This window comes from Falco cherrug, chromosome 1 (genome assembly GCF_023634085.1).
Source record: "Falco cherrug isolate bFalChe1 chromosome 1, bFalChe1.pri, whole genome shotgun sequence".
Taxonomy (NCBI): domain Eukaryota; kingdom Metazoa; phylum Chordata; class Aves; order Falconiformes; family Falconidae; genus Falco; species Falco cherrug.
In genome coordinates this window covers 126246428-126382185 of record NC_073697.1, presented here as the reverse complement: position 1 = coordinate 126382185, position 135758 = coordinate 126246428, and the positions used below count along the sequence as shown (strand labels likewise).

Below are 135758 nucleotides of genomic sequence, written 5' to 3'. Positions count from 1 at the left end.
CCCTGGAAGTTTCCAACAGCAAGTAATGCTAGTCACAGGTAACACGGACAGATGGTGTTAGGGGACCCAAGGGTATGTACAAGTTACCTTTAAAAGACACAGTGAGTCACTGTTATCAAGTAAGACCCCCTAGCTTGCCTGAGGGGGACAGCCCGGCCACCACGGGGGTCTGCCTGGCTGCAGCACTGTTAGCCAAAGCAGGGAGGAAGGGACAGATCACCACCAGCAGCAGCAGAGGAGGCAGCTGCTAATTGCAATCAGCCAGGGCAAGCCTTTGCCCTCCCCGGCACGGCACGGCAGTACCCTCTGCAGTGAGGAAGAGCCCTGGAGCTAACGCAGCCCTGGCTCAGCCACCGCCGTGGTGCCAAACGTGGTTCCGAGAGCTGAACTCACCCTGGGTGGAGGGAGAGGGACCAGAGGGGTGAGGGGGCAGGAAAACACCCATCCCCTGTCTGCACCCTTCGGGCTGGGAGATCCAGGTCCACCCCCAGTTGGTGGGATGGAGTGGGGGCTCTCCCTGCCCACACACAGCAGGTGCTGCTGCGGGGAAGGGGCCTTTGCTTGCATCCTCCCGAGGTTCCCGGGGCTGCCTGTGCTGAAATGGGCCAGTTCAGCCCATGCTGTTCCCCCGGCTCCTTGGCCCCCAGAGCTGCTCAGCCTGAAGCCTAGTGATGCTGGGCAAGCCAGCCAGGGTGGCAGGACCATGCCATCCCCTCCCCAGGACCGCATCCTGCCCCAGCAATGCCTGAGTAGTCCCTGACCCTCTTTTCCCAGGGGATTCGTGGTTACCCCAGGGCTGTCCTGCAGAAGGAGGGGAGCCTGCCCCAGCCCATGCTGCCAGCCTGCCCACCCTGGGGAGGCGAATCACCAAGATGAGCCTAAAAACCCAGCCAAAAACCTGCTACCAACATGCACTGCAGTAAAACCACACTGGAACAGAGGCAGCAAGTTGAACCGTGCCTCTGCCCTGCAGAGAATTCATAAACTCAGGGGCAAAGCAAAAGGAAAACCAGCAAGGTCAAAACATCCCTAATTCTACAGCCTCTGAACCCGGGGCCAGGGCAGCTCCAGCTGATGTGGTGAGCAGGGCGGGGGGCGCAGGGAGCATGGCAGAGGGAAGCAGCCAGTGGTGCTGACAGGGGTGGCAAAGCTGCTCACGGGCATTGGGTAGGGGCTGGGATCACTAGTGGTTGGTGCTGCATTGCTATGGGAGCGAAGGAGCCACTGCTGGGACCCCTCCCTGAGGGGCTGGAGGCAGCTCGTGGTCCCAGGCTTTGTGCTCCAGGCAGAGGGAGCTGGAGAAGGCTTCCTTCCATGGCGTAAAACATCCCCAGGCTGGTGCAGTGGGGAGGGAAAGGAGAAGCTGCCGCGGGGGCGTGAAGCATCTCCGCTCTTCCCGGAACACCAGGAGCCAGCGCTCGGCCCCGCAGTTGCTGTCAGCCCTGCGGCAGGAAGACTTGAGACCCAGCAGAAGCTACCGAGGGGGAGAGGAGGGTGCGCAGAGCACACAGGGGGCACGGAGCTCATCCTCCAGCTGCTGCCGGGCTTCCCGCCGTGTCTTTACCAGGTGTCTTTGGTCTCCCATTACAGAAACACCGGTGGCATTTTCTCCTCCTGTGAGCTGCCCGGGGCAAATGCGTTAGGCTGGGAACTCAGTGCTGGGGTGCCTGATGTGCTCATCGGTGACGGACAGGTAGGTGGCTCGCATGCTCGGGGAGTACTGTGGGGAGAAGACACAGGGGTCAGTGCACCCCCAACCCACGATGTGTGCCACCAAGCCCCTGGCAGCCACATCCAACCCAACCCCTGCTCTGCCACATGTTGCTGAGCCACCCGGGAAAGCCTGAAGATGGTGAGGGAAGATTGGTTCCCATTTGTATTAATCCCCAATTATTCTGCCAGGCTGCCATGGGTAATGAGGCAAGAGCCTGGTCACAGCCTCTTTGAGGGCTGCAAGAGACCCCCCAGCCAAGATGCTACCCCTGCCTCAGGCTCTCGCTTTGCCCCTTCCCGCACCGCTGGGACATCGGCCAGGTTTGTCCTCCTCCACCCTCCTGACTCCAGCCCAGCAGCAAATTCAGCCCCCATCACCAAGTCTGGATGTATCCGATCCTGAGGGGCTCACACCACGATGCCAACCACAGGCTTGAGCTCCCCTCCCTGCACCAGCACGGGGCTGGTGGCAGTGAAGGCACCATTGTGGGCTGGCACGGTGGTGGAGCAGGATGGGGCTTAGCCCTGACGCATGGGCAGCACCCCAGCTAGGACCGGGTCTCTGTGCCGGGGTTTTGCCCCCTGATCTTCCCCGTCCATTCACAAACCTTACCCAGGTGTGCTGGGGCTCACCGGGTGCCTGTGCCGGCAGCTGCACAGGGCCTCCCCAGGCAGGGCAAGGACCCCCACATTGGGAAGGGGCCAGCGGGGAGCTCAGGGCAGGGGCCAAACCCTCCAGCCCACCCCAACCCCCCAGCGCTGCAGAATTAAATATCTCCAGCATTTTGCAGGAGGGACACCCCAGCCAGGCATTAAGGGAGATTATCCTGAGTTTGTTATTTTGGACTGTGAAAGTCCTTCCTTAGGGATCTGAATCCTGGTTAAATTAGACCATTCAGGGCCAGGAAAAGTGCTCAAATTAATCCCCCCCATTCACCCCTCCAGGGAAGAGGCTTGCCAGCTGCCAGGTCTGCGCAATCAGATTACAGCCTCCTGCACCGGCATGGCTCCACGCTTTCACCTGATGGCAAAAATCTTCCCCAGAAGAGGTGAGCGGGGTGTCCCTGCTGCAGCAGCGTGTCCGGGGCTGCTGCTGTGCCCACGCGGGGCGAGCCGGGGGGCATTACTGCTTCAGATGGAGGCACCGAAGCAGACACAACGCTGTCAGAAAAGGAGGGAGAAAAACTGTGCCGAGAAGGGGATGCAGATGGGGACCGGTTTCCACTCCCAACGCACAGGAGCTGCGAATCCTCTTGTACCTGGGCGGGGGACAAAACGTGGCCCCGTCCCTCCCAAGCTCCCCCCCAAGCTCCCCGCACTCTTCACAAAAGCAAACCAGCCCCACGGGAAAGGGGATGGGAGGAGGCACGGAGGAGGGGAAGGAGGATGGGAACCCAGCTGCTGCCCCAGGAGAAGGAGGGAGGAAGAAGTGGTTGAACTTACTCTTGATGGGCAACTTAGCTCCAAAATAATTGATGCAAAAAAAAAAAAGGAAAAAAAAAAAGGAAAAAAAAAAGGAAAAAGAAATAAAAAAATAAAGCAGGCATTAACAGACAGAGTGGGTTTAAAGAAACAGCAGGGAAATGTAAACATGCATGGGTGACTGTGAAGCATCCTTTGAAAATCAAAATAAGTAAGAAATAAAGCAAAGAGCAGCTGACGGGAAGACTATTTTGGTCCCCTCTGAGCACGTGGCTGGTGACCTCTCCTCACAGCCTCCGCGGGCTGGCTGGGAACTGGGTTAGTGAGTCGACAGGAGGGATGCTCTCGGTAGATAGGGCACGTCCTCTGCAAGGGCAGGAGGAGGGGGCCAAGCTCACCCATCCCCATCCCCACCCCATCACACCTAGTCGGTGCCCCGGGCCAGCGGCTTTCTGGCAAAGCAGAGGGGCTCCATGCCACCCGGCTAACCCCCCCAGCCCCCCCAGCCCATCACAAGAAGGACTTGGCCTCAGCCGTGCACCATACCGTGGGTGGGGGAGAACCTCTGCCGATGAGGGGGACGTTCTCATAGCGCGGGTTTCCACCGAAGAGCACAGCTTGGTTCCTGGAGGGGGAGAGCCCATCAGAGCCAGGGGCACAGCGAGACCCCCACCATCACCCGGTGCCCCCAGTGTGAGGTGATGCTCCCTCGCCAAGGCAGGGAGGACCCAAGGGTCAGTGTCTCCGGGAAAGGGGTCTCACATGTACTCGGAGACGGGGGCGTTGGAGATGGTCTGTGCCGGGGGGTGCAGGCTGCTCTGGCTGCCCAGGCTGCTGCTGTAGCTGCAGAAGCTGCGGAGCTGCCCCCGGGCCGGGTTGTGGGTGGCGATGCGACGCGCCTGTGGGTTGAAGGGGTCTTCCTCATCCATGTCGTCGTAGTCCCGGTCCCTGTGGGGACAAGGCAACCATGCTAACCCCCTGGCCCCCAAGGCAACTTCCCTGCTGTGGCCAGCTCGTGCCACACGTGCCCCTGCTGAAGGCAGGATGGTTGTGCCGGCAGCGGCCGCGGCCAGACCCACCTGCCAGTTATGTGCTTCCAGGCGCGTGGCGTGGCACAGATGATGGTGGAGAAGGAGGCGGCCACCAGCAGGGAGAAGAGGACCAGGTAGAGCAAACCCTCTACCCCGTCGTAGCAGATGCCAATGAGGGCGTCGAGGTAGTCCTGCAGCAGGAGATGAGGTACGGCAGGGCTGGTGGCGGATAGGGGGTGACCCCAGGAGCACTGTATCGCCCCAACCTGGACCCCCACTCACCTTGTGCAGCCCCCGGCAGTCCAACATGGCCGTGAGCTGGTGCAGGCTGGTCTCTGAGGAGTTGAGGAGCTGCTGGACCCCCAGCAGGTCTTTCTGCAGGAGAGGGGGGTGGGAGGGTCAGGGCAGTGCTGGGCAGGATGGGGAGCAGAAGGGGGGACATGGAGCCCTGACTCCCCCCAACCCCATACCTCTGCTGTTGGGAAGAGGGGCAGCGCAAACTGTATCAGGCCCTGGATCTGGATCTGCATGGTGGTGAGTGAGCGCTGGAAGACGGTGAGAGCCTGCGAGGGGGGAGCGGTCAGAGCCACCCAGCCCTCGGGGACACCCCTCTGCCCCAGACAGCACAAACTGGGGTGCCCAGCTCCCCCATACCTGCTGGAAGGGGTTGCTCAGGCTCTGGTCGCAGTACAGGTAATAGTGCACCACCACTGCAAAGCGAACAGGAGATGTCGGTATGAGTTACCCGATGGGGCGTAGAGCACAGCACGGGGGTGGCAGAACAGCAGCGGAGAGCACCGGACCCCAGGCAGGTTTGGGGGAGCACTGGGGTCCTGCCCCAGGGACACCTCTGCCCCGTGGCTAGCTCTCACCCATGCTGATGTCGCTCTCTGTCTGGTTTATGATGAACTTGTCTGGGGCCACGCAGAAGTCACTGGTGCCCTGCAGGGACGAGAAGGACACTGTCAGGGTTGGGAAGGATGGAACAGGTGCCCTCAGCCCTCGGCTCTGCCCTGGCACAGCCGGTACCACCCCTCCCCTCCCGGCCACGCTCACCACTGCTGCCGCCGTGTCCACGGCCATGGAGGCCCAGCTGAGGATCAGCGTCAGCAGCCCGCAACACAGCATCCTGCAGGGAGAGGGGCAAGAACGCTGCGGGGTCTGGCTCTGCTCCCTTCGGTGGCTCCAGCATCCCCGCGCCACGCTGCAGGGTACTCACGTGGTGAGGAGGCAGCGGGAGCGCTTGGCCAGCCCCAGGCAGGCCAGGAGGCAGACGGTGAGGACGAGGATGAAGAAGAGGAGATAAGCCAACCACCTGGGCACAGAGAAAGGCTCCGTCACGCGCGCCCACCTCCCCAGCCCCACCGGCAGGTGCTGTGGCAGCCCAGTGCCGTGGCCCTGCTCACCGGTAATACTCAACGTAGGCGATGTGGCCGGCCAGTGCGGTGAGGTCCGTGCTGGTGCCCTGCCAGACGGGCAGCCCCGAGAGCTGCAGGACGATGCTGCCGGCCAACTGCTGCATGAACTTAAGGGTCTGCAGGTAGTCCCCCCGCGAGGCCAGGAGCTCATTCAGCCGTGCCAGGTGCTGCTCCAGGCCCACCTGCATCTGCAGCGTGGTGACTGCCACCTGGGGACGGCGTTGATGGTCAGTCCCACTGCGATGGCACCGGGGGCTTCCCCGCCGTCAGCCTGGCACCCGGCAGAGCTGTTTGCTCCATCCCTGGGATGCTCTCCCGGCGCAAGAGCAGCCCCACATCAACCCACTGTGCTCGAGCTGGATCCATCCTTCTGGACAGCCCCAGCACAGCCACCCTGGCCCTCCCTGGCCACAAAGGCCCTATTCTGCAGGGTGACGTCACCCTCCCGCGCGCGGTGTGGCATGACCGTCCCAGGGCCTCGGCCGGAGCAGGCAGGGCTCAGCCGGCAGTGCCGGACACCTCCCTCCCCAGGGCTTCAACCAAACCCAGAACGGAGGATCAATGTGACCCAGGGGGACATGGAGGGGGTTGGATGGGGGGATGCTGCCTCACGGCCCTACCAGTGAGTCGATGCTGATCAGGGTGTGGTTGGCATGGTCCAGGGCGTAGAGCAGCTGGTACACCCCATCGTTGGTCTCGCTGTTCCCGTAGAAGCCGATGCCAACGGCCGCACTGTGGGCAGAGAGGGGACCCCCAATGAGCGGGGAGGGGAAAGGCTCACCCCAACATGAGTGCCTTGCTGTGTGGCCAGGGAGGGTCTGGGGACACCAACTGGAGAGGGGATGGGAGCATCCCAGTTTTGGGGAACCCCCCTACTCCCAGCAGGGCAGAGACAAAGCAGACGGGACAGGGGCAGCACCATGATGGGGACCCGCTCCCTGCCAATGTCCACAGGGCCTGGGGACACTCTAGCCCGGAGCTGCTCTGTGGGCTGGACACAGCAGGTTTGAAGCTTTCCCTGCCAAACCCTGAGAGACTGAGGGTGGAGGGGCCGGGCAAAGCAGGTTAGGGGAATCCACTGGGACCAACATGCTCCCAAATAAACCTGCTCCTGGGCTCAGCCCCAGGAGGGCAGGTGGGTGGCAGCTGGAGGCTGTGCCACAGCCACTCCAAGCCCCACGCTGAGCTCCCCATGGCCGCTTCGGTGCTCCCTGGCACCTGGCGTGCCAGCGGGTGAAACCAGGCTGGAGATCGGAGCTGGCTTGGAGGAGGGATGTGTCAGTGCCCTGGTCAGCCATGTGCCTGCAGGTGGCCAGTGCACACGATGCTCCCTCCCTCCCCGCGGCAGATGCCAATAAAACCGACAGACAATGGCCCCTTCGCCATGATTAGGCCTTTAACAGCCACAAACAGGCTCAGCGTGGCTGCTGAGGGGTTCAAAGCCCCTGGGGAGCTGCAGAAGGACCCCCTGTGGGCGGCCGACGGGTGCCCCAGCCCTCTCGCCATGCTCCATGGGGTGCCCTGAGGCCGGAGGAGCAGGAGGACGCCAAGCTCATTAGTGCCTTTTCCCTGCTTCGTACAATGCTCGCAGGCAGCCATCTCGCTCCGCCCAGGCAAAACCAGCCCCTTTGTCTGGCGAGTGGGTCGTGGCTGGGCGGCCAAAGGGCCCCGTGTCCCATCCAGTCCCACCACGGCCAGGCCTGCCAGGGGGCACATGGGCCGGCTGGTGGGGTGTCCTCCCAGCCACGGGCTGCCAAAAACTGAGACAGGCTTGGGAAGCCACCAGAGCGCTGCTGGGTGAAGAAGCATCCCCTCGCCTAATTGCTCCGGTTGCAATTAAAGGCGGGCGTGTGCGGGACCTGCCAGCTGGGTCATGCTGCTGCCCGCCATCTGCTCCGGGCTGGGATTAGTGTCCCGGCACCGCTCCTGCCTGGGATTAGCCAGGAAGGCAGCATGGCTGGGGGGGGGACAGGGACAGGGCTGGCCTGCGGCTGGTCCCCAGGGCTGCCCCAGCATCAGTGGCTGTGCAGAAGGAGGCAGGGATGGACCGTTATTTAATTGCACAGATCAAACTGAAGTGACTCATAGCTGGAGCACAGAGCCCCCTCAGTGATGGGGGGACGGCACCGGGTCCCTGTCCCCGTCCTCACCAGCAGATGAGCCCAGCGGTGACAGCCATCCAGGTGACACAGCAGGAGTGGGGCCGCTTGGTTTCGGGCTCCTGGTCCCTTTTGCAGCAGCACAGGCAGATCAGGTAGACGGTGAGGAAGAGGAGGTTGAGGCCGAGGCAGACAGCGGCCACCAAGCCCAGGAAAAGCAGCGACTGGGGAGGAGAGAGGGGACAGTCAGCGCCCGAGCCCGTCACGTGCTGCAGAGCGCCCGGTGGCAGGCAGGATGCAGCCACATCCCGCACCCCACGGGATGGTCACACGGCGAAAAAGGAACCGTGGCTGCTCCCGCTCCGACGCTGGGCCACCAAGCTGCGGGTCCCGGCAACCGGCGGGCAGCGGCCCCTTCGAGGGGTGGTGGTGCACTGGCGGTGCGCCCCCCGCCCCCCCATTTAGGGTTCCCGCCCCGGGATGCCAAGGAAGGGCTGCAACGGGTACCAGGAGCCCGCGCCGCCGAGACAAGGGGTGACCTCTGCGCACCGGGGGGTGGGCAGCGGCAGGGCCGGGGGGGCAGCGGGGGGGGCAGCGGGAGGCCGGGGGTGCCGGTGCCGGCTGGCCCGGCGGGGGGGCCCCGCTGCCCGCCCGCGGAAGAAGGGCGCTTTGTGCGGCCGTGAGATCAGAGCTGGCGCCGGGATGAAAGGAGGCGGGGAGGGGGGGGACACGGGGAGCCCCAGACGGGACCCCCGCCCGGGGAGGGCTCGGGGCGCGGGGCGGCGCGTGGCCGCCGGGGTCGGTACCTGCTGGTAGTCGGGGTCCCGCGGTCGGAAGGCGGCGGGCACGGGCTGGAGGTGCAGGCCGCGGTGCGGCAGCCCGTGCAGCCAGCCCACCCACCAGGGCACCAGGTAGTCGGCGCGGGCGGGCGGCATGGCGGGGCCGCGGGCCGCGCTGGGCCGCCGATGGCGGGGGGCACCGCGCCGCCACGCCGCGGGGCTCGCCCCGCCCCGCCCGGCCCCGCCCCGCTCGGCCCCGCCCCGCCCGGCCCCGCCCCGCTCGGCCCCGCCCCGCCCCGCTCGGCCCCGCCGCTCGCAGCCGGCGCGGCTCAGCGCTCCCCCTATAGACACCGCGCCCCGTCCCCGCCCCGCTATAGGGGCACTGCACCTCCGCGTGTCCCCGCTGTGGGGGCACCGCTCCCCATCGTCCCCCTGCCATAGGGGCACTACTTCCCCATAACCACCCGTCCATATGGACGCCGCACCCCATCCGCAGCCCACTGTACCTCAGCATCTCCGTGCTATAGGGGCATGGCACCCCTTCACCCATCTGCTATAGGGCACCACACCTCACCCCCCCCCCGCTATAGGGGCACTGCACCACATCACTGCTCTGCTATAGGGGCACCACTCTCCCATCACCAGCCCGCTACAGAGGCATGGCACCCCTTCACCAACCTGCTATAGGGGTACTGCACCCTGTCACTGCCCTGCTATAGGGGCACCACACCCCATCACCACCAGCCATGGGCCACATGCTATAGGGAAGGGACACCTCATAGGGGACAGGCTCGCAGCCACCCACAGTGCAGGGGCTGTTCTAGACCCTGCTCTGGTGGGCATGGCGCAGCCAGGACCCATCATGCTGTGTCCCCACAGCTGCCCGCAGGCAGCTGCCACGCAGGGCTGAAACACCGGCCACACTGGGGCTGGGCCTCTGGGAAGGAGCCCACGGCTGGGGCACAGACCAGGACTGGGTCCCGAACCCCAAACAGCAAGCCAGGCCCCGGCGGGGCCACCCCCCGAAGCAGAGCGACAGTGATGGTTTGAGCTGTGTGCTGTTGGGGAGAAACCAAATGGGACTCCAGGGAACAGTTCAAGGTTTTTATTGTAACAAACACAGAGGAACCAACGTGCGAATGGCTCATTTCAGCTCCTTCACGGCCAAACCTGGGGAGGAGAAAAGAGATGACCTGATGGTTGGAGAGGTGTGCTCACCGCCCAGGCCGGGCGCCGGCAGCCAAGGCTCATCGCAGGGTCCGCCATGGGGGGCACAGCAGCGGAAGGGGTGCTTGGAGCCCTGCAGAGCAGTGGCAGCATTTACCCAGGCACAGTAGATGGCGGTGCCAGTTCCATGGACAGCATAACAGAGCGGCCTGAATACGCCAGTGACCCGGGATGCTGCCCACCTCAACCCAGCCTGCCCGCTGCCCCCGGCCCAGCACCAGACGGCTCCCTTCTGACACCAAGCCATACCTGGGGGAAGGGACTGCTTCAGCTTCTCGGCCTTCTCCTTGTCCGTGATGACCAGGGTGTACAGATACCGGCTGCAGCGCACCTTGAACTTCACATTGTCCTTGTTCTTCTTGATCTTGACCGCTGCAGGATTAAGGAACAGGTGAGCAGGACAGCAGTGACCCCACCCCAACTTGTCCCCCCTCACCCGAGCTGTGATGAGGATTACAGCCCTGCCTGGCCCATCAGCACTAAGTAAAATAAAATAAAATAAATAATAATAAAAAGTATTTTTTATACACCACTGTTGCCCACCACCTACAGCCCCAGCCCCAGCAGTCAGTCTGCCATCTCAGAGAGATGCTGCACAGTTTTCTGGAAGCCAAGAGCTTTATTTTGAGGCTGTTGCGCTTCACAGCAGTTTACAACAAGCAACGTGAAATATTTACTGTGTTGGAAATTTGCAGTGGAGCGTGACAGTTAACAACGCGCTCGTTATTTGCCCATGTCATCTTCTGCAACCAACGAGCTGCACTGGAGCTCGGAACATGGCTCCAAACGCTGCACCCAGTGCCTCCAATCTCCTTTCTATCCCCCCTAGGCCATTTTATCTAAGCAGCTTGCTCAAAGCCACAGTCAGTTCCCCTCCTTCCCTGTGGCAGAGCCCTTGCAGCTCAGCATTACAAGAGCTGCTGCAAACACTGGAGCAAGTTGAAGGCATGGGAATGCTTTGTAAGGGGCTGTCATCAGCTACAGCAGCATTTCAGTGTTGAACTACCCCTGCTCACCCACAGCAGTGAGTTAACAAAACATTTCCAGAATGAAAGAGCCTCTTCCCCTTGACAGCTAGATCCAAATAAGCAAGAGAAGCAAGGAAAACTTTTCATGCATTGTTAAATACAGAGACAAGGCATTTCTAGTGTTTCAATTATAACAGCCTTTGGGTTTGCAACAAAAGAGAACTCAAGTTTGAATATGACTCACTTGACATTCTGATACACCTCCCCAGCGTCTGACATCTTGTAGCTTTTTGAAGACTACAGCAAGTCAGAGGCAGGGCAGTGTTTCCAAATAGTTCCAGTGAACTGCAGCTGGGGCTTGGTCAAAACACTGTGGGGTGAGGAGCAGGATTCGAAGAAGCGTGGCTGAGTGGGTGTTGGGAGCCCTATTCCACGGAGGATCCCAGTCCCCGATAGCAGACCGTGTCACAGCACCCCTCTGCCCAGCATGGCTTTGCTCACAGGCAGCAACGTCAGTCAACACTGAGCAAAAAGCCACTTTAAGTATCACCGATTCTGTGCGTAACAAAGCCTCAGCAACACATATCCCTCAGCGCTTCCAAGCCGAGGAGGTCCTCAGTGTCCATGAGGATGCATGGCCCCCCATCCCTGCTCCAGCAGGGGAAGAACGGCTCCTATGCCGGACCACCCCCCCCCTTGCTCCTGCCCCCGAGACAGAGCGGCCTCAGCACTCACACTTTGCATCCTTCCTCCTGGCTGTCAGCAGAAAGTCTTTAATCTCCTCAATCTTGCGAGGCTGAAAAAGAAAAGAGACTCAGCGTGCAGAGAACAGCCGAAAGCTCACTCCCCAGCTTCTGCAAGCGCCCCAGGGTCGCTGGGCGTCCCGACTCCCAGAGCCAAGCCCCTCCAGGAGCCGTCCCGAGGCATGTGGCGTCTGCCTTGCCACCAGCCAGGTCAGGGAGAGCCCCTCCTCCGGCAGCACGACCGTGCCCCTGCCAGAAGCCAACACGGGAATCGGCACCGTAACCCCCAGTACGCAGGGTGCTGACGGCACCCCCACCCCACACCCCAGGCGAGGCCAGGCAAGCCAGGGACACCCCCTCCCCCGCAATGCTGTTGTGCCGAGGGCAGCCCCCAGCCCCCCGGCCCCCCAAGGGCCCCCTCACCATGGTTCCAGGCCGGGCTCAGAGCGCTCCAACCTGCGGCAGAAACAACCCAAAATGGCGTCAGCGCAATCCCAGCGCCCAACAACCGCCTCTCACCATCGGCCTCCCCGCGCCCAACCCGCGCCCACCCTCCACCAGCGAGTCATCCCGCCTCCTCTCTCCCCCCCCCCCGCCCTCCCCGGGGCCGCCCAGGCCCGTACGGCGGCGGATGGCGGCGGATCTCCTCTCCCCCCCCCATCGCCACTTCATACTTCCAACGACAGTGTCTGCTCACGGACCGGAAGCGCGCGCGCACTTCCGCACCCGGCTCTTAGCCCCGCCCCCTCGGGCGCCGCTACGGCTGGCGCGGAGGGACACTCCACACCGTATCGCGCTCGCGGACGCCGCTCCTGTGATGAGTTAGCGGGGTCTCAGCCTCCTCCGCACCGTAACGGGGGGTGTGCGGGCTGCACCGGGCAGCATCGGCCGCCCCGATCTCTCCGGGCACCGCCGCGAAGGAGGGGCACGGCCGTGTGGGCGGGCTGTTTGCATCCTCCGAGCCCCAGCATGTCTTGGGGGGGCCTGCATCCTCCGGGCCCCAGCACCAGGGCCCCCCAAGACACGCTGGGGCTCGATGGCTCGGGTAGAGCTGTAATGGAGCAGCTCTGCCACAAGAGAGAGCTTCAGCCACGCTCAAAACCCCAAAACCACCCCAACCTCCTGCAAGAATCCTTGGGGAAGGGTGGGAAGGCAAGGGACCCCATCCTGTCCCTACACCCCCTCGGTCCCTCTTGCCCTGTCCCCATCACCCTGTGCCCTTCACCCTGTCCCCATCGCCCTGTTGCTCATCACCCTGTGCCCATTGCCTGTCCTTGTCACCCTGTCCCCATTGCCCTGTGCCCATCACCTATCCTTGTCACCCTGTCCCCATCACCCGGAGCCCACCTATGCCCATCACCCTGTCTCCATTGCCCTGTGCCCATCCCTCTGTCCACATCACCATGTGCTCATCACCCTGTGCCCATCGTCCTGTCCCCTTCACCTTGTGCCCTTCACCCTGTCCCCGTCACCCTGCATCCCACAGCCCTCCCACCCAGGCACACTGACAGCTCCCAGTATCACACTAAGACCTGTTACTGGGATGAAGCCTGCAGGCAGGGTGGGAGCTGCGGGGCTCCCACTGAGGGGAGGCTTTTTGGGTGGGAGGAGTCTCCCTTGCCACCAAATGAGTTTTTTAATTGTTTGATTTACTTATCTCATCTCTGATGAGCTGATCTACTCTGCTGCCTTTTAATTGCTTCAAAAGTTGAGCAGTTTTTCATGTTTTAAGGAGTGCTGAATTGTATAATTAAAACACTAACAGTGTAAATCAACAGTGCAGAAGAAAGACAGCAGAGAATTAAGCAAGCTTCTTGGCATAATAATAAAACTAAACCGGCATGAAAAGTGCCCATTACGGCACTGATGCTGAATGCTAATGCCGAGGGGAGCGAGGCACTGTCCGGCTCCGGCGAGGGGCTGTGAGTGTCAGCATGCTGCGGCAGCACCCCACATCCCCTGGTTTTGGCCCAAAGCGCAGTGTGGCCTCACCATTGGAGCCTGAGATGGGGGGGTGTGTGTCAGGTGGTGGCCAACCCCCCCCCCCCCATTCCATGGCCCCTCTGCCCCCTGAGTAGCATTGCTCCTGTTCCTCGCTGGGAATGGATTTGCTTTTACTTTATTAATATTATTATTTAAAAGCTGAGTGGGTGTATAAATCAACAAAAATAATTCATGAGAGTCATTAGCTTCTCAAAGACGGGATCCTTTTACAACCGGCTTTAAATTAAAAAAAGAAAAAAAAAAAAACCAAACCCCACCACATTCTGAAACTGCAGCTTTTAAAACACATCAAATACATTTCCTCCCTGCCTCCCACCGGCCCGGCTCCTCTGCCTAATGAAATTCAATTAGCATCCTTAATTCACCCACTGACTACCAGTTTTACATTAAAAATTCTTTCTGGTTCTGCTTGGGAAGCGCCGTGCCAGGGTTGCGGTTGTGCCTAACCCCGCGGTTCGGGGGCACCATGAGCCCCTCCATCCCGGCACAGGGTTTGGTAAGCAGCTTGATGAGAAGCCTTCCTCCTCCTCCCCCGCCTCCTCCTCCTCCTCCTCCTCCTCCTCCTCCTCCATCAGCAGCTCTGGGAGACTCTGGTGAGGTGGATGTCGATGGATCCACATAGAGGAAACCTGGGATGCTGAATATGGCATGCAGCACCTTTCCGACACCCCACGCACCCCACATCCCCCTCCCTACACCCCCCCCTTGCCGAGATCCATGGGTTACTCCCGCTCAGCCTGGCAGGGCCATGTCCCCCTGTGCCCTTGGGGACAGTGGGGACCTGGCCGTGTGGGTGGCAGCCCCCTGGCAGCTCACGCGGGAGTTTATTTGCAGCAGCGGGTTGAAGCAGTGCGTTGGCAGCCGGCGAGATGCGTGTGTCGCTTGGCGATTAGATGGTATCGCTTTATCAGCGGCAGCAGCACTGGGGGCTGCGGGGAGGGGGATGACAACAAGAAATTAAAAAATAAAAAAAAAAAAAGAAGAAAAAGCCGATGTGATTTTTCTCTCTCTCCCTCTCAAAGGTCTGATTCAAAGTTAAACAGCCGTTGAAGATTATCTGCTGTGGGCTCCATCCTTCAGTGCTGCTCGCCTTGACCTCGGGGGCACTTGGCTGAGTCCTGCGCTCTCCTTGGGAGCCGGCCAGCTTGCTCCACGCACTCGCTGGAGCCCAGCGAGCCAGAAGGGCTGGATGCAGAAGGGTGCTCCGTCAAAGCGGTGTTTTCACACACAAGGGCAGCCGTGTTTTTATTATGCATAATTACACTGTCCTTAATGGAGTTGCAAACCATTTTTCCAGGAGGAGGGAGAGATCGGCCACTCGGGAAGAGAATCCGCAGCTCGTCTGTGCATCAGGGTGAGCTCCGAGCTATCAGATCGGTCCCAACCACGCCAGTGCTCGCTGCAGCCCTGGGACAGCAAGCGGGGGTGTCCCTGCAGCAGTGTTTGGTGCCCACTGCCCAGACCCCTGGGCCGGACTCTGCACCCTTGGCTGCAGTGCATCCCGCTGGAAGCAGAGCATCTCTTCTTCTCCCCATCCCTGGCGTGCACCCCTGATTGGGGAGCACCCTGCCCCCCCAAAGTGCGAGCAGTTTCCTTCTCCTGCTCTTCCCAGGGACGCAACTCTCCCCTACCTGCAGATGCCACGCGACACCCCCAGATATTTGCTCCTGCAGCGCTACCAGCATCCCCTCTGCCCAGCGAGGATGCATGGGAGAGCCAGCCCTGGGCAGTCAGCGGGGAAACCCATGTTTTCTGGGTCCTACGGTGGCTAGAACGTGGCAGGCATGGCTTGTCCTCAGGGATGTGACGCACTAGCTGTGTGCCAGGACAACAGCAGGATGTGTGTCCAGAGGTGTGCATGGTCCCTTGGGCACCCTGGGGAGCTGGCTGCAGGAGCCCCGCTTCTCAGCTGCACCCCACTGCTGCGGAGCCCTGGGCTGGATGCATGCCCACGAGGTGCAAAGCTGGGAAGAGCACGGCTGGGATGAGTATGGCTGAGATGTGCAAGCTCGAGACATGCACGGGTGAGATAAGAGTGGCTGAAACGTGCGAGATGGAGCCATGCATGCAGCCTGAGAGCCGCATGCCCGTGCGGTGCATGCCGGAGCTGTGCCCACCAGTGCCGACACGTGTGCCCCAGGCATGCACACCGAGCCGTGTGTCCCCGAGCTGTGTGGCCTCCGGGGCCTCTGCGCAGCCCAGCTCCATGATGCCAGTTGCAGCATGGAGGCACCACACCGGCACGGGTGCTCACCATCCAGCCCTTGTTTTGTTCTTCCAAGTCTCGGGTCCTTCCTTGCTGTGCAAAAGCGCTTGTGTGGGAAGGTGATGCACGGCAGAGGTGGGGAGCTGGCAGAGTTAATAGGAGACATGAAAGGACACGTTTGCAGGGAGATTCCCCTATTCAGGGAACGAACAGCAGCAGAAATTTATTTTCTCCCCCTGTTTACTCAAGTTTCTCTCCCCTGGTGCAGAGAAGGAAGGCCTTGCATGGCGATTACCTGCTCCGGAGTGTGAGTGCAATTTGCTGGATGCTTTTCTTATTAACAGGGACAGAAAAGTCTTCCCAATCACTCGGTATTTTCTTTCTTTCCCCCCTTCACTCTAATTCTTTCTTCCTTTCTTGGTTTTTAAAGCGAAAGGGCCCTGGCAGTGCTGCCGAGAGCCGATCAATTCTCTCCTAATGGCAGCTCCCATGCCCTCGCATTCATCAGCCGGGCTCTTAAAGAGCATCCGAAGCTTCATAGACGACTTGGGGGAAAAAAAAAGCCCATTTGGAGGCGAGATCATATTTTCTCCGTCTCTTCCCCTTTTGTTCTTTATTTGCGAGGACAAAGACAGGCGCAGGCTCGAGGTGGGGGAACAGGCAGCAGAGGCAGATGAAATCCGAAGAAACAAAAGAGCCTGTTTTCATGGAAATGCCCTGAAGAGGGGGGAGCAAATTTGGGGAGGGGGACACACAGGGCTGGGGAAAAAGCTGGTGGGGGTCGAGTTTGGCGGCAGCATCGCGGTTTGGCTGGAGCAGGGAAAAGGAGAATAAACGCGGCTGGAAGTTTTCCCGGAGGCATCAGGAGCCGTTTGAAGCTCTTGAATATATATTATTTTTAATTAGGGCTGGGCTGGATCCTGCCCGGGTGGAGCAGCCGTACGGGAGCCAGGATCAGCATCTGGCCACGGAGCGGCTCCTGCTCTGCTGCTGCCAGCCCTTGCGGGGCCGGAGAGGCCGGAACTGGGGAGGTTTGATGGGTTGCGGTGTTGCAGCAGAAAAGCCATTTCATACCTGGGTTCCTCATCACTCGCTGCGCTCGGCATCCCTCCCCAGGCAGCAGGGGAACAAAAACCGAGGGGTTAAAACAAAGCCAAGCGATGCAGAGCAGAAGGTGCTGGGGGTCCCTGCCTACAGCACATGCCACCCCTCCTGCCAGCGCTGTGCCTGGCCACCCCTGTCACAAATTGCTCTGGTCTCAGCAGGGCTGTGGGAGCACTTGGCCATGCAGGACGGAGCCCCATGGCCTGTGAGGGGCTGTGGGGTGAGGTCCCCTGTGGGGTCCACCCAGGGTGAGCTTTGGCTGGGGTGGTGGTGGAGGGGGTGGTCCCTGTGCAAACCCACAGGGTGTGATGGGGGTGGGGTGGGCGATGTTGGGCTGAGGGGCTGGCTCTCCTGCCACTAAATAATATTAATAAGATAAAAGTGAATCTGTTCCCAGGAGGCTGGCTGTTTAGGCAGGATGAGGTGGCAGCAGGGAGGGAAGTGCAGCCCCCCTTTCCTGTCTCAGGCTCCCAGAGTTCAAGCGTTTGCCATACGGATAAATGGCCTAATCCCAGGCAGGTGGGAGCGCGGTGGCTTGGCTGTGCCATAGGACCTGCTGCCACCAGCAGTGTCTGCGTCTGGCTGAAATCAGCCGAGCATCCGGCCCGGCAGCATGAGCGATGCAGGCAGCAAAGGTGGGAGCAGAGCCCGGTGCTCCCTGGGGTTCATCGCTTCCCCGCGGCAGGCAGCTCTGTGCTCCCACCTGTGAATTACAGCCGTAGAACAGCAGCAATAACCTGCCAGCCCCGAGGAGGATGCCAGCACCTGGAAACATTGGCTCTGAGGGCTTGGCGTTTTGGCGGTGCCGAGGGCTGCTCCCCTCCTTCCTCCTCGCTCGCCAGTGCCCATGCGAGTACTGGGAGAACTGGTGACGTTGCTGTTCCTGCTGCCGGGGTACCTGTGCGGTGGCACCAGGTGCCATTTAGCCAGTGGAGTGAGCACTGAGGTGCTCCATGACATGGCACAAGCTTGTTTGTGGCCCTGGACACTGGTGCAAGCAGAACCAGGTGCTCTGCAGAGGAACAGCAGCTGCTTCTGCAAAGGGGCTTTTCTGCAGCTCAGAGATGTGCAGAGAAAAGGGAAAGAACTCCATCTTAATTGCATTTCATTACAGCACGCCCTACTCTCCCAGCCCCCCTGGTGCCGGGCTCACCCCTGCCCCTGGGGACCCTCTCAAAGCCGGGCTCCAGGATCCCCCTCTGAAGTTGGAGAGATAAAAAGGAGCCGAGTCCCATCGCCCAGCCCCTCCGCTCCCCTGGACATCAGTTGGGTCTCCAGCCTGTGACAGACAGGGGCACAGGTCAGGGTGTGGAGCAAGGATTTGGGGTGGTGGGCTGTGTCCTGCAGGCTGGGAACCCCTGTCCCAGCAGTGGGCAAGCCTCCTGTGTGGGGCAGGACATGACCAGCTCCCTGGGAACCACTGGTTGCAGCATGGGCCCTAGCAGGCAGCTGGGGAGTCCTGGCTGTGGGCCCCAGTACCTCATCCTGCATGTCCCGGAGCAGGAGGAGTGGAGGGCCATGCCTCAGTGCTACCCCCTGCTTGCCCCTCTCCACCTGCAAAGGGGATTCACCCTGCTTAAGGGCACAGGGCAATGTGTGAGGTGCTGTGCCACGTCCCCATGTGTCACTAGTGCTAGCCTGTGTCCCCTCGACGTCCCCTGCACCTGCCTTCATGGGGAGTCACTATCAGTGACCTCGTGATGCAAATACCAGCCCGATACATCCAGGGGCCAAAAGCAGTGCAGGCAGGACCACCGCCCCATGGGTGCTGCAAGGAGGGAGGGTGAAAAGAGTGGGCAGCCCCAAAGGTACCAGACCAGGACCCCAGAAGGTGCTGGTGGACACAGGACACAGACTGGGCAGGTGCGTGACACTGATGGGCGGCATCAGTGGCGGCACTGTTGGGACGAGGGCAGAGCAGCTGCGGTGCCCGCCTGGCTCCTCGCCACCCCTTGCAGCTCCAGCCGAATTTGGTGTCATCCTGCAGAGGAAGATTATGGTAATTTTCCTCCCCCCTTATGCATAATTTTCCGACTCGGCTGCAGCAGAGGCTGTGCAGAGAGGCTGGGTGATGGGAATGTCATCTGCGATTCGATTATCTTCTCGTGCCTTCCTTCTTTTTTTCCTTGTGAAACCTTCATCAAAATATGTAGATCTAATTAGGACAATTACAGCGTGAGGACAGCTGAAACCCACCCAAAGCCGCAATGCCACCTTGGCTGAGCTGCCGGTGAGGGGAGGGACCGGGGCTTTTGGGGGTTTGGGGATTTTTTGGCTCTGCAAGGGCAGGGGTGGACGGGGTCAGTGGGTCCCAGCCCCACACACTGGCCCAGGGCTCCTTCGTGGTGCTGCTCATGCTGGGGCAGTGCCAGCTTTGGGGTGCACAGCCTCAAGGGGGATGGAAGTGGCCTCAGATGTCTCCCTGTGGACATGCCACCAGCCACGGCTTGAAGGGTCCTGCCAGGGGACCCTGAGATTGCACATGCTGGTGACAAGTCTGTGTCCTACCCTGCTGGCTGTCATGAGCTGGAGGGGTCTCAGCACCTTGCTGGGGGCAGCCGCCACCCCTGGTCCAGGCACAACTTGTCCCCCATCCCCAGGCGTGCCCGCTGGGCCACTTGGCGAGGAGGGGCCATCCATGAGCCTGCAGCTCTGTCAGCCTCATTGGTATTCAGTCCCTGCGTGGTGGCAGCTGGCTGGATGGGAGCCGAGTGACAGCAGTGACAGGTAACGCCAGCCACAGGGATGGCAGATGCTGGCAGGTTGGCAGTGGGGGCACAGCTCTGCCTGTGCCCACAGGCAGGGTCTGGATCTGTGCCCCCACACTAGGACAAGCTGTGGGAGGCTGGATGCTCCAGGTCCCTAAGCTCTGCAGTGGGATGCTCTGATGCTCACCCTGGGATGCTTGGGGTGCACTGACCAGGGAGTCAGGGCACAGCTGCAGCACTCCGCCAGCACCATGCAGTCCCCCCGGCCAGCCCTGTGCCCACCTCCAGCCGCCCACACCAGCCATTGCATGGGGAAGAAAGTCAAGCTGGGACTCTGTGTCCACCCCCAGGGGCGGCGGATGAGGGGTGGTGGCTGGGCAGAGCCGGCTGCACGGGCAATTAAGGGAAGTGCAAATTGTCAGACCCTGTGATTAACACTGCCTCCAAATCCGCATGAATATTAAAAGCCGACATTGCCCAGGCTCCCCGCACAATGAATTCTGTATGAATCTTAAGATAAATCGTTTGGATAACTTAGCGGCAGCTGTACTCCCTCGCCACCAACTGCCTCCAAAAATCATTTCACGTCAGGCGAGAGGAGCCAGAACAGACCAGCCCAATGCTGGGAATTGCCATTCGGAGCTCGGCGGTGCTGGGATCGAGGCAGGGGAGCACAGGGCACCCGGGGCGGTGAAGGCAGAGGCACCAGGAACTGGTGACAAATCCTGTTACTTGCCCTGGGTTCTATCATCTTTGGCTGGGACACATTTGCTTTGCCTTGGGGGGGCTCCTTCTCAGAGGGGTGGCACTTGTTACTGCCCCATTATGGTTACATGCGGCTCAGTGCACCCCCTGAAACTCTCCAGACACCACGTTCCCATTAGCAGAAGCACATCCTGCTCCTCCAGCCCCGCCATCAGTATCCTCCGGCACCAGCGCACAGATCCATCTTCCCGGGAGGAGACCTGCCACGTCCCCAAGCACCGCCAGGACGGGTTCCCATTGGCATGCAGCCGCTGTGCTTGCCGCGTGCTCCTGGTCAAAATGCAGCGGAGGAGCTGCCGCTGCGTCCTCGGAGGCCGGGGCCTTGATTGCATCCTCGAGCTGCCATAAATCAGCCCCAGAGGTCTGGCAGCACGAGGTGGGGAATTGCAATGTCACGGCGGGCGCCTCTCGGGCAGCGACAGGCGTGCAGAGGATGAGCATCACCGTGCCACGCCACCATGCGTGCCAGCGGGGCCAGAGCTGGCCAGTCCTGGGGGGTCTCGGTGACAGCTCTGTGACAGGAGCGCTTTTTGTGCACTGGAGACACGTGCAAGCTGCCAGCACCCCCATCTCCTTCCCTCCCTTTGCAGGGGGGTCCTCATCCCCTTTCCTCTGCCGCCAGCTTGGGGGAAGGCATCCATCCCCCCTCCTCGAGATGTCAGGGGAATTGAAAATACTGCAAATATTTCCGTGGTCTAAATTACACCGACCCCGGCAGGCTGCGCGTCACCGTAATCCAGGTTATGAATTGTAAATCAGGGGTGATGCAAACTGCCCCTGCCCAGGCGCTGGGGGGCTGCGTTCCATGGACCCCCCGGGCCCCTGTCCTGGGGCACCCAGCACCAGCACCCAGGTGCGTCTTTGGGTCTCATGGTGCCCAGGGGTGATGCCAGAGCTGGGACCTGCCCAGATGCTCCCTGCACCCCAGCCCCGCTCCAGGTCCCCCAGGCTTGGGCAGCCCCAAGGGGTTTCCCTCTGGAGGAACTCGCTGCACGCTGCCTCCTCCTCACCCTTCACAGCCTGGCGTGCTGGCATCCTGCCATCGCCCATCGGTGACCTGCTACTGCATGTGCCGGGAGCTGTGAACCCGGCCCGGAGCTGCCAAAGGGCCGTCAGATAAATCAGTGAATCAGGTGCAAATGGCAAAAGGAGATTAAAGCTGAGAGGAGCAGATTGAATCAGGGGCCATTAACAGATTAAATCATTACACAGAATCAGATCAACGCACAAATAATATGAATAATAAACATGGCTCAGAGGCACCAGTTCGTGCTTTCAATGTATTTCACCCAGAAGATGAGGGCTGGTGGCTGTCACCAGCCAAGTAGCCTGCAGACCGCGGCAGTGCCCGGCTCAGCTCCCGGCAGGGCAGGGGACACACGGAGGACCTCCATGGCTGAGGACAGCAGCACCGCTTGGGATGTCCCCATGGATCACCAGTCTTCAGGGAACCTGGCACATCCCCAGGGAGATGTTCTAGTATGACCCATCCCCTTTATTGGGGGTCCAGGCCAAGCTCACCCCACCAGCACCCTGCTCACCTCAACAAGATCTTGCAGCCTCCATAACACCAGCACCCAGAAGAGACACCACACCCCCCTCCACCCAGCACAGCTCTCAGAGGTTATATCCCTGAGCCACGACACCTCATCCAGACTTTCTTAATTGGGAATTTTAATTAGCAGCAACATTTTACCTGAGCAGAATTAGCAACCTGCAATGGCAGCACCTGAACGTGACCCCGGCACTCTGTGCCAATGCCTGGTGGCCCTGGCTCTGCAGCAAGGGTCTTCGAGGACCGTGGCCGTGCACCCCGCGCTCCCTCCCTGTTTGCTGGTTGTGCTTCTGCCAGCCATCCCCGGGATGTGGGACGCCAGCCTGGCAGCGGGGCTGGCTGGGGAGGAGACATCCACCTTCCTCCTGAGAAACGCTGCCAGCTCCATGACTTTTCCTTCTCATCTGAATCTCCTTTCCAGCTGTATTTTCTCCTTTGCTGCCCTGTTACCCCTCAGAGAAGGGGAGCAGCCACCGCATCCCCGCTCTGCCAGACTCCTGCTCCGAAGGGCCCCTGGGGCTGTGTGAGGCAATAAAAGGCTGCAAACAAAGGGAAAACATCTTTTCTCCCCAACTTATTTTCATACCCTTCACCAAAAATCCCAGGGAACTGGAAACAAAGCCCAAGCAGTCCTGTGCATGATCGTGGCGAGGGGGTTTGAGTCCTCCCTTGGCCACAGGAGAGTTAATTCACACCTCAGCTGCCGTCATGCCTATTCTGCCAGCGAAGCCTTTCTTCCCTAAATTCCTGCTTGCCCAGGAAGGCAGGACAAAATCTGAGCTGCTGTGACAACACCTGGGAACAAGTATTATTATGTGGTGTGACAATGTTTGATGAATTCATATGTGCCTAGGGGAAGGGACTAAGTAGGTGAATAAAGTGAGAATATTCTCTGTGACAATCAATACCCCTTCAATTGAACCGTCTCCGCAGATGTGACATTTTGATTTTTCTTCTTTGGACGTACTAACTGGATTTATGTCCTCTTAAAGTGGAAATAGCAGGGAGTGATGTGCTGGCAGTGGGCTGGTGCAGCATGGGCACGGCTGTGGGGTAGGGACGGCAGGGTGAGGTGATGGAGCTGGGGTGATGGGTTGGTGTGATGGAGCTGGGGTGATGGGTTGGCATGATGAAGCTGGAATGATTGGTTGGGGTGCTGGTTTGGTGTAATGGAGCTGGAGTGATGGAGCTGGGGTCATGGGTTGGGGTGATGGAGCTGGAGTGATGGGTTGGAATCATGGGCTGGCGTGATGAAGCCAGCATGATGGGTTGAGGTGATGGACCTGGGGTGATATGTTGGTGTAATGGAGCTGGGTTGGTGTGAAAGAGCTGGGGTGATGTGTTGGGGTGACAGGTTGGGGTGATGGAGCAGAGATGATGGAGCTGGGGTGTTGCATTGGGTTGATGGGTTGAAGTGATGGGGCCAGGGTGATGGTTAGGATGGGCTGGGATTTTGGAGCCAGGACAATGTACTGGGATGATGGGTTGGCCTGATGGTGTCATAGCAGTGGGTTGGGAGAAGGGAAATGGTTTGGGGTCATGAATTGGGTTAATGGGTTGGAGTAATGGGGCCTGGGTGATGGTTTGGATGGAGCCAGGGCAATGTCCTGCGGTGATGGAGATGGGGTGATGGACTTGGTGGCAATGGGGCTGGGCTGATGGCTTGGGCTGATGGCTTGAGGTGGTGAAGCTGATGCAACAGTACATGCAGGCAAGGCTGTGCCAGGGTGAGGAGATGCCTGGGCCGTGTTCCGCAGTTGCAGCTGGTGAAAGGAAAAGACAGAGCGGGGCAAGCCGCATGCAGAGCTGGGACAGCCCCACCTTTGCGACCTGTAGGGACAGGAGTTATTTGCAGGTGCCTCCTGCACCCATCCTGCAGCTGCCCTCCCCATGGGTCCCTCCAGCCACCGACCCATGGACCCACCCAGCCTGGCACTGGGTCCATCAGCTTTCACCTTGCCAGCATTTGCAGCACCTTCATTCCCAGGGTACCACCATGGTACCCACCGGCTGCACCCGCCGTGTCTCCGGGATTCCCGTCACATCCCCCGGCCCCAGAGCTAATGACTCATCCTCAGCACGGCCATTTGTTTGTACTGGTTTCAGACAGACTAATGTTTTTAATGGCACATAATCATTTTTCAGAAGTCATTTGATGCTACTAATCATCGCTGTGATATGCCACGATGGGATGTGTAATGACATGCTGAACAGGAAAAATGGCACTCGGATACCTGGTTCTTCCCGGTGCAATCTATATTTTACCACATCTCTCTGCCTAATGATACTTATAGCTGTTAATAAATGACTACTTAGGCACTTTTTTTTTCTTCAGTGGGCGATAAAATAATTTTGGATTAAAATATAGGAATGGGAAAGGGAAGTGGTGGCTCAAGCATTTCCCTGGCCGCTGGAAGGGAGCGTGTGGGAAGCGAGCAGCGCTGGGGCTCACGTGGCGGGAAGTTTGTAGAAGACAGCTTTCCCTGCTCATAATGTTTTAGCCTCTTAGTTAAATTAACAAATGTTTTTTTAAAAGAAGTTAAAATAAAACATTTTTTAATGAAATTTTATTGCTGCAGTAAGAGGATCCTCCTGGCCCCATGCCCAATGTCTTCAGGATGAATTAGTGTGCAGTTCCTCACACTCTAACTTGTTTTATTGCTTAATTAAAGGGATGCTGGCAATTTTTTTAAAAAAACATGCTTTTTCTTTAAACAACACTTTCCCTTCCCTGGGCTGCTAAAAGCCAGCGATCATGGAAGGGGAACGAACCTGGAGCATTGAACATGCCCTTTGCACCAGAAGCTCGCTTCCTTGGCTGCTCCTTGAAGCCTGCTAGATGCCACCATGGAGGGAAGAGCCCAGGTTCAAGGAGGGTCCAGAAGCTCTGAGCTGTGGATGAAGAGGAGGATGGGGATGGAGCAGTGTGGCCCACTGGGACCCCTCCATGGGCTCTGGGGTGCAGGGCTGTGGGGTGCAGCACACCACTTTCCCTCCAGGGTGCCAGCTGCTGTGGAGCGAGCTGGGCTTCTTCCTCACCGTCAGCACCAGGTCACACGTCTCTGCCCAGACTTGTGAGGAAGAAAAATTGCTTTTACTTACATTTTTAATCTGTGTGTAATTACCTGCTGGGCTCCTCTGAAGAATGCTAACCAGCGGCACAGCCTCCCTGCTGGGCAGCTCAGTGGCTGCAGGCCAACCCCCCCACCCCCCCACCACCCCCACCCCCCGGCATGGCTGGCAGGCACAGCACACCGTGCTGGCTCTGCCCCTGGGGGACAACCTGCCCATCACCTCCCAACAGTGGTGAGTTTCCAGGTATGGCTCAGCTGACTTCGAAAGTCATGGCACCTCCCATCCTATCCTATCCTATCCTATCCTATCCTATCCTATCCTATCCTATCCTATCCTATCCTATCCTATCCTATCCTATCCTATCCTATCCTATCCTATCCTATCCTTTCCCCTCCCCTCCCCTCCCCTCCCCTCCCCTCCCCCCCCTCATCCACGACATGCCATGCCTTCCCCTCCCCTCCCATCCCCTCCCCTCCCATCCCATCCCATCCCATCTCATCCCCTCTCCTCTTGCCCAGTGCACAGCCCACATGTGCCTGCCCAGGAATTTGGTGGCTCCTCTCTCAGTCGCCGTGACCATCCTCTACACCCGGTCCCAGCCCCAAAGAGTTTTTCCCTTCCCGAGGGACTGACCCTGCTAGCATCACTGCCCCTTCCTCTTGTCCCCCACGTTATTACTGGTTGCTTTTCTGCACAATCCCACTTAACGTGGGAACTGGGATTTGCAAAGCAGTTGTACACATTGACTCCTAATGTCCTGGGAAAGTAAATGGAGGATGAGAGCTAGAAAAAGCTGCCAATTACTTAAAAGAATATAGACGTGGCAATGCCATTAATGTAATGGCGAGGAACGGTTCCAGGGCTGCTCGCACCGCGCCGCTCGATACCACAATTAATGCTGCAGAGTTGACTTGAGCTCCAGCCTCTTCCACCGAGTGTGAGCAGGGTGTGAGCCATTAACTCCCCCGGTCAAGGTGTTCCAGCTCTCACAGTTGCCTTAATTAGTCTCCCAGGTAATGCAACAATAGCCACTTGCCAAGGCCACCGCACAGCACCACCAGCCCTGCCGTGTGGATGGAGGGCTGGGGGGCGGCTGCGTGGCATGGAGGGAGAGCGGGGGGGGAGCGGGGCTGTGCATGTATGTTCATGTGTGTGCATGCATGTGTGTTCAGGCATGTGCATGTGTGTTCAGGCATGTGCATGTGTGTTCAGGCATGTGCATGCGTGTGCAGCACCAGAGAGCAAGTGCAAAGTGGGAAGCGTGGAGGCTGGTGGCTGCCGTCCCCGGAGAGGTGACGCTGGGGCTCTGGCCTCACGCTGTGACAGCTCCAGCCCTTGCTCGGGGCTGGTGGCGGGGGGCGCTTGGCGGGGGGGGGCCCACCTCACTGTCGTGCCTGGTCCTTTGCCAAATGGCGTCATGTCACCTCGGGTGGGGAGCAGTGTCACATTTGCGTTGCACAGGGCTGAGTTAATAAAGGCGCTAATAAGACAGAGCAGTAATTAATTGCAGTGCCGGCTGACAGAAGAGCCCTCAGCCGAGTGCCGGCTGTCACCCCAACGGCAGCCGCGGTGCTGCCAGGTCATTAGGAGTTTGTGTGTGAGCTTGCAAATGAACCTGGGGGCTGAGGTTTGCAGAGCCAAATCCCTTTGCCCCCGACATGGCGGTGGCCACGTGGCTGCCGTGGCTCTGTGCCACGCACCCTTCGCCTCTGCCACAGCCGGCAGCCAGCACGGGGATGTGCCAGCCCCAGTGCCAGCCTGGCTGGGATGCCGGGCTCAGGCAGGCGGCCAGGGAGCCGCAGTGCAATGGTACCTCCGAGGCTGTAAACATTATAACATGAAGCTCCTTATCTTCTTTTTTTTTTTCCTCCTCCTCCAAACCAGCAAATCGATTTGATGGTAGCAGGAGCAAGGCCCTTTACAGCTTGCGTGATTTACGTGGAGTCACCCGGTACCCTCTATCCATCATCCTTAATTAATTAGAATGTAATTACTTATGGATTCTTCTTTCATTATTCACAGCCCCCGGTGCCCAGGATAAGGATTCCCTGTCCCTCTGGTCCTTTCCTGCTTGGAGCTGGATGCTCAAGAGAGCAACCAGGCAAAGCCTGGCCTCAGGGCGCATCCATCCCGGCGAGCAGAGCTCTGCTGGCACGGCCAGCCTGTTGGCAAACGGGTGGCAAATTCCCCGGCTCAGGCTGTAATTGCTGCTGTTGGCTGCCCAAGCCCCAGCCCTGCCAAGGGGCACAAAATTAGCCAAGGCTTCAAAGCGCAGTGAAAATGGCTTGTTCAAGTGGGCAGTGAATGTGGGGTGGCAGGGAGGGTGCAGCATGGGGATGGAGGGGGCTCTGGGATGGTGGGGGCACCTGGCTGCACACCCCGAGTGCCTCTGCCCAGCATCACTCATCTCACTCCATCAGCAGAGATGGCAGTGGGGCGAGGGGACAATCTGTGGCACCTCCCTGGACCACACACCGACCTGGGCAGGCAGAGCTCACCCTCCCGCCCCAGCCTCTCACCCTGGCTCCCCTCCCTGTCACTGCTGTCAGAGCTCCCTGGGAGGTTTTTTTCTTTTCTGTAAAGAAAAAGGACAACGTGTTCATGTTTCTCTGTCCCGGTCATTCGGGCTTGAATTTTTTCATCAATCACAGAGCAGCACTGGAGGTGGCAGGAGCCAGGCAGGCTGCAAGGGGGAGGCAAGGAAACCTGCCTTGCTCTGCTGGCATGGGAGGGACAGATCCAGCCCTAGCATGCTCATACTGCGCTGTGCTGAGCAAACCTCCTGAAAATCTCGTGAGGGTCTGAGCATTCCAGCCCCAGATCCATGATGGACCCAAGATGGGGTTCTGGTGCCACATCCCTGCATCCCAACGGCATTGCCAGGTCCTCTCCCAAAGCACAGGGCTGTCATCCGGGGTGGTACCTGCTGCCTATCACCCGGCTGCTGCATCACATAGGGAATGTCCTCGTCATTTGGTAAATACCAGCTTTTAACCAGCTTGTTCCTTCCCCATTCTTCCTCTGCAAGAGGCAATTTGGCAATGCAAATGTTGTCGCTGGTAATTACCTCTGCATCCCGTGAGCCCCCAAACGAAGCCAACCCAAGTCGAACCGCCGGCAGCGTGTGAGTGCGCCAGGATTGTTGCCGGAGCCCGGGCGATGCACTGAACACGCTGGCAGCTGGCAGAGCCCCGCTGCCTTTTGGCTGTGAGCTGAAGAATATCCCAGCGGATCAAAGGGAAATATGGCTTTTCTGTCATCGTGGTGCCCGGCTCGGCAAAGTGCCGTGGAGTGGTGCTGAATCGCATCCAGCGGCCTCACCATCTGCTCTGCTCTGGAAACATGTGGGTACAAAGCGAGTGTCACTTGTGCTAATTCTGCAAGATGGTGGCAACTTGTTTAATGTCCTTTGAAGAGCTGGCATGCAGCGGCTGGTCCTGCTGCCCTGCCTCCTCCATCCCACCCCAAAAAGTGGGTGCTGCTGCCCCGGCGCATCGCTGCAGCCCCATGCTGGGGTACTGGGGTACCCCACTCCTTCTCCTGCACCCTACGGGGATGTGCCACTGTCCCCACCGGCCGGCAGCACCGTGGCACAGGCGTGAGGTTTCAGGGTGTCACCAGGCTTTGTTCAAAACCAGCTTTCCTATTGTTAAAAATGTAGACACAGAATATTTTCAGCTCTGATGTGGGTTTTTGGGTTTTGTTCTTGTTTTTAAAACTCTGTAGTGTAAAACTTCCCCCGGGAAGGCAGTGGGGAGGGAGGCAGCAGGAGGGGGTCACTGAGCCACCATGGGGACAAGGGTGGGGACAAGGACAGGGACAGGGACACACATGGCTCCTGGCTGTGCTCTGGCATGTAGCACCCGATCTGCGACTGGCGATGCAAAGGTTGGAGGATGACGGTGACTCCAGTGAAGAGACTAATAAATCATGGTGACACGATTACGCAGGGCCACGCCACATTTCAGCAGCCACCTAATTAAAAACTGGACTAAAACAAGGCAAGAAAATAACTTAATTTGGGTGTTATTTGCCTTGCTAATGTGGTGGCCGGTTTCTGTGTTGGGTGAGTGTTTATAAAATCTTAATTAGGTTTCACGTTTGGAACGGGGATGGGTACAAGCCTCTGCCTTAACGGCCTCGCAGCCCGGGGATGTTGTGGCTCCTCGGCGTGTGTCCTGCAGCCACAGGGGGATGGCTGATGGCTTCTCCAGGGTTTTTTTCTCCCCTCCCCCTGGCTTTTTTTTTTTTCTTTCTTTCCTTTTTAATCAAAACTTCAAACTGGACTCAAAGCAGCTATTTATAAAGCTGTCAGGGACCCTGGCATTTCGCTATCACATTTTTAGTGAATGGGTTGCTGACAGCTCTCACTGAACGGGCAGGTGGAGCCAGCACAGGGTTTGGGGACGTTGTGGCACAGGACTCGGGGACTTCATGGCACAGGGCTCAGGGACATTGTGGCACAGGGCTCAGAGACTTTGCAGCACAGGGCTTGGGGACATCATTGCACAGGGCTCAGGGACATTAGGGCATGGGGCTTGGGGACATTGTGGGACAGGGCTCAGGGACATCATAGCACAGGGCTTGGGGACATCATGATGCAGAGCTTGGGGATGCTGTGGCCCAGGGTATGGGGACTCCATGGCGCAGGACTCAACGATGTCACAGCACAAGGCTCAGGGACTTTGTGGCGCAGGAAAGGCTTTGGTGAACAGCTCTGCCATGGAGGGTGGAGGGCTCCTGTCCCCCTGCCCAGCCCCGTGGCAGCCCATGGCCCTTGCCCCTGTGTGCTGAGGGGCTGTGGACCCCTGGCAGGGGCAGCACAGGGGGTCCTGACCCTCATCTCCCCCGAAACACCCCACACAGCAGAGACGGCTGAAGTGCCCTGTCCGGCCCTACGTGGAGAAATGATTTAGACAGTTGTATTAAAATGCAAATTTCTGCCTGGCTTGCTAGTTTATCATCTGACTTGTTATACAATTTGCCAGTTATAGAAGAAAAATTACCATAATGGGCCCCTGGGGAATGGTTGTAAAAAGGATACCAAACATTACTTATCAGCCCATTCCGCTACAATTATCTAGTGCTTTTCTTCTCCCCCCGAACCCCAAGGAAAATTAAACCATCAATAGGAGTCAGGGAGCTGGAGGGAGTGATGGTGGCAGCAGCAGAGCCACTGGTGTTCTGGTGTGCGTGCCCCCCATGCCATTCCTCCCCACCGTGTCCCCCCAATAAATCTTAATTGTCCAGGGAAGCTGAGGTTAAACACACCCAGCTCTCCTCAAAGGGCTGGTGCGGAAAGGTGTGGGAGTCTGTCTCTGGAGGAGCAGAGAAGAGAGACGGGGAAAAGGATGGCCTTTCTCCAGCAAGGAGAACAAAAACCCTTTAATGTGGCTCTGTAGAAAGGGAATGAAAGTCTCCTCGTTCATTCTGGGGAGGCAATTTAGCCCTGCCCTTCTGAACTCCATTTTGCTGTAAATGCTTTGGCAGAGCTGGGGCACCTTTGGAGAGACGAGTGGAGGGGACAGCAGGCAGAGCCAGCCTGCCGCTGGCAGGGGCATCTCTGGGCATGTCTCCGCTTGTCCCAGCATCTTCTGGCATGTTCCAGCATCTCGTGGCACATCCCAGCATCTCCCAGTACCTCTCAACATCTCCCAGCATCTCCTGGCATGTCCCAGCATGTCCCAGCATCTCCTGGCACAACCCAGCATCTCCTAGCACTTCCCAACATCTCCCAGTATCTCCTGGCATGCCCCAGCATCTTTCAGCATCTCATGGCAGGCCCAGCATCTCCTAGCATCTCCTAGTATGTCCCAGCATCTCATGGCACATCCCAGCATTTCTCAGCATCTCCTGACATGTCGCAGCATCTCAGCTTCTCCCAGCATCTCTGAGCATGTCCTAGCATCTCCTGGCATTTCCCAGGGGTACCAGGGTGATTCCCCACAGCCCAGCGATGCCCAGGTGAGGTCCCAGGGCTCCTCCAGACCTCAGTTTGGCAGCAGTTTAGATACAGGGTGCGGGGGATCTGGCTGATGACCCCTGCGGCATTGGCAGCTCTCTGAGCGTTCAGTGCTGTCCTCAGCCCCGTGCCATGTGCCTGCGGCACCCCAAGGCCACCAGCTGCTGATCCCAATCAGCAGCTCTGCAAAGCCTCCAGGAGCTGTCCTCGAACTTGGGTGATTTTTTTGCCATTTTGAAGCCAAGCCACGAGTGTGAGATTTGAGGTACTCGAATGCGTAGTTTTCCATGCAGATCATTTCCTAATTAAACTGCATCCCAAGTGACTGCGTGCAAGCTGGGAGTGCCAGTGAAGGTGCCAGCTCCCAGGGGTGCAAACTGGCAGGGGCTTGTGCCGAGCGGCATGCATGGGTGGCTCCCTGCCAGCCCCCCACTGCCCCCCCACCAAGCTTGGACCTGGTCCAGGCTCTGTGATGGAAAACCATGATCCAGCAGCCATGCCCACAGGAGGAGCAGGCAGGCAGCTGGATGAAGCAGAGCTGGCCTCAAACCCTCCGGCAGCTGGAAAATCCCCGTGTGCTCACCCGTTACTGCCCGCCACTTTCTCTGGGAGCATTGTCGGCTGCTCCGGGAGGGCAACGTGGAGCCACTGTGGAAATTAAACCAAGATGTGCAGAAAGATGGATGAGCACATGCAAACACCCGGGAGAGGCGGAGGAGTTTATTAACTGTGTTTCATGCATGGGGTGGTTGAGCTGGCTGCCCTGGCCCCACGGCACGGTGGGGGCCTGCCTCTGCAGCGGGAGCAGGGGGAGGGGGGCTCTGCCGGCCGTGTCCCAGTGGTGGCGGGTTCCATGCACGCAGGTGTCCCCTGGGAGCTGCAGCAGGTTCAAAGGGGAGCAGGCGGCTCACAGAGGATGGGTGTTTGTGGGGTGATAGGGTGTGAGGGGTGAGCCCCCAGTGTTGGTTCGGGGCTCCTCGGGGCATTTTTGGGGTGGATTGTGGTTTGTGCCCCCCCGAGTCACCAGGATCATGCTGTAAGTGGTTGCACAACATTAGGTTCCCATCACAGAGTGATGTACTGGAAAACAACGTATTCCCTCGGCAGCAGCGTGTTCCAGATGAGCAGAAAGGCAGTGCGGGATGGGCAGGATGCAGGTTTATGTTTTGCAGGTGCCCTGGTCCCCCAGCCCTGCTCCTTTTTGGGAGGCAATGGTGTGTCTGCAAGCCCCAGATGTCCCCATCCCCTGGCCCACCCATGGTCACCCCAAGGTCCTCTGAGCCATGGCCCTGCAAACCCCTACACGGGGGTCCTCCTCCTGCCCCTCCCCTGCCTGAGCCAGCCTGGGGACCATGGCATGATCCCAGCTGTGGCTGGGGCACATCCCTGCTGGGGAGGCCACCAAGCCCCCATGTCTCTCCATCATGCAGGACCCAAGTCCCTCAGAGAGGGTAGGGACAGGGGGCAGGTGAGAGGCAGCGTGTCCCCAGGCTCCAAGGAGCATCATCTGCAGCTGATGCCACTGAGACAGGCGCTACAGAGGAAGGGTCTGCATGGGAGGAGTATTTTTAGTTTTCTCATTAACAGAGTGCTTTCAAATTAGCCTTCTATTAACCTCAAAGTAAAATGAAAGCGTTGGAAAGAAAGCGTTTTTTTCCCCTTCCCTTTCAGGGCTTAAGTCTCCTGCAGAATATCAAGGTTTTTGTGATTAACGTCACATTTGCCTTGAAGCTTTAATGAAGTGGAATTGTGTAATATTTAACTTCTGGGGAGCCGCTGGGCGGGTGACTTCCTCCCTGCTGTGCAGCTCCTTTGCAGGGATGGACAGACAGGTGGACAGACGGACGGACAGACAGACAGGCAGCAGGCCCTGCTCCTGCTTTCCCAGCCCCCTGGCTCTTCCACGTCCCAGAGAAGCGTTTCCCTCCCTGCTGCACCGTGTTGGGAACTTGCTTGAAGCCACCCAGACGCTTCCCCACCAGCACAGCGCAGGAGGTGCAGTGCTCCCAGCTCTCTCCATCCCCTTGTTGGCTTTTTGCTGGAGTTCCCTGTGGTCAGAGGGGCGGCTCGCCACATCCCAGCCGGTGGCCTGTCTGCCACCCTGACGTTTCAGGGATGTAAGTGGCTGGTCTGAGGCTGGAAACCCCTGTCCGGCTGCTCTCAGCCTGGGAAGAACTGGTTTTACACCTGTTTGACTCCATTTTTGTTGTTCCCTGGGCAGGATGAGATGAAGATGGAGGGATGGAGGTGGAGGAAGGAAGGAGCTGGAGAGATGGAAGTGGAGGAAGGATGGAGATGGAGGGAGGAATGGAGATGGAGGAAGGGTGGAGATGAAGGAAACAAGGAGACCGAGGAGGGATGAAGCAGAGCCCGTGGCAGGGACAGCACCATACGCAGCCTCTCCTGGTCCTCTCTGTGCCCTGCCACATGTGGAGCTGCTCTGAGCCCAAGGGACCATCCCTAGCCCTGAGACCAGGCAGAGGTGGGGTGGGAGATTAGAGGCCAGAGACCCACAGCACCAGGGTGCTACATCTCTCACCCAGCCCCATGGGATCCCTGAAATCATCCCTGTCCCTGGCACACTGGGACCAGGCACATCCCTGAGCTGCCTCCAATGAAAGGAGACACAAACGTGTGTGCAGAGACTCCTTAAACACCCCCCCCCCACACACACACACAGAGGGTTGATTTCCATTAAGTGGAAAGCAGAAATAACAGGAACATCAAAGGGAAATTGGAAAGACAGAAGAAAAAAAATTGGGGCGGAAGAGCAGGGGTGGGGGAGATGGAGGAGAAGAAAAGAAAGAAACTGCACTGAGCCAGCGTCCGTCCTGCAAATTGGAAGTGCTGCTCGGAGGTGTCCACAGGCGACCTGCCAAATCAATTGATTTCATCTGTGGGTAGAGATGCCTTTTTTTATTTCACACCAATTTTCACGGCCAGCGTTAGATAAAAATGGCAGAGACGCAGGGAAGGGAGCATGGCAGCAGGGTGGGAACGGGGGGGACATGGCGGGGGGGGACTGGCAGATGACAAAAAGAGATTGAAGGGAAGAAAAAGCGGAGGCAGTGCTGCTGCTGGGACATGCTTGGGGATGGTCCCCGGTGTCCCCCACTGTCCCTTGCCATGTCTCGCCCACAGCCCTGGTCCTCCTGACATCCCCCTGAGGACCCGGGGCCAGGCACTCACAAACACCCCCCCATCTTGAGGGGGAACCCACAAATCCCCACAATTTTCTGGAGGAGCGGTGGGAGCCATCCCTGCCTTCTCGGGCACGTTACGGCTCTGTCCCGGTGCCGGCGAGCTGGAGAGCTCAGGGAGAGAAAAATACCCACTGACATCAAGGTTATGTAGTCCTGGGCTGACAAGATGGATTATCTCCTGCAATCCATCATTTCCCTGGCTCCTATTGCATTTTTCCTTTTGCTCTTTTTCTTCTCCCCTTTTTTTTTTTAAACAGAAAATGTTTTTAGCAACCGTAATAGCCACTGAGAGCTGCTTTAAAGCAGGCCTGGGGATCTATCATTTTTATTTGGCTAGGTCTGAAAATAAGTAAGCTCAGGCCATAAATCCTGTGACCTTGAGAATTAAATAATAACAATAATCATACTAATGAAATCCCACGTAACTTCCCACTCAGAGCAGCCCCTCTCCTGCTTTGGCAGGTGGAAAAGGGCTGTGATTTTTCTTGGTAATTAGGGGCTGCAACGAGCTTCCATGGAAACGCAGCAGATGAGGGGGTGGCTGGGGGTCCACCCTCTCCCTGCCCTTTCCCGGCCCCTGTGGCTGCTCCTGCTGGGGACCCTGGCAGCTCAGGGCTGCTGAGCTGGTGCCAGCCTTGGCAGGGGGGATTTGCCACCAGCCTTTTGCTGGTGAGACATTTCGCTCTAGAAGTGTTTCATTTTGACATTTTCCAGAGAAAATTTCCTGACTTTTTGTCACGCAATGGCATTTTTCTTTTAAAGCCAATATATCAATCCTGTAAGCCCAGCGACTGGGAGTCTAAACATTTTCTCCGCCTTGAGTGAGGCACTGTACGCATGTGCCAAAATGCCGCTCACTCCTGCTGCTGCTGTGTCCCCCAAATTCCCCTTTTCCTCCCCTTGCCCCGTGGCTCGTGGTCCCGGGGCGATGCTGACCATGCTGGGCTCGGTGCTGCTGGGGCAGATCCCTAACTGTTGAACGTGGACTTGATCCTCAGGTATCCCTTCCAGCCTGAGATGTTCTGTCATCCCATTTGCAGCCAAGGTCTCCACGGGCTGAAACCGCAGGGTGTTCGCGGTGTCATGTTGGTCCCATGTCCCCGTAGGGCTGGCTGGGGACCCTCAGCAGCCCAGGCACTGGCAGCTGCTGCCTGTGAGAGTCGGACTCACTCTTCGGTCCCTGCTGCTCCTCCCTGCCACTGAAGCTATTAAAAATCTAACAAATGCACTAAATTAAATAGTGCTTTTGCACATATTAAATGAACTTCCCTGCAGCAGGCTGGGACATTGCTGAAGCCCCATGATGAATATGCCTGGGCTGCGGCGATGGAGGATTTTGGGGCTGCAGGGAGGATGCATGTCCCTGCTGAGCAGGTGTTCTGGGACTGAGCATCCTCTCCTGCCCGGCCTCCAGTTTGGCAAGGGGTGCAGAGCTTTGGACCGGAGCATGGGGTGCCCCAGGAGAGCCCCCGAGGGCTGTGCTGGGGCTAGCAGGCTTGGGGTTTCCCCGGCACACCCCAGCTGCTCCCCAGCAGGGAGGGATTTGCCAAGGGTTTTGGGGTGCCAGCGTGTTTCCCCCCCCTTCCCACCTGACCCCCATTGAGACCGTGGCCCTGTCCATCCCCAGAGCCACCGCAGTCCTTGGGGTATCCAGCAGAGCCGTGAATGCTCCCCATTAATAATTTACAGCTTCTAATGGGTTGTCAGTCAGTGAGTTGCAATTATCCTTGAACCCTCGGGCTGGAGGCGTCACCTCGCTCGGCTGGGCTGGCAGCACCCCAGAGCCCGGGTTGCACCCCAGCATCACCCCGGTTCACCGAGCGGGGACAGAGCGCGCGTACCCGTCCTCTGCTGGGACCTGGGCTTAATTAATCTTCTGTCGAGCAGAGAAGTGGTAATGGTCCCGGAGGAAGCCAGCGAGATGATTGTTCTGGAGTGAGACAAAAGAGAACAGTTAGACTGTGACAGCTGATATTAAAATGACTACAACTCACTTCATTCCCCCAGTCAATGCATTATATTCCTTATAAATAATGGGTTACTCCAGGTTAACTGTCTGTTGTTGCATTCCAATTGTTGATATTTAATTAGCTCTAAAATTAAAGTGTTCTTTTATTGCCCTGCCGTTAGAACTGCTTTATTTCTAATTGATGGAGATTAAAGTGTGTCCTCTCCATCCCAGCTCCCCAGTGCCTGAGGAGGGCGCAGGGCTGGGGACAGGTTTGGTGGCACCGCGTGACACTGGGACGTTTGATGGAGGAGCAGAGCGCAGTGCCAGTGAGGGGCTGTGTCCCCAGGGTCCCAGGGTCTGTTCTGGGTCCTGCTCCCTGGGGACGGTTGGGTGATGCTGTTTCCCCCAGCCCCTTCCCCACCACCTCCATGGAGACCTGGAGAGGTTCCAGGTGCTGGATCCCACCTCTGCACTGGCTGCAGAGCCCAGCCCTCACTGCGATTACCTGCAAGTTAATGAGCATCCCCAGCCATTGCATAAATGCATCCTGACAGGCAGCAGTGGGCAGGGGCTGGCAGGGCTTGGGGTCTCACTGTCTCTGCGGTACCTCATCCCCATTGCCCTCATTGAAAATCACCTCAAAAAGCTAATCCTGGAGCGAGCTGAGGAGCTGTGAGGCACAGGAGCTGGAGAACCTGTGCTGACAGGCACCGCAGTGCCCATGTGCCAGGACAGGAGCTGCTTCCTGTATCTCAATAACAGGAGAAATTATGACCCATCTGATCATCCTGTTATGAAATTTAACAGCCTGAGGTGGGCATCAGGCACTGTTACAAAAAATCCCACCATCTTGTTCCAAGCTTAAATGGTTCTTTAAAAAGCTAATGCATAATTTAACCAGACCAATTTAAAGCAGACCCTCCCAGGGATGGCGGGCAGGCATGGAGGGGCCCAGGACTTGCGGGCAACTGTGGGAAACACTCATCTCCATTGAAGCTGCTCCTCCAGCATCCCACATCTCCCTCTGGAGAGCATCCCCAGCCCAGCCCACAGCAGGGACCTGCCAGCTGCTCCAGCGCATCCATAGTGGTGGCAGGAGGTGAGGTTTATCGGCAGGGCCGTGCTCCGCACCCAAGGTAGAACCTACGTCGAGTTGCAAAGTGGAAGAATGACTGCGGCTGTCGCGGTGATGCGGGGACCTGCTGTGGCCTCCGGAGCTGCGCAAGCAGCCGCCCCAGGCATTAATCTGTGGCGAGTTGTCAGGAGCGTGCAGCACAGCTGGTGTCGGGGCTAATGCTGTACAAAGGTCTCTGGCTGGCTGAGGGGGAAGGGAGCTGGGATCCAGAGGCTCCTGTCTGTGGGATTCCCTGTGAGCACCCGAGGAGGAGGAGGGTGGGCTGCTCTGCAGTGCAGCGCTGCAGCCAACGTGGTCCCCAGCCCCCTGTCCCGGGAGCTTACCTCCTGCAGCGGCATCAGCACAGGATGTGGCCTTACATGGAGCTGGCCTGGGAGAAGCACCATCTGCATCGCTGGCCATGCACCCACTCCCTCCCCGGATCCCCATCGCACCCGGCCCCGGGTGAGCTCCGGGAGATCAGACAGAACGTGCCTGGTGTGAAAACGTGCCCATCTCATCAGAGGAGCGAGGGAGCTGTGCTAAGGACGTGGGGAGCTGGTGCTTGGGGTGAAACCTGGGCACCCCCCTGCGATCGGTAACCACCACCTGCCTGCCTGAATGAATGAACGTGGTGAAGGAATTCATTTGCATAAATTAGAAGGACTCTTCATCCAGGCCAGCTACCTGGCAGGCCCCTCATCCCAGGGGAATAAGGAAGAGGCAGAAACATGATGGATGAGGATATTTGGGATGGATCCACACTGTTTGTCTTCCCATGTTCTCTCATGGTGCTCTGCTGAAGGGACATGCGCGCTGCTGGGTGGGTTGGGCTGGCACGGACCCCCCTCAGGTGGGTCTGAGCCCCTTGAACTGGGGCTGCTGGGGCGGGCGGGGGTCCCTGCAGCTCCAGAGGTCTGGGCAGCACCTCCCACCACCCTGAAACACTGCACAGCTCCTCTGACGGCTCTGTGGAGCTGGGGACCTGTCTCTTTGCCAAGCAGACAGCGTAACATTTAGGTAAATGCTAGAGGCATTTGTAAGCGTTCGCTTCCGTGGGTGCCCCATCTATTATGCCAAAGCTATTTGCTGAACAGCCCGGTGCGCTCCCTTGTCTCCTGGGGGGCAGCAGAAACTCACGCAGCTGAGCTCAGGCCATTTTTCTGACAAATTGTGACTTTTAAAGAAAACGAGGTTCTCGGCTCTTTTAACAAATTTTCCCGTGGCTGCACTTGCAGCAATGCCTTACCATTTCCACTCTCATGGGGGAGAGGAGGGGAAGGGGCTTGTCTGTGACCAGCCCCACTGATTCCAATGTGGGCAAACCCTACCAAAATCCACGAAGGAAGAGGCTGGATGTGATTCCCCTGGGGAGCAAAGGCAGCAGCAGCAGCGTTACACGCAGATCTGCATTTTAATTCAGCTACAAGACTTCTGTACAGCCAAATCCTGCCCACAAAGGTTTTAGGAAATAGTTTGTTCCAGCTTCCTTCGTGGCACATGGGGAGAGAGGGGCTGTGGGCTCAGCAGCCGGACCCCGGCCAGCCCTATGGCCACTGATGGGGCATGGCTGGACCCGAGCCAAGGGCCACTGATCCTGCAGCTGCTCCTGCCCCAGTGCGAGGACCACAGAACACAAGCAAAATTTCATGGTGCCTCTTTCATGTCAGAGCATCACCAAAGCACTTGGGAGAGTTAATAATAGAATAGCAGCGAATTAAACAATGAATAATGGAGAAGGGTAATAGAAATAATAAATAATATATTTACAGACTTGCAGTCTTGCCCCAGCTGGCTCCTGAGGATGGGGTTGGCAGGTCGCTGTGGCGGTGGGCACAGCCATTGCCATGCTGTGGCTCGGTGCAGCTCGGCAAAGCCAACCTTTGCCGGTGGGTGCCAGGCCCTGTGGCCGGGGGCACCAGTGAATGGCCTGGGGGTGTAATTGGGCAGCAGCTCCCAAACACTGCAAATTGATGCTCCTGAATAGGGCTTGCACAACAGAAAGCCTCTTGCTGAGCCATCTTTTCATGCTCTCTGGCTCCTGAACAACTCGATCTCACTTGACTGTAATCCCAAAATGTTTTGATGGTGGCTTATTTTCAAAGCAATACATGGAATAAAAAGGACTGCTTTTCGTCGCCCTGGGGAGCTGGCACGGGCTCAGTGCATGGGGAAGCAAGGGTGCCGGGCGGGCAGCGGGGTGACACAGGGGACCCCTCGCCCATCCTGTGCCTGGCAGTGGGCTGGCAGCAGTGTGGGGCAGATGTGGGGTGGCAGGAGGGCAGCGATTGCTGGGACCCGCTCACCAGCACGCTCCGCACGCTCCCCAGCTGCTCCCACGTGCCGGCCACCAGCTGCTGCCAAATCGATGCCGGGGCAGGCATGCTGGTTTGCCAGCTCTTGCTGCCAGCATGGGGCTTGTGCATAAGAAACCTAATGAACACTCAGGGCTGTGCTGGGAGGCTAGCGCTGCTGGGGTTCCCCGGCTCCCCTTGGCTAACTAGCCCTTGGGGGCTAGCAAGGTGCAGGGGCCACCGTCCCCAAGCAAGGCATGCAGGTGGCCGGTGGCGGTGGGAACAGCAGGGTCAGGCCCCAAGCGGTGATGGATGGGGCTCGGCTGGTGGCAGCGCAGGTGGGCTCCTCTGCTGCGCTCCTGCGTCTGCAGGCTGATTTATAGCTCGCTGCGATGGGTCTGTGGGATCAAACTCTGGATGAAAGTCTGAGGGGCAAGCATCTGGGAGTGGGTGCTTAGCTCTGGCACAGACCTTGGGGGCCCACACATGCTCTGCACCACACCACCCAAAATATCAGGGTCCATCTCATGGGGGGCTTCCTGACTCCTAGGAGCATCAGAGCTGAAAACAGCCTGAGTCCTCAGGGTCTGGCCAAGGACTTTGACCCCACAAATATCCCCCTGGTTCCCCCCCAGGGTGGGCTCTGCTGAGCCTTGCCTGCTCTGAGCAAGTCCCCTGCCCGTGGCAGCCCCCGTACACTGTGCATGTCCTTCGCCGGCGCTGCGCGGGCTCTGCACTGTATCATTAATATATCTGTCACAGGGCAACTTGCAGGCGAGATAATATTGATGTAGCCATTAGAGTGCAGGGAGAACAAGGCACGCCGCCGGTGCTGCAGCTCCGGGGGCCTCGCTCGTGCGTGGCAGTTGTCGGTGACATCCGGACCAGAATCATCCCCCTGCTCCGTGTTCTCTTCTGGGTACCACAGGCATGTGCTTCCCTGCATCACCCCCCTGGACTGATGCACAGTGCCTGTGTCACCATCTTCCACTCCGAAATGGCTTGTTGTGCTGGGGGGGTACTGCCTCTGCTGCTGGATCCTGCGCTACCTGGGAGAGGAGGGAAAAACACTGGGAGCCCTTAAAATAACACACAACTGTTTAAGGATGTGAGATCCGTATTAAATCTTGGGGAAAAGGAGCAATTATCCTGTCAGAGAAGGTGATATAATTTTGGAGAGCTAGTTCCGCAGCTGTAATTTTTTCCCCACTGTTTCTCCCCCGGAGGGATTTAGTGGCCAATTATCCGTCGGGTAGCGGGAAGGTGCTCGCTGCAGGCTCCGTGTGCCGTACCAGAGAGGCAGCTTAGTGCTGGGGATGCAGGCAGCTGCCTGCCCTGCCGCGGCTCCGCTTTGCAAGGGCTTCTGCACCGAACGGCGGCTTTGCTGCTGGCTGCTGCCTGCAAATCTCTGCCTCAGGACCTGCAGCATCGCTGGTCGCTCTGGACAGCATTCCTTGGGGACACGTGCCCAGGGTCAGTTTTGCCCTTTGGGTGGTTTTACTGTCTCCTATAAATTCCCCTCAGCTGCTGGGTGCATGGGCTGGTTTCTTGCCTGCTCCCAGTTCTCTTCTCCCCAGGGTTAGCACCGCACTGTGTGGGGGGAGGAGGCTCAACAAGCCCAGGGCACCCACTGCTGCCAGGCGAGTGCCTGGGAAGATGCTGGGGCTCAGTGTCCCTCTGTGGAGCACTGAGGGGGGAACCCAAAGTGACCCCTCACCCCAGGAGCTGGCTGGTGCACGTGCTGGCCATAGTGTGGGTGCTGGTGCGGGTACTAGTGCAAGTACAGACACTGCTGCAGGTGCTGATGCGGGTGCTGGCACTGGTGCTGAAGCTGGTGTGGGTCCTGGCACTGGTGCAGGTCCTGGCACTGGTGCTGGCGCTGGTGTGGCTGCTGGCACTGGTGCAGGTGCTGGCGCTGGCGCTGGAGTGGGTGCTGAAGCTGGTGCAGGTGCTAGCACTGGTGCTGGAGCTGGTGCAGGTGCTGGTGTGGGTGCTGGCACTGGTGCTGGGGCTTGTACGGGTGCTGGCACTGGTACGCACTGGCAGGCATCAGGGTGGGGAGGGTTAACACTTCCACCCGTCTGCTGCTGGGGAACATAATTAAGTGCTAACTTGTCATTTTTTTTAATGAAGTACCGGAGCTAGAGATTTATAATTGCTAATGAGCCAGAATAATAATTAGTTGTTTTTTAATGAGGGCGATGATCACTCGAAGGGAGAGAGTTAGCTGGGCCCTGCTTTGGCCTAATTTTTCTTCCGTGGTTGCATGGGCTGTCCCTGTCCCCAGCTGGTGGCAGTGGCTCTGCCACCTCTGTTCCTGTCCCTTGGAGCAGGGTGCCATGCCGAGGGCCACAGTCCCTGCCTGGGTCCCTGCAGCGGGACTTCCCGGATGCTGAGGACGTCTCCGCACAGTCACCTCTTGCTGGCCTGTTTGCATTGCTCAGGAGCACGGTGGCACCAGGGGTCCCAGGGATGAGCCCCTGTGCTCCGGGGTGTCCGTGCACCCCTGCTGCCTCCCTGGGCTTCTTCTGTCCCTACCACCCACTTCTGGCCAAACTCTCCCCGCATCCCCTGGGGCATCGCTCTGGGTCCCCTCGGGGTGCCCTTGCTGCTGATGCCCGGTACACCCACAGCTCCGCAGCCCAGTCCTGCGCCAGTACAGCCCCAGCGCTTGTCCCCACGTCCCATCAGAGGGTGACATGGGGACCCTAGGTGCTGGGTAGCTGCAGGGGATGCTGGATTCATGCACGTGCATCTTGCTGGCACATCTCCCCCGAACCGAAAGCCGTGCCGGCTGCTTGCCCTCAGCCTCCCCGCTGCCTGGCAGCCTGGTGTGCCCACTGTGCCCGGTGCACACTCACAAGGTCACGGCTGTTTCTGAGGACCGTTCCTGCTGCAGTGCCATGGGATGCCTCGGCTCTGCGGGCAGCTGGCGGGGCACCAGGGAATCCCTGTCCCACCGAGAGCCACCTGAGCTGCCCCAGGGGCTGGCACCATGCTGGGCTGATGCCTGCAAGCACCTGGGTGCAAGAGGGATGGCCACCCAGCCTGTCCCCTGCCTTGGGGACACCTGGGTGCTGTGTGACCCTGAGCTTATCACAGCCTGCCATGTGCCGGTGTGGGTACTGACGGCACCGAGCAGCATCCCGTTCCGAGGGAGCATGACATGTATGGGATCAGAGGGCAAAAATCAGATAACTAATTAGGTAATTGCAGATGATTAACTTTAATTAGAGAAAGGGAGGGATGTGAGTCAGGGGGGATGGGGAAGGTGGAGGTTGCCAGGCTCAGCAAGGTGCTGAGCTCCCGGTTAGTCCCAGCCACAGAGTCCTGGGATCACTGAGCCTCCCAGCTGCCTTGGCTCCCCCCAAACACCTGCCTTCTCCCTCTCTCAGACCTCCCTAATTGCAGCAGAAACCTTGAGAGTTGCTGGTGATTGCCTCTGAAGGATTCATAAATCAGGCAGCAAATAATGGGAGATCTCTACGATATTGTTTCAAAGAAAATTTACAAAAAAGGTAAAAAGAGCAGAGACGGAAACAACTAAAGCCGGCACAGCAGCTTCATACCCTGTCTTTTCTACAGAGATAAATAATTAAGCTGTTCTGGGGGATCTTCAGCTTTCTGAAGGCATCTCCAAGCCTAGGGCCTGAATGCAGTGGATGCACTGCTTCCTCCGGACACTGCCAGGCCCCTCTTGGTGGAGCGACTGGGGCACCTCAGGCTGGGCTCGCTGCTGCTGCTGGAGCATGTCCCCATGCCAAGGCTGGCTCCAGCGATGCCACAATGGTGAAGTCCCCAGAGCTGCTGCTCACCCCACCACCCTGGCAGAGATGGCATGGTGCCAGGTGATGGTGCTGGCACCCCCTGGTACCCCATCCTGGCAAATGGTGTCAAGATGCCACGAATGTCACCCTGTGATCCACCTTACTGAGCAGAAGGTGCAGGAGAAAACCTGCCCCGCTCCAGACAGGCCCATTAAACCAACGTACACTATTATTTCTCAAAGGTGTAATTAAATGTAATTGTCAATTACTAAGTGGCAACGTGGAATAGGCACAAATGGTGGAGTCCGCCCCCAGCCCCCCACAGCACAGACAAGCGAACCCCAGCACCGGGACCCCCCCGTGCCCTGGCTTTCCAATCCCCCAAGAAACAGGCAGCTGCGTCTGTTCACGCTGCTCTGGTTTTTCCTACTTCACAAGAGTTGAAATCTGACCTTTTTTAATATACAAGGCTGTGATTTTGGAGCCGGGAGCAGCTCTGGGAGGAAAAGGTGGGAGCGAGTGAGATGCAGGGGGGAGGAGAAAAAGCATCACAGCCTCCCAGCAGGGTCAGCTGGGTGGTGTTTTGGTACCCACCAAGGACTGGGGTTGAGCTGGTGGCAGGGATGCTCAAGGGAGCATCGGTGGGAGGCAGGAGCCTGTGCCGGCCACGCAGGGATGAAGGACAGGAGGTAGAGACAGGCAACTGCCGGTTTAAAACCGAGTGCAAGCTGTCACCCACTTGGGAGCTGGGGCAAAGCAGGGCTGGGCAAAGCCAGCCTGCTTGGCAATTGCAGCCCTGTGCTGTGCCGCAGACGACGTCCCGATAATTGCGCTTTCTTTTCTTCCTTTCTTTCCCTTTTCCCCCTGCTGAGCTGCAATAATTGGGTGCTGTTGCCCGAGCTCATCCGCTGCCGGCTGCCTGAAAGGAGCTCTGCAATTAGCAGGCATCGCTCTGTAATAAAGCCTTTAATATCCACTTTCACAGCTCACACTGCAGTTGCTCAGCCCTGTTCCCATCTCCATCCCTATCCCTATCCCTATCCCCACCTCATCCCATCCCATCCCATCCCACCCCATCCCCACACAGCCTGGCAAGTGCTGGGGTGACAGGGCGCCCACACACAGAACCCACGCTTGCTGCTGCCCACCCAGGCAGCTGCCTGAGCCCCTGCCCGTGGGCACAGCAGCAGCTCCGGCCCCAGCGCAGCCCCTGCCCACCCTCGCTGCTCCACCCAGGATATGGAGCACCAGCTCAAGTGGAGCCCAGCACCGGGCCACGCGTGGCATTGTGGCACAGAGGCCTCGGGTCCGATCCTGACCTACTTTCCAGAGCAAAAAAGTCTCTGCCAGCGTTTCAAAGCTGGCTCCCGCCTGGGAGCCCTGCATGGGGCCGGGGTTCCCAGGGTGCTTTCTAACAAATGCTTACAATAAGGTAATTATGGGAGAAATAATAAATGTGTCAGTCCTGCAAGAAGTATTTTTACTAGGAGCGAGGGGGGAGCCCTGCCATCGTGTAGAGTGTGTGTGTGCTCACCGTACATATTAATTAACAGGGTAAAAAGCTCCCCAGCCCCGTGCCGTGTACATTATTTATGAACATCTCGGGGCGGTGGTGACTTATGGGCTCTCCTGCTCCTCTCGCTGCCTCGCATTTTCCCTTGGTTTTCTCCCCCTGAGTTTCCATGTGTCAGCGTATGCCTGGCGGGACCTGCCGATGGCTGTGGCACGGCGGGCGGAGGGGTGCTGGGCTGGCAGTGGTGGGAGTGGGGTGGGTGAAGGAGCTGACCCCATCGTTCCCTGTACCTCCCTGGCAGGGCTGGGCAGCATCAGCCACGGTGCCCCCACTCCAGGGTGCTGGAGATTCCATCCAACACCCAGGGCTGCCCAAGGTGCTTCTCCATCCCTGGGAGACACAAGGTAGATGATGGGATGGGATGGGATGGGGAAGGAGATGGGGACAGGATGGGCATGAGAATGGAATGGGGATGGAATAGACATGGGATGGGATGGGATGGGATGGGATGGGATGGGATGGGATGGGATGGGATGGGATGGGATGGGATGGGATGGGATGGGATGGGATGGGATGGGATGGCGGCTGCAGCATGGGATCTTCCTCCCACAGGACCTCCAGCCCAGGGCAAGACTCCAGCCTCACTCCCAGGTGAGCTCCGGCACAAGCAGGCATAGTCTCGGCTCTCCCCACAGGCAGCTGACAGCCCGAGAGCCCCACAGCAGGGAAAAGGAGTTGGTTGCCACTTTATAAATCATTGTCTCTCTTTATAGATGGAGTTTTAACCTTCCCAGCTTCTGCCTGGGGATTTATTAGCAGTTTCATTTCCCACAGCAATAACTCACCACGCTCCTTGGGGCCCATGCTGAGTCACCTCTGCACCCTCGAGTGGACCCTTGGCACCCTGGCAGGGATGGGGCAGCTCCTCACCCCCATGCCTGGGTCCCACAGGCAGGGTTGCCCCCAGGACCCCCTCCTTCAGCACTGCCTTTTCCCTGATGCAATGCCAATGAACAGCCGGGTCTCCTGCCTGTGGGCAAGGATGGGGGCTATGGACCCCTGCCTGCACCACCGATGGGACAGGGGCAGCGATGGGGACAGGGGTAGCTTCACCGGGGCTGCTGGCAAAACCCCCACCCCCAAGGTCCTTGGCTTGGCCTGTTCATGTTCCCACACAGACCTGACAGCTGAGGGATTTTTATTCCCCAAAGGATTTTCTTAATTAGGAGACTTCATAACTCGCTATCGTGCACACACGCACACCCACTCATCTCCATCTCTTCAAAGGCTCTGCCCACCCACCCTACTGCAGAGCCGCGGGTGGGTGTCAGGGCTAGACCGATGTGGTGGCATCACGGCAAGGAGGAGGAGCAGGCCCTGTCCCCAGCCCCTGGCACAAGGGACCCTGCTCCCCTCAGGGCTGAGCCTGGGGAAGAAAGGGTGGAGCGTGTCCCTGCCCCCTGAAGTTTGCTTCCCTAATGAAGTCTGTGCTAAGACGATTAAGAAGAACTTTAGTGATGGATTTTATAATCCTGCCTGAAAGGGAAACACGCCTTCGCTTTCCTTCCCCTGCCCTGTCCCTCCTGTCCCCAGTGGGTGACCTCATGCTGACATCCTCCCCATCACCTCTGAGTGGGTTTTGCTGGTTCATCAGTTGGGTTTGATGTCAGCACTGCCCACAGGGCTGGGGCTGGATGGCCGTGGGTGAGTGAGGCCGATGCTGGCATTGTCTGAATGCACCAGGGAGGCAGGACATGGTCCAACCACCCCTGGTGCAGCAGCGAGCCCATGTGTGTCCTCCTCTGGGTGGGTTTCAAACTGTCCAGGGCACCAGGAGCTGGATGCAGCATGGCAGGGGTGATGTGGGGAAGGTCAGCGGAGGTGCCCGCTGGTGTTGGGTGAGCATCACACATGCCCATGGTGCCTGTGCCGTACCCACCGTGCCTGTGCTGTACCTACACCGTACCAGCCATACACATGCCATGCCTGTGCTGTACCCACTGTACTTGTGCTACTCTCCCTGTGCCTGCACCATATCCACCAAGCATGCACCATACCTGCCATACCTGCGCCATACCTGCCGTGCCTGCACTGTGCCTGCTGTGCCTGCACCCCTGTGGCAGCGGCATGCAGGCACAGGGTGCATTTCCCACAGCCTTTTGAGTGTGCTGCAAGGGAGGAATTGATCCCTGCTGTTTCATTTATTAGATGGTGTAATACCACAGAAACGGTTTCCACATTATCCCAAACTAAATCATTTATTCTTGACAAAAATCCAATAAAGAGCTCAGTCCTTCTCCATAGGCAGATAAAGCCCAGATTAACAGGGCTGCCTAGATCAAAAAAAGGAAAAAAAAAGAAAAAAAAAGTAGGAAGTGCTGGGAAAATGAGCGCAGGATGTAGAGGAGACTTCTTCCACCTTCTCACTTTCCCAAGGCTGCTGCAGCTCAGGATTTTATTACAAAAAGCCACCTAAGTATTACAGGCTAATCCGTAAATCCCAGCCTAGTAAAATATGTGATGGATTTTGTAAATTGTGCCCTTTACAAATCTGATTGAACTTTTTTTACCCTGCTAGTTCCCTTCTCTTCTCCTCCTGGCTCCTCTCCTGGGGGATTTTTTTTCTCCTTGGGGACCACGATGCCTTTTGGTGTCTCTGTCCTAGCCCTGTTCCTTCTCCAGCCTGACCTCCTGGTCCCTGTTTGTGGCCACTCGACAGTGGGAGCGACACAGCAGCAAGTCTGGACCGTGACGGGGATGACTGATGGAGGTGGGATGGGGATGGCATATGCTTGTGGAAGGGGAAAGGGATGGGGATGGGGATAGCAATGGAGCTGGGGATGGAGCTGGGGAAGGGGAAAGAGATGGGGATGAGGAAGGAAATGGGGAAGGGGCTGGGGATGTGGAGCACGCCCATGGCCCCGTGGCTGGAGCTGACCACCTGCACTATGAATTGCTCCTTTCCCCACCCTGTCCCTATGCCTGCCGGAGGCTGCACGGAGGCAGGAAGGCGGTCCCCAGCACCAAGCCCAGTGGATGACTCCCTCCTCCTTGATTCAGCTTGATTTTAGGGCTTTCTGCCTTCCCTGGAGTGTCCTGAGGTGTTTTGGAGTCAGTGGGGGAGAGGTCTGGGTCCCAGGGGGATGGGTGCCACCTGGGTGCTCCCGGGTGCCAGCCGGGGCAGGGGCACCCACACTCCCCCCACTGTGGTGGGGTCACCCCGAGCCGGTGGGGCCAGGAGCCAGGGTCCAGGGGCAGCTGCCAGTGGGTCAGACAGGGACCGTGTTGTCTTTGGCTCCTCCTCGGAGGCTGTGGAGGGACTTGGCTGCCCAGCCGGGCTATAAATCCTGGGTGTCAGATGTGGCGCGGGTCAGTCTGAAACCCCTGCGTGGCTAGGGACTACGGAGCATCATCAGCCTGCACGGCGCCTGCCCACACACCCTGGGGCTCCTTGGAGTGCTGGGATGGTCCTCGAGGCTGGGACAGGCTGTGGAAATGGGATTTCATACGGCCATCCCTTCGGTGCAAGTAGCACAGCCCGGCGCTGCAGACCGTCCCTGAACGGAGCATGTTTCTGTGCAGGAGGGAGATAAACTTGGGCGCGTCTTTCCTTCCTTCAACATTACTTCCTGGATTTTTATTAAATCAAGATGCTGCTGGCAAAACTTGTGCTCCCTTCCCTGTTTTTCCATCAAATTATTTTGCAGAGGAACATCTGGCTGCAGCTAACGAAGGGGCTATTCCTGCCTGTCGTGGTGGAGATGCTGATTTCCCCACAGTGGCCGGGGTCAGCTGGCAAATGCCACCTGCCACCGTGGTGCCTGTCATCCCGCGGTGCTGGCTGACATGGGTGGCAGCAAGGATGGGGACCTGCCACAGTCGTGCCCTGTGTAGCAAATTGGAAGCTGTGAAGAGAAGACACATCTGCCACGCCTTTCATTTGACTTCATTCCACTCTGAGCGGCTTTCTCTTTTGGTTTAAGGGTAACGCTGGGGCTGATGGAGACCTAGGATCAGATCCCAGCTCTGAGCTGGGCTCCAGCTCTCAGCAGCCAGAGCTGAGTGCAGATCTCTGCCAGGGGCTCAGATCCTCCCGAGATGACTGAGCAGCAGCAGCAGCAGCAGCAGCAGTATTTGGCGGGGGGTGATGCGCACCGAAGCCCCTGCAGCCTGGCCTGGGCTGAGCTCTCGCCAGGCGTAATGCCTTCACCCCCAAACTGTGCCTTGTGAAAAACCCTTCAGGATGAGTTCAACATGCAAATCTGGTGTATTTTAGTCGCCCTCAAAGGAAGGAGAGCTGGGTTAGTGCCCAAAAGTGTAGCAAAGGGCCCCTGAGCCCCTGCTGGTGCTGACTGTGGGGACAGCAGAGGTAAGGCTGTGCCTCAGTTTCCCCAGTACCAGATGGCACTGGGGTCAGGGCAGCTGGGAACTGCCCACCCCTTTTCATCCTCCAACCCACCCTGGCAATTAAACAAACACGGGCGTTACATGTGCTTGGAGCCAGCGCTGGTGGATGTTAAGCGGTAACCATGGCAACTGCCAGGTTTCTGTTTTCTTGCCCTTGCCAGTCACCTTGAGATGCCACCATGTCCCAGTCACCAGCCGGGCACCCTACATCCCCCCATGCAGCTCCTACCGCCGCTCCCTGAGCTGCCCCAGTGTGTGTGGCAGAGGGATGCAGTGGCAGCAGGGCTGTGCTGGGGATCACCATCGCCCACCCAGGCACAAGGGCCAGATCCAAGCACCCAGCACCACCCAGGCTCTGCTGGGGCTCCCAGGGCCCCCCTTGCCCCCAGGGACAGGACCTACTGCCGTGGGGTGGATTGAGCCCTGCATCACCCTGCCATTGCACCCCTGGTGCTGGCAGCATCCCTGCCCGGCAGCGCCGGCGGAAGGAGCCCGGCGAGGCGCACAAAGCAACATCTGCAAGCGCTTAACCACGCAGCCGGCCTGGCCCTTCCCGAAATAGCTTGCTGGGGTGGGCTCCCATGCCAGCACTGATGTAATTTGCTTTTATTTCCCTCCCGTCTGCTCCTTCCCCACTGGAGCCACGATTCACTTGTCAGCCACGCTCCGTGCTGGGGGCTTTGCTGCCGCAAGCCCGGCCTGTGCCGGCACAGCCGGGGCGATGCTGAATGATGGCTCCCAGTGCAGAGGCACTGGCTGGGGCCAGTCCTGCCGTGCAGGGGCTGGCTGGGTCCCAGCACCATCAGAGGCTCCTTATGCCCCTTGCCAGAGCTAGGATGAGTCTTGATTTTTCCAGCAGCGTGGGCGCTGCAGGGAAATTGGGGAAATCTGGGCTGTCGGCTGCTGGCTGCTCCGGTGGGGTTGGTGCAAGCAGGGAGGGGTTGGGGGGTGCAGCCCCTAAGTGGGATTCCAGAACTCCCACACTTCCATCTGTGCCTCTGCCACCTCGGGAGCCCTAAGGAGAGGGGATGCCCTGATGGTGCCCTGGCACGTGGCTCCGGCACTGCAGGGCTTGCTGGTGAGCGTACCACCAGGGCACGTGCCCATGCCCCTGGGTAGCTCCGTGGGGCTGCTGATGCCTATGGACCAAAGGCTGCATCCAGCCCCGGCCCCTCTGCATGCACTGGGGGTTAACTTGGCCACCGCCATGCAAGCAGAGACAGGGCCCGGCGCTGAGCCAGGCAGCGCAGGCAGGAGCCGGCCAGCTGGCTGCAGCCCCTTGCCTGGCTCCAGCACCAGCACATGCCTCCGGAGCAACGTGTCTGCACAGCACCCGCCAGCGCAGCCGCCTGGGCTGCTCGGGGCTCAGCTCCATCCTTTCCACCACCTCCCTGCAGGATCCAGCCGTGGGGGTCTGGCGGCTCCCTTGGGCTGGGGGGCCATGGAGGTGCAACATCCCAGGGCAAAAGCTCATGGAGAAAATGCAGCCTGCCCCTGCTCTGTGCATGGGGACAGCACAGCACAGCACTGGGACCTGGCCGGGGGCTGTCACGAGGGGAGAGTGGCATGGCAGCCGGGTGTTGCATCTGTCCCATCTCAGCAATTTTTCAGTGCTGTTGCAGCCAGACGTGTCTTTGCCACCATGTGTGTGACCCTGGTGCTACCGAGGTACACAGGCAGCACATCCAGGCGGGATCGTGGCACAGCAGAGCGAACAGCAGGCGGTTGGGTTTGCCGAGCAGTTTGCAGGAGGAGCGAGCTCCGGCGGGCACAGCCTGCATGCCGTGCTGGCGTCTGCCAGCCCCAGCCGCTCCCACTCCCGCTCAGCAATGAGGCTTCGTTCGGAGATTTACTGTCGTCTCATGGAAAAATGGCTGGAGTGAGAAGACGCCTCCTTGCACAGCCAGGGAGGATATGGGAGGGGGGACCAGTCCTGGCTGTCTCATGTTCTCCAGTTCCTATTTCTGTGCCCCACAGCAGCACAGGGGGCCCTCACATCCCCTCAGTCACCTCAGGGATGCCCCTGCCCCTTCCACTGCCCCAGCTCAGTACACCACCCATGCTGCTGCCCACCGTGCTGCTCCAAGATGTGCAGGTTGTGTCCCCCTGTCCTCCTCCCCTGCAGGAACACATGGCACCACATCCTCAAATAATTGCTTCATTATGAGCCAATTACTGTAATTAGTTGAGCTGTGCTCCTGCAAGTGCCTGCTGGCCTGTGCACAGCCAGTCATGTCCCCTCCAGTCCCACGGCCCATGGAGGTGGCACCCAGCACTGCCCAAATGGACCCTGATGATGCTCCACCTGGCTGGGATGGGGCTCAAGCTTAGCACCCTGGAGGGTGTTCAGTCCCTTGGGGTCCCCCAGAGCCACCTCAGCCATCCCGTCCCCGTCGCCATTCCGCACCACCCCTCTGGCAGAGGCACCCAGCAGTTCGCCATGGAATGGGCACATGCCGATGCCCTGCAGCACTATGTGGCTCCAGTTCCCTGGCTCTGTGGTGGGGTCAGCAACACCCAGCACCGAGGGGTTGCTGTTCCCTGCTGACCTTTAATGGCTTTTCTCATCTGCTGTGGCTCTCGGCACCACGGCAGGAGCTCCCGGCAGCTCTGTGGCTCTGCCAAGTGGGAGTGGGGCCGGGGGGGGGCCAGCAGCTCTCACCACTCACCCATGCTTTATCTTTAATTCATGCCCTGGGCCTTCTCCCTAGCACAGCATGAGAAATGAGAAACAGACTCAGCTCCAGCCCCAGGGACTCCAGAGGCCCCAGGGTGGATCCTTTCCTGTCCTCAGTGGGGCTGAGCAGCCCAGAGGCCACAGTGATGGGCATATTCAACCTTTGCCTTTGGGCTGGTCTCACAAAGCTGCTCTGCTCAGTGGGGAGCAGAGCCGGGTCTGGGCAGAGACAGGATGGGTCCTGTGGGGCTGGACAGCACACGGAGGATGGGGTGTTGACGGGAGGGGGGACATGCTGCAGAGCGGCTGCCTTTAAGTGCTTTCATCTGCTGACGCGTGCTGTCACGATGGAGCGCGTAATTGGGACGCGCTGCAGCGGTGCGGTGGCACGTGTCCCTCTGGCTCGGCTCGGCTCGCTTGGTGCATGCCACTGCACTGGCAGGGGGGCCGGCTGGCTGGCGGGATGCTGTCCCATAATGGGCTTATTTGCTTTGCTTTGTCACAGGCTGCTCCATACAGGAATTGCTTGTGGCGACATGAGCCATGGGTGGCTGCTGCCTCCACGCTGCCAAACCGGGCTTCCCCTGCCTGCCAGCACCCGAAGCTGCTGTGGGGAGATGGGGTGCAGCAGATGCAGAGACGCATCCCCATCTGTCCCCCAACATGGGGAAGTGTGTGACAAGCTGGAGTGATGGGGGATGCACAGTGGCCTCATCCTCCACCATCACTCTGGTGCCGACACCATCCCAGTGCCGCTGTGAGAGCCGGGAGCACTGGGGATGGCCGTGTCCCATGCCGCTGGTCGCACTCAACTCTGCTGTCATTGCTGCTGCCTGAGCCACGGTTGCACTTATGAATAAATGAAGTGCAAGCAAAGCGTCTGCCTAATGGCACGATGACAAATGTGTACCAAAACCGGAGGGAAAAGGGAACGATTTAAGAAATTCAATTATTTAACAGAAGCTTGTTACTGGTATGCACCGGGGAGCCCGTGCCAGTACAGCCCAAGGCTCTGGTGGAGGGAGGCGTGGGGCAACCCGGGGTACCCCAGGAGACTTTGGGGATCACAGATCAGCTGGGCTGAGACCACCCACACGGAACAGGAACAAGCGGTGAGGGGGGCTGCAGGAACGGGTGGCTGGGCAAGGGTGGGCAGCATGGGCAGCACAAAGGCAGCACCAGCAGCTGGATGGGAAGCAGGAAGCAGGAGGGATTCATTCACACCTCGCCTGGGCTGGCAGCACCCCGCTAGGGAGGTGCAAATGGACTTGGCAGGAGCTCACTGCCCTGCAAAACCCCCTTGTGCGTGGCTGAATTGCTGGTGGCTGAAGGCAGCGCAGGGTCTGATCCTGCTCGGCTGGGAGCCATGGTGCAGGACGGCTGACCCAGCCCGGGTGATGCCAGAGTTTAATGCCACAGGAGTCAGGACCAGACCTCATGGAGACAGATGTGCATTTAAAATTTAAGTCGGTCCCACTGTCCCCATTGCCCAGGGATGTGTGTCCCTGTGGCCTGGCCACGGTCACATCTGTGTGGCATAGGAGACAAGGGGCACCAGCTGCCTGTCCTCGCTGCCTCTGCTGTGTTCCCTCTGTGGGCAGCAGCAAGCTGGGGGCTTGGATTTGGGCCATTCCTCCCTGTCGGGGCCACGGTGGCTATGGAGACGTTCAGCTCCATCCCGCACCGCACCGTAGCCAGTGCTGCACCTCCCCTACTGGCATCCCCCGGGGCTGTGGGACCATGCCACATCCTTGGCTGTGGATGCCAGGGACTGAGCCCAGCACCGTGGATCAGTGCGCATCACACCCTCCACGCAGCCGGTGGTGATGAAACCTGGCAGGAGACGCGAGTGTGTAAGTGTGGGCAGGCGCTGGCAGAGGATGTGCGTTCCAGCAGCCAGCTCTCCGCGCACGCCCTGCTGCTCGCTGCGCTGCCTGGGGACCGCTCGCTCTTTGCTTGCATATGCTGCGAGGCGATGCGCTTTATTCCCCCCCAGCCTCCTCTGGCTGCAAGCCGGCTAATGCCCGGGCTTGGGCACAGGCTTAAGTCGGGATGCTAGGATCCGGCACCGCCCCTGGTCCCTCCATTCCTCCCTTCCCCTGCAGCTCCATGGTGGAGGCAGACCCCGTCAAGCCCCAGTGAGACACTGGTACCCTCTGCTTGAACACTTACAAGAAAACAAATGCAAGCGTGGCACGGGCCTGCTGAGCAGCATCCACTGCCGAAGCCAGGTAGGGCAGAGCATCCCTCTCTGGCCAGCTCCGCTGTGAGAGCCACGGCCTGTCCCAGCACATCGGAGGACATCAATATGAGTTTGTTTAGGGCCCTTGTGCCAAAGCAGCCTGTACCTCTTGTGGCCTCAGAGCTCCCTGTTCCACTGCCCAGCCCTTGCCAGCAGCCTGTTTGCTCCCAGCGATTCCAAGAGTTCAGCCCTGACGGCAGCCAGGAGGAAGCAGCTGTTTGCCAGAGAGGCAGAGCCTGGCAGCAGGCAGCCGTGCCACAGCCCATGCCAAGCCAGAGCTGTGGCGGTGAACAAGCCCCTGGTAATCTGTAGGGCCACATTCAGCGGGAATGGCTGGGGTTTTGGATGCTGACTTCTGCTGATCGTGAACCTGGTGCTTTCTGGTGCCTGCTCTGAAGCAGGATTAGTGCCAAGTGTGGGTTTCTGGGGACCCCTTTGCAGGTCCAAAGTGCCCCATGAATTAGGTGCTACCTCGGAGCCTCTCGGTCCCAGCCTCCCCCTCCCTGGGTCCGTGCAGAGCTGCAGCCAGTTTTGCTGGCTGTTTGAAGAGAAGAAAAATCGCAGTATCAATCAGAGTGGGGAGCGAGAGCAAAGCTGGGTGATTTAGGTGACTGGTCACCGTTGTAACTGATGATGAGCTGCAAGTCGAGCAGAGAGAAATAAGGCGGCGATGCAGGTTGGTGTCTGTTTGCACAAACTACCTTATCCACAGAGGAGTTCCGGCACCCAGAGAAGTGATAAATCCCCCTCACCGTGGCCATGCACTCAGATGAGATGGCTTTTGAACGAAGGCAGCAGATTGGCCATGAGTTACTGTCTATGGAGCACTCATGCCAGCTGATGTGGGACTCCAGGGGTGCCAGGTGTCTGTTGTGGGACCCCAGGGATGCTGAGGCTCTGGTGTGGGACCTCAGGCATGCTGGATGTCTGGCATGGGACCCCAGGGATGCTGGATGTCTGGTGTGGGACCCCAGGGATGCCGCAGCTCTTGTGTGGGACCCCAGGGATGCTGCATCTCCAGCATGGGACCCCAGGGATGCTGTGTCTCTCGTGTGGAACCCCAGGGATGCTGGGTCTCCAGCGTGGGACCCCAGGGATGCTGGGTCTCCGGCACAGACCATGATAGGGAGGATGGCTGCAGCTGAGATGTACTGGGGACCCTCTGGCTCCCCATCCCCTCCTGTCCCATGGCGGTGCCACATTGACGCCTTGCAGCCACACTGCACTGCATCATGCAGTCCCTCTTCCTCTCAGCCCTTCCATCTTCTTTAGTTCTCATTTACAAATGGGCTGCAGCCCAAGATGGGGAAGGAGGAGGAAGAGGAGGCACCGGAGCTGCATGTTTTATTCTTGCACACCTCTTCCTGCGCGCCAGATGGGCAGAGGGAAATCATCCGTAATTGTTTATCCAGAAGCAATTCTGCAATGCAATGCGGCAGAGTCACCTTCCCCCAGCGGTCCCAGCTCTCCTGGGAGGAAAGGTCCTCCTCTGCCTCCTTTCCCCTCTCTCCTGTGCCTGATGCTGCCAATGCTGCTCCTCATCCTCCGAATGGATCCCTGGCCATGGCAAGGGTGATGCGTGACGGCATGATGGAGAGGCAGTGGTGCTTTCAGGAACAATTAATCATCAGCAAAATAAAAGCAATATAAAGTCTGTGGGCAGGCTGGGAGCAACGTGCCACCTCAGTGCCATGGCTGGGGCATTGCTTTCCCCGTCGCTCTGGGTCTGCATTTCTTGGCAGTGCCAATTTCCCATTGTCTTATTTAAGCGCATGAGCCACCCTCCATCACTGGGCCCTAATGTTCATGTACCCGAGCCCAGCAAACAATTTACACAGAGATGATGTACGACCTGCTTGCTCATCTAAGTTTGCGGCTAATCCTGTAGCTGAGATGTCTCCGCAGAGAGTGATGCTGGCTGGGAGGAGGGGTGTTCCTCACAGGCTCACTCTTGTGCTGGCTGCTGGATCATGCTGCTTGGGATGCGGCTGGGACGTGGCAGTGATGCTTGGGTGCTGAAGGGGTCTTTTATGTATTTTTTTTCTTTAAATGAGTTCTTTTTTAAAACAGCCTCACAAATCAATTCCCCATCACCCATCCCCTGCTGTGAGTGATGGCAGGTAAATGGATCCCTGGGTCCTTGGCAGGACTGGGGGCTTTTCCATGTGCAACACGTGTGTGCCCAGAGCCCTCTGTGCCTGTGTGCACGTGTGTTGAGCTTTGCTATACACGTGGCTGCGCATCAGTATTTCTGAGTATGTATACTCTTGCTGTATAGATGGGTGTGCATAGCTTTATGACAACTGAAATAGAAAAGACAATTGGATGTCAAAACCTATCCGAGAAGCCCATTTATACCCACCGACTTTTATAGGGTTCCCACTGATTGATTCAGGCCCCATAAAACTTCCCACAGCAGCTCCCACCCTTCCCAGCTGGCTCTGCCTCTGTTTGGTAGGGATGTGACTGACTCCTGCCTGCAGCGGGATTGCATCTGGCACCCCTAGATGTGCAGCTTCTTTCCAGCTTCCCTCCGGAGCCGCTCCAGATAAGGGATGCAGCACACGTGCCACTGTGCCAGCTAACATGCTGTCAGACCATCAGGTGAGCGGGGCCAGGGTCCATGGCCGCATCCTGCACTTGGCCTCCTGCCGAGCTTTCCCTTCCGAGTGACCTTTTTCTCCTTGCAGAGGTGAACTTCACACCCCGCTGATGGTCTCCAAGTGCCACCCCTCGGTGCCACTGGCCCATTTAAGGCAGGAGTTGGGCTGCTTCATGCTGATCCCAGTGGGACAACGCGTGCCAGCACTGGCCCGCATCCTGCACCAGTGCCACGTGGCACAGCTCCCTGTGCCAAGCGGTGAGGATGCTGCCATGCTGGCGGGTCGAGGTGGATGGCAGAGTGGTGACACAGGGCTGCGGTGAGGCTGGAGGCGTGTGCTGGAGGGATGGGGAAGGTCTTGCCTGCAGCTCATCAGCATTAATCACCACAGCTGCCCTCGTGCCACAGGCAGCTGGCAGATTGTTGGCACAGTTCATCACCACCAAACCCAAGGGAGTCTCTGGGGGCTGGGAATGGCAGCCCAGCCAGATGGGAACAGGACAGGGACATGGGGCTCTGCTCCCTGCGTGCCTGTGATGTGGCTGGTCCTCGCTGTTGGCAAGTCCCAGGGGTTGTTTGACCCGCCGAGGGCAGGACGTGGGCATCAGCCCTGGCATGCAGCCGTGCCCAGGCTGCCCTCTGAACCATTCAGTGTGCGCAGCTGCAGAGCTGCCCCTTAGCTGTGCAGACAGCATCGGCACGGAGCAGGCAGCATGGGTGTCTGTCCCCAGGGAGGGCACGGCAGGGGGCTGGTGCAGCTCACTATGTGTTACCAGGAATCATGCAATGCTGGTGCAAATCACATGCAGATGGGTGCAGAGCTCAGCACAGCCCGTGGGAGTTGGTCAGTGGGTGCTGGCCCAGCACCTGTTGTACCATACTGGCCCCGTGTGTGTCTGTGTTTGGGGCAGGGGGGGAGTCTGTCCTGGAGGAAGGTGATGGGAAGACCTTCCCCAGCATCCCTGGAGCTGCTGGCACTTGTCGGAGTGACTCAGCCAGCAGCTGCCCGCCAGCACTCTCCTATCCATGGCTGAGCACGCTGACCTTTCCCAGCGCTTCCCAGCTCAGCCCCCAGCCACTGCTCCTGCTGGCTGCTGGTTTTGGCATGAGTGGGAGGTGGGGGGGAGAGGCTGCAGACAAGTGGCTTTGGTGCCTTCCCCCGCTCTGCTCTCCTTGCAGCCCTCTCCTCCTCAGCACTCATCCTCATCCCCGCTCACCACTCATCCCCAGCACCTATTAATATTTATACCTCTGAGTGTGCGGTGAGAACTTGGACACAATCAGGACACTGAAATGACTACATGGGGACAGACAGCAGGTTGCTGGCAGTGTCCCTAATGCAGTGATACCTGTGACACCAGGGAGTGGTGGTGGTAGATGAGGGTGACAGGCAGAGTCTGGTCCTCCTGGTCCCTGGAGAGGATGGAGGACACTCCCAGGACTTTGAAGATTTGGGCTGAAAAGGCACAGTGCAGCCTTCCTATCATGCTACCAGCTTTCAACAGCAAGGGAGGGACGTTACATATGGCCTTGCATGGGAGCACAGCTGCTGTATTGCCATTGTATTGCTGTCGTGTTGCTGTTGCATTGCCGTCGTGTTGCTGTTGCATTGCCGTCGTGTTGCTGTTGCATTGCCATCGTGTTGCTGTTGCATTGCCGTTGTGTTGCTGTTGCATTGCCATTGTGTTGCTGTTGAATTGCTGTTGTGTTGCTGTTGAATTGCTGTTGTGTTGCTGTTGCATTGCTGTTGTGTCACCATTGTATTGCCACTGTGTTGCCGTTGCATTGCTGTTGCACTGCTGTAGCATTGCCAATGCATCATGTTATGTCACCGTTGCATTGCCATGGCATTCCCGTTGCATTGCTGTTGTGTTACCCTTGTGTTGCTGTAGCACGGCTGGAGTATTTTCATCCCATTACCCTATCGCTGCCATCACGTTGGTGTTGCGCAGCCCTGCATCCAGCCAGCCCCAGGAGCACACTGGCTTGACAGGGTGTCCCCCCACCAGCCTTTCTCTGAAGGCTGAAGGCCACAAGGGTCTCCTTCCTGTTGGCTTTTCCTTGTTGCAGCAAATCCCAGCCAAGGAGGGGAGCCTGTGGGCCTGGTGCAGGGGCTGGGGCTGGGCTGCTCCGTGTTGGCCTGTGCATTGAGCCCGGAAAGCTGAGGGGCTGCCCGATGTATTGCTCTGCTACCAGTACAGCGTGTCCTAGTGTCACGGGAAGGGCAGGCACACACCAGCTCCAGCACGGCAGCGCACCTCGCAGGGCGACATGTTCCCGCCCCCTTTTATAAGAAGCAATGCTCCTGTAATAAAGAATTTAATAACCCGCTGTGCCTGTGTGGATAGAAAACTCATTTGTTTAATAGGCAGCAGTTTGGCTTTGTCATGTTCATTTAGTTTTTAATGACGCACAGTTGTGCCAATATTGATTTTAGCTTATAGGGACTCAAAAAATTTACTATCTGGAATTATCTGAAATGTAGCTGTTTTATCTGGTGGGCTGGGAGACGGATCTCTCCCCGCCTCGCTCCCAGCCGGCATGGTGGCGGCTCAAACCCTTTGTGAAGAGCTCCACGTGATCCCCTGAGCTTCCTGGCACATGGTGGCAGCCGGCATCGCTTTGCTGAACCTCACCCAGCTGAGCTTTCCCAGCCACCGGGCATGGGGAAACTGAGGCACGAGTGGTGGTTCCCCCAGCCCAACCTTAGCCTGCAAGGCTGGGCTGGGAATTGGAGGCAGCCGTTGGGTCTCTCCACCTGGATTCCGTGAGGCTGTTTGGTGCGGGAAGAAACGTGTTAGGGAGCAGCGCTGCAGCACAGAGCTGCCCCACCACCCGCTGCCCAACAGCCTCCACCGCCTTCCAAGGTTTTAATGAGTCAGCAGCTCTCACGCAGCTGTCCCCCCTGCACCGGGTGACAATTGACAGTAAATCCCATCGACGGCCCCTTCTTGAGCGTAATCACTCGGCAGGAACCAGCTGGAATCCATTTCCTCAGCGTCTGCGTGCTCCCCCACTCTCCCGGGGTGACGTGGGTGATGCTCGGGGTGCAGTGACCCCCGGCGCTGCCCCCCATCCCACTGGCCCCGGGAGCAGCCGGAGCCCAGGCCAGGGAGCTCAGCAGAGCCGGCTGGAGCAGCGAACCCAGCAGGTCTGGTGGGCTCCACGTAGGGAGGGGGCCAGGCAGGGACCCTCCTGCCCACATTCCCACCCAGTCTCGATCCCAACCCGATTTTTGCTCACGAGTACGGAGTAATTCACTTTGAGGTTTTGCTGCTGCTTAACAGGATTGACTGAGGAGCTGGTAATTACATCTCCTAAAATGTCCCTGGGGCTTTGTGGGAACACAAGGCGGGGAGCAAATGGCTGATGCTTGGCAGGGGGGAGACAGGCTCTGGAAGCCCCACAGAGCCATGTATCCCCCTCCCCAGGTCCCTGCTTGTGCCCACTCCCCTTTGCCAGTTCAGCAGTGCTGCAACAGCCAGCTCTGCCAGGCACCGGCGATCGCTTGTGCAGCCTGTGCTGGGTGTTATTCATTATGCAAGTCTGTAAATATATTATTTACTATTTCTCCTATTATTATCATCCATTATTTATCACCTAATCCTGTAGTGCTGGAAATCAGTGCAGCACCTGAAGCATCCTGTGCTGGGGAGCTGCCCACTGGGTGACGGAGAGTCCCTACAATGTGCCAGGCTGGTGCATGGATGCCGGGGCTGAGTTGCAAGGGCTCAGTGAGGCTGGGGTGTGTGGGGCACATGGGGCAAGGATGTGGAGGGGGGGGGGGGGGGGCAAGGATGGGGGGGGTCAGCCTCCTGTCACCCTTCTGATGGCCCTAGGGAGCAGCCAGCTACTTTGGGGGCTTCTCTGCAGCGTCCAAATTATAGCACATCAGAGACCAAGGCATGCAGCAGCCCACTGTGGGCACACGGGTAAGGAGCTGGCAGCCCCCTGCCCTTGTTCCAGGCAGGAGCTGGAGCCTGATCCTGCAGGCAGGGATGGCACCCCCAGCATAGATCCTGCCCCACTGTCAGGGGTGGAATTTCCCCCTCCCCTCACGAACAGGGTAGTAAGTGGGGAAGACGTGGGCTGGGAGCTATGGTCACTCCCTGCCCACACCTGGAGAGGTTTAACCCGCGGATACATTAAATTTGTTGGCTTAATGCAGAAGAGTTAAATAAGCCTGACTGGCCAGGGCTGGGGGGCTTGGTGCTGCTGTTCTGAAGTGCTGGTGAGGCTGGGGATGCCCAGACCTGTGCCAGGGCGAGGAGATGCTGGAGCTGGCTGGGAAGGAGCAGGAGCGAGCTGGCCCTTTCCGTGAGGGATGAGCTACAGGTGATGCCTATTGGGGATGGCTGTGCTGGGCTCTGGGCTCTGCTGCTTTTGTGAGCTTCTGCTTGCTGGCACCCGGAGTCCTGGGTGTGAGCAGTGCCCAGGCTGCAGCAGGTACACATGCACCTGTATGTGCTTTGGTGTGGTGATTGCAAAGGCAGAGGTGCTGGGGGGAGCATGAGAAGATGTGATTTATGCTCCTGAAAATGAGCTGGTGTCCTTCCAAGTCCTTTGCTTTTGGGTCTACAGTGTCCAGCAAAAAAACCAAACCCTTTTCTGAGCGTCAGATGCTGGAGTACATGGGGAGCTGGGGATCAGAAATGTGTTTATTGCAAATGCTCTGGCCCAGGGCAGCAGAACTGGGAGGGCTCCTGGCACCCCTAGCCTGGCCCTGGCTGGTGTGTGGGGTTCAGCAGCAAGCGCCTTTGAAACCTCAGCCCCTGGAAGTGTATGATTAAGTGAGAGTCTTGGATCCAGCCCCTAGCAAACCCGGCTGGTCCCCAGCTGCTGTTCTTGAAATGCTTAGGAAGGTGGCCTTTAAATGTTAAGAAATCATGTTAAAATGAGCCAGAGCCTTAGTTTAAATTTTTAATCTCCTGATTTAAAAATCAGCCTTGAGGTCTGGGCTGTTGGCGACGGGCTGGTGCTGCTGAGCAGGCATTTCTGTGCTGGTGGTCTTGGGGCGCATGGCCAGTGCTGAGCTCGCCGCCGTGAAGCTGGCAATCACACCTTTACCCTGTCACTACACAGTGGAGCCAGCTTTCCCTGTGGCCCATCCCCGGGGCTCCTCTCGGCTCTTTCCAGCCAGCAGAAAAAGCAAAACTCAGCTTTGCAGTGCAGTGGAGGAGCAGCTGGTGTGTCAGAGCTGTGGGGCTCCCTGTCCCATGGCTATGGCTTTGGGTTGTTCTACATTTAGAATTGCGTCTGCTCCCCAGTGCCTGTGGTCTTGGGAAGATACTCTAGAGGAGGATTTGCTAGTGTGAGCCACCAGTCAAGGAAGGGCTGTGTGTCTGGAGCAGCAGGAACAGTGTTTTCCCCCACCATGGGGCTTGTGGATGCACTCATCTGTAGCAGCACATGGGGATCCAGCTCCAATCCCCAATCTCCTGCTTTTTGTATGAGGGAGACACACCCCCCACCAGCATGAACGGCTCTTGCTGTGCTGCCCTGAGCTCCTCCACCGAGCTGGCCGCGCTGCGGGAAGGCTGATAAAAGCTTTGTGCTGGAGCAAAGGCTCCTGTTCGCACTGGCTTCCCCAGTGGAGGATGGCTGTTGGGATTAATGTCTCTTCTCCATCTGTATCTCTGGCGCTCAGGTGGAGGGGAAGGTGTGCAGCCTGTCTCGGGGTGCTCAATTAGAGGCAGTTTAGAGCAGGAGAAAGATTTAATGCCAGCCTTACTTCTGTACCGCAGCGGGTTTGGGAATCCCCAGCCTTGTGGTGCTGCTTGTGCCAAACCCCTGTGTTTGGAGTGGAATGAGGGGTGATTGGGCTCCGTGGGGGTGGAGTCGAGCCACCCTGGTCCCCACATCTCACCCTGGGAATGAGGGGCAGTTGGGCTCAATGGGGATGCAGCTGAGCCACCCTGGTCCCCACAATCACTAATGGGGAGGTGGGAACACTGGGCAGGGCTGCTCTGGCACTGTCAGCAGTTGCTCCTGGGGAGATGCTCAGGATGCTGCTCCTGATGTCAGTAGTGTGATGGGCTCCAGTGAGGGCGTCTGGGGAGGGTCAGAGCTGCCTGGCCCCTCCCATCCCAGTGGCTCATTGAGGAATGGACCCATCTGACGGTGGGAACTGGTGGGTGTATAGGTGGGGTAGAGTCATGGCAGCTGTGGGCAAGGTGTCCCTGGGAAATTTCTGGCCCTTCTTGTCTTGTTCCCAAACCTATGCTTTCCAAGGAGCCAGATCCTGTTTGGAAATGGGACTCCTGTAACCACTACCAGGAAGATGCTGTTGCTCTGCTCTCTGCCAGCTTGGAGCCCCGCAGCTCTGCAGCACCAGCCCCGAGCATGGTCTTGCTCTAGGCTTGAAGGAAGGTTTTAATTGGGCTGAGATGCCCCAAGCAGCTGATGCTGGGAGAGAGCTCCAGGCGAGGAAAAGGAGCAGTCCTGGCAGGAAGGAGAGGGCTTGCTCCTGTTGCTATTCCTTCTCTCAGTATCTTTTTTAAAACATCAAATATTTAAGATGTTTCTGTTCCAAGCCGGTTTGGAGGCTCCTTGCACAGCATCCAATGGCAGCATGGAGCCCCGTTTGATGTCCTTCAAGGAGAGACGGCTTCAGTCCTGCCAAAAATGAAGTGTCTGCCTGGGGGCTGGGAAGGATCCCCATGGCCCAGGAGTGTGATGGCTGTGTCACACTGCAGTTCTCCTGGGAAGAAGGGATCTACCCTAAGCCCAGGTTTAAAGAGAGGAGTTAACAGATCACAAAGGCTGCTTGTGGCCTACAGCACTCCCCAAATTAACTATTCCAGGAGAGCAGATGCTTCTGGAAAAATTAAAAAGCCACTTCTAATCTTAATAACAAAAAGAGTATTGGGGAGCCTTGCTGCAGCCATTTAGTTATCCTCACCATTAGAAATGTGCACCTTATTGCTAGGCTGGATAGGTCTGGCTTCGGCTTCTGCCCGTGGGAGCTTGTTATACCTCTGTGTGCGAGGCTGCAGAGCCTCCGTTATCCAATTTCTCTTCCTCATGCCAGTGCTGACAGCCTGTGGTTACATCTCCCTCCTCTCCCCTTTGATAGCAGAAAAGGACTGAGCTCCTGGAGTCTCTTGCTCACAGGCAGTGCTTCTGACCTTGCCTCTCCTTGTCCCTTCCTGGAGCAGGGAGCTTGGAAGGGGCACCATGCTCCCCATGGGATGCTGTGCTCATGCTCAAGGAACAGTGATGCTGCTGAAAACAGCCAGCATCTCATCCAAGAAAGGCTGGGGATGCTGAGGATGGCCAAAGGAAGCTCTTGGCTGTTGTCCTGCGGTCTTTGGATAATGCTGATGGTCCCCAGAGTGCCTGACATCCCAGCAAAGACTTTTACATTTCAAATAAAGCCTTGATCTTTTTTTGGAACTTGCCTTGGTTTCAGACAAGAGTTTTTAATTCAAGCCCGGCGACGTATTTTGGGTTTGACTTTGATGCGCCCTCTTCAAGCAGGAAGCAAAATAACAGCTTTCAACTCTACAAATAGGCCCGAGGCAGCTTTCTGCTGCCCGCAGGGGCTGTGCAAGGCGAACCCCTCATTACCGAGGTCTCCAGCAGCAGCTGGTGGATGTGCTGCTGCCCTTGGGGGCTGGAGCCCCCAGCATTCGGGGGTCAGGGATTTCTAGAGAGGAGCTCAAAAGTCCAAACCCTGATGTGTGCTTGGAGACATGTGCATCTATCTTCACTCTTTCCAGAAGACTCGGAGAGGCAAGAGCCATGTGGTGTGGCTCACAGCTGGTCCCTGTGCATGCGTTGTTGTGGTTCCTGGTGTAATTACAAGTGATGCTGCCCCAAATTGTGGATCAGAAGTTAGGATTCTCAGTGTGCCATATGACGTTGCTGGAGGACCGGGCCGTAACTCATGGGAGATGGAGAGATGCCCTGTGTGGGGCAGGGGTGATCTAGCAGCACAGGGGGGCCACAGCCGCCCACCTGGGAACCGCCTGGCATGTCCTCAGGGTCACCAGGTAGGTGGCAATGTGGGTGCCATCAGTTCCTGCTGCCTTCTCGGATTCCCTGGGATGTACCAGAACTGTACAGGGCAGCTCCTGGCTTATCCACCCACTCCTGGAAACAGCTGCGGTGGTGCATGCTGGAGCTTGCTGCGGCTTGGATGGTTTTGGGCAGAGGAGAGTTGGTGTGGGGCGGGCAGGGCTGTGCTGCCAGGGCTGGGAGGGAGGACATGCTCTGGTGGGAGCATTGCTGTGAAATCAAAACTCAACCAGTCTGCCTGGATGACTGTAGGGAACCAGGTACCTGTGCAAGTGGGTAATAAACGGCTTGCACCTCAGCAAGATTAATTGTAATAGCCATAAATCAGTGCAGGCATCAGGGGCAGACGCTGAATTTATGGCCCTGGAGACAGGAATTCCTGTTCTTTATGGAACAAAGCCCTGATCCTGCAGGGGCTTGGGAGCGTGCTGAGCGTTATTGTGGCTGCTCCCTGCTGCGGTGTGTGTGTGGGTGCCTGGGGAGCAGGGTCTAAGCCCACTACAGCAGGCTGAGCTCGCCCCTGGCAGGGCAGCTTCTGTCCCGGCTGCTTCCAGCCCACACTGGGAAACCCCTGCTGGAGGGGCAAGCCAGGGCTGCAGCCTCCCACAGCACATCGATCCCTGTCCTCTCAGTTGAGAATGCCAGCCACGGAGCTGATTAATGCTGGAGTGGGCAAGTGCCGGGTTATTGTTCAGTCTCTCTTCAAGAGGTCGATGGGAAATTTGGCAGTAGCTCTCCACATACGCAGCGTGCACACAGGCATTGTCCCCCCGAGGACGGTGTGTGATTTACACGTGAGCACGTATAACGCAGTGGAAATGCACACCGGTGCTGGGGCACTAACGTGCACGGTTGTATTGATGCTCCGCTCGTGGCACAGTGCTCCCTCCGTCCCTGCCCTGGTTTGACCCGGTGGTGCTGGGCCTGCCTTCAGGCTAATCTGCTCATGCTTTCATTTCACCTGATCCTTGTAGGTCCCTTGGCTCACAGGTGCTGTGTGTGCTCAGGAGGCTGATCCAGCATTCAGGGTGGGTATTTCCTTCTGTGCAGGTGGTGTAAGTCCTTGGGTGGCAATGCTCAGTAGCAGCTGTGACTGAGCTTCTCTCCCCCACCTAACGCAAGGCACTCTACCAGCATAGCACACAGACATCTTTGAAGGATGTGCATTCAGGGCCTGGTCCTGTTGGGAGGACTGGGCTTGAGGATCTGCAGGATCAGGCCTGAGGAGGTGGTATGTTATCTGGGAGGTGCTGCTGGCTCATCGCTGGGGTTAGAGCTTTTATTTTTTGAGCACCCTGAAACGTTTGCTGTGGTAATCCTGTGGCAATGAGTTCTGCCCTTGAGCTACTCCGGGGCCCGCCTGTGCCCCCTCCCAGGGAGCTGGGTGCTGATGCTCTGAGCGCTGTCGGAGAGGCTGGGGGCAGCGCGGGGTGGGGGGCGGTTCCAGGCGCTCGGGAGGGGGAAGCTGCAGAGGGGAGAGGCTGCTGCTCCCACAGCCGGGGGTACGGCGGTACGCGCCGCCCGCTCCGCACGAACCGAGGGCGGCCGGGGGGACGCGCCCGCTCCCCCCGCGGCACCCTGCGCGCCCGGCCGCGGCCGCTGGGTAGCGCTCGGAGCCGCGCCGTCTCCCCGCCTCCCCGGCTCGGGCTGCCCCCGGCTCCGCCGAGCCCCGCCGCCGCGGCTCACACTGCCGCCGCGCCGCGCAGGAGGAGCAGGCAGCCGGCCGGAGCGCCGAGAGGGGACGGCGCGGCGCCGCCAGCCCGCCCGCCGAGCACGGCCGGCGGCTCCGAGCGGGACCCCGCGCCGCTGCCCGCCGCCGCCGCACTTTCTCCGTTCCCCCGCGGGTGCCGGGGCGCAGCAAGGAGGCAAGGGGGAGGAAGAGAGCCCCGGCGCCGGTGATGTCCCTAGGCAGGAGCTGAGCGCTGGGGAGGGGCCGCCTGCCGCCCCAGGCCCCCGGCCCCCAAACTTTTGGGCGGCTGCGGGAGCGGCCCCCATGGTGCCCCCCCCCAGGGCCAGCGCGCAGCCCTGCGCTTCCCGTCCCCCTCCCTGACGCGGGGCGCAACGCCCGGGGAGGAGCCCGGCTGCCAGCCCCGCTCCGGATTTGGGGGTCCCGGCTCCGCACGTCCCCGGGGAAGTTGCACGTGGTGGGGAGCTGCCCGCGGACGCCCCCCAGCCCCACCAGGAGCCTTTGACCCCGCCGTCTCCACCTCCCTCTGGGCAGCGCTGCTGCGGGGGTCCCTGCGCCGGAGCCCGGAGGACGCCGCGGTGCCCGGCCGGCAGCGGGGACCGGTGCCGCAGCCGCCCGGATTATAGAGTCGGGGAAGTTGGCCCCCCGCACCCCGTCTCGGCGGAGCCATGGCCCGGCTGCGGAGCTGGGGGCTGCTGTGCTTCGCGGTGCTCGCCATGCCCGGCCCCCCGGGAGCCGTCGCCCAAGGTAAGGGGATGCTGGGTGGGGGCCGGGACACGACGCCCTCCAGCTCCAATTCGGATGCTGGAGATGGACCGCGGAGGGTTGGGGGTGGGTGGGGGTGTCCCAGCGCTGCTCCCCTCAGCCGGGCCCCCACCCTCCCGCGCCGGGGAATCTTTCTGCCCGCCGGGGGGACGGCGACCGAGGCGGCCCTGGAGCTATTGCCGGGGAGGGTGGGGGGGCACAGAATCGATGATGCTGGAGAAGCTCCCCCGGAGCTGGGGCCCGGAGCCCGCCGGTGCCGAGCACAGCACCCGGGAGAGCTCGGTAGGGGCAAACAGCCCGGCCGTGCTCTGCCTCCTTCCCCCTGCCCTGGAACTTGCTCCAGGGCTGGGGCTGGGGGGGGGGGAATGTTGCTCTGAGCGCGGGGTAGAGACTGCCCTGGACCACTTTCGAGAGGTTGAGCGTCTCCCTGGAGACAGCAGGGGTGAGGGCACCATTTCACCCCCTCCTGGGGGACCCCCATTACCACAAGACCTGGGGTGCAAGTTTGGGGAGCTCCCTGTGAGCAGCTCTTGCCCTGGTGTTGGTCCCATTGACCTCCAGCTGGCTGGTCAGACCGGGTGGGGGGCTGGGGCTGGAGGGGGGTTGCTTAGCCCTGAGCCCCTCTGGGTGCCCAGGGGGCTCCCTGTGCCCCCAGCCCACCCTTGGGGTGAGGCAGTTTTGCTGGGGAAGGATGAGCCCCTTGCCCCAGGAGCTCTGGCACAGCACAATCTGGTTTTGGCTGCTCCGCTGCCGGAGTGGGATGTAGAAACAGTTTGTGGCCCTTTGAGGTGCAACTGGGGTTCAGAGATGCTGGGGGGGGGGGGGCAGGATCCCATCCCCTCCCCAGTGGTGAGGCTCCCCGTGGGGCTGCAGAGGAGGCGCCCAGCTGGTAGGGTTGCAGCACAGCCACATCCGTCCCTGCTGCTTGGACCGAGCAGATCCAGGTTATGAAACATGGGGGGCACAGTGGGGTGTAGCGCTGGGGGTCCTTGCCTGAGACATTTCTTGCCCTTGTTTGCAGCAGCAAGTGGAGCCAGAGTGTGTGCTCCTGTCCTCCCGCTCCCCCTGAGCCTCCCCCAGCACTGCTATAATTTCTCAGTAATTAAGTTCAGAACATAACATCTAAAGCGGCAGTATATTATCCGGGCAGGCCCTGTGTGGGGAGCTGTGAAGGTCTCTTTGATTGATTCACTCCCTTGCCGAGTTTCTCTTCTCCTGGCTGGCGTCTCTGGCTTGGCGGGTCTCCTGTGGTCTGTTTGTTCCCCGCCTGCGGGACGGGTTCCTGGTGTGACCCGATCTTCCATTTGTCCGTGAGGCTCTGGGGTCTTGCCGTGGGGTGGAAGACATAGGGCTGTGTTGTGCTTCAGCCCTTGCGAGGGGTGGGGAAGGGGCTTTGCCCCCCTCTCTTGGTGCAGGAGCCAAGCTTTATGGCTTTGGCTCCCTGCGGTGTGTGTCACGTCCCCGCGGGCGGTATGACATTGCTCGGTGCCCGGGCCCGGCACTGCATGGCAGCAGCAACCACGGGCGAGCGCCAGCGGTGGCTGCCCGAGACAGAGTCACGGCAGGGGGAGCATTGCTGAAGCCTGGCACGTGCCCATCGCCCCTGCCGCGGATGGCACTGGGGACGCGCTGGCAGGGTCACCTCCCTGGCTGCGATGCCCGGTGCGTGTGGGGGCTGCTGCTGCTCACTGCTGCAGCCCATTGGGGTGGGTTGGGCGCTGGGGTGAGGGAGCTGGGGAAGGGGCTGGTGTGCCGGCAGGGTGCCCAGTTTGGCCTCCAGCTCAGCCCCGCGCAGTGGGGCAGGCAGGGCAGCCCCGCGTGGGCATCCCTGCAGGGCTGGCAGCGGAGCTGGAGGCAGGCAGTGCTTTGTGCCGCTGCTATTGATTCAGGCGGCCGAGGAAAATGGGATCAATAGAGAAGGGAAGGAGGAGGGGACGGCGTGAGACCTCCCTGGCCAGGGCGCGGGGGCTCCCCAGGCGCAGGATGAAACACTTTAATACCTGCTGTTGGTAAAACAAAGGCCCCTCGCTGCCGGGGAGAGAGGGGATGGAAGTTTAATTACAGCCCGTCTGTGCTGTGTAGTTATTAATTACCCCTCGGCAAAAAATAACTTATTGATTAGGGGCCTCGCGCTAATTACCCAGAGCCAAATGCGGTGCTGGGTGGAAGGCTAATCAGTCAGCACCGCCCAGGCGGGAGCTGTGTCGCAGTGCGACCTGTGCCGGGGCTGAGTGCCGGTGCCATGGCTGGGGGGGCTGTGCCATGGTCAGGGGGAGCAAGGGCAGCCCGTTGCTGCCAGCCCTGCCCCAGCCAGCCCATGCCTGCAGCAAAGGTGCCTTCAGCTGATTAACAAGACAATAAAGGCCCCCCCAAGAGCTGGGAGGGGGGGGGCTAGCTGGCTGGGGGGTCACAGCCCCCCTACCTCTTTTGTAGATTGTGACCCCCAGGGATACGGCTCACTTCCACACCCTCCCCAGGGCTGGGGGCACAGCTTGGGACCCTCCTCGCTGGCACAGTACCTCTAATGGGATTGAGGAGGCTGCGCCCAGTCCCAGGAGGGATTTGGGAGGCTTAAGGTTCCAGACGGGATTTGGGGCAGGGGCCTGAGATGGGCAGCTTCCACCAAAGAGGCTTATTAGAGGCTGGTGTGGGGGAGTGTCGGCATCTTCTGGCACCCACGCGTGGTGCCTGGTCACATCTGGGTGCATGGAGCCCTGTGGGGCTGAGTAGGATGGGGGCAAGACCCTGCTCCTGCCTGGGGACGTGATGCGGCTGACAGGCTCACGCCTGGACTTCTGTGATGGGTGATGGCGGCAGCAGGAGAGGGATGGCCAAGCGTGGGTGTCTCCTGCCCTGGCTCCATTGTCTCTGTGAGCACAGCCAGCATGTTAGCTGGTGGCCTTGTGCAAAGCTCCAGCTCGGGAGAGAAAGTGGCTTTTAGGGGAGGGGAAGGGAAGATTAAAATTTGATGCTGCTTTGGAAGCCATTAGTGACCACCACGCACAGCAATGAAATTTTGATGACCTGATAAGTGTAAGGGGAGGGGGATACGGTCCAATCCCAGGCAGCCTGTGTCACCACTGTGCTTGGTGCCCTGGCTGGTCCCCGGAGGTTTGGGGTGCCACTGCTCCGAGCCACAGCAGCACTGAGGTGTGCCACCATGCCCGCGGGCTGGGAGCCAGCGCCCTGGGGGAGAGCAGGAGGATGAGGGCTGCCGGCAGCAAGGAGGGTGGCTGTGGGCTCATACCCACCTCTGCTGCCCAGCGGGGCTGGAGCTGCCAGCTTGGCTGGGCACACATTGGTGGGCTGGGGTAGCTGGGGGTGGCTGAGCGGCCCCTGCCCCGGTGCCAGCCAGGGGCCAGGGTGGCTGTGTCGAGTGCTGCTTGTCCCTTAGTGATGGGGATTAGGCTGCGGTGGCGTAGCCGCTCAGTGGGCGCAAATGAGGGAGCTGGAGGAGAGAGGGAAGGAGGGATGCAGGCAGATGCAGATTGCTGGTGAACCTGGGAAAACGCTGATAATTAAACCTGGGAGTAGGGAGGCTGGCTCACGGGATGCTGGCAGGGCGGTGTGATGGGGGGTGACCCTGCGTTTGTTTTCGTGGGTCTTGACAAACTATGCCCTTGTCCCCAGCTGTGCCTGGAGCTGATCCCTCATGTGGCTGGTTCGTGCCTGGGGACAAGCTCCAGCCACAGCATGCATTACTGTAGGCCCTACACAAACTGGCTGGGGTGCACTGATGTTTTGCAGCAGCAGAGGCTGTTGTCTGGGGTGAATAAGGCTCTGCTCAGCCTGGAGTGCAGAGCTGTGTGGGAGCAAAACCCTTGGGGTGTCGGGTCCTAGCTGGGGTGGGTAAGCAGCGGGTGCTATCACCTCCAAGTCCTTGTTACCTCCCAAGATTGTTAGTACGTCGCGTGTCACTGGGTGAAAAATGGTCAGTGTCAGGCCAGTAATAAATATGCTGCTGTCAGTGGTGATGTGATCGTGCTAACGAAGGGTGATCTGAGCCCTCGCAGTGCCCGGGGTTGTGCCAGGGCTGGTGCACAGGGTGGTGCAGAGGGGCCGGTGGCTGTGATGCTCTGCTGGTGCTGCCTGGCACCAGGCCTTGGTCTTCCAAAGCGCCTGTGGGTATTCAGCATCCCTGTGGGGCCAGGATGTCTCAGAGTGATGGGTGCTGGGAGCCAAAGGGGTGTCCTGGGAGCTTCTCCTCCTGTGCGGGGGGGCGTTGCTTGGGGCTGCTGGAGAGGGCACAGGGCCAGGGTCACTCAGAGCTGCTGGAGGTGCAGTGATGATGCTGGGGACCTCCTGCATCCTTGTGGCTGCTGCTCTGTTTTGGGGTTTACCCTCTGCATTCCCCAGGGCCATCTGTGGAGATGGATCCAGGGGGTGCGTTCCTGCCACCCTTCATCCTGCCAGCAGGCAGGAATGTGCTGGCAGCAGCTCCCTGCCTTGCCGGCCCTGCATGGCATCCCTCACGCCATGGGCACGCCAGCAATGCTGCCTGCATGGGCACTGCCCTGAGCACCATGTCCATGGGGCTGGGGACCGGCTGTCAGGGTGTGTCCCTCATCCTGCTCCCAGCGATGCTTTGGGGGTGCATCCCCCTGCTACTGGTGATGCTTTGGGGGTGCACCCCTCTACTTCCAGTCACGCTTTGGGGGTGCAACCTGCACCTCGCTCCTAGCGATGTTTCACCTTCTCCCCAGTCTGCACCCGTGGAAGGCGGCGGCCCCCTCGGCGGCCCCCTCCCCTTGCCCCCAGCCCCGCGGGGTGCAGGAATGCCGGTGCCTGGAAAGCCGTGCCGGGCTCGGGTTGCCTGGGAACTGGGTAACCTGATCCCTGGGAACGGGGCCGAGGGCAGGGGACATTCCCGGGCTGCAGCTGGTCCCCGGCCCCCTTTGTCTCCCCGTTCCGATGGGGTGGCTGTGCCCCCCCGTCGCCACACCCCACCTCCCCCCCAGCAATGGAGACTTGGGGCGCGGGGGCTCTCGGCCTCATGTAGGACCATCCCTGGGGATGCTGTGACTGGCAGCTGCTGCCTGCTCTGGCGTGTCACCTCCCCGCGTGGAGCAGTGTCACCTCCTGGCCAGCAGCCACCGTGGGCTGGGGAAGGCCCTGGGCACTGGGACCAGCTGCCACAGTGTGCCAACAGCTGGGCATCCTGGCCGGCAGTGGGGATGGCACGGTGGCGATTCCAGGAATGCTGGGGCCCCCAGTGCTGAAGCCACCCTTCCTCCCCTCCCTGTCCTCGTCATCCGCCTCAGTGCATGGCAGCTCTGGCTCAGCTGTCCTGAGCGTGCCGGGAGCTCTCCCTCCCCCCCTGGGCAGCTGGGGGGAAACTGAGGCACTGGGCAGGGGTGGCAGCGGGTACGGTGGGAAGGGGACTGTGGTGCGGTGCCAGCCGGTGTCCTGCTGCCGCACACGTGAGTGGCTCTGTCGGCTCTCATCAATCACTGCCTGCCCACGCAGAGGTGCTGAGGCCCCCAGTGTAGGGAAACCTTGATGAGTTTGACCATTAGCAGAAAGAAACCGCTGAGCTAATTTTAGCTGTGATAGCTAATTGCTTTTTGCACTGCTGGGCGAGACGACAACCTGCAAGTCCTCATCTGTAACCTTGAGCCCTCCTGGGCGTGCGGCAGTGATACTTGGGTCCTGCCAGGGCGAGGAGTGGGATGTGGTTTCATTCGCAGGGGTGCTCGTCTCCGGAGAGGTTTTTCCAGGATGCTCGGTCCATGTGCAAAGCTGGCGGAGGCTGGGGTGCCTGGCAGGGCCCTGCTACCCCTGTTGCAAGGATGGGTGTCCCTTGTGCCCCCTGGAGAGCAGGGACATGTGGCATATGGGGGGAGACTCTGGCTGTCCCCTGATGCCAGCAGGTCACCCCAGCCGGTGAGAGACCCCCAGCTCTCAGCAGCATGGCTGCGTTTGTGGCTCAGAACAACGTGATGAAGGGAAACGCTGGTTTTAGAGCCTCTTCACTGGTCAGGGTATATGTGCCCGCTGCTGGGTGTGTGAATTGCCTGAGCATTTCCCCGGGGTGAGAGTGGGGCTGGGGACCTACATGATCCTCCCCTGTCCTGTGTCTGCAGGACTGGGGTGCATTTACCAGGTTGGTTGGAGTCTGTCCCTCTGCCCCCATCCTGCAGAGCCATCCTGTGCAGCACATCCCGGTTCACTGGCTGCGCTCTGCGGCCAGGTGAGGAAACCAGGCTGAATCCAGGACACGGCTGGGCAGTAACTGGGGCTTTATGGGGTCATTTTTGTTCCTTATTCATCCTTTCCAGGAGCCTGTGTCTCCCTGATGGGGAGCAATCGAGCTCTGGGCTGTGCAGGTGACTGTCCCTGGGGCTCAGGCTGTGGGTCTCAGCATGGTGAGATGCTCAGTCCTTCCCCCGCCTCCTTCTCTTCCTCCTTGTCTGGAGCTGGACCACACAGGTCAAGCTGAGAGCTTGGGGGAAGGTGAAGGGGAGCGAGTCCTGCGTGGATCTGGCATCCCTATCCCCTGGCAGTCCGTGAAGGTCGGGCTGGGAATGGTGCTGGGGTGGGAGCTGGGTGTGGACATGCTGCTGGATCGTGGGGCCAGGATGGATGGATGGAGGGGGCTGGGGTGCGGCAGCCACAATAGCTCTGGTTGTAGCAACCCGCCTCCTGAATGCCTGAAAAACAGCTGATGGCCGTGAAGGGGGATGAAATGGGATTAGCTGCTGTTTCCAAAGGGAATGTGTCCTGCTGAGCCGGACAATGCGCCCGCTGTGCCCTTGCTTCACGCCTCGGTGCGCTGGCCCTGGCCAAGAAGGGCTTGGCGCTGGCTTCCTGGGGCTGGGGTGATGCCTCCTGCCCTGGCTGTCCCTGGGGGGCCTTGGGGTCTGCCAAGCCCCCCGTGCTCCAGTGCTGGGTGCTGCACAGGCTCCTGGGGGTGCTTGCAGGGGGCTGGAGAGCCTGGGGCAGGGTGGGGACTTCTGCCTGCCCTGCAGCAGCAGTGAGTGGGTCCCAGGGGACCCTGCACAGCCCGTGCTGGGGTGGCAGGAGCTCGAGGCTGCCCGACGCCAGCAAGCAGCAATGCTGGGTGCCCAGCCTGAAGCCCCACAGCCAAAATGGAGAAGCAAACCTTATGGTACGAGGGGCTTTGCAGGGTGGGTGCCTACTGCCCCTGCACCCCCCTGGAGCTTGCCCGCAGTAGGTGCCAGGGCTGGGGCGCGAAGGGGACCAGCAGAGTCTCGGAGTGGGAGCTGCACGCGGCCTCAGCTGCAGCGCTGCTGGGTTGTGCGCGTGTGTGGCACTGTGCTCGGTGGAGTGAATTGATGTTTATTTTGATAATGAGTTCTCAATGCATTCGCAAACTAATAAAATCAACTCATTAGGGTGGTATGTTTAATTCAGAGCTCTGCCGTTGGGAGAACCCTCCCCGCTGGCTGAGCACCGGGAAGTGCCTGAGCACCCGGCCTCCGCCTGCATGCTGAGGTGCAAGGAGAGGAAGGTGATGGGCGCCGCCTTCTCTCCCCATTTTCTCCATTTCCCTCACTTGCATAGTGGAAAGAAGGGCTGGGAGGGCAGTGGTGGGGAGCCGAGCTGTGCAGTGAAGGGTGGAAAGAAGGCATGTGCTGCGAGCAGGAGCAGTGAGCTGCTGGAGCGCTTCACCTGGGGCAGTGGTGGAGTCTCGCTCGCTTGGCTTCTCCCCGTCAGCTTCACGTCAGGCTGGGCAGTGGCACTGGCTTTGCCGCTGGAATCGCTGGCCCAGCTTCATGGCATTGGCTGGAAAAGCCCCTCTGGCTGGGAGAGCCACAAGTGTGCAAATAAGTGCAATGACCAGAGTTTGCTTCTCTGCCCTGGAAATTCAGGGCTGTTGTGGATGGCTGGGGGGGATTGCCAGACTGCAAGTTATTCCCATCCCCCATCTGCAAACAGGGGTGTCTGGAAAGCAAAAGCTTTGGAAAAGGTTTTTTCCAAGGAAAAACTCATTTTTGCTGTCATGCTAGAGCTATTTATGTTTCAAGTGAGCAATGCAATGACTAATTAATACTTAGAAAAAAGGATGTCTGGGCAACACCCCAGTGAGTGCCCAGCGCCCGCTGGCTCAGAGCTGTGCCGTGGGGAAGGGGACCGCAGCCGCCAGCACCTTCGTCCCATCGGCAGGGGTGGGGTGGGTGGGGGGGAGCTGGCAAAGTGTTTTCCATCCCCCGGGGCTGGCGACTTAATTGCGTCAGCACCATGGGAAAGGCTGAGTGGGGTTTTTCTTGTGGTTTCTGTCTTCTGTTTTTCTTTCCCCGCTGTATTCTTCGGTTGGGAAATGCCGCCTTGTTGAGATTCTCGTGGCGAGCCTGGAAAGCAGCTGGCTGGCTGCGAGGGCTGAGCTGAGCATCCTGCTGGGGGGTGCAGGGGTCAGCAGAAGCTCAGGGATGGCAAGGGGGGGATGAATGCCCCTTGCAAGAGTGACATCCCAGGTGCTGTCGGGGTACCGCGGGGCAGGTCTGGCAGTGGCTTTGCTTCCCACCGCTCCTTGGCCATGGTGGACCCAGGAGCCACCGCAGCCCAGGCCTGTGGTTGCCTTCCAGGAATACCTGGAGGATACACTCGACATTCTCCATGGGGCTAAATCCAGCCCTGGGCTGTGCTGCACTGCACCAGGCTTGTGTGCCATCCATCCCACCCAGTCCTGGGACCACCTTGGCAGCTGGGTGTGGAGCCTGTTCCTGCCAAACCCTCGTGGGGATGCTCCGGTCCTGGCTGTGAAGCCTATGGGGATGGCCCCTCCACCCCTCTGAGGCTGCAGGGAGGGAATGTGTGTTCACCCCCTCTCCTGCCTGGAAAGTGTCTGGCTGGCAGCTTTTAGGGGGTCTGGAGGTGATGTCTGTCTGTCCATCCTTCCCCTCCTCACCATTTTAGAGCCTCTCCTGGGGAAATCAGCCTCAGGATCTGGCCCCTCTAATTGCGTTGAGTCACTCTCTGGGTGTCCGTGACTCACAGCAGTGACCCAGATACAGCGGAGCTGCGTAATCGCGGGGTCGGGAGGATTTATGGCATCGGAAGGAGTTTGCTGGGGAAGGAGTTTCAGTTGGAGCCTGGAGCTTGTTAAACGTCCTCAGCTGGGGACAGGGCTGTGTCCTGCCTGGGGACATGCTCAGCAGCGGGACCGGCTCGCTGCAGCCCGTGGTGATGTCTGCCTGTGCCACCTACAGCTGGGCAGTCCTAGGGACATGCCCCCCAGGCTGGAGTGGGCTCCTGTCCTCCCAGGAGCATCTGCATGGCCACTTTGCTGCAGGTCCCTTGCAGCTCCATGCATTTGGGTTTGGGTTGGGACCTCTGTGCTGGGGTCTGTGCCTTGGTTTGAGGCCAGACTCCTGGGGTCCGTGTGCTCAAGACCAGCCATGGGGGTCCGTAGGGGCCACATGGTGCTTCAGAGCACAAAGCTCTGCTTGTCGCCCCCCCCCCGGGCTCAGGGGCTGGGAACATACAACAGTGCTGTGTGTGCATCTGTTTGGGGTTTCCCAAGAGGGGAAATATTTTTTCCAGCCGGGGCGGGCAGAGGGGCTGGGTATGTGAGGGCAGGCAGGGACGGGCAGGCACACAGCCCTGCTCTGTTCCCAGCCACAGCTTTGCCACGGGGCTGAATGAGATGCTGTTCCTCAGCCAGGGCTGATGTCTCTCTCTTGGCTCCAGGAGCATCTCAAGCCTTACCTGGCCCACGTTGGCACTGGAGTGCATCTAGGCTGGGTCCCCAGAACCACAGGGGCTGGGTGCTGAGGGCTGCCCTGGGCTGTGGTCCTTGTGCAGAAGCGTGGAAGCTGAGAGGGGGTGATGCTGGCACAGCCCCAGCTCTGCTGCAGTGGGAAGAGCGGGGTCGATCTCCAGGTTTGGGACCCTCTGATGGCTGAGGACACGTGCTGGGGGTCGCATGGTGTTTGGGGAAGGGATTGCCTGGATGAGGCCACAAAGGGAGGTAGCATCATCTCCAGCACTGCTGGTGGGAGAGGGGAGGTCCTGAGCAGGCACTGCAGTGCTGCTGATCTTGATGTCCCTTTTGCAAATGCCCCTTGTCCTGGGGGTGTTGTGCTCACCCCTCCCCATGCACCCCATCCCTGGGGGGGGTCAGCCAGGCATGGCGAGGCTGCCAGCTCAGCCAACGGCCCACTGAGCCCTCTGAGAGCCTGGCTGCGGAAGAGGAGCTTGTTATGGAGCCATCCTGCTTTTAATTAACAAATTAAAATCCTAGTTAACAATCCAGCCCCAGGGCTGTTGGAGGCTGGGAGAAGCTGGAACGTTTGTTATGGAAACAGCAGTTAATTAACAAATAAATAAATAAGTATGGGCCTGGAGACAGATGCGGGAAGAGGAAGAGGAGATGGGAGGAGGAAGGAGGGATGGCAGCACCATCAGGGTGTCCCGTTGGCCTGGCGGGAGGCAGTGTGGGGGGAGGGTGTCTGTCCGTCCATCTGTCTGTCTTGGGGGATGCTCTGGCCCTGGTAGGCAGCACCAACCCTGCTCGGAGCCTCTGGGTGCACCGGGCTGGATCCTGGCTCGGGCTGGCTGTGCCATGGCAGAACCGGCTGTGTACCATGGTGGGGCCACCTTGGCTGGGTTTGGGGCTCCCGGTCCTTACCTGGGCTTTGTGAAGCACGGCTGGCCATGGAAAATGCACTGGCTGCCTCTTCCCCCACCCCGAGGCTGGGAAGCACCGTGGCAGAGCTCCAGTGGAGATGGATGAAGTGTGACACCGGCAAAACTGCTGTGCAGTTCACAGGTGACACCGGTGCTGTGCTGGGGACCATGTGAGGAGGTGGGGGGCATCACTCACTGGGCTGCTTTTGCATCCTGGGATTGCTGCAGTCCCCATCGGCATCCCCTTTGCCCCATGCTGGGTCTGTGCAGGGGGATTTGGGCAGCTCCCCTGGTCTGGCTGCAGCCAGGAAGGGGGACGCTGAGGCTGCGGACCCCCCCTTGGCTGCGCCCTGCAGTGGTCACCTTGCATTAACTACAGGGCTGTCACCGAGAGCCCCGACCCAGTGCCTGCTGCCAGCGGGAATTATCGCTGTGGGTGGGTGCTGAGGGGGCCGTGCAGGGGCTTGGGGTCACCATGCTGCTCCCCAGGGCACTGCGGGTGCCCAGCTGGGCCACTGCAGCCCGGTGTGGTGTCACCCTTCTCGCTGCCAGCGCTGAGGTCAGGTGTGGCTGTGGGGACCGATGGGGGGACGTGATCCTGCTACCAGCCCACGCTGGGGCTCCACACAATTTTTCTGAGGGGAGAGGAGGTGGCAGAGCCCACGACCCTCCTGCAGCTTCACCTTTCCAAAGGCTTAAGGGAAGAAAATCAGTTTAAAAGCCGGCTCTGCAAATCCTGCGGGTGTCACACGGGCAGCAGCCGTGCTCTGCTGAGCAGCTCCTCCAAGCCGCGTCTCTCAGCCTTGCACCTAATCCAGTTAACACACCTCTGCAATCAGCTTACGGCATGTAAGAAACGCCAAATCTCCTCCGAGGGAGGCACAGGGGAGTGGGGCAGCGGCAGCAGTGCCGTGTGCTCTGCTGGGTCCAGCCCAGCTCCTCGCTGGGGCGGCAGCACAGGGTCCAGCTCCCGTCCTGTACCAGATCCCTCCATCCCTCCTGTGGTGTGGGTGACATGCGTATCTGCTTGCACCATGGCTGGGAGGTGGCCCCATGTCCCGAGGGCTCCCCCAGCACCAAGAAGACCTTTTTCATCTGCAAGGAAATTGCTAAAGCAATTGCACAAAACTTCAGAGGGTCAGATGGAAAGGAAAAATGCCCACCTCCACCCATGTCTCTCCGGGTAGGCACGAGCCATCGCCCCAGGGCCAGCGTGTCCTTGGCTGGCAGCCCTCCTGCTGCCCGTTCCCCTTTGCCATGGCACAGCAGCAGATCCCCGTGCTGTGAGCAGTCTGATGGGCTCAGTGTGAGGCATCGGAGCAAAGACGGATGCGTTTCGGCAGCAAGGTCATTGCAGGGTGCGTGCTGGTGGCAGGTGGCTGGAGGGCACTGGGTGTCAGTGCAGCCAAGAGCCTCTCAGTTACACCACCCTGCTCCATTTCTTCCCCCGAGGGCTGCGCTGGTGCCCGGTCGTGGGCAGGATGGGCACAGTGCCTGGCACAGCTCCGGGATTTGCTGCTGGAGGGATGTGGCTGCTGCGAGATGCTCCTGTGTCCTCTGAATGCCGGCGGTGCAGGCCCGCTCCAACCTGCCAACAGCACGGGGCCGCGGCCCCTCTTATGTGCAACAAAGGTGGTTTTATTCCTGTGATCTCGGCGTGATTGGGGCCGAGCGAGGGAGGCTCTCCAGGCTGTTCTGCCTCGGCGAAAAACACTCTTAGCTCAGCTCCGCAATTGCTTTCTGAGAAGCAGCTCCTTTTTGGCGTCGCTCCCAGCTGCAGCCCCTGTCATCTCCTGGCTACTCAGGGCTTGGCTTGGCCTGTGGTGCTGTGGGAGGGACGGAGCCGAAGCCCCCCGTGCCTGTCTCAGACCATCAGGGAGGCAGGGCTGCTTCTGCCAAGCAGGAAAATCACAGCCAGCACAGGGTTTTCCGAGCGGCAAGGGAGAGGGCTGGAAAGAGCAGCCCCGGTGTGGAGAAGCAGCAGCCATAGGACATTTTCGGGTCCCACTCTGTCACCACCTTTGGTGCCTGGGAACTCCATGGAAACTGCTGCAGCTCAGGCAGGGCTGGAGGGGACACCTGGGGTTGAGGTCTGCTGCAGCCCGGTGGGGCTCCCGGGCACTGATCGGAGCTGTGGATGGGATGGATGGTGACTTGCATGGGGCAGGGGCTGCCCTGGGGTGGCACAGCCTCGATGGGTGGGTTCTCAGCATCATCCGGGGGTTGCATCTGCCTTTGGGGTGCGGTGGGAGGGCACCATGTGGACAGAGAGAAGGGAAACCTGGTGGGACAGGGATGGGGGTCCAGGCTGAGGACTGTGCTGCGGGGACTGGGGGATGATGCTCTCCAGCATGCCATGGCAACTGGAGCACCATGAGCTTGCAGGTCCAAGAGCATCATTCTTGGCTGATCCCCAGAGACGCTGTGCTGTTTCCCTGCTGCCTTTCCATGCCTCCAGCTCTGGCAGGAGGATTTCCCACGATTGCTCTTGCAGCCTCATGCCGCTGGCAAGTACTGAACCCCCTGGCTCGGGCTGCGCCCTCTAAGTAATGCAGGAAGGCGAGTGCCATCCGCGGGGGCTGCAGCTAAATGCGGTAAATGGCTGAGAAATGGAGCGTGTCTTTTGGGAGCCACCTCTGCGGTTAGTGTGCCGGGCCCCTCTCCCTCCCTCCTGGCCCAGGTGCTGCTGCTGGGCCGGCGCAGGTACAGGCAGGGAGGAGGAGATGGAGCAGAGCTGCCAAGTCCACCGGAGCATTGGAAATTGCATTTCACGGCCGGGTGGACTGGGATACCAACCCCAGCACTGCATGCCGGGCGCTTGGAGAGGAGATAAGATTTGATTAAGAAGGCCGCTGTTAATTTATGGCAAGTACATTCACGATAGTGGAGAGGTTGCTTTTAATTAATAGCCAGAAGGAGAGTTTTAAAGCTCTTGGTCTCAGTAGGGGGAGGAAGGGGAGGGAGGGGAAAAGCAGGGAAGGAAGGGAACAAAATAAGTTGTGAGAATTAATGGACACATCTGCAATTATAAGTCTTTTTCTTAGTAAAAAGAAGAGAACAACACATTAAAAGACACACCATGGATGGGGGTGCATGGGGTGACCTGGCTGATTTGTAGGGCTGAGATGGGAAGGATCACGCTGGGTGCCTTTGGCACTGCTCCATGTGCCAGTGGGGACCGGGGCCACCCCGTCACACCCCATGGCCACCAGCCCAGCCTGGGGGGAACACGGGATGACTAGGGTGTCCCCTGTGGTTTACCCTGTGCTCCTGGGCCAGTCCTTTCCACTGGGATCAGGACTGAGGGCCGATGCTGGGATGGATATTGGCTTCAGTGGGTGGTGGGCTGCGAAGGGTGGAGCCGTCCTGCCTCGCTGCCAGCCCTGTGCGAGCTGGAGCCTCCCTGGCTGTCCCTTCCCCACAGCACCAGGGGACATGGGGACACCCATGCTCCTGGGGCCACCCAGGCCTGGTGCAAGTGGGAAGGGAATCCCTCAGCTGGGTCGCTGCTCTGCTCATAGCTATGCTGCTTTGGGGGGTGCAGCGGGACCCCTCCCCAGGAGCGGGGCTGGGGGTCCCAGCAGAGCGGGGCTTGTGCTGCAGGAAGAGTGTCTTGCCCTGCTGCATCTGCCACAGCAGCGCTGCCTTTCATCCCCTGTTTGAGCTGTGCCGTGCCATGCTGTGCCGTGCCATGCTGCGCCTCTCTTACACATGGCTTCTCCCGCAGGGCCGTGCTTTGCCGGGGATGTTTGTGTGAGCACTTTGCCATGCCACCTCGGCACACTGCCACAGGGCACCAAAATCGTTTGCTGGTGGGTTTTGCTGACAAGCCTGCATTTGCCAGGCGGTGAGATGAAAGCTGGGCTCTGCTGAGAGCCCTGTGCCAGCGGGGTGTCATGGCACAGCCATGCTTGGGGCTCTGATGTCCCCGTGGGTGAAGTGCTGCATGGGTGCTGCGATCTCCACTCCTGCTAGTGCTTCTCCATCACCGTGTGGCTGGGTTTGGTGCTTTTTCTGCCACCTGTTCCCTAAATTTGAAGGTGGCGTTGGGTCAGTACAGGAGAGATGATGGATTGAAGGGGTTGTGTTCTGCTGGAGCAGTGTGGGCACCAGCGCATGGCTCCAGCACTGGCCTTGCTGTGCCAGGTGAAGCTGGCATGGCTGGGGGCTGCCAGGGGAGCAGATGGGTGCTGGCAAATGGGGACCACAGGTGTGATGAGTTTTAGGGGGCTGTGCTTGGGGGTTAGCAGCTCAGGTTGCTTCATGCCTGCTCAGGTTTTGGCAGGAGGGTGAGCGGGGCTCGGTGAGGATGCCCACACCATCTTGGCTTCATCCTTGGCACCCAATGGATGCCTGGGTCCCTGCTCGGCAGCCTGTTGTGCTCCACAGCTCCCCAGGTGCCGGGAGCATTCATCATTTCAGTTCTGTGTTTGCTTTTTATTAAGGGGATGAAGCCTCATCTCAGGAATACTAATGGCTCTGGCAGCAGTGGAGAGCGCTGCTAATCCCCCAGCACCTGCCGGCCACCCGCCCTGCGCGGCCCCTGTCACCGCCCCAGGAGGGGACCATGGTGGGGACACCGGGAGCACCGGGGGCTGTGCCAGGGCATTCCAGCGGCTCCTGTCCCCGCAGCAGGGCCGTGCCCTTGATGCCTACAGGGACATGTGCCATTTCATTAGCCCGATGACTTTACCAACAGCTGCTGAAAAATTGATGCCTCCCAACCGCACACTGGCATCTGACAAGTAGAAGATGTAACTTAGCCAAGGGGATGGCTCCTCAGGCAGTGGCATGGCCCCAGGGCTTTGCCTGTCCCCAGGCAGGTCCCTGGGCACGGGGCCACCCAACTGGGGTGGCCGTGGAGGAGATGTGATTTGTCCCCAGGGACAGCGTAGCTTGGCCAGGATGGGTCCCCCGGGGCGATCCCTCATTGCACCCAACCAGGGCTGTGACCCCACCAGGGTGCTCGGGGACATCGTGGTCCCCCTTGGGTGCTGTGTCGGGGGCCATGGGGCACCCCGACGACGTTAACCCCTTCCCTGCCGCGTTGTCAGAGCCCCCTCCCCCACCTCCCCCCATCCCCCAGATGCAGTGTGGCTGCTATGGCGCCGGGGAACTGTGCCGCGAATATGTTACACAAATGAATAATAAAAACAAAGGAAAATTACCCTCTTATTGAAACTCGTTTTATGAATAAAACAATTATTCTGGTAATTGAAAAAATGTGTCGTTAAATTAAATGCAGTGGTTCCTATTAAAATTTTAGTGGATTTCTTCTTCTCTGTTTCTTTTTCCCCCTTTTTCCTTCCCTCCCTCCTTCCCTGCCTCTGCTGGCGGCTAAAGGCTGGTAATTATAGCGGAGGGTTTCGCTTTCTCTTTATTGTTTTTTAATCTCTTCGTGCTGCGGAGTGCCAGCGATAGTCTGATGCAGGAGAGATTTAGCTCCATCTCCCCATGCTGGGGGGAGTGCGGGGGGCCGGAGCGGGAGCACAGGCTGCTCAGTGGCAGTGCCAGGCGGCCGTGCCAGCCCTCACAGGGCACTGCCATCCTGCTTTCGGGGCAGTGATGCCCAGAGAGGGATAGGGGACCCCTGAAAAGCTTGGGGGGCTCTTTCCCCCCTCCCATACTTGAGGTGGGGTGCAGGTAGCAGAGCAGTCCCTTCCCAGGGCTACCCCTTCGCACTGGCCGCATCCTGCCCAGAGCAAAGAGGGGCCAGTGGGAAGGGAGGGAGGCGATCGTGTTATTTTCTTTGAGGCAGATGTTGGTGCTGGGTGGCTGAGGCGGCGAGCATGGCACTGGGTACTGGTACCCAGTGTTGGTTGGGCTCTGCTGGGTTCTTGGAGCCCACAGGGCAGACGAGCTGGACTCAGGGCATCCCACTGGCACTGGTGGGCATCAGCTGGGTTGGGGCTGCCCAGCGCATGCCCGTGTTTCTCACCCTGATTCATGTCAGTTAGCAGGCACGGGCACTGGGCTGACCAGCTTCCCATTAGCGAGCTGGAGTGGGGAGCAGCTGGATGTCACCCCCTGTCCCTAAAGGGGCAGCAGGGTGGTGACCCTGTGCTGAACAAGGGCTGAACGCAAGCAGGGAGCGGGACCATGTTGTCCCCATGGTCCCTGTGCCAGGCAGGAGGGGGACCCACACCTGCTTGGTGCTTGTGCGAGGCATCCATAGCAAAGATGGGAGAAGGACCTGGGTGTCCCATGAACTTCTGATCCTTTATGGGTGACTGGGGGGAGCGGTGGATTTTAGCCTCATGCCCCCATCCCCACCTTGTCTCTACTCACCGGGGTTTGCTGAGTGTGGGGGGGCTGCACCCTCCTTCCCCTCCGCCAGCAGCTGCCTGTTGGAGCCCTGCCCTTGCCAGGCATTCCAGGATTCCTCCAGGCTTAAGTCTCCCGTCCCTTCCCATCAAGAGGGATTTGAAGCTGAGGAGAAGGGGGCTTAGTTCCCAGCTTGCCCATTACATCTAGGAATTAGGATCCATTACTGCTCTTTTGGCCAGACTGGGGCCCCCTGCCCTACATCCGTGCCCCCTCCGCAGCACTAATGCACCAGGCTCAGACTCAGCTCCCGGCAGCCTTTATGTAAATAAAGTGCAGGGGTAAAGATTGTGATCCCATTAGGCAGGATTAGTGCCTTGTGAGGCCCTGGCATTAAAATGTCATTGTCAGTGGAGGGAGAGAGCCAGGGTCATCCCTGTTCCTGTCCACCTTCCCTGTTGCCAGCTCTTGGCATCCCATTTATCCCATCCATCACCGCCAGCAGCTTGGCTGGAGCGGCTCAGCCTGGAGGCAGCATCCCCAGCACCGCTCCCTGGTGGGGCTCAGCCCTGGCGTCACCAGTGCTGTTGGTGCTGGTGCGGGCAGGATGGGGATGGCATGGTTTGGTGGCGCCTTTCTGCATGGAGGGGACCGTGCTGGGCTGGCATAGCTGGAACGGCATGGCACGGCACCTGGCTGGCAGCCCCGGGAGCTCAGCACTGGCCCGTGCCACTGGCAGATGTGCAGATGTTCCTGGGGACGCTTCTCTCTGCTGCCTGTGTTTGGAAAGTGATGAATTTCTGCACCAACTAATTAGTCTCTAATTAGCAAGTGGAGTGTAAACAGTTACAACAGATGGGGGAGAGGCAGAATTAGCAGTAATGACCCTTCATTTGGGGGGCACATGACTGGCACCAACCAGGAAGCCTTCCACTGGGTCCAGGACCAGAGGAATTGCAGACCCCATCCGTGCTGGCTCTGCGGTGGGGCAGTGAGGTGGTGGGCACCCCTTTGCACCCTGGATTTGGTGGTGCCACGGCCTGTTGTGCTACTGGGACGATGAGAGAGAGGAGCTCCCCCCAGCCTGCTGGGAGCAGAGCTGAAATGGTGCACGCTGCTGGTGTGCTGGGGAGCGGAGGGAAACTGAGGCAGGAGGGCTGCATGAGGGGCTGGGGTGCAAGGGGGTGCAGCACGGCTCAGCATCAGGGCCCTCCACCCTTCTCCCCTCCAAGCCATGGCCCATCATGCTGATGGTGCAAGCTGGCACAGGCAGCTGCCCAGGAGCTGGTAGGCAGGTGAACACTGGGAGTGGGCTGTCTGGTTCCTGGAGTCCTCTCCAGAGACGTCAGCGCTAACAGCCAAGTTCTCCTCCCCAGACTCCTCCTCTCCTCCTGCCGCCCCTGGCCCCAGTGCTGGGGTCCCTGGCAGGGCACGGGGCTCCTGGGTGGCTGCCCTTGCCAGGCACTGGCCAGCCAGGATGACAAGGATTTCACATGCAGCCACCCCAGGGGAGTGCGGCCAGAGCTTGGTGCCACCTTCGTCCCTGACAAGGGACACCTGGTGTCCCTGGTACCCCCAGCCCCACTGTGCCCTGCTGTGGCTGGGGCAGTTTGGGCTTTCCCAGGGGACTGGAGGAGCTGGTGGGTCCAAGGCAGCTGCGGTGACCTTCGCGGGCGGATAGCGATCGCACAATCAATAGTGGAATTAGGAGCCGCCTCTCCTCCTCTGCACCGTTTTTCACCCCTTAATGCAGAACAGATGGCTCGGGCGCTTCAAAGCGAGATGAGCCTTAGCTGCTTAAAATCAAATTAGGATGTATGCGAACGGCGTGTGGGCCCAGGGGAAGGTGCGCCAGGGGCACCCGGCCTCTCAAATGCCTCCCAAAATCCGGGTTCTGGGCTCAGGGGGTGCACTGAGCACGCCGGGTCTCAGTGCCTCTGAGCCAGGCCCTGGCAGCACAGCTCTGTGCTCCCATGGGTTCTGGTGCAGCATACGCACGCGTGACCAGTGCCGGTGCCTGGGGATCAGCCCGTGTTGCTGTGGCTCCTTGCTGCGGTGATGCATTGGCTGCATCTAGCCCAGCCGGACCCCCAGTCTGCCCTGTGGCTCGTTTACTGGTTTAATGCAGGAGGTGTTTGGCACCAGAGCTGGTGTCTTGCTGTGCCATGGCCCCAGCCGGGTGCTGCTATAATCCCACAAGTCTCCAGCCCAATGTGGGCGAAGCCCCAGTGTTGCAGGTCAAGCTCCTGCCACGCTGTGCTGGGGACGCATGTGCACACCCCCGCGCACACGTGTGCAGAGGCGGTGCACGCTGTGCACCAGCACAGATCCTGTCCCTGGATGTTCCCATGAGCCCGGCTTGGTCAGCCCCAGCAGCACGTGTGGCTCACTCCTTGGGCATCCCAAAAGCAGCAGCTTGGCCGCCACAGGGCTGCCACAAGGACCGGGGAACCCCATGGCCACAGGCTGGGCTGGCAGCCAGCTGCCCTTCGTGCCAAACCCTACAGCCAGGGGCCCATGGGCACCCCTCCATCCCCGTGGTGTCTGGGGCTCGCTGGGGAGCCAGGCTGCCACAGGGCTCGGCCCCGGTGACCCACACCTGCTTTGTGAGGTGTCCCGATGCCGGGATCCAGCCTGGACCTGGGGCAGGGGCACTGGGATACGGGCTGCCCACACCAGCCAGCACTGCTAAAGGTCAGAGGAGAGGATTAAATTAAGGAACCGTGATCTGCTCCTTCCCTGCCTAATGACTTGCCTGGCATTTAGCATCACCGTGCCCACCCTGGGGACAGGCAGGACGGGGCAGCCAGGTGTAAACTAGATGAATATTTCCATGTGGGTGCAGCAAGTGGGCACCCCAGGGTGTGCAGGAGCCAGGCCCTGCCAGCGAGGCGAGGGGAGGCACCCCCGGTGCAGGTCTGGCAGTGTTTGGGTGCCTCTGAGCCCCCGCAAACTTGTGACCCCCCTTCAGGGTGGTGGAGCACTGGGGCAGGCTGAGTCCACGGGCAGGGGCACTGCTGTGGTGCTGGCTGCTGGTGTGGAGAGCATGGCAGGAATTCAGCTCGCGCACACAAGAAAGCAAAGCCCTACCCCAAAGAAAAAACCCAAAGCCGTGATTGAAAGCGCACTTGAAAGCTGCTGGGGAATATGAATGTGTCTTTGAAGTAAAAGGGCTTCCATTTGTTAAGCAGAAAATGGAGCTGTGTGTTTCGATTTATAGTTTTACTTAGCAAATAAAACAGGAGAGGAGTAAGTGTTTATGTCTCGCTCCGCTCCCAGCCCCTCCGCCCCCTTCACCCCCAGAGTTAAAAGCTCAGTGCTTCTGAAATGCTACAAAGGCAGCCAGAAATAAAGCAAAGCAAGCAGCTTAGATAAACCCTAGATGGGCTAAGCTGTTGTCGACAGGCTTGTGAAATGGCTCCGGGGGGGGAAAATGGCCAGTGGAGAGGTCTGGGGACCCTGGCTGGGACAGGGGAACGGGGAGATGGCCACCAGCATCCCCCTGCCCACGTGCCCACGTGTCTGTGTGCTGCTGGGTTATGGTTATGCTTGTGATGAAGTGGTCGTGCTGCCGTGGGGCTGGCAGGCTGTGGGGCCAGGCATGTCTCTCACCCCCTCTCTCTCCTCTCTCTGCAGACGATGTCTCCCCATACTTTAAGACGGAACCAGTGCGGAGCCAGGTCCATCTGGAGGGGAACCGCCTGGTCCTGACGTGCATGGCAGAGGGCAGCTGGCCCCTCGAGTTCAAGTGGCTGCACAACAGCCGGGAGCTGACCAAGTTCTCCCTGGAGTACCGGTGAGTCACCGCCGCCGAGCATCAGGGTGAATCCCACCTGGCACGCCGGTCCCTGCCGGCAGCCGCTGCGGCACAGCAGGCATCACCAGTGCCCCTGCGAGGGGATGCCACCCCGGGGAGGCAGGCAGCGCGGAGGCAGCGGGTAGCATGCCTGGAGCTGCCGCCTCTGTTTGGAGAGCAAACGGTGGATTTAAGCAGGTCAACATTGGGAAGGAGGCGTTTGCACAAGCGGGATTACCACTGGGCCACAGATCACAGCCAGCTTGTAGCTCTCCGAGAACTGCTTGACTGGGGGAAGGAGCAAGAAGGGGTGGCATGAGAGATCGCCCTGCGTTCGGGCATCCAGCCCCAGGTACCCACTAATCCTGCCGCAGAGTGGCTGGCCCCGCATCACAGCCCGCTCAGAGCTCGCCTTTAAATCAAGCTGGGCACCTCTCGCCGTCTCTTCTGTGTGCGTGTGTCATCCTCTCTGTTTTAATCAATAATTCAGCCCGAGACAAGCCGTTCCCCGTTTAAAGGCATTGAATCCAAAGGCTTCGTGTTGCTGTAGCAACGCGGGGCTGCTCCGGGATGCCAGGAACACAGACAATGTGGCTGGGTGACATCCCCTCCCCGCCACTGTGTGCTGTGCTGGGTGCTGGGTCCCTGCCCCAGCACGGTGCCATGCTGGGTGCCGAAGCATTGGCCTTCCTTGGGGACCCTGTGGGCTGTCCGCCACTAAGTCGTGGTGGCTGCAGCTTCACGATGCCCCAGGCTTGGTGCTGGGTGGTTGCACCAGTGCTGGCTGTCCTGTGGGACAGGTCCCTTGTCCCTAGCCCCATGTCAAAAGCTCAGAGACCTGTTGAGCCCCACGGTTCCCACAGCTTGTGCCTGTCAGGAGTCATGTTGGCTGCAGTGGGAACAATGCAAAATGTCAACCCTTAAATGGGATTGTGGGGACAGCAGCATGGGGGGACACAGAGCCCGTGCAGGGGCTCCTTCAGGGTGGCTGCACAGGGCTGGGGCAGAGCCACCCACCCCAGGCAAGAGAAGGGGGTCAGGACCCTGACCCTGGGCTCTGCCCCATCCTTGGAACAGGTTGGGGGGCCTGGGGGGCACATCCAAACCCAGAACGGGGACTCCTGGCTTCCTTTCCTGGGTTTGCTCTGTGCCTCAGCTTACCCTTCCGTAGGAAAGGGGCCAGCGCTTGTGTCTCCGCTCTGGGATGCTCAGCAGCTCTGGAGCCCTGCATCTCTGCATCCCTGCGCCAAGGTGACTCCCTTTCCCTGGAGCCCCCAGCCCCCGCCTCTGGCTCCAGCATCCAGCCAGAAAGGATTAAGGAAGGAAGCGAAAAAATAAACAAACACGTGGGGAAAACCCAAACAAACCCAGCCGCAGCTAATGAAGCAAACAGCCGCTATGCAAATCGCTGCCTGGCTTTAACCCGTCCTCTCCGCGGTGAGGACACAACCTGCTGGCATCAGCTCCTTCTGCCCGGTGTGCGCTGCCTGTCCCCAGGTCTCCACGGGGATTTAATGTGTCGAGATGAGGGTTTGGATGTCTTGCCTGGAATTGAAGGCTGCTGGTGAGGAGGCTGAAGTACCAAAATTAGTTATGATGGGCAGAAATTGAATTTTAATAGAGATGTTGGTGGCACGGAGCCAGCCTGCTCAGGCAGTGGGAAGGTAGTAATTAAAAGTTAACGAGTTTAGAAACAGAGTAATCCTTGGAGAGGGGAGGGCTGGTACCAATGGCTGGGGAGGTTCAGGGATGCTCCTGTCCGTGTAGGGGCCAGGAATGGCTGTGGGTGCATCGGCAGCATGGATGAGGGATGTGGGATGCAGCCAGTACCCCCCAGCTTGGGGCTGGCATGTGCCCTCTGGCTTGTCTCCACTCTGGGGGCAGGAGGGACCTTCCCCAGGGCCTGTGATGGGATGCACCGTGCTTAGCAGCAGGGCCATGTGCTCGGGGGTGGGGGGGTTGGGCGCGGGGCATGCCTAGGGAGCCAGCGAGGCTTGGTGGCATCACCTCGCAGTTCCTGGCCAGGACAGGGTGCCACCCAAGCATTTTGTCCTTACTACTCCTCCCCAAATCCTTGCCTGCAGCAGGGCATTCTTGTGCATTTTACCCATTTTTCTGGGGGCTCTGGGCTGGGGCTTGCATCCCCTCAGCCCCGCGCTCCCCACGAACCACCCCAGATAACCCTCATCTGATGGTCAGATGAGCTCACGCAGCGTTTTAAGGGAAGGAGCTGCTCTCAGTTTGGCAGCATGTTTCCATGGCGACTGCCCTTTCCTTCCCGCAGCGATTCAGCCGCCAGCTTGCCACCTTGCCACCGGAGCAACTTGTTGGCATGTGGCAAAGGGCAGGTGGGAAATGGGCTCGGCAAGTCCCTGGCCCCAAGCTGGCGAGGGCCAAGGCAGTGCCTCTGCATGCAGGTGGAGCCGACACCTTGGGAGCATCCTTGGGGACTGCGGGGGGACTGGGGACCAGCTTGGCTCCATGTGCATGTGGAGCCATCCTCCCTCAGGAACATCCCTGGGGATCAAGTGTGATCTGGGACTGCAGAGGGACTGAGGACCAGCGTGGCTCTATGTGTGTGTGGAGCCATCTCCCCTTGGGAGCATCCTTGGGGACCGCAGGGGACTGGGGACCAGCCTGCCTTCACCCACTTGCTGCCTCTGTTGCCTGCCGCTGGCGTGGGATGCATGGAGATGTCCTCCCATGGGCCTCCAGCTGCATCCTGTGCCTGGGGACCCCACAGCAAAGCCCCATCCCCTCTGATGCCCGTTGTGACCTTCGTTAAGGTGACAGCAGGGCGGGCGGTGGGGCTTGCCCACGCACTCCGCTCCTGTGCCCCGGCACGCTGGCATCATGCTCTCCAGAGCCAGCTCTGTTTTTCCATGCATAATCTCGCCGGTGCTGGGCTCTCCTGCGAGCTCTCCAGAGCCTGACTTCTTCTCGTACGAGGAATCATAACATGCAAATCAGGCAGCTTGATGTCTTTAATGAAATCCTCGGAAGGAAAGCGCTTCTCTGGTGAATTGAGGATATTTATTTCTCATACAAGAAATTTAACATGCAGATTAGTTGGGTCTGGTAATTTATCACATGAGATTGCCCTATTAAGGGCTGCGTCGAGTCCTGCTGCCTTCAGAAATTACCTTACACATAGATTACCTCTGGACAGACTCTCATCCAAGAGATGCATCTTCTCTATACTAAATCAGCCCTCTTCCCGCATCCCTCCACAGCTGGTGCGGGAGCCCAGCAGCTACTAAAGGATCTCCTGCCTCTTCCCAAGAGCCCAGATCCTCTTTGCCGGGAGCTCGCAGCCTGGGAAAGTGTAATTACATCTCCGACACTGGCTGGCTTTGCTGCAGTGGTGCTCACCATGCCTCCCCCCAGCAAAAGAAGGTTTGCAGGACTGAGCCTCCGGGTGCACCCCTGGGCTGGGGCTGTTCCAACGCCCTCCCACCTTACGGGGATGCTTTGGGCTGCGTGTCCCCCAGGGATGCAGGGAACACAGCACGCTGCACACACGGGACCCTGTCAAGCCTTTATGGCCCCTTGAGGACTCCAGATGTTTGATGCCCATACTGTGTCCCCAAATTATGTAAAACGTAGAGCCAAGACCCTCTGAAAAACACAGACCTGGGGGCAAATGAGGCAGTTCACCCCTAGCTCCCCGCTGGGACCCAGCCTGTGCCGCTGCTCACTGGGAGCACATCCCTGCTCCGGCTGGGACCAGCTTTTTGCCAGCGCAGGTGTGAAGCACAGCCCCCTCCCCTGGGGAGCTAATTGCCATTCAATAATATAATTAATGGGAGCTGATGAGCACCAGAGGGGTTGCATCCAGGCTTAGTGGGAGCCCAGGAGTGAATTTCTGGTGCTTGTGGCTCCAGCCTGGCTGGCTTCATGTTCTGCATCGCTGCGTGTGGGCAGAGCCTCCAGGAGGCAGCACCATGCCGGTAATGGGCAGCGCGGGGTGGGCTTTGCTTGTGATGCTTGCGCTGTGAGGGCTCCTGCCCTTCTCTGTGCCTCGTCTGGCTTTGAGGGGGACATGGAGGGGTTGGTGTGGGCAAGTGACCGCGATTGCCAGGCGCAGGGCAGTGGTGCGGTGGTAGGCATTAATTATTAAATGGCTCATTGTTCTGGCAGGGCCAATTGAGGCAGCGATTTACGGTGCCGCCAGCGCCTGCTGGATTCCCCTGACCGAAACACTTTGCCAAGCGGAGGGGTGACGGCTCTGGCCATGTGTGTTAAAATAGAACCCTTTCCAATGAGGAGCTAATTGACATCCAATAATACAGTTAACAGGGGCTGATGAAATACCTGGGGGCGGGGGGGGAGTGGTGGGGTGTATTAAAAAACTTATTGAGCGGCAGCCCAACGCTGCAGCTGGGCACGAGTGGAGGTGCTGGGGCGCGTGGCTCAGATGCTGGGAGTCGTTAAACCTTTGCTAAGTGTGTTTTAATGCTCACTTGACATTTCATTATCACATAGTAACTGTTCAAATACACATCCCCTCTAGAATTAATTAGTCGTTATACAGGATATTAATCAAAGGGGACCGTGCCAATGTGCTTATATCCAAAATCCGATCCAGCTGTTGCTGTTACTGGGCGGCATTGGAAGAACGACACAGATTTCTGCACTCTTCTGGCTTTCAGTTTGATGGATCAAATCCTTTGGCTGATGCTTTTCCCAGCCCCTCTCCACCCCCTCAATCTAATAATAATTCAGCAGCGTCAGCCCCACGCTTCTCAGCAACCCTACAATAATAGAGCTGCAAGCACCAGCCAAGGCTGGGGCATGGCTGTGCCCGGGCGCGGGGCATCGCCGTGCCGGGAGCAGCCCTACCAGAACAAGGTGGCATGTGCAGCCTGGTGTGCCGAGCGTATCGGTGGTGCCGGTGCCTTGCCCAGAGTTGCTGGGTGTAGCGTGGTTATGGCTGGTCACGGGGCTGTGCCCTGCCCTGCCCTGCCTTGCCACGGTCAGGCTGCTGGTGGGAGCTGGGCTGGCTGGCTGGGTGGGTAAATTGTTGTTCCCCACGTGCAGCCCATCCATCTGGCAGATTAATCTGGTGCCAAAGCCTTCTGCTGGCCGGCTGCTTCTGCAAGCCCACCGATCCCCTGGCATGGGGCTTCTGGCTCCGGAGTCCCCTCCCTGACCCTGGGGCCAAGCGTGGCAGAGCTACTTTCTGACCGAGCCTGGGGACTGCTGCTGTTTTCCAGCAGTGCATTTTTTTGAAGCATGGGTCAGTCCTCGCTTCGGAAGTGCTTTTCCCTACAGACGTTGCCCTGTCAACCTCTGTCTTTACAAACAAACCAAACAGTGGAGTCAGCAGCAAGGGCTGTGCCGGGAGCAGGGCCAGACCTCTGTCCTGGCTTCAGCGGCCCAAAGCACGTCTCCGGGCTGGCGGATGGGCAAAGCAGCCCCGCTCGGCCCCAAGAAGAGGAGCTGCTTGTTTGCACGACATGGCAGAGCTGGGAGCTCCCGCTGGGGCTTGTGGCATCTCCTCCTTGCTCAAACTGGGGGGGCTGCGTGGGGTGCTGGGGCAGCATGCTTCACCCCTCGTCCTGCTGCAGCACCCCCGCTGCGAGAGGGTGAGATGGGTTACCGTCCCCTTACAGCTGGGCGTGATGGGGGAAGGAAATCAAATCAGAGCAGTCTTGGATAAAAGCCTCCGTGGAAGCCGAGCAGCGGAGAACAAAGTCTCTACTCATATTTGGTTAATGACTGCGGGCCAGGCTTCGCCCGGTAATTGATTTCCTTTCTCCGGGCTATTTTCAGCCGCTTAGGTGTGTGCAAATGCTCAGCTTCTTAATAGCTCCACTGGCGGACCAGGGCCTGTTAATCGGATCTGCAGGGGTGTCCCCACCGGGGGGGGTGGGTGGGGGTGCTGCCCATGCCCACAGAGGTGTCCTGGCTCCCAGTGCTTGGGGACAAGGTGCTGCAGGGGGGCTGCGCATCGGTGGGTGCTCCAGGCATGGGTGCATGTGAGCCCCAAGGATGGGGGTGGTTTGGGTCCCACAGGGTGGCTCATGGGCTGTGCTGGGGGCTTTGCACTGGCCCCTTCCCAGGAAGAGGGTTTGGAGGGGACGTGACAATGAGGATGTGGCAGGGGGATGCACAGGGGGGTCTGTGTGGGGACCACGCGTGCCCCTCTGCTGCTGAGCAGGGGTGAGCGTCCGCAAGCATCCATCTGTCTGTCCACTGGCATGCATGTGTGTGTTCAGGAGTCGCGGTGTGTGCGTGTAATTTATTAACGAGGACACCACAAGGAGAGTGAGCCCATTATTCCTGGTGTCTGCATCAGTTCCTGACAGCTCTGTGGAATTGAAATATCTTATTTAAAGCCTCTGGGGATCAGTTTTAAATATCAGTTGTGACACTCAAGGACTCGTTCCCAAAGGGGGAACTCCTTTCTCCCGCAGGGGTGGGTGACCCCCAGCACACCGGGTGGGTTTGATGCCAGCCCTGCTGTGCCTACCTTGGCTGGGTGGTGCCACCAGGCAAAGCAGGAGCCTCATGTCCCCAGACCCATCTCCCATGGTGGGGAGGTGGGCACAGGGGCCTGCTGCACTTCCTGGCAAAGGGGACATGTTCCTTCTGTCTTACGAAAGTTTAATTTACGCTTGGTTATCAAAAGAACAAATAAAGCTGTGATGAAATAGCCCGCAGCATGTTCTAATGCAAGATTAGATTTTGGGCAAGGGGGGGTTGAGCTTATTTATTCCCTTTCTGCTTTATCTCAGAGTGCTCCCCATCAGGGGAGGCGATGATGCAGCACCTGCCCATCTCCCCAGAGCTTTGCCCATCTGCAAGGCTGAGGCCAGGGGCATCCAGCCTATTTTGGGGGGTGATGGAGCAGGATTGCTTGCATCCCTTGTTGGGGGGGGACTGCTCGGGGAGGTCTGGTGGCAGTGCGGTCTGGCTTGGGGATGGGGACAATGCTTGGGAGCTGTGGGCGATTTGAGACATGGTTATTTCCTTTATCTGCTTATCAGCTGCTGGTGGTGGCAGCTGATAAGAGCAGGCGCTGGGGATGATAAGGCAGTTCTGTCTGACTAATCGGAGCGGTGCTGGGATCAGCTGCACGTGGGTCCAAGGCTGTGTGACACCAGCAGACCCCTGTGTCCCTCCGCCGCACACCACTGGGGCTCGGTGTGGGGCTTGGCACAGGGGTCAGGACAGTGGGTACCAGGTCCCCAGCAGCTGCCTCCACCTTTGACAGCTTGAAGCCACTTGCCTAGTGCCTCCTGCTCACGTCACTGAGTCACCATCAACACACACACACACCCAGCACCGGGTGGGTGACAGCACTGGCTCATGCCATGTGCGTGGTGAAGCGAAAGCACCTTCTGTGTGCGTGGCCATGAGTCCCTATGCAGCAGTGAGGGACACTGTTGTCTCCCCAGCGCGCACACGTGTGTGTGTGTGCACACAAACATGCCTGCACAGACATGCACATACATGCACGGACACACACCTCTAGCAGCCGCTTTTGGGGAAGGACCCAGCACCTGGTGCAGGAGTTGCTGCCCAGCAGTAAGTGGGGGGTTACGTAGGACCTCCAGCCTCTCCGGGGGTGGTGATGGTGACTTGGATGTCCCCACCACCACTGAGGTGGATCCTCTCTCCTGCAGGTACATGATCACGTCGCTGGACCGCACACATGCCGGCTTCTATCGCTGCATTGTCCGCAACCGGATGGGAGCCCTGCTGCAGCGCCAGACCGAGGTGCAGGTGGCCTGTAAGTGACAGCCCCGCTCAGCGGGGGACCGGCTGGGGACGCCCAGCTCCCCAGCACTGGGGACAGCTTTGGCACTGGTGCAGCCCATGGCCAGCACACACGTGTCCGGAGCACACCTAGGGCGATTCTGGCAGGGACAGGGCTGTTGCTGCCTCTGCTGCCCGGTCAGGCTGTGGTGGTTGGGGTGCAGGGGGGTACCCCAGGGTGCAGGCAGAGAGCACCAGGGCTGGGAAACCCACAGCACCTATCTGGGTGGGTGGCTCTGGCTTTAGGGACGCTGAAACACTTTGCAGCATGAAAGCAGCCCCGCTTCTCCTGCATGGAGCGCTGAAAGCAAACACCATTGATAATTGTTTCTGAAAGCAACCAGGAGCACATGGGGCCGGGTGGCTGCATCCATCAGCGCAGGGGAAGGGGCAGCTGGGGGGGCAGCTCGGTCCTGGGTGCTGCTGCCATGGCTGGGCATGGATCCTGGGAATGAGCAGGTCCAAGCGGGATGGGCCAGACCTCGGGGTCTGCGCTGGGGGGTGATGCAGAGGCACCACGGGGGGGGTTAAGCAGGACAGGAGGGTGCTGAGGCTCAGGACGCTGGCTCTGTGCCTCAGGGGACCTGCCCCTCTCCATCACCCCTTCTCTCCAGGATGTCCCCAATCCCATCCCCTTAAAAGCCTTCCTAAAAAGCAATGACAAATCAGGGAGCTAATGAGAAATTAATAAGGCAGCTGTGCTAACAACTAATGATAATGGCAAAGTCGTTAAAAAAAGATTCTTTACATGTTTTTAATTACAGCAATTAAGGGAAGTCAATAAAAATCCCTTGCCCCCCCTTCTCCATGCACCCTGCTTCACTCTGCTTTCCTCAACTGCTGTGCACTTCCAGCCTGCAAGCAGCTGGGCAGGACAGAGGCAGCGGATGCCCCATCCTGGCCCACAGAGCAAGATCATGCTGGGATGCTCCCGGCACTGGGCACTCTGTTGGGGCAGGGAGAGGTGCTGGGGAGCTCTGGGACTGAGCCCGCCTCACTGTGTCTGCACCCCATCTTTGGTGGGGGACACAGGGGCAGGGTTCCCCAGGCTGGCATGCGGGTGATGGGCCTGTGCAGCTCTGGGTACTGCAGGGGTGGATCCTGGTGGGAGCACAGCCCCGGGCATGCAGTGCTGCTCTGGATGGGGCTGAGCTGCCCCACCACCATCCCATGCCCTGTGCCAGCCAAGCCACCCCAGCTGAGGAGGGGAGCAGAGAGCAGACTCCAGGGCAGCCCCTCTGCATCCCCTGGGGGAGCCCATCCCCATGGCCTCCAACCTGCTCCCCAGCCAGACCCGGGGCTGGATGCTGCTGGGTCCCCAGGTGTGCTGCTGGCCCCTCCCCAGCCTCTGACATGGTTCTCCTGCACATTTTGCAGACATGGGGAGCTTCGAGGACAGCGAGACACAGCAGAGCGTGTCCCATGGGGAGGCGGCTGTCATCCGTGCGCCCCGCATCGCCAGCTTCCCCCAGCCGCAGGTCACCTGGTTTCGTGAGGGCCGGAAGATCTCCCCCAGCAGCCGCATGTGAGTACCCCCAGCATCCCCCTGGCATCCCCCCGGCATCCCCCCAGCGTCCGGGGGGCGGGCTGCGTTTCCCTTCACTGCCGTTGTCCTTGCAATAAGGATGTTTAACAGATGTCTTGAGCACATCATGCTAAAACCCGGAGAGAGAATTGGCAACTAATGGCTCTGTCACTGGGGGAATGAATTTTTAAAAAAATGAAAATAAGAGGGAGGAAAGTGAGTGAAAGGGGTGCAGCATGTGCTGGGCCAGCAGCTGGTGAGATGGGGGTGGGCATGGCACACGCATGTGTGCGAGGGGTCCCAGTGGGGCCATGGCAGACCCCGGTGCTGCCAGAGCAGTGAGCCTGGTGCTGGCAGACACAGTGTAGGGGAATTGAATTTGTAACCCGCATTATGCAGGAATTGAACTGGTCTCCTTTCCATTTGCAAAGCAGGATTGAGGAGATAAAACTCCTTTATCTCATATTTAATGGTAAAAAATATGTTCCCCAAACCATTTTATGTTTCCAGCAGATTAGATCGTTCCATAAAAAATAATCATAATAATAAAAAAAAAAAGTCCTATTAATCTGCAGTGTCCGATGTGTGCTGCTTGGCACGGGGTGGGGTGTGGGGCTCGGTCCCAGCACCGTCTCGGGCCAGTGGCTGTGCAGAGCCCCGGGTGGGGCTGGTGGCCGGTTCCTGGGGCAGGCAGGAGGAAGGCTGGGGGTCCTGCCTGTCCCATGTGGGTGCCCCAAGGCTGGTGTGGGTGCTGAGTGGGGGAGCAAGGGTTCCAACTCACTGCATCAGTGTCCCCATTGGGTTTGCATCCCCATCTCATGCCACCCACTCGTCCCCACAGAGCCATCACGCTGGAGAACACCCTCGTTATCCTCTCCACGGTGGCCCCGGACGCAGGGCGTTACTACGTGCAGGCGGTGAATGACAAGAACGGGGACAACAAGACGAGCCAGCCCATCACGCTGACCGTGGCCAGTGAGTGCGGGGGGCACTGCCCCCTGGTCCCACTCCCCCTGCGCTGCCTGGCTCACCCCCAAGTTTAATTTGCAGTAAATCTCTTCAGAGGCTCCGGCTTCTGCTGACTTAACAGTTCAGCCGCCTCAAAATTTATTTAGGCACTTCGGGCTGTGTTGCAGGCGCTAATTGTATCACGGGCAGAGCCTCCCGCTCCATCCCTGCTGCCGGGGCTGGATCCGGCCGTGCCCCGGGACCAGTCTGCGGGATGGGATGGTGCGATGGAGCCCCACCGGGAGCAGCTTTGCGGCAGGACACCCTGCCCCACTCCTGCCCACGTTCCCCTCCCAGCCCATGTTGCTCCAGATCAGCCCCTGCCTGGGGGACACCCCTGTGGCCCCTCCATCCCTCCAGTCCCCTGGGACCCTGCAGGACCTGGCCGAGGGTCCCCTGGCCCCTGTTCAGGTGGTGACAGCCCATCTCAGAGAAGCTGCCCCAAAGTGGCATCAGTCCTGTGGGTACTCTTATCCCATCTCCCCTCCCGCTGCTCCGTGGAGGGGTTTATCCCTTTCTGCAGAGGGCTCTGCCTGTCCCCCTTCCCCTCCTGCCCCATTAATCTGTTTTTCTGTACCTCAGCGTCCTGGTGCGCAATAAACAACCTGGAGCCCATGTTTATGGATTCAGCTATATCAGCAGCTTTCAAGCTGATCGCATTTTTACAGCGCCTACATGAGGGTTTTTTATTGTTGCAATCATTTTGCTTTATATACTCCCCTTCTCCCTCCTCCCGGCCAGCCGGTGCTGCCGTGCAGGCTGGGGGCCAGGCTGGTCCTGTGGGCTCCCGCAGGAGGAGGGGACTTAGGGAGAGCTATGAAGGCACCCTGATGCCAAGGTGATGGGCTGGACGTGCCCTTCCTACCCATGGGAGAGCAGAATCCATGGACCTTTGGTCCCTGCCACCTTTGTCACCTCCATGTCAGGCAGGGCAGGCACAAGGCTTTGGGTGCCTGTCAGCCTCGCTGGGAGCTGGGGTACCCGGGGGTGAACAGGGGGTGCTGATGTCTGTCCCTCTGGCCTCCTCCCCCAGATGTGGGTGGCCCGGCTGATCCCATCGCACCTACCATCATTGTCCCACCCAGGAACACCAGTGTGGTGGCCGGGACCTCAGAGGTGACTATGGAGTGCGTGGCCAATGCCAGGTGAGTAGCAGGATGGGGATGGGGGATCTCCCCATTGGCATCACCCAGCCCTAGGGCTGGATGTCCTCAGGTCCCTTCCCACCACGACTCCGGGATGGAGGGAGGTGTGGGGGCTCTATGGGGGCTGGGGTTGCCTCTTGACATGCTCCTGGGCTCCCCAGGCCACTGATCAAGCTGCACATCATCTGGAAGAAGGATGGGGTGCCCCTCTCCAGCGGCATCAGTGACTACAGCCGCCGGCTCACCATCCTCAACCCCGTGCTGAGTGACAGCGGCTACTACGAGTGCGAGGCTGTGCTCCGCAGCAGCAGCGTGCCCGCCGTGGCTGAGGGCGCCTACCTCTCTGTCCTGGGTGAGGACCTGGCTGCAGGCAGCCCAAACCATGTGTGCAGTGAGCTGGGGCAGCCTCAGCCCTGGGGCTGAGGTGGGAAATGACAGGCAGGCGTCACTGGGGGTGTTTGGACAGTGGGGCCAGAGGACCACGGCTCCAACGCAAGCCCCTGCCCATTGCTGTGCTTCCCTTTGCAGAGCCACCACAGTTCATCAAGGAGCCGGAGAGGCACATCACAGCCGAGATGGAGAGGGTGGTGGCCATCCCCTGCCAAGCCAAAGGTGAGCTGCTCCCCAGCTGCCCTCCCTGTGCTGCCACAGCCCTATGCCTGACATGGCCCTGGGCTTTGCAGGCGTGCCCCCCCCCGAGATGGCCTGGTACAAGGATGCTGCCCTCATCCACCTGGAGAAGCTGTCCCGCTTCCAGCTCCTGGCAGATGGCAGCCTGCAGATCAGTGGGCTGGTCCCCGACGACACCGGCATGTTCCAGTGCTTCGCCCGCAATGCGGCTGGCGAGGTGCAGACCACCACGTACCTGGCCGTGACCAGTAGGTGCCAGCCCCCGCCCGCCCTGGAGCCCGGGATGTGCCTGGGACCCCCTGGCTGGGCTCCACAGGGGGCTTGGGGACCCCAGGAAACCCTCCTGTGGGCATGGGACCCCCCCCCATGCCCTGGGAATGGGTCAGTTCCGGGCTGGGCACTGGGAAGGGCTTCAGGGGAGGCTGTGCATCTCTCTGCCCCACAGGCATCGCACCCAACATCACCAGGGGTCCTCAGGACAGCACGGTGATTGATGGCATGTCTGTAATCCTCAACTGCGAGACCTCGGGGGCTCCACGCCCGGCCATCACGTGGCAGAAAGGTATAAAGGGACTGGGGGCACTGGGGGGTGGGCAAGCCTGCCCTCCAAGCATTGTCCCTGCCCTGCCCATCCCTGCCTGCCCACACGGCCCCAGGGCTTGTGGCTCTTTGAGCTCCATGGCCCACCAGGCTCATGGCCACCAGTCTTGGCCGATGGCCGATGGCTGGGGTGGTGGGAGCTGATGTGGTTCCCCGTGTCACCCAGGGGAGCGGATCCTGGCCAGCGGCTCGGTGCAGCTGCCGCGTTTCACCTTGCTGGAGTCGGGCAGCCTGCTCATCAGCCCTGCGCACCTCGCTGACGCCGGCACCTACACGTGCCTGGCCACCAACTCCCGTGGCGTGGATGAAGCATCTGCCGACCTGGTTGTCTGGGGTAAGGCACCTGCCAGAATGCCAGTGTCACCCAGCTCTGTGGCAGCTGGGCTCTGTCTGCCACCTTGCCGGGCGCATGGTGCAGGGTGGACCCTGCCCAGCTCCGTGGGTGGCTGGGTGCTGCCTCCCACCATGCGTGGTGTGCGATGGAGCTCTCTGGGGGTGCCAAATGGGCTTTGGCGTGTGGCTGGTTGGTTTGTGTGGGTGCGAACTGGGGCTGGCCTTGCCGATGCCACCCCCACAGCCCTCCGGGCAGTGCTGGTGGCTCATTCTGCCCCCCTGCAGCAAGGACACGTATCACCGACCCGCCGCAGGACCAGAGTGTCATCAAAGGGACCAAGGCTGTCATGAGCTGTGGGGTCACCCACGACCCCAGTGTGGATGTCAGGTGCGTGCTACGGGGCTGGGAGGCTCGCGGGGTGCAGGCACCCCCAGGCTGCTTGCCTGCTGTCACCGCTGCCTGCCTGCCTGCCTGGGGAGGAGCGGGCAGGGGGGTGGCTCCATCCCCAGCCCTGTGCTGGTGGTCCTGCAGTGCCACCTGGTGCCCCGTGCGCGGGGAGCCCGGCGCGCTGGTGGGACCCCGGTCCCCTCTTCTTGTGGGGAGCTTCAGGGTGCTTCAGGGCTCAGGTCTGTGCCCCCCTGCACAGGTACATCTGGGAGAAGGATGGGGCACCGCTGAGCCCGGAGAGCGGCCCAAGGGTGCGCCTGGACAAGATGGGCAGCCTCCACATCTCCCAGACCTGGTCGGGTGACATCGGCACCTACACCTGCAAGGTGGTCTCAGCCGGGGGCAACGATTCACGCAGTGCCCACCTCCGTGTCCGGTGAGACACCCCTTCATCCCTGCCGGCACCCCATGCCGGGGCTGTGCTCCCTCCCTAACTGCCCCCTCCCTAACCCCCGTGTCCAGGCAGCTCCCCCACGCCCCTGAGAGCCCCGTGGCCACCCTCAGCCCCCTGGAGAAACGGGCCATCAACCTTACCTGGGCCAAGCCCTTCGACGGCAACAGCCCCCTGCTCCGCTACATTGTGGAGGTCTCCGAGAACAGTAAGAGGCTGCTCCCACCTCCCCGGCCCCGCTGGTCCTGGCGAGGCTGGCACTGGGCAAAGTCCAGTCTCCAGCATCACCCCAGGGCAGTGCACAAGGGGATGCTGCGGGGAGTTTGGGGACACCGGGGCTCATTAGCTGGACAGGGGACCCCAGCACCCTGCAGGTCAGCTCTTCCACCCCACTTCCCCCCTCTCCCCATGCAGATGCGCCCTGGACTGTGCTGCTGGCCAGTGTGGACCCCGAGTCAACAACGGTGGCGGTGCAGGGCTTGGTCCCTGCTCGGTCCTACCAGTTCCGCCTCTGCGCCGTGAACGACGTGGGCAGGGGGCAGTTCAGCAAGGACACGGAGAGGTGAGCTGCAGCCAGGGGTCCTGGGGGAGCCGGCGGCCCTGGGTGCTCACTCCTGCCTTGTCCCTCACAGGGTGTCCCTGCCCGAGGAGCCCCCCTCCGCACCCCCTCAGAATGTCATCGCCAGCGGCCGCACCAACCAGTCCATCATGATCCAGTGGCAGCCGCCCCCCGAGAGCCACCAGAACGGTGTCCTCAAGGGTTACATCATCCGGTAGGCACGGGTGGGGGAACACAGGCATCCCATTCCCAGCATCCCAGGGCACTGGTGGGGACACTGGCAGCTCTGACAGCAGCTGGTCCCCAGATACTGCCTGGCTGGGCTGCCTGTGGGCTATCAGTTCAAGAACATCACCAATGCTGACGTCAACAACCTACTCCTGGAGGACCTCATCATCTGGACCAACTATGAGATCGAGGTGGCGGCATACAACAGCGCTGGCCTGGGGGTGTATAGCATGAAGGTGACCGAGTGGACTCTGCAGGGAGGTAGGCAGGGACAGGGGCTTGGTGTTCACCACAGTGGTGACAGGCTGTGCCATGGGGATGATGGGGATGGGTGGCAGGAGGATGGGTGTGAGGATCCTAGGAGGACTGGGACCTGCTGGGGAGGGGTGATCAGGGGCTGCAGAGCCAGGGGCATCTTGGGGCACCATCCTGGGTGCCTGGGGTGCTCCCCGCTGTGGGTGCCTATGCTCCTGGGGTGCTGGTACCTAGCTGATGAAGGCGACCCTATGGAGCTGGAGTTGCTGCAAGCCATCCCTTCATCCCGGCAGTCCCCACGGTGCCTCCGGGGAACGTGCAGACTGAGGCCACCAACTCCACCACCATCCGCTTCACCTGGAACCCCCCCAGCCCCCAGTTCATCAACGGCATCAACCAGGGGTACAAGGTAAGGGGTGATTGCCATGGGTCTCCCCAAAAACAGGGCAGCCAGGGCTGGGGAAACTCGTCGGCCAGCCTCCACAAATTGGCTTGACTCCTCCTCCCAGCCTGACTGTTAAAATAATATTTACTGAGATTTAACACTTGCATGGGTTTGGAGTCTTCCATGCTCTGTAATTAATTCCAAATTGCAATTAATTAGAATTTACATTAATGAAATTGAATTAAAACATTAAACTTGTTTCTTAATCCACTCAAAAGAAGTTCAGGAATTTAATTGCCGCTGAATGAGATAACCAGAGCAAGTAGGATATTTAACATTCTTATTAAATGCCACTTAGTATTTTTGATTAGTATTTTTAGGGCCTAATTAGTATTTAATTAAGTTGCTATAGGCTATCTTGCACAATACCAATTAAATGCCCAAACATCCCTCCTAAATGTGGGTGAGTGGGCGATTACGCGTCGTTATCAATGGGAGTTAATCACAAAGCGCACACTCCGTATCGGCTCTTACGGGTAAACATGCATGGTTAAAGGCATCAAGTGTTCCCTGCACTGTTAATTGATATTTAATCAACTCTGAATAAATAAGAGGAGGCTGGAGGTGCCTGGAGGATGGTGTTTGTAGTACTGATGCGGGTGGTGGGGACGCTGGTACCAGCATCCTTGTCCCAGCTCCTTCTTCCCGCAGCTCATCGCCTGGGAGCCGGAGCACGAGGAGGAGGCGGCGGTGGTGACAGTGCGGCCCAACTTCCAGGACAGCATCCACGTGGGCTACGTGGCGGGGCTGCGGAAATTCACCGAGTACTTCACCTCGGTGCTGTGCTTCACCACACCGGGGGACGGCCCGCGCAGCCCCCCCCAGCTGGTGCGCACCCACGAGGATGGTACGGGGAGGCTCTGCGTTCCCGCGGGATGCCCCCTGCCCATGTGCGGCTCCTGGGGAGGGTGGGAGCAGCCCCGAGATGGGGGACTTGGGTCCCACTGGTGCTGCCGGTGGGGATGTGGAATGGTGGTGCTGCCAGTCCCTGGGGAGCCCCCTCCACGCTCGCTCCTTGCAGGGGTCCCGTGGGTGTCGAGGGCTCCTGCCCTTGGGCGCGTGGCTGCGTGCTGAGCCCCTGGGTGTCTTTGGGCAGTGCCTGGTCCCGTGGGACATCTCAGCTTCAGTGACATCCTGGACACGTCCCTGAAGGTCAGCTGGCAGGAACCACTGGAGAAGAACGGCATCCTGACAGGTAAGGGAGGACTGGTGGGTACCCAGCTCCCACATCAGCCCCCTTCCTGCCCTGCAGCATCTCCCCCAGCCCCACTCAGCTCCCCAGGGTGGGGGATGAGGGGGGCTGACAACGTGGAGTGCTTTCAGGCTACCGGATCTCCTGGGAGGAGTACAACCGCACCAACACACGGGTCACCCATTACCTGCCCAATGTCACCCTGGAGTACCGCGTCACCGGCCTCACCGCCCTCACCACCTACACCATCGAGGTGGCTGCCATGACCTCCAAGGGCCAGGGCCAGGTCTCCTCCTCCACCATCTCCTCGGGGGTGCCACCAGGTGAGCGCGGCAGCACAGGGATGCTGCCAGGCTGCCGGTGGTGCTGGGGGTGAGCGGCCGGTGCCTCCCATCCTCCTCTCTCCCTGCAGAGCTCCCCGGTGCCCCCACCAACCTGGGCATCTCCAACATTGGACCCCGCTCTGTCACCCTCCAGTTTCGCCCGGGCTACGATGGCAAAACCTCCATCTCCCGCTGGCAGGTGGAGGCACAGGTATGGGGTGGCTCCAGGGGGTGGTGAGGGGGTGCCAGGGGAGCAGCTCACCCCACTCCCGTCCCACAGGTGGGCCAGAGCGGCGAGGCCGAAGAGTGGGGGCTCATCCACCAGCTGGCTAACGAGCCCGATGCCCGCTCCATGGAGGTGCCCAACCTGAAGCCCTTCACCTACTACAGGCGAGTGGCCGGGACGGTGCTGTGCCATCCTCCCCGGGGGACTGGAGCCCTCTCACCCCCCATGGTGACTCCCCAATTTCCTCTCTCAGTTTCCGCATGCGGCAGGTGAACATCGTGGGCACCAGCCCCCCTAGTCTGCCCTCCCGGAGGATCCAGACCCTGCAGGCCCCCCCGGACATGGCACCTGCTAACGTCACCCTGAGGACAGCCAGCGAGACCAGCCTGTGGCTGCGCTGGATGGTGAGGGGGGGGACACCATGATGCGGGGGTGTCTGTGTCTCTGGGTGCAGGGCCGGTGGAGGGGTGATGACCTGAAGGGGGATGGAGCTGGGTGGCTGCAGGACATCAGAAGTGATGGTGTCTGTTTCTGTGGGCTGGGGCCAGCCCCTCCTGGAGCAGGAGTACAACGGGAACCCCGACTCAGTGGGCTACAGGATCCGCTACGTGCGCTCAGACGGGCGAGGGCAGGCAGCGGTGCACGTCATCCATGACCGTGTGGAGCGGGAGTACACCATCGAGGACCTGGAGGAGTGGACTGAGTACCGGGTGCAGGTCCAAGCCTTCAATGCCATCGGCTCGGGGCCCTGGAGCCACTCGGTGGTGGGACGCACCCGCGAGTCAGGTACCGCTGCCCACCCTGCAGTGCCGAGCACCCACCCCCGCTGGATCTGGCCACTGACACTCCTCCCCTCACCGCCCCCTCCAGTGCCCTCCTCTGGCCCCAGCAACGTGTCAGCACTGGCCACCTCCTCCAGCAGCATGCTGGTCCGATGGAGCGACATCCCTGAGGCAGACTGCAATGGCCTCATCCTGGGCTACAAGGTGAGCTCCTACCACAGCCCTGGTGCTGTGGCTCTGCCTGCCAGCAGCCCTGCATCATGGCAGCATCGTGCAAACCTGGGAAGCATGGCTTTCCCGGGGAGGAATCGCCCTGCAGGCTGCCAGGTCCCTTGTTGTGCCACATCCAAGAGATGGTGCCCATCTGGTGCTGGCCTTTGCCACAGTGCTCCGTCCTGGGGCTGTGGCCCTGCCCGGCCATGTCACACGGGGTCTCTTGCAGGTGATGTACAAGGAGAAGGACTCGGATGTGCGTGCCCGGTTCTGGCTGGCGGAGGGCAATGCCTCCCGCAGTGCCCAGATGACCGGGCTGGGTAAATACACGCTGTACGAGATCCGTGTGCTGGCCTTCACCAGGATCGGTGACGGCGTGCCCAGCCGGCCTCCCATACTCGAGCGGACACTGGATGACGGTGGGTAACAGCTCCTGGATGGGCAGAGAGACCTGAGTGGGCTGGAGGTCCCCTGGGTGCCTAAGGCCATCCCATCCCATCCCATCCCAGGTCACTGGGGCAATCCCTCTCCCCCCTGACCAGGACACCCAGGGCTCCCATTCCTGTGGGATGGGAACTGGTGCTTTGCGTGCACTTGTGCACTCCCTGGTGAACCCATCTCTCCTCCCTCCAGTGCCCGGCCCCCCCGTGGGGATCCTCTTCCCCGAAGTGAGGACCACCTTGGTGCGGCTCATCTGGCAGCCGCCCGCAGCACCCAATGGCATCATCCTGGGTATGTGGGGAGCCATCCTGATTGTGCCATGCCAGGATGCTCTGCAGAGGGGTGCAGAGGTCCCATGGGACCACGGACCCACACAGGGAGGCAGATACCAGCTCCCTGAGATCCCCTGAGCATTGTGGTGCCCGTTGCCCCCAGGGCTGGGGTCTCCCCACTCAGCAGGCTGCGTTGGGTCCCTGGCTGTGTGTGAGCTCCCAGTGCAGGGAGCCAAAACCCCCTTGTTGCTGGCCCCGTGCGTGGGCAGGGATGGAGGAGGAAGGCATGCATAGGGGGAGCCCAAGACGGTGTCCCCTCTGCCAGCCCCACCGTGCCACTCCCTTCCCCGCAGCGTACCAGGTCACCCACCGCCTCAACACCACCACGGTCAATGCAGCCGCTGTGGAGGTGCTGGAGCCCAGCGCCCGGCAGTACACAGCCACCGGCCTCCAGCCCGAGGCCACCTACCTCTTCCGCATCGCGGCACAGACCCGCAAGGGCTGGGGCGAGGCGGCCGAAGCCCTCGTGGTGACTACAGAGAAGAGAGGTAATGGGGTGGGGGGTCCAGCCCGTGGCAGGGGGCTGTGCATGCCCGTGGCGTGCCTGCAGCGCTCCCAGCCCCTCGCCTCTCCCAGACCGCCCGCAGCCCCCCGGGAAGCCGCTGGCGCAGCAGGAGGAGGTACGAGCCCGCAGCGTGCTGCTCTCCTGGGAGCCGGGCAGCGACGGGCTCTCCCCCGTCCGCTACTACACTGTGCAGACCCGCGAGCTGCCCGACGGCAAGTGGGCACTACACTCCGCCTCTGTCAGCCGCAACACCACCGCCTTCGTCGTGGACCGGTGAGGCACGGGCCGGCCCCGAGCCATGCTGTGGGGTGATGGGGGGCCAGGGAGGTGATGGGCTCTGCTTTTGGGCAGTTGCCCCGTGCCTCAGTTTCCCCATCCGATGAGGAGTGCTTGCACCAGCGTTGGGAAGACTGGCCAGCGTGCCCTGTGGGAGGGAGGGTGGCTCATGCGCTCACCTGGGGCTTCACTGTCCCCATGCTGCTCTGCTCCCGTGCAGGCTGAAGCCCTTCACCTCCTACAAGTTCCGCGTGAAGGCGACGAATGACATCGGGGACAGCGAGTACAGTGAGGAGTCGGAGTCGCTCACCACCCTGCAGGCGGGTCAGCGCAGGCTGCACCAGGGACAGAGGGTGTCTCCCATGGCCTGGGCATCCTCCAGTGCCCAGGGCATCTCTGGAGCCTCACCACCTGCTTCTCCCCCACAGCCCCCGAGGAAGCCCCCACCATCCTCTCCGTCACCCCACACACCACCACATCAGTGCTCATCCGCTGGCAGGTAACTGTCCCCTCTGCCTTGCGTGGTGGCACCAAGGTGTGCCAGGGACAGCCATCTCGGGGTGTCAGGGAGCCTGGGTCAGAGCAGCCCCTCACTGTCCTCCCCACGCAGCCCCCGGCCGAGGACAAGATCAATGGGATCCTGCTGGGTTTCCGTCTCCGCTATCGTGAGCTGGTGTACGACAGCCTGCGCGGCTTCACCCTGCGCAGCATCGGCAGCCCTGGCACCACGTGGGCCGAGCTCACCCGTGAGTGCTTGTGGCCCTGCCACGCCTGGGGACATGTGGCTGGGCAGGTGACGCAGTGGTGGTGGGTGGAAGATGGGGCACAGCAGCATCCTGTGCTCCATGTCCTCTCCTGGGTACCAGCCTGGAGCTGGTCAGGCTGTGCTCCATGGAGCTGCCACCAGCCCCCTCGTGCCACCAGGTCTGTGGTCCCTAGCATGCTCGTCTGTGATGTCCCCCTGTGCTCAGCCCCTGTGTCCCTGTAGCGCGGGTGTCCACGTGTCTGCACCTAACATGGGTGTCTGCGTGACATCCCGCTGTGTGTGTCCAGGTGCACTGCTGTCCTCAGGCCCCAAAGGGAACAGGGTCACATCACTCTGGGGGCAGCAGGGACATGCGTGACAAGTGCAGACCCCAAGACAGGACCTTGCCATGTCCACTGCTCTCAGCTGTGGTTGGACCCTTGAGGAAACCCGCATGCCCAGACCCAGATTGTGCCATTCAGGGGATGGAGCTGGAGGATGGAAAGGCTCCTCAGTGCTGTGACAGCCCCGTTGGCCTCTGGGGGTGACAGGCTCCTTGCAGGGGACCCCTGGCCCACACTGGGGTGGGCAGGCATGCTGGGGTGGGTACCTGGTGGCGGGACCCCACCGGTGCCATGCTGCATGCGGGACTAACCAGCTGCCTGCTCTCCCTGCCCCATGCCGCCCAGCCATCTACGCCGTGCACAACCTCAGCGAGGTCTCCCTCACCCAGTACGAGCTGGACAGTAAGTCACCGCTCCCCCACCCGTGTCCTCGCTGCCACCCCCTGTGCGTCCTTCCCTCCGCCTGCCTGTGCTGTGGGGTGAACCGGGCTGAGCTGAATGCCCCGGGACACCTCTGCCCACCTGCTCCTGTTGCTCCTTGGGGACACCCCCATCCTCCCCAGCAAAGGGGGCTCTGCCAGGACCCCCACCCCTCTGCCTGCAGGGAGGGGCCCGCTCACCCCTTCTCCCCCTTCCCCCGCAGACCTGAGCAAGCACCGACGCTACGAGATCCGCATGAGCGTGTACAACGCTGTGGGCGAGGGCCCCCCCAGCCCCCCTCAGGAGGTCTTTGTGGGTGAAGCGGGTGAGTCTTCTGGCATGGCCTTGCCTTGCGAGGGGCTGCCGGCAGCTGGGAGCTGTGGGGAGGGGGCTCTGCTGCCCTGGTACCCCCAGCTCGTGCCAAGGCGAGGCAGTGCATCCAATGCATCAAGGGAGGGGGGGGGGGGCTTTCCCCTCCCTGGTCTCAGCTGGGCTGTGACACTTGTCCCCTCCTTTGGCACAGTGCCAACTGGTGCGCCACAGAACGTGGCGGTACAGGCAGCCACAGCCACCCAGCTGGATGTCACCTGGGAACCGCCACCCACCGAGAGCCAGAACGGGGACATACAGGGCTACAAGGTACCCGCACCCTGTCACCTGGGAGCTGGCAGGGAGCCGGGGCTGAGGGACACTGGGTGTGCTGGGAAGGTGCTGGGTTCCTGGGGGGGCACATGGTGCCCTGGGGAGGTGCTGAGTGTCATTGGAGGTTGCTGTGTCCCCTGGGACACGCTGTGTGTGGTGTCGGATCTGGAGAGATGCTGGGTGCCCTGCGGAGGTGTAGGGTGTCGCTTTGGGGTGCTGGGTGCCCTGGGAGATGCTATACATGTCGTTGGGGAAGGAATTCTGGGGACGTGCCGGGTGTCCCAGCCCGGTGCCGAGCGGCCGCGGGACGGCAGGTGGCGCCGTCGGCCCTGGGATGGAGCCGGGATGCAGCCGGGGGCAGCAGGGATGGAGCCGGGATGGAGCCGGGGGCAGCAGGGATGGAGCCGGGATGCAGCCGGGGGCAGCAGGGATGCAGCCGGGGGCAGCAGGGATGGAGCCGGGATGCAGCCGGGGGCAGCAGGGATGGAGCCGGGATGGAGCCGGGGGCAGCAGGGATGGAGCCGGGATGGAGCCGGGGGCAGCAGGGATGGAGCCGGGATGCAGCCGGGGGCAGCAGGGATGGAGCCGGGATGCAGCCGGGGGCAGCAGGGATGGAGCCGGGATGGAGCCGGGATGGAGCCGGGGGCAGCAGGGATGGAGCCGGGATGGAGCCGGGGGCAGCAGGGATGGAGCCGGGATGCAGCCGGGGGCAGCAGGGATGGAGCCGGGATGGAGCCGGGATGCAGCGGGGGGCAGCAGGGATGGAGCCGGGATGCAGCCGGGGGCAGCAGGGATGGAGCCGGGATGCAGCCGGGGGCAGCAGGGATGGAGCCGGGATGGAGCCGGGGGCAGCAGGGATGGAGCCGGGATGGAGCCGGGATGGAGCCGGGGGCAGCAGGGATGGAGCCGGGATGGAGCCGGGGGCAGCAGGGATGGAGCCAGGATGGAGCCGGGATGGAGCCGGGGGCAGCAGGGATGGAGCCAGGATGGAGCCGGGGGCAGCAGGGATGGAGCCGGGATGGAGCCGGGATGGAGCCGGGGGCAGCAGGGATGGAGCCAGGGTGCTGCCACGTGCTGCAGAGATGGAGCCAGGATGCTGCCAGGATGGAGCTAGGATGGAACTGGGATGGAGTCGGGGTGCTGTCAGGGTGCATCTGGGGTGCTGCCAGGATGGAGCCAGAGTGCAGCTGGGGTGCCAGGATCGAGCCAGGGTGTTGCAGGGATGGAGCTGGGGTGCTGCCAGGATGGAGCCAGGGTGCAGCTGGGGTGCACCCAAGGTGGTGCTCGGATGGAGCTGGCGTACATCCAGGGTGCTGCCGGGCTGCCCATCCCCATGCTCTAGGCACCTCCTTGACCACATCCGTGGTGGTTCCTCCTGCTTGGCTCTGTCCTTTGAGAATTAGGCACAGCTCAAGGGTCATCTGAGCGTGCTTGCTCTGCAGTGCAGCGATGCTGAGCCCTGAGCCTACTGCGAGCGGGGGTCATGTCTGATGACCAGCACAGTCTGGAGCCATCCTGGAGGAGAGGCAGTTCCTTTCCCTCTGACATGCCCCCAGCCACGCTGGGACAGGGGCTTAGGAGCCCAGGCAGAGCTGCACGGGCTGTTTGAGCAAAGCAAAGGGCCTGGGGAAGGCGAGGTGTGCTGGATCCATGCATCACCCATGTCTCCGTGCTCCCTCCTCCTCCTGCAGATCCACTTCTGGGAGGCCCAGCGCCAGAACGAGAGCGCACGGGTGAAGACACTTTTCATGCCTGAGAATGGGGTGAAGCTGAAGAATCTGACGGGGTACACCTCCTACTGGGTCAGCGTCGCCGCCTTCAACGCCGCAGGAGACGGGCCCCGCAGCACCCCCATCAAGGGGCGGACGCAGCAGGCAGGTGGGGCCCGTGGCATGGCTCCCCCCAGCCCTTTGCTCAGCACCCTCCTGCCCCTGGGCTGCACAGGGAAGTCTTTCCATGGGTCCAGCTCTGGTGATGTCTGGCTGATGCCCCTTCATCCCAGCTGCACCATGGCTCCTGCTGCTGCAGTCCTAAGCAGAGAGCAGCCCTGGGCTCACTCCGGAGGGTTTGTGGGTTGGGGGCACGTGGAGATGAAGGTCTTGCCTGAGACTTGAGAAGGATGAAGGTCTCGGGAGAAGAGACAAGGAGAAGGAGGCTCTTTCCCTGAGCCCTGTGTGGGGTCTTTGAGCCTGGCAGGGTCTTTGCTGCGGTGGGGATGGGGGCACAGGCAGGTGGCACCAGGGTGGTGTGAGATGGTGATGGCAAGTACCCCGGCCCTGTTAGGGAGGAGGCAGGGAGAGGGGCTGGCTTGGTGCTGGGGGTGTCCCCTGGGAGCACTGAGCTGTCCCCGGCCACTCTGCTCCCTCGCAGCTCCCAGTGCCCCCGGCTCCATCCGGTTCAGCGAGCTGACCACCACCTCGGTGAATGTGTCCTGGGAGCCACCACCGCTGCCCAACGGCATCCTCGAGGGCTACAGGCTGGTCTATGAGCCCTGCATGCCCGTGGACGGTGAGGACATGGCTGGGACATGAGGGGAAGCTGGGGGGGGGGCTCTGGGGAGGACCCAGCTCAGCCTCCATCCCTGCAGGTGTCAGTAAGATTGTGACAGTGGACGTGAAGGGCAACAGCCCACTGTGGATGAAGGTGAAGGACCTGGCAGAGGGTGTGACATACCGGTTCCGGATCCGGGCCAAAACCTTCGCCTACGGGCCGAACGTTGAGGCAAACATCACCACGGGGCCTGGGGAAGGTAGGGGGGACATGTGGGATGCTGTGCTGGGGGCAAGGGAGGAGATGCAGTGGGGACAGTTCCCACAGTACCACTGGGGCCGGCATGGCCACGTGCCAGCTTGTGCCCCCGCGCCACAAGCTCCACTCTGGGTCCCCAGGTGCCCCTGGCCCACCTGGTGAGCCCTTCATCTCCCGCTACGGCTCAGCTATCACCATCCACTGGTCAAGCGGGGACCCCGGCCAAGGGCCCATCACCAGATACGTTATCGAAGCCCGTCCTTCAGGTACTGCAGCTCCTCTCTGCTTTCCACCCCCACCCCCATACCAGTGGTGTCTTGGATTCAGGAAAAAGGGAAACTGAGGCAGGGAGTGCTGATCTCACCCAGGCCACCTGACAGGCTTGGGGATTAGGACCCGGGTGCCCGGGGTGTTGGCCATATGTTGGTCCATGAGGACCATGCTGCCGAGCAGGTGTTGACTGGGAGTGATGGAACGGGGCAGATGAGCTGCGGAGCAGTACTCATTGGTGCTGTTGCTTTCGTAGGCATGGAAATTGTGATGCTCCCCCAGCCGGGCAAGGGGGAGCCGAGGGGCACCAAGGTTATCCCAAAACAGGAGGGCCCTGCTCCTGTGCAGGCAGGGCTGGCAGCCGGGACTCCCCATCCCCGCGGCAGGGAGCCAGCAGGCATGGCCCCGCTCTCTCCTGCAGCCCCAAGTTAATGATTTCTCCTGCCACAGAGACCACAGCTCAGACAACCCAATCGATCGCTAACAGGGGTGGGTACCACTCCCCGTGTCGTGTCGGGGAGCAGCACCCAGGAGGGAAACCCCTCACTCCCGTGAGCCCGTGGGGCTGCCAGGGGTGCTCTGGGGCTGTGGTGGCAGCAGGTCTCCAGGGAGGTGCCTTGCCCTTGGCCAGGGCAGGTGATCAATCAGGCATGTGCATCACTGGGGCTTTTTAATGATGCTGCAGTGAGCGAGCTCAGTGCCTGCCGGGGCTGGAAGGGGAGGGCGGGCAGCGGGCAGAGGGCAGGTGCTCCTGGGTGGGGGGGATCAGCCTCTCGCCCAGGGGGGCCCCACAGAGCCAGTCGCCCTCTCCCAGGCTCCCCCTCTCTTCCAGATGAGGGACTCTGGGATATCCTCATCAAAGACATCCCCAAGGAAGTGACCTCCTACACCTTCAGCATGGACATCCTGAAGCAGGGGGTCAGCTATGACTTCCGTGTCATCGCTGTGAATGACTATGGCTATGGGACCCCCAGCACGCCTTCTCCCTCCGTGTCAGGTAGCCAGTGGGGGCAGCACGTGGGTGTCTCTGGGGGGATGCTGGTACCCCTGTGCTGGAGGGAGAGTCCCAGTGCTGCTCTGTCCTTGTGGCCACCACTGAAACCCATCTCCCCAACCCTGCCTGGCTCCTACAGAGCCCCACATCCTGCTGCCAGCAGCATCTGCCAGCACTCCCCTTGCAAAGCCCCCTGTCACACACACCCCTTTAACCCACTCCTTCACATGGATCCAGGTCTCACAAAGTTCCCCATGGCAACCCCATGCCTTGCAGCCGGGGCTCCCCATCCATACCGGTTTGCCCTGCATGCTTGTCCCCCTCTGATCCTCCCTGCTGTGCCCCAGCCCAGAAAGCCAACCCGTTCTACGAGGAGTGGTGGTTCCTGGTGGTCATCGCCCTGGTAGGGCTCATCTTCATTCTCCTGCTTGTCTTCGTGCTCATCATCCGTGGGCAGAGCAAGAAGTATGCCAAGAAGTCAGACTCAGGTGAGCACTGGGGATGTAGTGGGTGGTGATGGGACCCTCTGAGGTGCCAGCCAGGGGGTGCAGAGTCCTGACCCCGTAGCAGCCTCTCTGGGGCCTCCCTGCCTGCCTTTGGGGTCTGAGTAGGGTGGTGGGAGCCTGCCTCGGGGCATGGCTCCTCCATGGACCCAGTGACATCTGATAGAGATGCTGTGGGCTTCCCAGAGAGCACTGGGAGCTAAAGATTAAATAAGTGATTTGTCCCACTGTCAGCTGCAGAGGCAGGACAGCCTGGGGGGCTCAGCAGAGGTCATTGGGATTAGTCAAACACAGCTCTGTTTTCTTAGCTGTATCAAGGGCTCAAATTGTGGGGAAAATCCAGACCTCCTCATTAAGCAAACAGAGCCGCTGAGCCGGGAGCCAGAGGCGATGGGGCAGGTCAGGGTGCGAGCCAAGGCAGGCAGGCTCGGCACGGCTGGCGGTGCTGGGCGCGGGGCTGATGCGTGGCTGCTGCTCCGGGACTGGCACCTCGTGGCCGTCCCCAGGCTGTGGTCTCTCTAATGCGGAGCCAGCACAACCCTCCCTGGGTCATTCCCCAGCCCCCCTGTGCAGAGTCCAGGCCCCCCCTGACTGTGCTGCCTGGGGAGGGTCTGGGGGAGGCTCAGCATCCCGTCCCCCAGGGAACAGCTCCAAGGCGACCGCTCTGAGCCACGGTGAGATGGTGAGCCTGGATGAGGGCAGCTTCCCCGCCCTGGAGCTCAACAACCGGCGCCTCTCTGTCAAGAACTCCTTCTGCCGGAAAAATGGCATCTACACCCGGTAAGGACCTGCCGCTGCAGCCCGTTCCCTGGGCAGGGGGGAGCTTTTAAAGTCATTATGCCCATCCCTCCATCATGCAATCACTATGGGATGGGCACAGGGCTGGGGAGGGCTGGCACCCCAACGGGGTGACCCTGTTCTGCCCGGTGCCCCCCCAGCCTGAAAAGCTGGGAATGCCTGAGAGCCCATGGACCACAGGCAGGGTCCTTAGGGGGAGCTTGGCACAGCATATGGGTGGTCCCAGAGCCTGCCCAGGGGGTCAGCTGGGCTCGTCCCCACATGGCACAGCCCCGAGGGGGGATCTGCGCTGAGCACCTGCCTCTCCCCAAGGTCCCCGCCGCGGCCCAGCCCTGGCAGCCTCCACTACTCGGACGAGGATGTGACCAAGTACAACGACCTGATCCCCGCCGAGAGCAGCAGCCTGACGGAGAAGCCCTCCGAGGTCTCCGACTCTCAGGTGACCACCCGGGGCTGCACGTGGGGATGGGGACCTGGGGCAGGGGCAACAAGGGCAGGATGGAAGATGCTGGGAGTCCTCCCTGAGCATCGGCCCTGCTGTCTGCCCACCACAATGCAGGTCCTGGTGCACATTTGGGAAAAGCAATGCTGATCCTGCTCTCCTACCCCATCCTGCTTTTTAGGCAGCAGCATTCCCCATGGCTTCACGGCACAGAGCTGGAGTAAAGCTGGCACAGCCCACAGCCCATGCACTGGGGGGATGTGGCACTGCGGGGGGGAACCCAGGGCTGCTGGGGACAGCGGACAGGAGGGCAGCAGGGTTGGGGACTGTCCTGCTGTGCCTGGTCGCTGGTGGCAACGGCCACAGCTCTGCCAACCCTGCAAAATGGCACCTTTGTCTCCTCCCGGAGAAAGGGGCAGCTGTGGCCGGGCAGGAGCGCGGCCACGGGCAGCTCCCCAGGCAGGCAGCCTCCAGCGAGGCCACAGGAGCATCACCCCCAGGACCGACACTGGGCAGCATCTGAAAAGACCGAGGCTGAAGCCCAGGGAAAGGTCCTGGGGGTCTCCGTGGCTGTCCCCGAGCAGGAGGGGGACCAGCCCCAGGGGGCCCCCCTGTCGCTGCCTGCATCGGCTGTTTCTTTTGCCTTCTGTGGCAGATGCCGGCTCTGCTCCCTCTTGCCGGAGCGGGGCTTGAGTGGCTTTTGAGGAGCTGTGAAGAGCGGCGGGAGCTGGCGCTGGTGCGGTGCAGCTTCCCCACCGCCCTCAATGGGCCCTTTGTGCAGGGCCAGGGGAAGCTGAATCCAATTACCGCCAAGGGGGAGGCAGGGCTGCCAGCACCCGCCTCCCAAAAACATCCTCCCCGCCAGCCTGGGGGTCTCACAGCCTCGGGGATCCCCCCTCCGAGGGGCCCCAGGACCCTGCAACCCTTTTCTATGAGGTTTTGTTTTGTAAGAGGCAGAAACACCCCAGTGGTGCTGCAGCCGTCCCAGCCCCCGATGTCTTTTGGGATGTGCTCGCCAGCATCCCCCAAAGAGCGCTGGGAAAGCTCACCCTCTTTTGGGGGCTGGTGGGTGATGCCCCCCACCCCAGGCTCACTCCCCTACCTTGTTCTATAGGGCAGTGACAGCGAGTACGAGGTGGACCCCGGCCACCAGAAAGCCCACTCCTTTGTCAACCACTACATCAGCGATCCCACCTACTACAACTCGTGGCGGCGGCAGCAGAAGGGCATCTCACGGGCGCAGGCGTACAGCTACACTGAAAGCGACTCAGGGGAGCCTGACCACGCACCCCTCTCCAACAGCACCTCCACGCAGCAAGGCAGCCTCTTCCGCCCCAAAGCCAGCAGGACTCCCACCCCCCAGACACCCGGCAACCCCCCCAGCCAGCCCGGTACCCTCTACCGCCCACCCAGCAGCCTGGCCCCTGGCTCCAGAGCCCCCATCGCTGGATTTTCTTCTTTCGTTTGATATTTAAACAGAAGCAAAAACAAACAGGAGGAAAAAATTAGAAAAAAATAAAAAAGAAAAAAGAAAACCCCCAAGAAATTAAGGAAAAATTAAAAATCGGCAAGGGGGAGAAGAGGAGGAGGAAGAAAGAGGTGGAGAGGCCGAAGGGCCCCAGGCATGGCAGTGGTGCCATGGTGGGCAGCGGCCCCAGGTTCAGGCTCGGTGCTGCAGCGGGTGCTTTGCTTCCTCGGCAGAGCCGGAACAGAACGCCGAGCGCCTTCCCTGGGGCTGGGGAGCAAAACCCAGCTCCTCTTCTTGGCCAAAGCTTTCTGTGCTACGGAGCCCTTGGCTGAGCTGGGGCAGGAGGACTCGGCGTGCCAGCAGGATTGCAGGGACTTTGCCCTTGGCACCTGCTGGGCTGGGCGCAGGGGGTCTTGCCATGCCAAACCCCAGCCCCTTTGTTTGCAGCTCCCCTGGGACATGGAACAAGTGGTGACACGGAGACCCCAGCTGCAGAGAGGAAGAGGAGCTCTGCTGATCTTAAAACCTCTGGACATGAAACCCCCACCCTGGACCCCCCAGCCTCTGCGAGAAGAGGGCACCCACTGTGCTAGGAACCCAGGGGACAATTAATTCTTATCCTCGTTTGTGCCTGGCCCAGCACAGCCCCCCTAGGAGAAGCCAGGACTGGAACGCCAGGAGAGCCGACCAGGGTGCACATGGTGCTGATGTCCCCCCCCCCCAGTTTTGCACCCTGGGGCTGTGCAGGGGCACGGGTGAGGGCTCAGAGGGGGCGATGCAGTGACTGTAGCCACCCCTCTGCGTTTCTCGTGGTTTGGGGATTTTTTAAATGGGGTTTTGTGCAGAGGCCTGGGACCATAACGGGCATGCAGGGGTGGCAATGCCTGGGGAGGGGGGTCTGTGGCTGGGGGCATTTTGGTGGTCTCTGCATAGCAAAACCCCTGCAGTGCCTACCGGTGAGCCAGGCACCAGCCCGGTGGGGCCGCGGCACCCGGGCTGAACCGAGGGAGATGCCAATAAACAGCCTGAGGATCAGCACGTCTCACCTCTCTGTCACCGTGCTGTGGCAAGAAGGGGCCAGCGGGATGTGTCCGCTTGTCCAGTTGCCCCGGCAGGGCTTTTGCCAGCCCTACGGCACTGGGGAAGGAGCCAGGCAGAGGGTGCCAGAGGCTGCAGTGCCAGGATCGGGCCCAGAATGCGGTAGGGAGTGGCAATGGCTGTATCCCTGCATGTTTCCAGCCCAGTGGGGTCTGGAGCTAGAGGGAAAGGGGACCACGGGGTGGGACAGGGAAGGAGGGAGGTGACCCCATCGCCAGCAGCAGCCCTGTGTCACTGGCAGTGGGGATTTCTCCTGGAGTGGTTTGCAGCCACCCTCGCTGCCTGCTCTGCCCTTCAGGCCTGTCAGGAAAATCCAGGTGATGTGCTTGGGTTTCATCGCCCAGCACCCCTCCGGCAGCAAACAGCGCGGATCTGGAGCCAAAGGCTGGGGAAGGCTCAGCCTGCCAGCAGCACCAGCAAGGCACCGGCACCTCCGTCCTTGGCCGAGGGCTGTTCCCTCGCTGGGGGCTACCAGGACCAGGGGCTGTGGGGTCTGCACAGCCCCTCGCTGCAGGGCAGGGGCTCGGAGTTTCTTGCAGGCATATACTTGGACCCTCACCCCGGCATGGGCTGGGGCTGCCAGAGGGAGCATTTCACAGGCGCTGGTTTGGGGACTGGTTGGAGCTGGGGGGTGTGACCCCATGCTGCAGCCCCCTTTGCCCATCCTATGGGATGGGGAGAAATGGGGGACGCTGCAGTGGCATTGCTGCCGAGCTGCAGCCATTGGCAGAAGCACTGTCCCCACCTCGGCACATCGCTGCGGCCCCGGAGCAGTGGGGAGCAGAGGGCATTTCTGCCAGTAACTTATCTGACCTACTTGGGAGCTGGCACTGAAGGGAGCGCAGCACCCAGGGGTGCCCGTCTCATCCCTGGGCAGCAAGGTGAGCCTGATGACCCACTCAGGTGGAGACATTTGTATGGGGGCAAAAAAGGGTGTGTGTTTGGCAGGACAAATCTTGCCTCTTGTTTGTAGATCAGCTCCAGCCCCAGGCACCCTTGCTTGTGCAAGAGAGACCTTCCTCCCACTGGGGCTGGGACATGGAGCTGCCAGAGACACGGGGCAGAGCAGGTCTGGGGAGTTGAGCAATACAGGCGAGCTCTTTGTGCAAGGGACACTCCCTGTGCAAGGGATGCTCATTGTGCGAGGGACATTCTCCATGCAAGGGACGCTCATTGTGCGAGGGATGCTCGTTGTGTGAGGGACATTCCCTGTGCGAGAGATGCTCCCAGTGTGAGGGATGCCCCTTGTGCAAAGGATGTTCCCTGTACAAGAGATGCTCCTTGTGCAAGGGATGCTCCCCTCCCACATAGGACATGTGCCAGCCCAAACGACCCAGGAGCACCGCTGCTGCCCCTGGACCAGTCCATCACTGCAGGGACAATGCGATGCGGGTCCTGGGAGGTGCCTGCATCAGTCTGTGTGTGCTCCCTGGCATGGTGGTGTGCCACAGCCCTGGCAGCCAGGGCACAGCAGAGCCCAGGCCCCTCTTGCCTGCCCTGGCCCAGCTCATCCCTGGCCACCATTTGAAGCCAGAGGGTGCAGCAACATCGGCAGCAGGTTTGGAGCTGGTGCTGTGCTGGGAGGTGAAGGTGGCCGGCGTGCCTGGGGCCCTGTGGCAGCAATGGTGGTGAAGCCAGGACTAGCCCTTTCTACTCGTGGTTTCCCACAACTGAAGGATGCAGCACCCAAGGAAGTGGCAGATCCCGCATCCCACCACAGCAGTTGGGTTCACCCTCTGCTCCCTGGGGAACCTCTCTGGGATGGTCTGGGGGCTGCATGGGGCACAAAGCCCAGTATGGGCACAGCAAGGATGGGCCAAGTGCCGGTGGCACTAGCAGGAGCTCTTGCTCACCTGTGCTGCCTCAGTTTCTCCCCAGCACAGATGCAACCAGACTGGCTGGGCTCACGGGGGAAGATGCCGTGCTCCCTGCCGAGCACATCCACCTCCTCCAGCCTCAGCTTTCACCACGCTGCCGTCACAACCAGTTCTTTCCAAAAGTCCCTTCTGCCACCCTGGCCCCTCCAGGCAGGTCTGGGCTGCCGGTGCCCAGCCCCGCTGCCAGCTCTCCAGGCTGCTCTGTGCCGCAGACGGGCAGGGCGAGCTGTCGGCAGCAATCAGTCCCCGGGGAGTGAATTGGCCTTGACGTATGTCCTGACTGCCGCTCGGCAGTGGCCTGCGGGTCTCCCAAGGGCAGCGTGCCACTCGCTTATCAGGGCTGGGTGAGCTGAAGCAGGGCAGAGGGGAGCAGCTGCACCCCCAGACCTCGCTGTGCAGACAGGGCAGCACCACAGCGGTACCCAGGTGCGACGGGGAGATGATTATGTGCCAGAAATGCGGATTGCAACCTCTAAAGCCGGGCTGAATTCCGTGGTTTGTTTTTATTTATTTATTTAAACTGAAGTCGTGGTCGTGTTGGAGTCAGGTAGTAACAGTTTATTTTCCAGGTTGAGATTAGATCAAGCAGGCAGTAATCAGAGCAAAGAGAAGTGTTTGGTGTGTGGTGGAGGAGAAGCAGCCCTGCAGCCTGGGTTCTCCCTTTCCCCCAGATATCCCAGATTCCCTGCCAGCTCCCAGGGCAGAGCCGAGTGTCCCCACCTTTCCCTTGCCTTGGGCTGTGGGGACAGGGACAACCCCTCCTGTCATGCCGGGGACTAGACAGGACTTGGCGCACCCTCAGAGCCCCACGTGCCCCAGGCCCTGCTGCCTCCTGCGCCGTGCCGGGCTGCGAAGCTTGCGGCACGGGCAGAGTGGCTGGCAGCAGGGACGGTGTCGGAGCCCTCCTGGGGCGGCGGGGAGAGGAGAGCGGTGGAGAGGATGGACTCAGGTCTGTGCACCCTGTCCCACAGGTGGGGGTGCCCAGTGCATGCCGTGGCACCCCAGCTGAAGGGATCCTTGCACTGAAGCTGTTCCAGGGCAAGGGTCTTCCATGGGCACTGCTGGCTGCGGTGGGTCCTCACAGCAGCCACACTCCACATGGGATCCCCCGGGGGAAGCCAGGATGGCTGCACCGTGGCCAAGCCATGGGTTCCCAGGCAGGTGGCGAGTTGTGCGAGCCTGTTCCCAGGCACTGCTGGCCAGAGGAGCGTGCCGGCTGGGAAAGGTGGGGCAGCTGCACGGAGAGCTTGCTTGCAGCAGCCTCTGACCTGTGCACAGCTTGTCCTGGTGCTCACCCGTGCACCCACGGGTGCCGAGGTGCCAGTGGTGGGCAGGCAGGGTGGTCCTGCCAGGGTGCACCAGTTAGCCTGATAACCACCTCTGAGCGAACAGCCTGGGGAACGGGTGAAACCCCACATCTGTGGGTGCAAGCTGGTATCCGTGGGTGTTGCTGGGGCTGTTGGAGAGGCTTCTGGCAGAAGCCAGCACTGGGCCCTGGGGCTGGTGGGATCTGGGGGGGCTGTGGGGGCAATGCCTCACTCCTGGCATGCTAGGGTGTCTCACGGTGAACCCCACACCCTGGTGCAGCACTGGCCTCCGGGAAAGCACCCAGCTTGCTCGGCAGCATCTCCTGTGCGGCCAAGGCAGCGTCGGCAGACAAAGCTGGCAGGCGCTGGCAGCAGGAGGAGGGGATGGGGCTGCCGGGAAACTCGGGCGCTTCTCCCTGCCCTGCTTTTCAAAGAGCTTTTCAAGCCTTTTTTCTTCTCTGCTTTCAAAAGCTGCTGAGAAGCTAGTGCTTACTGAGAAGCAGTAAAAGGAACCGGCAGAGGGTTTGGGAAGGGCGGGAGCGATGCAGCCACCCGCTCCGTGCTCCTGAGCCTCCCAGCACCCCGACACCGCTGCCATCTCCCCAAGGCCGGATCCAGCCCTGGGGGTTCTGCTGAGCTGCTGGGGAGGGGAGGGGGCCCATCTCTCCCAGGCAGTTTTTCAAGTTGAGTGGGTGCCTGCTCTTCCCAGCCGGAGTTAGGCCAGCCCGTGGGAGCCTTCCCGGCGGCTCCCACCAGCCAGCTGATGTTAATCCCTCCCGACTGCGCTGTCTCAGCCAGCGCCGTGCTCCCATGACAGCATCAGGTGAGGTGAGCAGGGCTGTACTGGTGCTCACGGGCTTCGATTAACACGCACTGACCCCACACGAGTGGGTAGAGCTGCTGGTGGGAGCTCTGGAAAACCCTCCTCTTCCTCACCCACTGACAAACCACTGTTGCATCCAGCGGTGGCTCCCAGGGGCTCCCTGCTCAACTGCGGGCACAGAGCTTTGCCTCTTGCCTCAATTTCCCCTTTTGGAAAACAAGGAAAATAAAATTTGCCAAACCAAACAGCTATGAAAATGGCACTGGTATGAGCCGATGAAGCAGCACGGTCTGGGAAGGAGCCTGCAGGCACCGGCGGAGGCAGGATGATGCTGGACACCCGGGCTGCGGGAAGAGGCTGTGCCCGGGATGGTTTGGCCATGGTGCTCAGTCCAGCGGAGCCTCTCCACCGCGCCAACCCCAGCACCTCCGCAGCGCCACACTTGCTCCAGCTGCCGGCAGGAGTGGCAGCTCCGTGGTTATGCTGCAAGCAGCCTCCTGCCCTTCCCACGGAGGGAAGTGGCTGCACCAGGTGAGCCATCAAAGTGCCCGGTGCTGCCCAGCCCTGGCTGCTTGCTGCACCCACAGCCCGCCGGGCTGCACCCATGGCCCCCCGGGTGGGTGCTGCCGAGCCCAGGGAACGGAGCTCCTTGGACACATGAGAAATCTTCATCCTCCCACAGCATCGTGCCCCAGCACCTGAGCCCCCAGGGCTGCACGACTGGGGTACCCCAGCACTCCGCTCGCCACCCCCCACACCTAAACTGGCTCCTTCCACAGAGGCACCAGACGCTCCGGAATATGCAAGAAACGCCGCATTAGGCAGATTGGGGATAATCCCATCCTCCCCACCCCTTTTCTCCCACAAAGGTCTCGCTGTAATCCCCGAGAGCGGCTGTGCAGCCCTGCACTCTCCCTTTCAGCGCATCGCTGGGCCGGGGGCTGGGGGAGCCATGGTGCCCCCCTGGCCCAGCCACAGAGCTCCCAACCCGCGGCCTGGGGGGGTCCTGTGCCCCGGGGGGGACGGAGCAGCGAGGCTGGCTGGGGGCACGGAGCTGTGGGGTGGGGGAAGGTGGGTGTAGGGGCTGCGGCCTCGTGGGTGTCACGGTCACCAGTGGGACGGGGACATCGGTGCTGCCCTGGGGCTGAACCCGCCTCCTCCTGGCAGTTTAGTTCGGCTCTTGATTCCCCCTCATTAATCAGAGTCTGTGACACCCCCCACCCCCTCAACACCCGCCGCTCTGCCAGCCCCTTGCTCTGCCCACCGGGACCCCCCCCACCCCTGCGGATCCCTGCGCCCCGCTCGGGAGGGGCCGGGGACCCCACTCGGGACCCCACACAGGGGCACCCCCATGGGCGGGGCCCCGCCCAAGGCAAGAGTTTCCCCCCGCCCCACTCGGGTTTGAATGGAGGGCGTGGGACTGGCCGTGACGTGGCGCCGCGCCATTGGCCCGGGCGGGGCGATGACATCATGCCCCGCCGCCGCGGTAGTGGGGGGGCAGCTCCGTTCCGGCTCGGCTCGGCTCGGCTCGGCACGGCCCGGCCCGGCACGGCCATGGAGCGGCAGCGCGGCCCGTGAGCGCAGGTAGGCGGCTCCGGGGCTCGGTTCGGCTCGGTTGGGCTCGGCTGGGCACGGCTCGACTCGGTTCGGTTCGGCGCGGCGGAGGCAGCCGGGCCCCAGCTCGGCTATTGTCCGGTGGCGGGTGGGGTCCCCGGGGCTGCCCCGAGCCCCGCTCCGGTAGCGGGCTGGGGCGGCGGTGACCCTCACACCCCCTCCTACTCACCCCCGGTCCGTGGGGCCGGTCCACGGCGCGGGTGGGCGGAGGGGTTAAGCGGGGTGCGGAGCTGTGCTTGCCCAGCGTGGGGCACCGGCCCGGCTCCCCCTGGCCCGGCTCTGCACGCCCCGGCGGGGGCTCGGTGGTGCCCGGAGACGGCGGTGGCCACAGCCGGGGCGGTGGCCGCCCGCGGCCCTTCTCGGAAAGGTTGCTCCTCCCCGGGCTGGAGCGGGGCCAGCAGCACCCCTGGGCTGGCCGGGGCTGGGCGCAGGCGGGTGCTGAGTCAGAGCCGCCCGAAATCCCCCTCCAGCTCATCCTGCTGCGGGCCGGGCCGGGGCTGGGGGCATCCCGGCCAGCGCCCAGCCTGCCCCCCCGCGCTGCTGGCCACCCGCGGGGGACACACGCCGGCTCCCATGGGTGGCCCGGGGAGCTGGGACCTGCCTGGCTGGGGGGCTGGCTCCCAGAGCCGCCCCGGTGCTCGGAGAGCCGGGGGTTGGGGGGCAGCGGCCGCTCGCGGGGGGCCGGACTCGGCCTGCGCTGCCCTGGTTTGACCCCGGCGGTAGCAGCGATAACTATAGATGTTTCCGAGTGCCGAATCTATAGATCAGGAAAGCTGCTTTAAAGGCAGCTGGAATCGTTAACGGTCTGGGGGAGAAACTGAGGCACGGAGCGAGGTGGCGAAGGCAGCGCAGCTCTCTGCGCCCCGGGCCAGGGCTTTCTCCCTCGCTGGGTGCACAGTAAACAAGTCTGTTTTGGACGCAGCTGCCTCGGAGACCGTGGAGCGAATCCAGCTGAGGTTTAGCACTGAGCAGTCGGTGGGTTTGGGTCCTGGTGGACGGCGGGGGGAGGGCAAGGCTGGCTCTGTGCCATGGGATGCCCGGCAGCGGGCTCCCTCCCCGGCCGCACTGCCGGTTGTGCTGACCGTGGCGGTCTCTCCCTTTGTTCCCCAGGTTTTGTCCTGAGCACAAACAGCCGCCGCGGCCGCGGGCCCCCCAAGCTGGCCGGCTGCGGGGTGCCGTCCCCGGCGGCAGGTAGGGTGCAGTGGCCGAGCCGTGGGAAGCCTGCCTGTTTACTTCCCGTCCACCCCAGCAAAACCGCAGGAATTCGGAGCCTGGCAGAGGTCAGGAGGTCTGTTTAGACCCGGTATCCTGTCGGACCCGGCCAGCCCCTGTTGTTGTGAGAGACGAAGCCGGGGCCAGCGAGGAGATAACCTTTCCCCCCAGGATTGTCCCCTCCTCGCCCTGCAGAGAGCTGTGGGCTGGTTCATGGCCCCGTAGCAGGAGGATTTATGGTCCTGTGCGTGTTCTGGCACGTCCTGCCAATAGTTCCTTGCTGAACTCTGGCTAGCTCCCCGTTGTCGGCAGTCCCTCGGGGAGCGCTGCTCTGCTTTTGGCACTGGTGTGCCAGTGCTGGGGTGGTGAGTTCCCCAGTTGGTGCTGCTCGGTGTGCCGATCGCCCTGGTGAGAGCTGAGCTCCTCCAGCCCCAGTGAGCCGTCTCACAATCCCCAGCTCTGGTGCTTGGGGCTGGCTGCCTTGCCACTTCCAGAGGTGCTGCTGGGGCTGCTCCATGCATCCAACGGCTGAACTCTGGCGGCGTCCTGATGCCAGGGACAGGACCAGACCTGTCACCTGTGTCGGGAGGAGGTGGTCACCGGGCCGCCTGGGCTGCCCACACTAACAGGACTGTCTGCCCCCAGCCCTGGGAAGACTCGCTGGGGAGCCTGACACGAGGGTGTGACATCGGGCTGGTTCCCCTCTTGGGCCGGCGGTGGCAGGGTGTGATTCGTGCCCTGTCTCCAGCAGCTGTCTGCCAGGCACCGACATCAAAGGGCCGCCTGAGCCGGATCCCCAAGGGGCACAGCACCAGAAAGTGGGGCTGAGCAGCCAGCGTGTCCTTCCTGCCTGGTGTGCGGGTTCTCCCTGGCCCCGGGCAGTACTTGGGGGCTTGACTGGTCCAGCACAGCCCCTGCCCCAGCAGCACTCGACAGGGTGGGGAGAGCATCCTCTGATCTCTGGGCTGGAGGGTGCTGCCTGGGGTGCTCTGCATGGCAAAGCCGGGGAAGCTCGTTTGGAGCTGGCCGGGCCAGCCAGGATGCTTTCACCCTCTGCAGGTTTGGCTCTCCCAGCCTGTGAGCGTGACAAGTTAGGGGCAGGACGCGTGGGAGCGTGGCTGGACTCGGCGTTTCTCCTGTGTGTACATACTCACTGGCCTCTTTCTTTCAGCCACTTGTGCCTCGGGTCCCCGTGGTGACTGGTGCTGAGCAGGGTGAGATGGGGAGGATGTGGGGGGCTCATGGGAGGCCTGCGCACAGTCCCCCTGCCTGCCCTGCCCTTGGCCAGGCCCGTCCCACCCTCCACGCTGGCGGCAGGACCCCGCTGTCCTGCAAGCAGACACCTATTCGCAGGGGAAATCACATCCCCGGGGACCTGAGGCTCTCGCTCCTCAGAGTTTGTGGTCCCAAAGGAGTGAGAAGGCAGGCGGGAAGCAGCGCCTGGTCTGTTGGTACACTTTATCCTTCTTGTCCTCAACCTGCGCTTGCAGGTCCCGTCCCCTCCCCTTTCCCCAAAGCCCTGCTGGGACTTGGCAGTGCTCTGGGCTCGCTGCCCCAGGACGCAGCGCTGCCAGCCTGCCTGCAAAGTCTCTCGGGTTACAGAGCTGCTTTCCCTGGTAGGGAGCTGGAGAGGCGGTGGCGGCGAAGCCTGCCTGGCCTGGTTTCCTTTGTGAAAGTGCCGGCAGTGGGAATGTCACAGGATCCGCGCTCCTCTCCCCTGAGCAAGAGGAGGAGAAAGGGGCTCTGTGTCCTGCGCCCCCCTGGGCCGGACGGGGCCAGCAGCCAGGCTGTGGGGCAGCAGCATCCCACCGCGCTGCCGCCTCTCAGGGTGAGAGAAGCATTGAGGGATGGGGGAGATTGTGGCCGCTGCGAAAAGGCTTCGTGTGCTGGAGCGCCAAGGGGGAACGCGGTGGCTTGTTTGGAAGCTGTGAGGGTGCTGGAGAGCTGCTGGCCAGGCAGGCTGCCGTGGCACGCCCGTAACACTCTAACCTCCCCGTGGCCCCTTTGCCGAGGCTTGCAAAGTATCTCACAAATGCTGAACTTGGCCACAAAATCTAAATACAAGGGAGGGACAGTCCCCAGATGGCCTAAATCAGCAGCACGGTTGCCTGGCCCAGCTGGGGAGCTTGCCGGGAGTGTTTGTTTTATGTAAAACCAAAGGCTGGAGGAATGCTGGCCTGAAAGGAGACCTTGCAAGGGGAAAATGTCTGTGCCATGCACACGCGCTCAGCTGGGCTGTGTGAGATCCTGGCCAGGGGAGCTGGGGCTCCAGCGAGCTGCTTGTCCGCATTCAGATGCGTCGAGGGGGGAAATAAGTCCACCTGGCTCCTGGTTTGATGGTGTGGAGAAGGCGGTGTGGCTGCTCTGTGTCATCCCCCAGCTCCTGGGGATAAACTGAGGGGCTCCTCTGGCTGGATACCCCATGTGCTGTCACATCCCCAGGGCTCTGCAGCAGTGGAGTCGGGCAGTGGGATCCTGCGCAGGGATGGATGGGGAGCGTGGCTGTGTGCCACCGGCGCTGCGCCGTGGGGCATGCCCACCCTGGCTGCCCCATACAGAAGCTGTGTGCAGCAGGGCTGGGCGCTGGGACTTTGCACCCGTGTGGGGTCAGAGTCCATCCTGCCTGCATGAGACTCCTGGGCACATCCTGCCTGAGGTCCTGCTGCCCCGGAGGGGGACAGACAGGTGTCGCAGGGCAGGTTTGGGAAGGGATGGGGGGGGGGTGGGGCAGGAGCCCTCCCCCTGTCTGTGCTGGCAGCAGTGGGGCGGCTGCTGTGGCCCCGTGCGGTGTCCGGCGAAGTGGATTGTGCCAGGACCAAGCTGCCATCGCTGGCCGTGGGCTGCGGGACTGGGATTCACTTCTAGTCAACCCAGTGGAGCCGTTCACCTGCACCCTGGGGCTGGGTGGGCAATGGGGGGCGTGACGCCCACCCCGAGGCTTGCTCAGAGGAGAGACGCCAGTCCCTTCCCCGTGCTTGTCATGGGACCGCGGTGTTGCCGTGGTGCCCGAAGGGAGGAAGCGGGTGGCTGCGAGCCCTTCCTCCTCGGCAGCCTCTCCCGGGACCACCTGGGGCTGCCTGGCGCCAGGGGAAGCGCGGGATGCGGTGACGTGGTCACTGTCCTTGTGGCCCTTTCTGCATGGCCATGGGCGCTGGGCTGGACAGGTTGGCCGGTGGCACCGAGGTGGCCACAGGAAGGAGAAACATGCCTCATGTCTGTTGCTAACTGCCACCCCTGAGTCACAGCGGTGACAGCGAGGTGGCTGTTGAGGGTGGGCATGGCAGCATGGGCTCAGCACTGGGGTATTGTGAGGAGCAGCACGGAGGGCTTTGGGGTGCTCAAGGGCAGCAGCAAGGCTGCACCCCCAGTCCCCATCCTGCCGGGTGCAGAGGGGTAGCCGTGCCTGCTCGTCCCGGTCCCCCATCCTGGCTCCCCCCGGCACGCCGCTTGGCTGGCGGTGCCTCCCGGGGGCTCTACGCCCTCCTCACACACTTCCTGCCGTCTGTTTCCAATTCCTCCTGGCGTCTGCTCCTCCCTGCTTTCTTCCAATTAAAAAAAAAATAATAAAAAAAAAATTCCAGGCATCTTCTCGGCATGCGGCTCCCAGAGGCTCAGGCGCTGCCGAACCCTGCTCCGGTGGGCTCGGCTGCGCTGGGAGGGGATGGTGGGTGCCGCGGTGCCCCACATCCCTTTGGTGCCATTCACGTGAGGCAGAGGGTCAGGGACTGTCCTGTGACATCCCTGTGCCCAGGTCTTTCTCCTGTGGTCCTTTCCGCACATACTCCGTGAATGGGCTCTGGGACCTGCTCATTTAAGGGGCACGGGGAGCTCGGGGATGTCTGAGGGCTTGTTCCCTGTGGAGCGATGCTGTGTGAAGGCAGTTCCCAAGGAAGCAGAGTGGCTGGCGGGCACAGGGTCACATTTTGCAGCCTGGCGGGGTGAGGGCCGGTGTTGGCAGGGCTGTGCCCACCCATGTCCTCGAAGCCTGACTGTGTCCCTTTCTCCTGTCCCTTAGGAGTGACCTGTCTGTGACACCGGTGGGAACCCAGCTGCAGAGCACCAGGTCTGAGCACCAGCTGGGTCTGTGGGACACGCAGCTCTGTCTCGGCCGCCCCGGTGCAGCGTAGTGCAACCCCTCCCCGCCGCGGTGATGCCGATCCTCAAGCAACTCGTCTCCAACTCTGCCCACTCCAAGCGTCGCTCACGGGCTGACCTGACGGCTGAGATGATCAGCGCGCCGCTGGGGGATTTCCGCCACACCATGCACGTGGGGCGGGCAGGGGATGCCTTTGGGGACACCTCCTTCCTCACCAGCAAGGCAGGGGAACCGGGGCCAGAGCTGGGTGAGGAGCCGGGAGCCTCCAAACCCAGCCTGCTCTCCCGCCGCTTCCGCAGCAGCAAGCGCTCGCAGTCGGTGACACGAGGTGACCGGCGGGACATGCTCGGTTCGCTGCGGGACTCGGCACTCTTCGTGAAGAATGCCGTCTCCCTGCCCCAGCTCAACGAGAAGGAGGTGGACAGGAGCGCGGGGCAGCTGCCCAAGAGCCTCTCCTCCAGCCCCGTCAAGAAGCTGCCGGAGGAGGTGAGCCCCGAAGAGCAGCAGCGCCCCAACGGAGCAGCTGCTGGGCCGCTGAGCCCCAGCTTGGATGAGCGCGACTTCGGGGACATCACGGATCTGCCCGTCATGGTGGCCAAGAGCGGGGCAGGCATGAAGCATGCTGAGTCCATCATGTCCTTCCACATCGACCTGGGCCCCTCCATGCTCGGGGATGTCCTGAGCATCATGGATAAGGAGCAGTGGGAGCAGGATGAAGACCCCGAGGCAGAGGAGAGCTGTGAGGAGGAGGCGGATGCCACCCTCCCTGGCTCCCCGGCAGTGGCAGCAGCCCTGCCAAGCCAGAGCCCATCCCGCGGTGCTGGTGGCCGCTGCCCCAGGGACAGTAGTTCAGTGTCCAGCTGCACCTCGGGGCCAGAGGAGCACAGCCTTGTCCCCGGGCCACCGAGCCAGCGGGGGGGGGGGCCAAAACGCCCTGACAAGGAGTTCTCGTTTGCCGATGAAGATGATGACGAGATCAGAGTATAAAAGGCGAGCGGCTGAGCCAAGGGGTCTGGTTCTCATTTGTGGTTTCTTGGACATGGAGCCAAATACCCCAGTGCTACAACGGGTGGCACCAGGGAAGACTCAACTCCTCACTCGTTCCCTCTCCCCGTCCGAAGGTGGACGTGCCGTGGCAGGACAGCGCTCTGCTCCCGGGGCTGGGGGCAGCCCCAACGCCTTTCGGCCCCTGGAGAGCTCCAGCACGTCCCAGGAGGGGAAAGCAGACTCTATTTTGGTTCTTTCTGTTGGACTTTGGATATTAGCTCTTCCCACCCACCCATGTAAAGCAATATAGGATCAAACAAGACGAGGCTTCAAAGTTTTAGCCCCTTTAGTAATATATTTTTTTCCCCACCGTCTGGTTTTTATTGCTCTCTGATTTGTACTTAACTTTCTTTACTCTTGCTTTTGGTTTTAATGGAGGGGAGTTTCCCATGAGGAAGGACTTGGCTCTAGAGCTCAGAGGGGGCTTGGGGCTGTGGGCAGCTCCAGCTCCCCACATTTCTTGGGGACTTTCTGCAGACCAAGCGCCTCCAGCCCCATGCTGTGCTGGGCACTCGCTCCTCATCCCTCGGATGGATGGATGGATGGATGGATGGAGCTATCCCAGATGCTTGATCCAGCATCCTGGGGTCACAGGGATGGCCCCTGGCCAGCTCCCGGGGATGCTGGTGGGAGCGTGGGTCTGTTCCCAGTGGGAGGAACACCTGGAACTCCCTGTGAGCCAGGGTGAGCCCTGGCATCCTGCGTGCCAGGCGGCTGCTGTTGTGGGGCCGGTCTGGCCATGCAGTGCTGAGGCTGGCCTGGTGCAGGCGGGTGGAAGAGGAGGGTTTTATACCATGTATGTACAAATGCAAAGAATAAAAGGAAACGGTAGTGACAGCAGTGGCCTGAATTCCTGGGGGAGGAGATACGTAGGGATGTGTGTGTTTGCAGGCTGCTGTACAAGTGGGGGCCAGCTTTCTCTGTGCTGCCCCTGTCCCCAGACCCTGTCCTGCTGCCTCCACCATTGCTGCCTGTCCCTGGCTGGAGTCCTGCCTGGCAGCGGGTCCCTGGCCAGCGTTTCGGCACCTGTGGCGGCCGTGCTTTATCTGACCGTGGCACGGGGCTGCCTGTGGTGGGAGGAAGCGGGCGAGCTCCTGCTGGCCGGATCTGGCTCAGGGCTGGGACCCTCCGGCCAGGCCAGCTCCTGCCAAGGGTGGCTTTGCCAAGATGTAGCTCTCCTCCCTGCAGCCCTGCTCCCTGTTAGCCAAGGAGGAGGGGAAGGTGATGGTGGGGCAGGACTGGTTGTCCCTGCTCCCATGGGCTGGGGGCCAGGGCTTGGGTTGTCTTGGGTGCTCCCAGCCCCACGGGGCTGCTGTGGACACAGACGACCCCAGCATGGCAAGTAGGGCAGGTCGTTCCCATTCCACAGCCGGCTTCCCATAGCACTCTGTGCAGGCAGGGGGCTGCCTTCCCTCCCCAGCCCCTCTGATGGAGCCAGTACGGGCTGTGATGGGGCAAAGCACTGGGAGCAGCCCAGAGCCCTTCCCTCAGCCGGTGGAGAACATGGCTGTGCCAGGAGCACTGGCCAGGCTTTCCTCACTGGTCATGGAAAGGGAGGAAAAATTTGGCCCCTCCAGCATCTCTGGCCCTAGGAGAGGCTGAGCGCCCCTGTGCTCCTGTGGCGGGTCTCCCCTGGTGAAGCAGGTGGGAGCGGGCAAGGGCTGTGCCCCAGTGGGGACACAATAGGGTCCTGTGGATGCACAGACCCAACCCAACACCCTGCTGCGTGGGACATTGGGCTATTGTCTGGGACAAGGAGAACAACAGCAGCTGCAGCTGGTGGCTCTGAGCTCACCGGGCTGTCTCTGCCCTGGTCACTGCAGCACAGCTCCCCCGCCCTGTGCCAGGGTCCTGGCGCCGCTGCCCCTTGCCCCGTTCTGGGCATGCATCCCTTGAGCTGATGGTCCTGATCCCTGCCTCCTGGGACATCAGCAGGCTGCTGGGGCGGACCTGGCTCCTCCTGTCCCTTATGGATGCTTGATAGAAAGAGGCAAGGCAGGGTAGGTCACTGGGGCTTGCACCCCTTCCTGGGACCTCCTTGCTCCCCAGGGCCTCGCTGGTGCTGTGAGGAGAGGATAGGCCCTGGGCCCCCTGGCACTAGCCGCCTATGACTGTCACTTGGCAATGGTGATCTTTGTGACACCTGTCAGCTCCAGCCTTCTGCTCAGCAGCATCATGCTGCTGCAAGCTGATGGAGCAGAAAGTGCACGCTGGCTTGCTGAGCGCACACGGGATATGGCCCCACTCGATGGGACAGGATGGTGGCCCTGGCACATTATGAGCAAGCACAGGGCCAGTGCAACAGGTCCCGGTCTAGTGGGGAGTAATGCCAGCACCACTGCAATGCCAGCTGTGTCCAGCCAGTGCCTGCTGCAGGGGAGGGCAGGTTGGCTGGGCTGCCCCCGCAGACTCCCCAAAACCCCTCTATCTGCACAGCACAGGGTGGGCATCTTGGTGTGGGACCTGGCATGTGCACGGCATGGCCACTCGGTGTCAGGTCAGTGCACAGCACCCTGCGCAGGGCTGCGGCCACAGCACCCGCAGGCAGTGCTCCGGCAGGCGGGCAGCACTGGTCCAGTGCATTTATAGGTAGTGACAGAATGGGAGCAGGTCTCCATCCCCGATGTGTCAGGCCACGTCGCTCCGGGCGCGTGCCGTGGATGTGCGTGGCCAGAAGAGCCGCGTGATGGAGGAGGGACGAAGCATTAGGTTAAACCCACCCAGGGCTGCGTGGGCTCCCAGCAGCTCCGGGAAGCAGTGTGGCACCACGGTTGTGCCCAGCACGTGCCGCTGCAGCCTGGCATGCAATACAAGCCCCCAACCTGGCAGTGGGGACCAAAGGGGCTTCCCATCAGGATGCGAGGTGTGACGTAGCTGTGCCCACCAGGAGCCTAGGGACGTGGGTCTGTCCTGCTGGGCACCAGGCACTGGTGAGCGGGGCTGGGGATGATGATGCTGTGCACCCAGCAATGCTGAAAACACTCAGATGGCAACAAAACCCACCCAGGATCTGTCCCTTGCTGTCGGAACATTTTGTTATGGCACTCAGGCCATATGTGGCTCTGTTCAAGGCTGAGCAGCAGCCCCGGTGGGAGGGGGTTAACCCAGCTCATGGCCAGCCCCAGAAGACCTCACTGCTCCTGGGGAGATGTGGGCCAGCTGCTCTGCCCTAGAGCCGAGGCTGGAGGAAAAGCAGATGTCGGTGCTGAGAGGCAATTACGGGGGACGGGATGGGGGCCTGGGGCTGAGCTCCCTGCAGCTGGGCTGCGGCACCAGGCAATCACGGCTGCAAATTGAGATCAGATGTGGGCAGCTCCTCTCTCTAAATTGAGTGCTCTGAGCTGCTGCTTGTGTTGGTTTTGCTCTGGCTTGGGGAGGAGGAGGAGGGTTTCTGAGTGCTGCTGGGGCCTGATGAGCTGCAGAGTGTGGTGCTCCCTTGGGACATCTGTGTGTTCCTTGAGCAGCCTCTTTGCTGCAGTGCTCCTTGCCTGTGCTGTGCTGGAGGTGACTCTTGCTGGAGCAGGGGTGATGCAGGAGCTGGTGGCTGGTGTGGAGAAGATCAGGTTTGACTTGGAGGCTGATGTGGAGCAGCAGCGAGGAGCTCAGCCCCTGCCCTTCCCAGGTATGGGCAGTAAGTTGGAGACAAGGTCCTGTGGCATCCTTGGGAGGTGTTGGGGCTCTCCTCCTTGCTGGTGCTCCTGGCTCTTGCTGCATCCACCACAATGCCTGGGTGCTTCTTGTCCTGCCTCCTCACTGGGCTCCTGCCTGAGGCCAGGCTGCTCCGGGCATTGCTCACTCATGGATCCATCTGGCACCGTGTTGGGGGGGCTGCTAGTGGAGAGGGCTGAGATGCTTTTGCCCACGATGGCACAGTGGTGCCAGTACTGGGGGCAGTGGGTGAGCACCTCTCTGCTCTGCTTTCCCCCACAGAGCTGAGGGCAGCTGTCTGCAAGTTCTTCCACTGAGGGCTGTGCACCAGGGGCGAGTGCTGAGAAGGGACAGGGATGGGACTGGCACCACCCTACAAGAATATGGGGACACCAGGGAGCCAGACAGGCCCCCGCTCTGCTCCACAAGCAGCCCACGTCCGTGGCAGATCGCTCCATGACACCATGGCCAGTGGGCTGGAGAGTTTTTACCCAAAATGCTAATGCTGCTCAGAGCCCCCTGTTCCCCTGGCCCTTTGGATGAATACTTTTACTCTTCTGCACTGGGGAGGGCTTGGTCCCCCAGGCACTACCAAGGTCTGGTTCCCCTGGGAGGGTTCAAGTGCTGTGCACCCCATGGGTGCTGCAAGTCTCCCACACACCTGGGAAAGCTCCTGCTGGCATGTCCCAAGCCAAGGTGCTGGGGCTGGAGGTGGGTCCTGAGTGCAGGCAGGACTGGAGGGGCTGCCACGGCAGGGGCTGGGGGCGCAGGCGGGCTGTGGCAGTGGGTGTGTGCCGTGGCTAGGTGTGCAGTGCCCCTTCCAGCATGTCAGCGGGCGAAGATGGTGGCTTGCAAGCGTTGGCTGTGTGGGCTCCGCAAGAAGGGCGATGGCTGCGACTTCCTGCATGAGTACGATGTGACCAAGATGCCCGAGTGCTATTTCCTCTCCAAGTTCGGTAGGTGTGGGACAGGGCTGGGGACCCCAGGGAGCCTCTCCCACCCCAGCACCCATGTTCCTTGGGTCTGGCCTCGAGCAAGCGCCTGATGCCACCTCCTGTCTGTGGGAAGAAATGCCACTGGCACCCACGCAGGGCCACTGGTCCCCAAGCCAAGCCTGGAGTGCTCCTGGGGCACCTTGGTTCCTCTCATTCGGCGCATCCTTGAGTGATTGCCACTGTGTTTGGCTTGAGCGAGCACTGTCCCATCACTTGCTCCCACAGGCCAGTGCAGCAACAAGGACTGTCCTTTCAAGCACACTGATGCCACTGCCAGCACCGTGGGCTGTCCCTGGTACGACCGTGGCTTCTGCAGGCAGGGTGAGCTGCTGGGGTGAGCAGGGGCCACCCGTGTTATCTGCCCACCGGTGATGGGGGGTCTGGACCCCACTGCTGGCCCGACCTCCTGCCACCTCTGAGCCAGAGCAGGGTGAACCAGTGGGCTGTCTGGGGACTGCCTGGGAGTGGGACCAGGTGCCCGGTGGGGATCTGGGCTTGAGGCAGCAAAGACCCCACAGAGCTGAAGGGGAATGGGGCTGCTCCCGAAATCCCTGCAGGGCTGCGGGTGATGCTGTGCCCCCGTAAACTAGAACCTCTCCTTTGCAGGTCCCCTGTGCAAGTACAAGCACACACGGAGGGTGATGTGTGCCAACTACCTCGTTGGCTTCTGCCCAGAAGGACCCAAGTGCAAATTCATGCAGTATGTGCTGGGGGGGGGGGGGGGCACTCAGCATGCAGCTGGGGGACAGCCCCCTCTCCGAGGCTGAGGAGGTGGCTGTGGCCCTTGCAGTGTCTGGGTCAAGGGCAAGGTTGCTTTGGGTCCTTGTCTGGACTCACCGAACCCCTTTGGTCTCTCCCCATGTCCAGCCTGAGCTGGTGACCGCAGGGTTTTTGGTGGGTGGGCAGGGGACAGCCCCGGTCCCCATGGGGGTGCCTGGACCAGCTGCCTGAGCCCTGGGATAGCCCTGAGAGGCTGTGGGAGCCACAGGGGGATCTGGGGGTACCGCTTGCCGTGTCCCAGGGAGTAACTGCCTGTCCTCTATCCCTCTCCAGCCTCAAGGCCAGGCTGATGACAAGCAGCACGGATCCATCCAAGGTGACGCAGAGAAGGTCCTATGCCATTCTCTCGAGTCGAGGCCCTTTCGCTCTGTGCCTCTGCCCATCGGGGTGATGCGCCAGCTGCCCCTGCCCCACAGCTCTTGCTTCTGCCCCAGCTCATGTGCGAGCCTGCAGGACAGCAGTTGCCAACAGCCTCTCCCACCGTTTTCCCCCCAGGGAGCTGGGTATCCTTGGGGGCTGGATCTGGCTGCTGGTGAGGGGAGTGGATGCAAGGATGTGCCGCCCATGGAGACCACTCTGCCAGCCACTGGCACTAC

General features: G+C 60.5%; 5 protein-coding genes across 10 annotated transcripts in view; 3 read left to right on the top strand and 2 right to left on the bottom strand.

Moving 5' to 3' along the window:
- TTYH2 (tweety family member 2) overlaps nucleotides 1-8705 on the bottom strand; it is an 8883-nt gene extending 178 nt beyond the window's left edge. The window contains exons 1-14 of the mRNA XM_055696041.1: nucleotides 8490-8705; nucleotides 7735-7907; nucleotides 6205-6316; nucleotides 5573-5793; nucleotides 5386-5481; nucleotides 5223-5295; nucleotides 5039-5108; nucleotides 4821-4876; nucleotides 4637-4729; nucleotides 4449-4541; nucleotides 4215-4357; nucleotides 3898-4083; nucleotides 3682-3760; nucleotides 1-1720 (exon numbers count right to left, since the gene is read on the bottom strand). The exon at nucleotides 1-1720 is cut by the window's left edge and continues 178 nt beyond it. Coding sequence (XP_055552016.1) covers nucleotides 1640-1720; nucleotides 3682-3760; nucleotides 3898-4083; nucleotides 4215-4357; nucleotides 4449-4541; nucleotides 4637-4729; nucleotides 4821-4876; nucleotides 5039-5108; nucleotides 5223-5295; nucleotides 5386-5481; nucleotides 5573-5793; nucleotides 6205-6316; nucleotides 7735-7907; nucleotides 8490-8618 — 1605 coding nt within the window. The 5' untranslated portion in view covers nucleotides 8619-8705 and the 3' untranslated portion in view covers nucleotides 1-1639. The remainder of the gene's footprint in view (nucleotides 1721-3681; nucleotides 3761-3897; nucleotides 4084-4214; nucleotides 4358-4448; nucleotides 4542-4636; nucleotides 4730-4820; nucleotides 4877-5038; nucleotides 5109-5222; nucleotides 5296-5385; nucleotides 5482-5572; nucleotides 5794-6204; nucleotides 6317-7734; nucleotides 7908-8489) is intronic.
- Nucleotides 8706-9552: 847 nt separating this feature from the next.
- On the bottom strand, nucleotides 9553-12188 carry RPL38 (ribosomal protein L38). Of its 3 annotated transcripts, none has more exons than XM_055700713.1 (5): nucleotides 12079-12188; nucleotides 11824-11856; nucleotides 11393-11453; nucleotides 9939-10061; nucleotides 9553-9632 (listed from the first exon to the last, which is right to left on the bottom strand). In XM_055700713.1, the coding sequence occupies exons 2-5, from the start codon at nucleotides 11824-11826 to the stop codon at nucleotides 9607-9609; spliced, it is 213 nt and encodes a 70-aa protein (XP_055556688.1). In that variant the 5' UTR covers nucleotides 11827-11856; nucleotides 12079-12188; the 3' UTR covers nucleotides 9553-9606. The 3 variants fall into 3 exon arrangements, with proteins under 3 accessions (XP_055556688.1, XP_055556687.1, XP_055556689.1); XM_055700712.1 differs by having other exon boundaries at nucleotides 12075-12122; XM_055700714.1 differs by lacking the exon at nucleotides 12079-12188 and adding an exon at nucleotides 12024-12042.
- A 54054-nt stretch (nucleotides 12189-66242) lies between these two features.
- Nucleotides 66243-117690, top strand: SDK2 (sidekick cell adhesion molecule 2). 2 transcript variants are annotated; one of them, XM_055700834.1, is made up of 45 exons: nucleotides 66243-67002; nucleotides 87511-87670; nucleotides 95302-95408; nucleotides 96812-96959; nucleotides 97801-97934; nucleotides 99001-99112; nucleotides 99274-99464; nucleotides 99641-99724; nucleotides 99796-99990; nucleotides 100188-100304; nucleotides 100509-100676; nucleotides 100961-101063; nucleotides 101323-101499; nucleotides 101586-101722; nucleotides 101929-102076; nucleotides 102147-102287; nucleotides 102381-102562; nucleotides 102850-102965; nucleotides 103653-103848; nucleotides 104098-104196; nucleotides 104325-104516; nucleotides 104606-104727; nucleotides 104797-104906; nucleotides 104996-105146; nucleotides 105291-105528; nucleotides 105613-105728; nucleotides 105967-106156; nucleotides 106371-106469; nucleotides 106804-106998; nucleotides 107087-107288; nucleotides 107512-107615; nucleotides 107720-107790; nucleotides 107902-108037; nucleotides 108726-108782; nucleotides 109024-109125; nucleotides 109324-109439; nucleotides 111134-111320; nucleotides 111813-111950; nucleotides 112030-112191; nucleotides 112331-112456; nucleotides 113293-113457; nucleotides 113802-113942; nucleotides 114599-114737; nucleotides 115068-115194; nucleotides 116312-117690. In XM_055700834.1, exons 1-45 carry the CDS (start codon nucleotides 66924-66926, stop codon nucleotides 116663-116665), a joined length of 6534 nt encoding a protein of 2177 aa, XP_055556809.1. In that variant the 5' UTR covers nucleotides 66243-66923; the 3' UTR covers nucleotides 116666-117690. The 2 variants fall into 2 exon arrangements, with proteins under 2 accessions (XP_055556809.1, XP_055556808.1); XM_055700833.1 differs by having other exon boundaries at nucleotides 114518-114737.
- A 5559-nt stretch (nucleotides 117691-123249) lies between these two features.
- On the top strand, nucleotides 123250-130576 carry CDC42EP4 (CDC42 effector protein 4). Of its 3 annotated transcripts, none has more exons than XM_055700680.1 (2): nucleotides 123250-123354; nucleotides 128612-130576. In XM_055700680.1, the coding sequence occupies exon 2, from the start codon at nucleotides 128747-128749 to the stop codon at nucleotides 129677-129679; it is 933 nt and encodes a 310-aa protein (XP_055556655.1). In that variant the 5' UTR covers nucleotides 123250-123354; nucleotides 128612-128746; the 3' UTR covers nucleotides 129680-130576. The 3 variants fall into 3 exon arrangements, with proteins under 3 accessions (XP_055556655.1, XP_005436399.2, XP_055556657.1); XM_005436342.3 differs by lacking the exon at nucleotides 123250-123354 and adding an exon at nucleotides 124071-124359; XM_055700682.1 differs by lacking the exon at nucleotides 123250-123354 and adding an exon at nucleotides 124402-124664.
- Nucleotides 130577-133267: 2691 nt separating this feature from the next.
- Nucleotides 133268-135553, top strand: CPSF4L (cleavage and polyadenylation specific factor 4 like). Its single transcript, XM_055706214.1, is given in 7 exon segments — nucleotides 133268-133370; nucleotides 133670-133720; nucleotides 134192-134221; nucleotides 134224-134343; nucleotides 134608-134703; nucleotides 134989-135082; nucleotides 135436-135553. Coding segments are annotated over 7 exon segments (612 nt in total).
- Nucleotides 135554-135758: the final 205 nt, after the last annotated feature.

What these genes read in the sequence shown, in the direction of transcription:
- RPL38 (XM_055700713.1), bottom strand. An exon ending in CAGGAGGAAGGATGCAAAGT is followed by an intron (nt 10,062 to 11,392) that starts GTGAGTGCTGAG and finishes TTAATCCTGCAG; the next exon opens with CGGTCAAGATCAAGAAGAAC. An exon ending in GAAGCAGTCCCTTCCCCCAG is followed by an intron (nt 9,633 to 9,938) that starts GTATGGCTTGGT and finishes TCTCCTCCCCAG; the next exon opens with GTTTGGCCGTGAAGGAGCTG.
- SDK2 (XM_055700833.1), top strand. Translation starts at nt 66,924, where the DNA reads ATGGCCCGGCTGCGGAGCTGGGGGCTGCTGTGCTTCGCGGTGCTCGCC. An exon ending in GGCCATCACGTGGCAGAAAG is followed by an intron (nt 100,305 to 100,508) that starts GTATAAAGGGAC and finishes CGTGTCACCCAG; the next exon opens with GGGAGCGGATCCTGGCCAGC. An exon ending in CCGAGGTCTCCGACTCTCAG is followed by an intron (nt 115,195 to 116,311) that starts GTGACCACCCGG and finishes CTTGTTCTATAG; the next exon opens with GGCAGTGACAGCGAGTACGA.
- CDC42EP4 (XM_055700680.1), top strand. Translation starts at nt 128,747, where the DNA reads ATGCCGATCCTCAAGCAACTCGTCTCCAACTCTGCCCACTCCAAGCGT.